The sequence below is a fragment of the Schistocerca cancellata genome, chromosome 6, assembly GCF_023864275.1.
Source record: "Schistocerca cancellata isolate TAMUIC-IGC-003103 chromosome 6, iqSchCanc2.1, whole genome shotgun sequence".
Classification (NCBI taxonomy): domain Eukaryota; kingdom Metazoa; phylum Arthropoda; class Insecta; order Orthoptera; family Acrididae; genus Schistocerca; species Schistocerca cancellata.
Window position 1 is genome coordinate 481,836,457 of NC_064631.1, and position 144,179 is coordinate 481,980,635.

Below are 144,179 nucleotides of genomic sequence, written 5' to 3' on the forward strand. Positions count from 1 at the left end.
TGGCGCCTCAGAAGAGCCTGATACTGAAGGTAGTCGTGATTTATAGAGGATCGGTACTCTGCACCAGGTACATAGGACTTGAAACGTCCCCTTTGGAAAACTATGAATTACTGTGCTGGTAAACTTCTACGTTATTTGATACAAATACAAATGAGTAAAACTGAACGTACTGAGAAACTTCTCTCTTTACTTATTCTGATCATCACTGAACTGACACACAATATTTTTAGCGCAACGCAATCTGACTTTCAATAATCCCTACAAAAGAATGGTACTAACAGTAACCTATACCTTTCATGAATCACTTACCTCAGAACAACCTTCGTTACTCGAACTACTGCAATAGAGAGAGCGTCAATACTGCCAGCTAAATAAAAGATTCTAACTACTGAAGGCACTAACTACTGACAGGCATAGTCAGCAAATGAAAGATTTTGGTAGAGAACAAACAATGTATTTACCTTAATAAAGTTCAAAAGTCATCATTATATTCATGACCATCTTTACAAATTTCCTTTTTCTGGCGGTCACACGTCGAGATCGTCCGGTTATAGTAACCTCTCAAAACTCTGGCATCTCTCTCCCCACATCCACCACTGCTGGCGACTCACTTCCAACTGCCCAACGCTACGCGCTGTTCACATCCAACTGCTCAACACTACACTAGAGAATATTCCAACAATGCCAACCAGCCACAGACTGCACACAGCACAGTCAGTGATTTTCATACAGAGCGCTACGTGGCGTTACCAACATAAAAACCTAAACAGACTACGTTTCCTGACCTGGCTGTGGGTTTCCTTCCTTTCCCAATCTGCGGTCCCTCCCTCCTACACCAGCAGACTTTCGAGAGAAACCAAAAAAAGTAACAAATATTTGAATAAAATCCTTTTGAATATTAGATCGTGCCATTTTATAACAGTAAAAACTAAAAAACCTTTATTTTGGCAGTCTTTTGTGGCGGTGCTCTTCTAGGCACCGTAAGGAGGACCGCTGCGAAATATAGCTGGTTTTACGAGGGTCGTCCACGAAGTAAGTTCTGTTTCTATGTCTATCCGCGGCAGGGCTACGATCTTTAGCTCGGAGCATGCGCGGCAGTTACTCTGACTCAAGAAGACATATGCGCCATTTTCAGATCGCTGCTGCCGACGTGTGCTTTGTACTGCTTCTTTATAACGTCAGCCGTAATTTAAATGCCGCCGCGTGTGAAATCAGATCTGTGATTCATTTTCTAAATGCAAAGAAAGTTAAACCAAAGGAAATTCATCGGCAAATCTGCGAGGTTTACGGACAAAATGCTATGAGTGATTCAATGGTTAGAAGATGGGTCAGACTGTTCAATGAAGAACGTGATGAAGTGCACGACGAAGAACGAAGTGGACGCCCGTCTGCCGATACTGATGTTCTGGTTCACACAACTGAAGATTAAGCACAATCGTAAGTTTACACTTAGTGCCCCTTGCTAAGGAAGTTCCGCAAATCTCACGATCACTAATTCATGAAATTGTTGCTGAAAAACTGAAATTTTGAAAACTTTGCTCACATTGGGTACCCAAAATTCTTACCGAACAACACAAAAACAACGGACGGGCAGTGCGCTTCAGTTTTTGGGACGCTACAATGAAGGCGATGGTTTTTTTCTCAGATAGTCACGGGAATGAAAATTGGGTATCGTACGACACCTGTGAAACAAAACGGCAATCAATGGAATGGAGGCACACTTCACCCCCAATGAAGGTTAATTCTAAGCAAATCTTGACACCTCTAAAAGTGTGCAGCGTTTTTTTTGGGACAGAAAAGGCGTCTGGTGATTGATTTCTTACCACGAGGCCAAACAATCAACGCAAATGGTTACTGCGAGACCATTAAGAAATTGCGCCGCGCAATAAAGAACATGCGCCGAGGATTACTGTCAAAAGGTGTTGTTTTTTTTCCTAGACAATGCCCGACCTCACACGGCGAATGTGACCAAACAACTCTTGCGGGAATTTCACTGGGACGCGTTTGATCATCCTCCGTACAGCTCGGACCTTGCTCCCAGCAACTTTCATCTCTCCTTACACCTAAAATCTGTCCTTGGTGGTCAACACTACAACGATGATGACGAACTGAAAGAACGTGTTACCACATGGTTGAATACGCAGGCGGCAACCTTCTATGAAGAAGGCGTACAAAAACCTGTGCCACGCTATGACAAGTGCCTACAAAATTTCGGAAGCTATGTAGAAAAGTAGTTTAACAGTTGTAGATTTTTGTACAATAAATACTTTTTCTGTATCTGTACACGTTTGTTTTACATAACCAAACGGAACTTACTTTGTGGACTTATCTTGTATTATTGGTTTGCTCTTATAAAATGACGCTGTCTTATATGCAAAAGAGATTTATTCCGATTCACATTTAGTGAGGAAACCTCAGACTGTTTCCTGAAGTGTGGGAATTTAATTAATGCGATCTGTCATAGGGGGCCCTGAGCATTTTCTCCTGAGTGAGTCTCATTGAATTGTCTACCACGCCTTCCTGTGCCATGGTATTCAGTGGCTATGAACGAAAGTCATAGCACACAATAGATTCAGGATTTCTTACACAAACAACATATTAAAACTGGCAAGGATTGAACAATCATTATTCATAATCTTACTTCCAGCAGTATGCGGCTGGTTACATAACTGACTGTACCAAATCGTGAGGGAGACTGAGAGATGTAAACGGATATCAGTTTGGTTATGACGGTTCACTATAGTGATTTTACAACCACGAACTCGTATGGTAGGAATTCAAGGCGTGATACTGACGGCAAATGAAGGGAAACATGCTTTAAGGGCAGAGCGAACGTTAGAGCGGTCATAAGTTAATGTGCCACCCAGTTCCTGCCGTGCCGCTGTTGCGGTGCAATCTTGCCATGAGCTCCGATGGTCGGCGTCGAACCGTAGTAAGTAGAGGGCGTCCTCCGTCACTGCTGGCCAGGCATGCGTTCCACTGAGTCCATCCGACAGCGAGTCTCCAGCTGCGAAGTCTGCTTCGAACTCGAGAAAGTGAATCTTACGAGAGGACATCACCACCGGAAACTACCCCTGCGGCGATCCCCTGCTGCTTCGTGCTCGTATGCGCTGGACGTCACACTGTCTGCCTGTACACCTCGTCATATGAAAGCCCAACAAAGAACGAAGCGTAACAGAAAGTATTTTCCCTACAGTCACTGTCATACCCATCCTTACGATTTTAAGTGCAGGTGTCCCGTTCTATATGTCGTTAGCATACTACTTCACACCACCTCTACTTATGGGTGAGATGTGGATAGCCGGAAAGGGTAGCCGCCTCTTCAGATTCTCATTCAGTTGTCGAAAGAAGTAACCTTATTTTCTTGAAAGAATTCAAGGAACTGTCATCTTTCTTAGAGGCTGTCTTTTGATCCCTTCCCATTCAGAAGGAAGAAACCAACTCCTTCGTGTAGTTGGTGATCCTTCCAATGGGTACATCTTCCAAATTGCCCAACTGTCATCCTACTTACTACATAAAGACTGACAGTTTTATTTTCAAGGTGTATTATCAGTGCGTGCCCGGTAAAAGTCCAATCCAATAGTCACAGTATTTTCATTGATGGTTGTAATACATCTTGTAAGTCAGTTGAAGTTATTTGATCAAAATAAATCGTTGAAATGATTCCTGACGGGACGTATTACAAGAGCTGTGGTGGGAGTGAAATGACTCATAAAAATTTTTTAAATGAGGAAGACTTCAAACAAGAATCCCTTCCAAGTTGATTCTGCGCTTATTATTGTCACCCTTGTGTTTGAAGAATTATATGGAGGTGCAGGGCGCGCTGTTGGATACCAATAAGTCATTGTAGTGGTCATAGACATTGCACTGAACCGCTCGACAGTTACGTACCTAAGATTTTGTTAAGTCGGCTCGATCTCGGAATTTCCGTTTACATGAACAAATTACAACTTAGTTTCTGAAGACGACTATATTTTTCACACTTATCGCGTCGATCTTCTACAAGGCACTGGTCTCTTATGTAATCTAGGCTGCTACAGTAGTGAATGTGACGTGTCCCATCCTTGTGAAATTAGACCTGTGAGTCTTTTAGTGACTGTATATGTGAACTGTATTATTATCGGTGTTCTTAAATTGTATGCCTCGTCGTCTGACGCCTTTCGTATAAATATGAATGAAGACCACTGATAGTACTGCAGGCCGTTATACTTCAGCATCAGGTGAGCAGGATAACAGGGTTCCACGTAAACCATAAGTGGACAGATGTGATTTTCCAAAAAGCCAGACAGGTAACGTTCAACTGAAGGACTTGCTTAGCTCTGAGAAGGTTGTGTTCAAAGACTAACTGGGAGTAGAGGGTCATCGCTAAGCCCAAAACACAGACAAACATTTGAAGTAATTCCTAGGAATGTTCGCGAAAAACTACAGCTAGTGGTTGGTACTTGGAAGTGTCATAACAAGAATTGTGGGAGTAATGTGGGGGTTCCCATGCTACATGCCAGCTGCCGCAGAGGTTTTCGCCTCACCGGATCGGAAAATTTATCACTCTCAACGAAGCCTAATAGGGATAGCTACGCAGTGTCGATTGTTCATTGAGAGATTTTGTAAAGTGAACCCACCAACGACAATGTGGTGAGAAATTCAGCTCTCTGGAAGACAGAGTGGGAGAGTCGAAAAATATAATAAAAATAAGCTGTAAAATGATAAATATGTGGTAATATGTACGTTTATTCTTTTTATCATTCTGAGATCAACAGTACTAAAATAATCTCAGTGCGGATTTGTCTGAGCATGGACACGACTAAGCCACCATCAGGCAAGTGCGGTGATAAGGGATAAACAACATCTCAACACTCCGTACAAACTCGGGGGAATTATTTACTGGTGTGTGACTGATACGATGTTGTCGAGACGTGTCAATATCCTCTCCTGCTGTGTGGCTTTCACTGGCAGCTGACAGCATCCATCTCCTATGTCTTGGAGCTCTGAGGTGGCAATACAGCCCATCTCAACTCCTTCCACTGGTTGACATCTGACTCTTTGTCCCGCCAGATAGAGTGAGAATCGGCGCTGGAATGGAGTTTTTGTTCTCACACACGGCATCTGTTGGTGGCAATCATTATTTCGCAGAAGCAATATCAGCGTAATACACTCAAGGATGAAAGATGACGTACCATGGAGGAATTATCTGGAAACTGGTAGATGTCATGAACATGAACAGACAAACAAATCATGGCAGTTTAAAAATTGGCGATCGTAGAACTCAATGGGTTACCAATGGCCACACCATGGTATCGATACGTGGATGATACTTGCATTTTTTTTTTTTTTTTTTTTTTTGTCATCAGTCTACTGACTGGTTTGATGCGGCCCGCCACGAATTCCTTTCCTGTGCTAACCTCTTCATCTCAGAGTAGCACTCGCAACCTACGTCCTCAATTATTTGCTTGACGTATTCCAATCTCTGTCTTCCTCTACAGTTTTTGCCCTCTACAGCTCCCTCTAGTACCATGGAAGTCATTCCCTCATGTCTTAACAGATGACCTATCATCCTGTCCCTTCTCCTTATCAGTGTTTTCCAAATATTCCTTTCCTCTACGATTCTGCGTAGAACCTCCTCATTCCTTACCTTATCAGTTCACCTAATTTTCAACATTCGTCTATAGCACCACATCTCAAATGCTTCGATTCTCTTCTGTTCCGGTTTTCCCACAGTCCATGTTTCACTACCATACAATGCTGTACTCCAGACGTACATCCTCAGAAATTTCTTCCTCAAATTAAGGCAGATATTTGATATTAGTAGACTTCTCTTGGCCATAAATGCCTTTTTTGCCATAGCGAGTCTGCTTTTGATGTCCTCCTTGCTCCGTCCGTCATTTGTTATTTTACTGCCTAGGTAGCAGAATTCCTTAACTTCATTGACTTCGTGACCATCAATCCTGATGTTAAGTTTCTCGCTGTTCTCATTTCTACTACTTCTCATTACATTCGTCTTTCTCTGATTTACTCTCAAACCATACTGTGTACTCATTAGACTGTTCATTCCGTTCAGCAGATTATTTAACTCTTCTGCACTTTCACTCAGGATAGCAATGTCATAAGCGAATCGTATCATTGAAATCCTTTCACCTTGTATTTTAATTCCACTCCTGAACCTTTCTTTTATTTCCGTCATTGCTTCCTCGATGTACAGATTGAAGAGTAGGGGCGAAAGGCTACAGTCTTGTCTTACACCCATCTTAATACGAGCACTTCGTTCTTGATCGTCCACTCTTAGTTGTTGTACATATTGTATACGACCCGTCTCTCCCTATAGCTTACCCCTACTTTTTTTCAGAATCTCGAACAGCTTGCACCATTTTATATTGTCCAACGCTTTTTCCAGGTCGACAAATCCTATGAAAGTGTCTTGATTTTTCTTTAGCCTTGCTTCCATTACTAGCCGTAACGTCAGAATTGCCTCTCTCGTCCCTTTACTTTTCCTAAAACCAAACTGATCGTCAACTAGCGCATTCTCAATTTTCTTTTCCATTCTTCTGTATATTATTCTTGTAAGCAGCTTCGATGCATGAGTTGTTAAGCTGATTGTGCGATAATTCTCGCACTTGTCAGTTCTTGCCGTCTTCGGAATTGTGTGGATGATGCTTTTCCGAAAGTCAGATGGTATATCGCCAGACTCATATATTCTACACACCAACGTGAATAGTCGTTTTGTTGCCACTTCCGCTAATGATTTTAGAAATTCTGATGGAATGTTATCTATTCCTTCTGCCTTATTTGACCGTAAGTCCTCCAAAGCTCTTTTAAATTCCGATTCTAATACTGGATCCACTATCTCTTCTAAATCGACTCCTGTTTCTTCTTCTATCACATCAGACAAATCTTCACCCTCATAGAGGCTTTCAATGTATTCTTTCCACCTATCTGCTCTCTCCTCTGCATTTAACAGTGGAATTCCCGTTGCACTCTTAATGTTACCACCGTTGCTTTTAATGTCACCAAAGGTTGTTTTGACTTTCCTGTATGCTGAGTCTGTCCTTCCGACAATCATCTCTTTTTCGATGTCTTCAGATTTTTCCTGCAGCCATTTCGTCTTAGCTTCCCAGCACTTCCTATTTATTTCATTCCTCAGCGACTTGTATTTCTGTATTCCTGATTTTCCCGGAACATGTTTATACTTCCTCCTTTCATCAATCAACTGAAGTATTTCTTCTGTTACCCATGGTTTCTTCGCAGCTACCTTCTCTGTATTTATGTTTTCCTTCCCAACTTCTGTGATGGCCCTTTTTTAGAGATGTCCATTCCTCTTCAACTGTACTGCCTACTGCGCTATTCCTTATTGCTATATCTATAGCGTTAGAGAACTTCAAACGTATCTCGTCATTCCTTAGTACTTCCGTATCCCACTTCTTTGCGTATTGATTCTTCCTGACTAATGTCTTGAACTTCAGCCTACTCTTCATCACTACTATATTGTGTTCTGAGTCTATAATATCTGCTCCTGGGTACGCCTTACAATCCAGTATCTGATTTCGGAATCTCTGTCTGACCATGATGTAATCTAATTGAAATCTTCGTATCTCCCGGCCTTTTCCAAGTATACCTCCTCCTCTTGTGATTCTTGAACAGGGTATTCGCTATTACTAGCTGAAACTTGTTACAGAACTCAATTAGTCTTTCTCCTCTTTCATTCCTTGTACCAAGCCCATATTCTCCTGTAACCTTTTCTTCTACTCCTTCCCCTACAACTGCATTCCAGTCGCCCATGACTATTAGATTTTCGTCCCCCTTTACATACTGCATTACCCTTTCAATATCCTCATACACTTTCTCTACCTGTTCATCTTCAGCTTGCGACGTCGGCATGTATACCTGAACTATCGTTGTCGGTGTTGGTCTGCTGTCGATTCTGATTAGAACAACCCGGTCACTGAACTGTTCACAGTAACACATCCTCTGCCCTACCTTCCTATTCATAACGAATCCTACACCTGTTATACCATTTTCTGCTGCTGTTGATATTACCCGATACTCATCTGACCAGAAATCCTTGTCTTCCTTCCACTTCACTTCACTGACCCCTACTACATCTAGATTGAGCCTTTGCATTTCCCTTTTCAGATTTTCTAGTTTCCCTACCACGTTCAAGCTCCTGACATCCCACGCCCCGACTCGTAGAACGTTATCCTTTCGTAGATTACTCAATCTTGCCCGTAAATCATTAAAAGAATTCGCAATTGCAAATCATCAGTTGTAGAAAGGAATGACGACAATGAAAATTTGTGCCCAACCGAGACTCGAACCCTGATTTCTCACTCATCGCGATAATCAGGAAATCTGGGTTCGAGTCCCGGTCCAGCAGAAATCTGGAAATCTGCTTTCGAGTCCCGGTCCAGCACAAATTTTCAATGTCGTCATTCCATTGTACAGCTGATGATTGTCCTTATTCGCGATTACGAATTCGTTTAGTGTATTTCATAACGGTTGTAGTAGTCGCAGTGCCGGTTTCTTCGGACATGCATGCACGTCCAAAAGTACTTTGCCTCGTAATCAGAATAACACAGGCACTGATATATCGTATTACCCACAGTGCTCCAGACATCCTCAAGTGGAGAGAGACCCAGCGACCTTGGTGGCCGAGGTAGTGTTTGAAAAGAACGAAGACAATCAGCAGAAACCCTCGTCATGTGCTGGTGCGAATTATCTTGCTGAAATATAGGTCCATCAGAGCTTCACATGAAGGTCAACAATACGGGGCGTTGAACATAGTCGACGTACCGCCAAGTTGCAAGGGCACCGCAGGTGACAACCGAAAGGGTCATTCTGTGAAAGGAAATGGCACCCCAGACCATCATTCCTGGCTGTCGGGAGGTATGGCAGTCGACAGTCAGGTTGGTATCCCACCACTCTCCGCGCCGTCTCCAGACAAGTCTTGGTTGGTCATCTGAATTCGTTTCGAAGCTGGACTCATCACTGAAGACAACTGTACTCCAGTCAATCAGATTCCGGGCAGAAGACATATCTGCAGACGCCCAAGACAGCAGTGGACGCCAACCTAACCGTCGCCCACCATCCGGCCCGACAACCAGAAGTTATGGTCTGGGATGCCCATTTCTTTTCATAGCAGGACCCCTCCGGCTGTCATTCGCGGCACCGTTATAGCACAGCGGTACGTCGACGAAGTGACGAAATTTTACTCCCCGTTTCCTTGCCCTTCAATGTAAGCTGTCCTGAGCTTACATTTTAGCTAGAAATGCCATTCCGCACATGGCGACTACTGATTGTCTTCGTGCTCGCCAAACTATTTTGTCCAGCAAGGTCACCTGATATCTCCCCAACTGAGAACATTCGGCGAATTATGGACAGACCCCTCGAACCAGATCCCGATTTTGACTATCTAAAGCACCAGATCAATAGAATGTGCCACGATATGCCTCAGGAGGATCCAACAACTTTATTAATCAATGCCAAAGCCGAATAACTGCTTACATAAGGGCAAGAGATGGACCAACGCATTATAGACTTTCTCAGTTTGTGATGCTCACGCTGAATTTATATGAGGGTTACACATTTGGATACTTAACGGCTGAAGCATAGGACTGTAAGAAACTCCATCGAACGTGGAATAGAAAATGAGCATGTCACAAAGTGACATGCACAGTGGAACTAACGCTGGGGTCAGACACCAAGCTTGAAAACTGTGTCTACTATAGGCTGACGTATCTCCAGAAGGTAAACTGGGAACGCTGAGTATGAAGCATTTCGAAAATCATTCTTCTGAGGCATCAGTGAGTCCTCCTCTCACTAATCAATTGATCATTACCTTTACTCAGTGAGTGTCCGGCCTCTCACTGACTGTTTGATCGTTTTTCTCTCCTTGACTGTCTGTTCTCCTTCCTTACCTCGTTGATCTTGCGGCTGCCCCTGCTCAGCAATTATATTTATTTTTCTCTCCAGTCTGTCCTCCAGGGCGTTGAATTTCGCATCGTGTCATCGGTGGAGGGTTGAGTTTAAAACATTGCCCGACGAACGAACGTCAGTGCGCAATTACGCCACTCTGACTTCTGACAGGGCGCCAAAATTTCCGACCTTTGGAGGTGAAAAGTCCCTCAGCAGCGGCTGGTGCGTGATACGGGAAATCCTGCATCGCTGCCATGCGCTTCTCGTTGTAGTACTTCTCACAGACGATCGCGAGCCGGATTTCCGCATAACACTGCTAGGAATAACTTCAAGTGGGTATCTGCCTTTATGAATTGTCAAAGAGAGTGCAACGCGTCCTGCTTGTTCGTAATAGGAACACTCGTACTTCGCCGCAGCGTCCGCAGGCGTCTGAGGCTCAGCAGTGGTCCTCTGCTGTCAGTTAGTGTTTAAGAGGGACAAATCTTTCAGAGCGAAGCAAACACTTCAGCTGAACGTTTCCTGACTGGCTTTTGCGAAAGCCTCACATGTCCAGGTGCGGCGTAAGTGGAATGGTCTTGTCTTGAGCACCTAACAACATGGTATTACGAGGGTAAATCTTCCTTAACGGAGCCTAGCAGGAATTTCATGTTTTGCTAACAACCATAAAGCACTTAATATTCGGTTTCCATTGATTTATACCAACTTTAGTTGAAATTTTCTAGATGTAACGTAAATGAACTGTTATTTTGAAGCTTACCCCTCTTTTCTCTGCAGTTTTGAAACTTCTTTATTTAAATGTGTGAATCTGTACTGAAATTGCTGAATAATTGAGAAGATGACACTTCTCGTTATTTCATTCTGAAACAGCTGAGTAAAACTGAACGTACTGAGTCTACTTTCTCTTTACTTTTTCTTATCATGCCATGCCACAACATTCTAGCGCAACGCAATCTGACAACTCAAAAAAAAGTATATATATATATATATACAACCTGTATACAACCTGACTTCAAATAATTAATGCCAGCCGCGGTGGTCTTGCGGTTCTAGGCGCTCAGTCCGGAACCGCGCAACTGCTACGGTCGCAGGTTCGAATCCTGCATCGGGCATGGATGTGTGTGATGTCCTTAGGTTAGTTAGGTTTAAGTAGTTCTAAGTTCTAGGGGACTGATGACCACAGATGTTAAGTCCCATAGTGCTCAGAGCCATTTGAACCATTTTGAACCAAATAATTAATACAATAGAATGGCCCTGAGTAAGAAGCAATCCTGACAATAACCTATACATTTCATTAAGCACTTACCTCACAGAAATCTCCATTACGCGAACTACTGCAATACAGCGAACGTCAATACTTCCAGCTAAGTAAAAGATTCTAACTATTAAAGCCACTAACTACTAATAGGTATGTGGTTAGCAAAGGAAAGATTTTGTCGCAAACCAAATAATGTATTTTTTTTTTACCTTAATAATGTGACATCCAGTTAAAACACGAATATAAATCGTCATTGACATCCAGTTCAAAGATATATAATCAAGAATAATTTTCAGTCATCAAGTCAGATACTTCCAGGTCGTTAACCTGCGCTAACACTTCAGACCTCTACCCTCCATCAATGCTAACTTCTCACATTTAACATCCATCACTGCTGGCTGTTCACCTCCATCTGCCCAACAGTACTTCCATCACTGCTGGCGACGTACTTCCAACTGCCCAACACTAATGGCGATTAACTTCCAACAATGAGTCCAACCAGCCACAGAGTCTCTTACAAAGAAAGGGCAGTCAGAGATCCAATGCAAAGCGCAACACAGCGCTGCCAACACAGAAGCAGCCCGCTTGCAGTTTCGAGCAGTAGGTAACGTGAACCAAGATGAATTACTTGTTTGTTGTATAAGTGCTGGTCTTGGCGCGAGGAGCTTCCGCCTAGCTGCTGACTTCTGTCGCCTGCATCGTCTGCCATACCGTAGTAGCGTGAAAAGTTCTGCACTTGATTAAAGGCCCACACAATTATGAGCCGTTATAAAAAATGAAATGAGCGTGTGGCATTGTTGGCAAGGAGGCCCTGTCCGGGGAAGTTCGGCCTTCCAGTGCAAGTCTTATTTCAGTCGACGCCACATTCGGCGACTCGCATGCCGGTAATGCGGATGAAATGATGATGAGGATAACACAACACCAAGTCCACGAGCGGAGAAAATCTCTAACCGAACCCGGGCACGCTCCATGGTAGGCAAGCACGTTACCATTCAGTTAAGCAGGCGGACACAACCCGCTATAAAATTTGTGTCACTGACAATGTCTGCATCAGTGAACTAGCGATGTAATACACATACTGTATTTGTAAACTTACTTGAAGATCCGGCAAGTCAACTAGCGGATGATCATTAAGGTTGTTATTATTTTTATTTAGTTATTTTTACGTATTCATTTAATTTATTACTCTCCGTGACTGTAAAGTATCAAAGAGATAATTAATTTATTTACAATTATGATTACCGTATCTTTCTGTGGAAAGAAAGTTAGCTGGCGTTAATTATTGTTGTTGGTAAGATTATTTCAAATTCCTTCATTCGACTGAAGGTCTGACTTGAACCGTTGTCCTGAATTTTTACAAAACTAATTCTTTTCTAGTTGTAATTTTAGCTCTGAAGAATGAATGTAGTTGCAGATGCAACAGCGGTCACGGTTGATCTCGTGGCTCTATTCACCGTTGCTCTCGAAATTCATGACTGACAATAAGAAATCTTACTCCCCCGGAGAGAAACAGCGGTTCCTGTCGGTAGAGCTGTGATAGACCCGTAAAATATTGTTAAAATGAACTAGCTGTTAACGTTGGTTCAATGCACATCATCGATGAAATCAGGCATTCAATTACCTAACTGTGTAAGCAGGTTTCACACAGAAGTCTCAAAATCACACAAAGTCTCCGACGATATCTCATATCCATATAAACCAATATCTGGAAAAGGAAATAAAGTCTGTTTGTACCTTTAAATCACTTGAAATGTTTACAGCAAGTCATACAGCTGTTTTCTTGAAAGACTTCTTCCAATACAATCTCTATATACTTAATGAAAATGCTTTACACGGAAAGCTATTTTTAATGGTGGCCAATAATAGCTCTCTCTTCTCAAATTCCCAAAAACGTCCGTACTAGTCGAGGCATAGATTAGCAGCGATGAACTGTCTTCGCTGTAGTCACTCACATCAACTTTTCCATTGAGCAATACAACAGTCAAATACGATCAAAATTGCTATACATACTCGCAGTCGTTAAAATAATTCTGTGTTTTTCATTTTTTATTTATTTAGATCCCTGTTTCATTCTTTCTGTAAACATTTGTTCGAACAGTCATTTTCTTTTCTTCGGACACCTCTATACGGTATACGAGGCCAGCACAACATTAGGGCCTACCGTATTTCAATTGATGATTCACATGTAACCGTGATAATTCCTACCTTCACAGCATAGAATTTTACAGTCTCTCTTGTGCTCTTATTCCTGCAAATGTTAATAGAACAGTATGATTAAACTGTTGAGATTGTGATGGCTTTCACTCTGTATTGTATACACTGTCACATTTGCAGTACGTGTCTCTAAGACACCAAATGTTAATATAATTGTGGTAGGCAATAAATCTCTTTAAATGAAAAGTTTGTAAAAAATGTGTTTCACTTTAGATTGAGAAGAAAGTTTATACTTAATGAGTTGTTCTATAGTTCATTCGTAATTTTTAACATCAGTAGTGGCATCTCCGAGAGACAATATTAACTTTCAGTAGAACCAAAAACCATTCCAAGTTGCAAAGTTTTTATTCATTCGATGACTAGTTTCGGGCCGACACCCATTTTCAGATTATCGTAACAATGCCGAAAATTCCATTTCCGAAGGTGTCAAACATGTGCAATGAACATTCACAGTTCATACAGTGCGAGCTACTCCAGCAGGCTGGAAGTTCGCAAATATTAACTTTGTTCTTGATTTTGAATTACCCGCATTTAAGATATGACCACTACAGTATCTATTTACAGAGTTCTGCTGCATCTCATGGCGTTGATTTGAACGGAAAAATACACGAGTAAAACATATGTGAAAATAAATCACAATATACTGTCTGGTCATTAGTAGCAAAGAAGTAATACCTTAAAGCGTTATACCTGGTGCAGAAGCTTTACTGCATCATCAGCGACATCGCAGTAAAAGGTAAACTTTTCTCCTTCCATCGTTTGCGAGGAAGTTTCCTAAATGTTTGAAATTATCTGTTACGTCGCTAAGTGCTCTGATTATAGAACACTTGATATATAGCCTAGGTGATTTGCTAAACATTGATTACATTGCCTTAAGAAATACATACAGCTAACTTAGACCCAGCTGCTTCGCTCGCGTACACTGTATCGCCTGCAGAGATTTTTTGCTTTTATTTAATCGAATTTTTATGTTGTTCACAAACTGCGACACCTTCTAAGCTTTTCACGGTAATTAACGCCATACAAACATGGTCTTTTGCGAATGTACTTCCGAGCAAAAACAAAAAGCGGTTCTGGTAGCTGGAGTCCAAAGTTTTTATTAGTCATGCCTTTTGCTTTTCAAATACGAATTTTCATTAATTTAGGTTTGGAACTTTTTTCATGTAACGAAATATTTTCTTAGACGTTTTCGCCCCCTATTTCAACCTCTTAGAGGTTGAATTTCCAGAAACATTGTAACACGTATTTTTTTATTTCTAACTGAGAATTCACATACCAGCTGTCACAAAAGTAGCCTTAAAATACTTTAGTAGTTCTTGACTGATTATTTATTTTCAGAAAACTTTAACCCACTATTTTACTCTCTTAGTGGTTGAATTTCCAAAAATGCCGAAACACGTATTTTTTATTTTCTGACAGGGAAACCAAAGAATAGTTGTCGTAGTTGTAACTTCAAAATTCCCTTATTACCCGTAATAGCGACATACTTTCAAAAATCCTTTCATCCGCTATTTCACCCCCTTAGGAGTGGAATTTCGGACTATCCCTTCTTCAGCGATGCCACAGTATAAGATCCACACCGTCTCCAAACTTCAATTTTCTGCCCTTTGCGGCTTGGGCTGGGCGATGATGAGCCAGTGAATCAGTCTGACCCTATTTCACCCACTTAAGGGTTGAATTTCAAAAGACAGTGAAATACGTACTTTTTTCATCTCTAACCGAGAACAAGACATCAGTTTTTAAACATTTAGCTTTAAAAATGCTTTCGTAATAAAATATTTTCATAGAAAATCTCGTCTCCTATTTCACCCTGTTAGCAGTTCAGTTTCAAAAAACACTGAAACACGCTTTTTTTTATTTCTAACCAAGAAGTCGAATGCCAATGGTCATAGATGTAGCTTTAAAGTACTTTAGTAGTTCTTTAATACTGACATATTTTTAAAGAAACTTTCACGCATTATTTCTCCCCCATAGTATTAAATTTCCAAAAATGCTGAAACATCTAATTCTTTATTGCTTACCGAGAAAGCAAATACCAATTTTCGTAGGTCTAGCTTCAAAATAACCTTAACAGCGACATTTAAAGAAAAAGACAAACTTAATTCCCTATTTCATCCCCTCAGGGTTGGAATTCCGAAAAATGACTTCTTTATAATCCACATTTCCTCCACATTTGAATTTCGAAAAATCACTTCTTTATGATCCACACTTTCTCCACATTTCATGCCCTATCCTTAGCGGTTTGGGCTGCGCGATGATGAACCAGTCAGTCAGTAAATCAGGACCTGCCTAATATCGTGTAGGCCCCGCGTGAGCGCTCAGAAGTGCCGCGACACGACGTGGCATGGACTCGACTAATGAAATAGTGCTGGAGGGAATTGACACCATGAATCCTGCACTGCTGTCCATAAATCCGAGGGGGTGAAGATCTCTTCTGAACAGTACATTACAATAATGTTCATGTCTGGAAGTTTGGTGGCCAGCAGAAATGTTTAACTCAGAATGCTCTGTAGCAATTCTGGACGTGTGCTGCATCGCATTGGCCTGGTGGAATTGTCCAAGTCCGTCAGAATGCACAGTGGACATGAATGGAAGCAGGTGATCAGACAGGATGCTTACTAATGTGTCACCTGCCAGAGTCGTATCTAGACGTATCAGATGTCCCAAATCACTCCAACTCCACACGCCCCACATCATTGCAGAGCCTCCACCAGCTTGAACAGTCCCCTGCTCAGATTTATGGCTCATGGATTCATAAGGTTGTCTCCATACTCGTACACGTCCATTCGCTACTGTATAATTTGAAACGCGACTCGTCCGACCAGGTGACATATTTCCAGTCATCAACAGACCAATGTCGGTGTCGACGGGCCCAGGTGATGCGTAAAGCTTTGCGTCGTGCAGTCATCAAGCGTACTCGAATGGGCCTTCTTCTTCGAAAGCCAGTATCGATGATGTTCCGTTGAATAGATCGCACACTGATACTTGTTCATGGACCAGCATTGAAATCTGCATTAATCTGCGGAAGAGTTGCATTTCTGTCGCGCTGAACGATTCTCTTCAGTCGTCGTTGCTCCCGTTCTTGCAGAATCTTTTTCCGGCCGCAGCGATGTCGGAGATTTGATGTTTTACCAGACTCCTGATATTCACGGTGCACTAGTGAAATGGTAGTACAGGACAATCCCCACTTCATCGCTACCTCGGAGATGCTGTGTACCATCGCTCTTGGGCCGACTATAACACCACGTTCAGACACTTGAAAACCAGCCATTGTAGCAGTAGCAACCATCTAACAACTGTGCCAGACACTTATTGTCTTATACAGGGTGTCCCAGCTATCTTGTCCACCCAAAAGATCTCTGGAACAATAACAGCTATTGGAAAACGACTTTCACCAGTATCAATGTAGGGCTGGGGCCCATGAATGTACATATTTGGAAATATTCTAAAAAGAAAGCATATGTGTTTTTTAACACAAACTTATGTTTTTTTTTAAATGGACCTCCTATATTTTTTCTTCAGCAATCCATAGCATGACAAAGCACATACACAATGGCGTTGATTGCATCGCAATATTCCCATTACATCCAGAGATATTGAGACGCGAAGTTGACGCTTGAAACACCCGACATGCGCTGCTAGCGCACGTCCTGATGCTCAGGCGTGAACCCCATGCTGCCCGTAATTACTCTGATGCACGACATCACTGGCAAGCGGTGTACTGCACGCCAAAACAACAACAAATGGGATGCTCGGAGGGTGGTGGAGTACAGGAGTTTGCATGGGTCGCAAATCATAAACAAGGTGAAGTGGTAACTGTGGCAGTAGTGGGGACTAGGTTGGACACTTGACTAGGTAGAGCCAGGCCCTGCGCGACAGGCACAATGGGTCATATAACGCATTATATAAACCTTATTTTGGGTGTGCAGGATAAATAAGACTACCTGACGGGTGTACGCCGATCGGTACCGGTTCATATTGTGTACGTAGATGCGTAAAACGTGCAAGAGGGAAACCATTATGTGCTTATGAGAGTTGATGGCAGCAGACCGTATTATTCGTTTCGGACCACTTGATAAGTATGGAGGTGTGATTACACATGTCAATCACATCGCGACTACGGGCAGCATGGGGTTCACGCGTGAGCCTCAGGACGTGCGCTAGCAGCGCATGTCGGGTGTTTCAAGCGTCAACTTCGCGTCTCAATATCTCGGGATGTAATGGGAATATTGCGATGCAATCAACGCCATTGTGTATGTGCTTTGTCATGCTATGGTTTGCTGAAGAAAAAATATAGGAGGTCCATTTAAAAAAAACATAAGTTTGTGTTAAAAAACACATATGCTTTCGTTTTAGAATGTTTCCAAATATGTACGTTCATGGGCCCCAGCCCTACATTAATACCGGTGAAAGTCGTTTTCCATTAGCTGTTATTGTTCCAGAGATATTTTGGGTGGACAAGATAGCTGGGACACCCTGTATAGGCATCGCCGGCCGCAGCGCAGTTTTCTGCCTCTTTACATATCTTTTTATTTGAATGCGCTTGTCTATACCATTTTCTTTGGCGCTTCAGTGTATGTATAGAGATTTCCGACTATAATACTAGTTTTACTGTCTTAATCATATAAAATAAGATCATACAACTTAATGAGTATATTGTGACAGCCTTTTAAAATTTTATTCGGTCAATAATTGTATGAAATACTGAAAGTCATATTCTTGTTGTCCATGGAAGCCTGAGTGGAAGCCCTGCACCTGGGATTGTGGACGGGGACACTCGTTTAGTAACGTAGACACTGAATTGTGCAGCTAAATGCTTTTCAGAGATCACATAAAATACTAGTTGGCAGTATTTTGCCTTTTTAATTTGGTATAAAATATTTTATTCGTGAAGTGAAACACCTTTTTGAATGCAAATTGCGACTGAATAAGTATCTTAATGTGGATCATTGTGTTATTAATTTTGTGTAAATGATCTTTTCCAGTCCCTCGAGATGGAGCTAAACAGCGAGACCCAGCGGTTATTGTTAATATCTGTCATACTACCTTTATTGTAAATGGATCTGAAAATAGAATATTCGAGGCCGCTTTTGGGCAACAGGCTCAAACATCTGCTGTTAGGCATCCAGTTTCGGAAATGTCACTGACCAGTTCCCGCGGAGCCAAAAATTAGAGGAATTGTCATTAAGTCAAAAGTTCGAAGCCCTTGTACGCCATCAAGTTACCCCAAAACATTAACGTCAAGTGTTTATATTTATATTCTGTCCAGAACAGGAATCATGTAATTCACTTATTTCACGCACAAAGTCAGGCAAATTTTCCGAATAACATTGAGCACACTTAGACAGGTCCTCCCTTGGAAAGTGTTTAGTCATACGTATAAATTACACATTTCCCAGAAGAAAGTAAATTAATATTGAATGAGTGCCTGAGGTAATAGTATGCTTCATTTGTTGATTCGTCTGGTAATACATACAGATTGCTTTCTTAATTACAGATTTTCTGGATTTCAAACGTTCGGAACGTTTAATCTTGTAAAACTTGTCTGCTTTCCTCTTGTTAGATGTTGTTTAGCATTATTCAAAGCTTGTATCTGAGATGCGTGTTTCTCGTTGTTTATTTGTGAATCAGGTTTATAACAGTCGGCTCTAAATTCTTCACACACTGAACATGTGTCAGTTCTGGGGTAGCCAAAACTTATGTTGTAGTTAGTCATAAAAATCAGTTGCTGTTGTTCGTATGACACGGAGTTTGGGCGATTTTTCTCTGTATGTAGCAGGTGTAATGTTCGAATATTAAGTTCTTCTGGCAAATGTAACCGTTTTCTATGATGAATGCTATGTGATTTGCGACCCCCCACAAGGGCACCATAAGACCTGTTGATCACGGGTTTTTATTATGGGTCTTAGGTGTGTTGTGGAAGGACCTGTTCAGTGTACTTGGCTAGTAGCTTTTCTTGCGACGGCCCCTCGTTTCCGAGAAAATCGATGTCGAAATTTTGCGAGTATTTGATCCGCTATACCCATAATGTTTGACCAAGGTTTCGACCAAGCGAGCGTAGCGCCGTGGATAAGGTTCACGGCTATAACTCTAGGGATACTGGATCAAATAATTTCAGTAAACTTTTTTTTCAAATCCATCGAAGAGAATATTCTTAAATAGTATATGTCGTGTACAAATACTAGAAAACGGTCATCTTTCCCGTAGCAATTTCGTTGGCAAATCAATCATTACATTAAATTTTCTTGAAATGTGTAATTTGGCTTAAATGCTAACATTTTAGGTTGTGCTCTGCGGCGACTGTTATTGGTATCAAATGAAACAACAAGTTTATTGTCACCAGTCACTGTTCATTTACATCCACATCGCGTTTCAAAGATTTAAATCTAGATCATTAGGAGGATTCATATGTCTTAATACAACGTCTGTGTGTTGCGTTACGACTTTGGGGTAACCTTTGACAGTGTCTCCAGTCGTTACAGTCTCCTTGCTTTGACGTAATATATCACTTATAAACTGTAACGCTTTGTAACAAAAGGTGTCAGGAAACTTCTAGGTGCGCTAATTTGATGCGTTGCTTTCACTTAAGAAATAACTTTATGTACAATACGGGTACCGAGAAAAACTCTTTTCCCAGTGTACTTTGGATGTAACATGTGGCGAAATTTTATATCGGTCTTTACTTTATTACTAAACCGTGTAACATTTTGACATTCGTGTACAATGTGTCAGTGACTGGCAAGTGTTGTTGGAAAGCCAGTAACATCAAGCTACAGCATTATAAGGTGAAACATACAAGGAGAAGCTCTTAAGTAGAAAAAGGATCGTTCTTCGTCAGCACCAAGTGTACCTTGACGGTTTTTCTCCAGTACATCAAAACTTCAGCACAAATTTTCGAGCACCTTGATCGTTTTCACAAAAAAAAAAAAAAAAAAACAAATATTGCACATTATAGTACTTCCACTCCTCTATAAGGTGAGATTATGAACTAAATTTTAAATTTTGTTAGAAGGTAATCGTTATTCCTATGCATTCTTCATGCAGTATATACGTACAAGTTCGTGTTATGTATGTGTTCATGAATATATTGGACAAATACGTTGTACCAAATACGATCTCTTGTACGATGGACGAATTAATAAATGAAAGTAGTAGTTGCCTGGCAGTCTAGTATAATTACTGGTTTATCACAAAGCTTTGTGTAGGCTTCAGTACTTTGAAAACACCAAAATGAAATTCAAACGCAAAATAAAGCAGGTTATTCCTGAAAAAGTGGCACAGAGAGGCCCTGGCAAGAAACATATTGGGAAATAAAGCAAATAGGCTAGAGTTAAAATAATACAGTAATTAAGTGTGAAAAACAATTGTGAATCAACACGCTATTAATTAAATCTTTATTGAAATAAATGTGAAAGAGTTGTTTAAGAAGCGTCTACATCTTATGGAAATCAGGCTACAATTACTAAAAAAACAATGAGTTACATACTCGTTAAAGATAAATACCCATTTTAAAGGGTCTAGACTACTGAGACTGTTGCTTTACTCACAATGCGGTCTTTTGCACAAACTAATATAGGAGGTATTAGTTCAAATGCTCTTTAGTACCAAATTGGTGGAACATGCTTTCAATAGTGAATTTATGGGGTTTATTTATTAATTTATTTATTAGCTAGTATTGGCCAAACACTGAATGGTACTTTATAAATAATATTTCAGTGAGAAATTGTGTAAACTGCAGTGGCACGTACACACTGACAGTCCAGTAAAACAAGAACTGCATCGAGATATACCTCCATTCAGTTCTGTTCCTTCGCCGTTTCAAGTATCTTTCACATTGTTGACATTCATCAGTCATGATAGCACGTCCGAAAGAAGAGACACGATGCATTCATGTAAAAGAGGATTTAAGATCACGAAAACATTCTTTCCAGATAACATACTTTCCTTATTGGTTATTTGAAATGTATAAACAAAAAGTAAGTTACCTTTATGAGAGCAAAAGCTTGGTATTTTTAGATCGAATACTCATTTAAGACCTGAAGAAAGTTTCACAATGCCTTCCTGGCTCTATGTTATTAGCGTAAGCACTGTAATATTTACTATACAAAACAACTGTCGCATGCACACGATAGAAATCATAAATAAAAAGCCGTCGTAAGTAATCTCCGCATAAACATTAGTCTGACAATTGAAACGTCCCCTTTGGAAAATTATGAATGACTGTACTGGTAAACTTCTACGTTATTTGATTTTCAAACAGCTGAGCAAAACTGAACGTACTCAGACAGTTCTCTCTTTACTTATTCTGATCATCACTTAATTGACACACAATATTTTTAGCGCAACGCAATCTGACTTTCAATAATCCCTACAAATGAATGGCCCTGACTGACAATAACCTATATCTTTCATGAACCACTTACCTCACAAAAATCTTCGTTACACGAACTACTGCAATACAGCGAGCGCCAATACTGCCAGCTAAATAAAAAATTCTAACTACTGAAGGCACTAACTACTGACAGGCATAGTTAGCAAATGAAAGATTTTGATAGAGAACAAACAATGTACTTACCTTAATAATGTTCAAAAGTCATCATATATATCAATTCATGACCTTCATCTTTACAAATTTTCTTTTTCTGGTGGACACACGTCCAGATCGTCCGCTTAAAACTCTGGCATCTCTTTCCCCACATCCACCACTCCTGGCGGCTCACCTCCAACTGCGCAATGCTACGCGCTGTTCACTTCCTACTGCCCAACACTACAATAGCGAATATTCCAACAATGCCAACCAGCCACAGACTGCACACACCACAGTCAGTGATTTTCATACACAGCGCTACGTGGCGTTACCAACATAAAAACCTAAACAGCCTACTGTTTTGAGGCATCTAACATGGCGGCGCTGGCTTCGAAACGAAGTAGAGCTTAAGTCTGTAAAGCGTCCTTCCCTTGTTTTTACTACTCGACCACGATGTTATTGCATATAGACGTAGACTTCATCTGAATGCGCGGTGACGTTACAGGAAACAAGTACAGTGGTGACTAAGGAAAACGCATCGCACTGTCGCTGCAGTCAGGTCAGCTGTGCGTGTACTGTCAACCCCGATTGCTCTGAGTCGCGATAAGCGGACAGAATGGCCCTCGGTCTCAGGTACAACAGTATTGTGGTCGACTAAACTGCGAGCATATGGAATAAGTACACAGATATTTAAATGGCTCTAAGACGTCTTTAATAACAGAACCCAGTATATTGTCCTCGATTATGAGTGTTCATCAGAGACAAGGGTGATAGCACCGCTGTTGTTTTCTATATCCATAAATGATTTGGCTGACAGGGTGGGCAGCAATCTGCGGTTGTTTGCTGATGATGCGGTGGTGTACGGTAACGTGTCGAAGTTGAGTTACTGTAGGAGGATACAAGACGACTTAGACAAAATTTCTAGTTGGTGTTATGAATGGCAGCTGGCTCTAAATGTGGAAAAATGTAAGTTAATGCGGATGAGTAGGAAGATCAAACCTGTGATGTTCGGATACAGTATTACTAGCGTCCTGCTTGACATAAGTCGTTTTATTTTCTGGTAGTAGCGTTGCAAAGCGATATGAGGAGGAACTAGCATGTGAGAACTATGGTAGGGAAAACGACTGGTCGACTTCGCTTTATTGAGAGAATTTTAGGAAAGAGAGGTGGACGTGCAAAGACGACGTTTCTTGAGTACAGCTCGGGTGTTTGGGGTCGATACTAGGTCAGATTGAAGGAAGACATCGTAGGAGTTCAGAGGCGGGCTGCTATATTTGTTACCAGTAGGTTCGAACAACATGTAAGTGTTGTGGAGTTACTTTGGAATTCATGTGGCAAGGCGACATTCTCTTCGAGTATCGCTACTGAGAAAATTAAGAGAACCTGCATTTGAAGCTGACTGCAGAACGATTCCATTGCCGCCAACATACATTTCGAGTAAGGACCACGAAGATAAGATACGAGAGCTTAGTGCTCATACGGAGACACAGACAGTCGTTTCTCCCTCGCTCTGTTTGCGATTGGAACGGGAAAGGAAATGACAAGTAGTGGTGCAGGGTATTCTCCGCCATGCACCGTAAGGTGACTTGCGGAGTATCTATGTGGATGTCGATGTAGATGTAGACTAATACCTCCACTCCAGTACTGGAGAGCAGGAATACAGGATGTATCAAAAAGAATCATTCGATTTGGCACGACTATATTTCTGAAACTAATAAACGTATGCAATGAATTTTGTTTTTTGATGAGCGGGGAATTCAAAAAGTTTGTTTTCATCTCCATCCTGTTGCTAAATGAAATTGTTCGAATCAGTCTCCAGCTGCGAGAAAACAAAGATATGTTCTTCTTGTAACAGTGATTTCGGCAAAGAAAAATGTACCATACATCTTTTCCCGTGAAACTGCAGAAAACGCATTAAATTTTGGGAAGTCCCTCTACTGTTGTACTTCATGTGGTTGTTCCGTGCCCCATATTCTCATATTACGATGGTTCACCTTTCAATTTAAATATTGCCTCATCACTAAAGACTAAGCGTGGAAGAAAACTGTCTTCTTCCGTATTACTAAGAAGGAAACTAGAGAACTCTACACGTTGTCACCTTCACGACGAGCTTACAGTAGCTGAATTTTGTACGGTTTTATGTGTAAACGTCGACGAAACACATGCCAGACGGACATCGGGCGCATGCTGAGCTATCGAGCAACATGGCGAACGGATTTCTGTGGACTCCTTGTGAAACTATGGCGGATGCGTTCGACGTCTGTGTCAGACAATCGGGAACGGCCCGGCGATTTGCCTTTACACAAACAACCTGTTTCTTGAAATTATTCATTCCATTGTCTGTGCTGTACGAGGATCCACACCATACCTAGTACGAAAGTCACGGTGCGCGGTGAACAGTTATTACTGACCCACACTGCGCAAAAGGGAACTGGAACTGAAATGGACGCACACTACTGATACCTAGCGGGAACCACGTAAAACTCGAGAGTTTGGTCTTTCCAACAGTATGTTGTTCACGCGCATATCTCAAATAACACAATAGTTATGATTTTTTTTTTTATCGGATGATTGTTTTTGATACACCCGGTATATTGGAGTGGGCATAGCTTACTGCGCATGTCCCCAACATCAAACGCAAGTAGGGATAGTATGACACTATTATTAACATTTTGCGCTAAAACATAAACTTTAATATTCCACGCATTTACTCCATTTTATCATCAGTATTAATTCATAACATGAATCTTTTTGAACTGTGGCCGCAGCGGAATTCGAATTTCGTCAAAGCAGGATAAGTTACTTTTGATAGGTAAGTGCCACAAAGATCTAATTCCAGTTATCATACTGATATGAGACGTAGTGTAATGGCTGGATAAAGTAGCAGAGCTAATTTGTGTGACCGTATAGCCATATATTTACGAGCCAGATGCTATGTGAATTCTGTTGTGTGGGGGTGTGTTACCAGTCAATCTGTTGGACATATACACATTTTTGACCTACCGACAAAATGTATATATCACAGTCTGAGTCATTATCTCCGGATTATACAGATCTCCAATCGATCGTACTTAGTTTGAAGTAGTCGCAATAGGAAACTATAATACTAGTGCACTGACACGGAGAATGATGATGTGCGATTAATATTTTAATTTACATAGTGGTGAAGGAAAATTAAAAATATAAAAACACATCGAAAGCAAAGACAAGTAATTCACTGCTCGTCATAACACCAAATTATATGTTTTTCGGGACACTTTTATTCGGGGCATACCAGGAAGGGACTTCGCAATGCAGCCGCAGCATAATTTATAAGAACACAGGGGCACCAATACGATGAAGTCAGAAAAATGTCACTGGATTCCTTTCTTTTCCTATAACGAAAAAGTAAAAAAACCAAGTTGTGGCGCTGTTAGGAAGCCTATGAAGAGCATGCTACCTCTGTACGTCCTAACGATGCAGTCACAATCAAAATCTGTAAGACCTACCACAATCAGGTGAAGTGAGCATTGAATGTTGACGACAAAAAATTCCAGTCTGTGCATCTCGACGTCCAGTCAACACTTATCCACACTCTTTGGCAAATTTAGAAGACAAGCTTCTATGCTCAGAGACAGATTAATTTTTGTACACCTGTGTACGGAATTCATCATCACGTTGTGCTGAATGCTAGTAGCGATAGGTTGCGAGAGAAAACTGAAATGAATTTTGATTCAGTATTTTATTTTTAAAATTATGGAAATGTTGTTAAATTTATTTAGTGTACAACACAAAGTAAATTAAGATAACAGCGAGCTATGCATTTTGAGAGACAGGTTCTCATCATCTGACTATCGTCAATCAGATTTACTTACAATTTTCAAATTAACTGTTATAAAGATAATAGATTTTGATAAAAAAATACATATCTTGCTTTCAAATTGTGTTCCTCTATTACCTTCCATCGCCCTACTGCTTGTTCACCAGCGAGCGTCCCTTCTCTTCAGCAAAGACTGTCATCGCGTTCACTAGTCACACCAACTAATTGTACGCCATTGGTTTGTCAGTTGAACATTAAGTAAACGCCTTGAAATGAGTACAATGACTCTCAGCTGTTCTTACCCAAGTTTTTGTCGAAGCAAATATGTACATTGCCCGCGTCTCGTGGTCGTGCGGTAGCGTTCTCGCTTCCGACGCGCGGGTTCCCGGGTTCGATTCCCGGCGGCGTCAGGGATTTTCTCTGCCTCGTGATGGCTGGGTGTTGTGTGCTGTCCTTAGGTTAGTTAGGTTTAAGTAGTTCTAAGTTCTAGGGGACTGATGACCATAGCTGTTAAGTCCCATAGTGCTCAGAGCCAAATATGTACATTCGTTGTCAGCAAAAAGCTCTTATACGTATGCTGTGTTTGTAATGTAGATTCAGTATGAAGCTACGTATTAACATTGCTTTATTCTATTTTGTTCGATAAATAAATGAAACAATTCTTTCATACCCTCTACCTCAGTAAAGTCCATGGACCTCAGTAAAGTCCATGAACTGAACTGCATAACATCAAAATTTTGCAAATGTGTGTACACAATGCTGTAACTATTACATATGACGAACTGAGCAAGAATATCCAATGTATTCATGTTATGCATGAAAAAACTGAATCGACTGTGCTTTTAGTTACTGATCAAATAGCAGAAATATCTATGGAACGAGCATAGCATTCTGCGCCTGCCGCCAACGCCAAATGGTAATTGTCATGTAAATGTTGGCATAATGTTGTTTGTTTGCTTTGTGCGCTAAGACTAACGCATTGATGTTACATGTATTTCAACTATTATTAGGCATTTATTTATTAGTAACAGCAATCCGTCATGCCATTCTCCTGCAGAGAGAGGTTGGCAGTTTGGCAATGGGACTCACTGTGGAAACTATGGGTTTTAAATCACTATTGACGAAAACACAAAATTTTCAGAATTTTATCCCATAACCTTGCAGTTTTGTCAACATTTAGTATTGACGCTCACATACCCTTGCATACAGTTTTGCGTCTTTCAAAGGTGTTAATTGTTTAGTTTAGCCCATGCTTGGTGAAAAGACTGAGGATAATGATGGTTGAAATTAAAAGTGACATGAAACGCTTTTCTGTCACTGGTTATTTTTTACAACAACACATCAGAAATGCTTCTTATCAAATTCTCTCTCTATGTATAGTTAGTTTGTCTTTCACCATAACTGCCATGGCTATACAGAATTCTAAATAATTTATGGTTTTAACCCTGGAAATAAAACAATCTCATCCCTGTTTAAATCTGTGCAAGGAAAACTCTCGACTCAGTGCAGACCTCGCGTATTTTAGATTGCCAAAGGTAAGTGGAGAACAGGACGGGGTTCATGGTGAGGTAATGTGGTACTGAACAAAGTGGATCTTGAACTAACAATTTATTGACATTAACTGAATATATAACATTAAAGCAATGAATAAAATCATAGTGGTTGGTTGAATGATACTGTCTGATACTGAATACAGCACACAATATGGTCAGTATAGTAATACCTCTGGGGCTGAAGAGACTGGAGTCTAGCATTAATTATTATCTTGTAAGAGGGACAACCGCAGCCATAAGTAGACATCTTGAATAATAACCGCTTACCTGCTCTTGTAAATAATTTATTTAACGACCGATTTCGTAGCCTAGAAGCCGCATCATCTGGTTAAATATGGCGAACCATGGATGGGGAGGAACATTCGTTTTCTATGAATAAATGACGCAGTCGTGAGGTACGTGGAAAGTATGCGTCCACAGTTGCTCAACAGTGCCACAAATCCAAAGGAACTACAGTAGGCCGAAGATAACTGCTAACCATTAGAAATAGAGGTCCAACTCATCCAGAGCCACATAAATACAACAGACCGCAATGCATGGAGATGTAGGCGGGAAAGCGGCCAGCTATGGACTGGCCACTGATAATGTGGTTTCTAGGCTACGAAACCGATCGTTTAATGAATTATTTACAAGAGCAGCAAAGCGGTTATTGTTCAAGGCGGTAGCACTAGAAAGATTATTAGCCATGTGGGTACTAAGCATGCACCGTTTCACAATGAAAGGAGACGTTGTTCCACATGTGGCTATATTAACGAAATGTTCTATCAGTAGAGCATGGATTTCAACCCGAGGAGAAAGGTTAGAGTTCCATTAAACAAAGCACTGATTCATGGTAACAGCATCTGTTACTAAAGACCCTTACTTTTCCACATATGTGGCCATGCAACATTCGTAGACTATAATCAGAACACCAGGATTGACTCGCTATGACTATTTTCTCCTCGCTGAAACTAACGAGGACGATTATTAACATTCTGTGTCCCTGAAAGCTCTGATACTATCAAGTTCCATCGCGTCCTAACCTTCTACCAAAACCAACTTACAATTGGATTTCGACTTACACACTCAGCTATCAGAGGCTACTTCCTCAGGCACCTTCTTCTCCTCTGTGCTGGCTGCTTACTGCCCGCCTGCCTAACGACTACTGCACTCTACTTCTGACAGTACCTCGCCTTACTTCTCTCCAAAGTGGAATTATGCGTACGCGCTTTCTGGGGGTTGTATCTGACTAGTCCAATGCCACTCTCTAAGGGGCGTATTACTGTCCATACCAGAACCTGAGAGAAAGCGCAGGAGGAAGACGTTCTTGGAGCCTTCGAAAATAAAAAAATGTTCTCGAACATACTACAAGATTTTGCAGTGAGTCTAGAAGAGTGAATGAAACGTCTTCCCTGGCAGAATCGGCGAGAAACCTCACTTCTTAACACTCGCACGCCATGCGCGTCACGCAGGTAACTCAGGAAGGTACAGGTATTCTATCCGACCACTATATTTAGTAGGGCGATCCTGGTAATGTGCCACGAGAGCTAACGGAAACTCTCCCAAGCCTCTTCCAGCCAGACCTGGAAAGAAAACTGTCTCAGCAAATTGTCCACCTTATAAAACATGTTCCGTACAAGGTACCTAACATCCATGGAGTTGAGGCTGCTAATCATAGAGGGCAATTAAAATGAAATAAAATACGTGTTGATTCGGCTGTAAAAGAATTGGATGAATCACCAATGTGATACACAGTCAAGTTAACGATCTATGTACATTATGGTGACGAAAGTCATGGAATACCAATAGTATACCGGTAGTATATCGCCTACACACGGTATAAAAGGCCGGTGCTTTAGCCGAGCTGTCATTTGTAATCAGGTGAATCATGTGAAAGTGTTTCCGACTTGGTTAGGGTCGCACGACTGGAATTAGGTCTTTGAACGCGGAATGGTAGTTGGAGCTAGGCGCATGGAACAGTCCTTTTAGGGAATACACTGCAATAAACGGAAATTTTGCAAGGTTGCTTTTATTTTGTAACAAAATAATATAAACAGGTGATAGCAAAGTAGAAACAGTGTAAAGAAAACAGAATATCAACAACTGCAACATGCAGAACAGTAGACGAAAATATTCTTTGTTATTTCTAACTTAATATACTCGAATATACGTTCCGACAATTGATTAATGTGCTCACTGTGAGGTGTGACTATCTCGGGCAGCAACAGAGGCCTGACAACGACGGACTGCGCTGTGAATAATATCATCAAAGTCATCTTAATGTCATCAATGTCTTGTTGAGGCAATAATGCCCATTCTGCTCGCAAGTCTTGGAGAGGGGTTGGTGAATGTTGATGTGATCCAACCCGTCTACCTAGCGCATCGCAGACATGCTCAAAGGGATTCAAATACGGAGAGCGAGCAGGCCACGCCATGCGCGCACTATCTTCCGTTTCCAAGGTAACATCTACGACGTCCAGCATTATCGTCCATCAGTGCGAAATCTCGGCGCACAGCACCTAGCAACAACCGCAGATGAGGTCCCAAGACCTCGTCAAGGTATCTGACAGCAGTTAAACCTTTCCGATTCACCCGCACGGTTTCATGAAGAGGTGTTAGAATGGTCAACATAATCCACGGCCACAGCACTAGCGATCCTCCTCGAAATCGGTCTCTTTCCACAACGTTCGGATCTCGAAATCGTGCTCCACATTCCCCTCAGATGCGAATCCGTCGAGCATCACTCTCCAGACTGAATCGGGACATCCGTAAAAGGGACGCAGGCTCACTCTTCGACTGTTCAAGTGGCATGTTGACGATTCCACTCCAGATGTTCCCTCTGAGAAGACGCGTCAGAGAAACACATACAGCAGATCTCCGGCAATAAAGGCGACTCTGTCCAAGTTAAGCCATCGGGGTACATGATTTTGCGGGTGTTCTGCTTCCATTCTTCCTATGGCCCTCCGCAGCAGAGAGTCTGGTAGGTGTCTTCCCTGTGCCATACTCCACCATCTGTGACTGTATACACAGTGATTGTGGATGTGGGACTACCCGACAAACACTACTCCGTTTGATAGATGACCTGATGTCATCGTTGGCGTGGTTTTCCGTTGACCGAAATGCCATCTTCCGTACAGAACACGAGTGTACGGACATCTGTTGAGAGTCTGTATAATTATATCGTGAATGAAACACAGGAGAGGAAACAACGGTTTGTTGCTCAAATTTTGGGCAGCAGTGTAGTTAGGGAATTCAGTTTTCCGAGAACCACAGTGTCAAGAGTGTGCGAGAATACCAGATTTCAGGCGTTGCCTGTCACAACAGACAATGCAGTAGCTGATTGCCTTCACGTAACGACCGAGAGCAGTCCGGCGTTTGCTTAGAGTGGTCAGTGCTGACAGACAGGCAAGACTGTGCGAAATAGCCGCAGAAATCAAGGCGGGACGTACGACGAAAGTATCCGTTATGGCAGTGCGACGAAATGTGGCGTTGATGGGGTACGACAGTAGACGACTGACGCGAGTGTCTTTGCTAACAAAACGACATTGCCTGCAGTGACTCTCCTGGGCTCGTGACCGTATCGGTTGAACCCTAAACGACTGGAAAACCGTGAATTGGTCCAAAGAAAATGTTCAAATGAGTGTGAAATCTTATGGGACTTATCTGCTAAAGTCAACAGTCCCTAAGCTTACACACTACGTAACCTAAATTATCCTAAGGACAAAGACAAACACCTATGCCCGAGGGAGGACTCGAACCTCCGCCGGGACCAGCCGCACAGTCCATGACTGCAGCGTCCCAGACCGCTCGGTTAATCCCGCGCGGCGTGGTCAGATGAGACCTGATTTCCTTTGCTAAGAGCTGACGGTAGGGTTCGAGTGTGGCGCAGACCCTATTAAGCCATGGATCCATTTTGTCACCAAAACTCTGCAAGTTGGTGGTAGTTCCTTTAAGGTGTTAGCTGTGTTTGCATAGAATGGATTGGGTCCTCTGGTCCTTCTTAACCGATCATAGATTGGAAATGGTAATGTTTGGCTTATGGGAGAGCGCTGGCAGCCGTTCATTGACTTCATCTTCCCATGACAGTCCGCCATGTCACTGGGCCACAGTTGTTTGCGATGGGTTTGCAGAACATTCTGGACAATTCGAGCGAATGATTTGGCCATCCGGATCGCCCGACACGAATATTTATGGGATATAATCTGGAGATCAGTTCGTGTACAAAATACTGCACAGGCAACAGTTTCGCATTTATGGACAACTGTAGAAGCAGCAGTGGATCAATATTTGTACAGGGGAGTTCAAACGACTTCTTGAGTCCATGCTACGTCGAGTTGCTGCACTATGCTGAGCAAAAGGAGGTTCGACACGACATTACGAGGTATCCCATGATTTTTGTCACCCCACTGTATTTAGGAATGGAGTACCGAATTCAACGAACATCCTTCATTGCATTTCCAATTCCAGTGTGCTCTATGGTGTAGGATTTTTCACTGCTACTGGAGATTTCTGACTGCTGTAACATAAGATTTTTCTCCAGTATTTTTCGAATGCCAAATATGGCAATCGCGATCTTAGAATACCACTATCCCATTGTGCAATACCTTTCGAACGTCTCGGTTCTTGTAACACAATATGCTTCACATTTTCTACCGGTGTTTCATGTGTGTCATTTATATATGTTTGCTGTAGCTTTTCTCAGGATAGAGAGGACACTTTCCTCGATATGGCAAACAATGGCAAACACTTGGGTGAATTGTAGGTGCAGAGTGTGTTGTTAAAGTGTCACATGCCTCGTCAACAGATAGTGGAATTGGCGTGAACTGCAGATACTCTTTAAATTCTACGGGTGCACTTATTAAAATCTAAGTAGTCTTATGACGACAAACTGCACCAACTGATAATATTAGCCAGGATTTTGTAACTTGTTAAAAGAGTAAAACCACGTTATATGCTCAAAAATAATTTATTATATGAATGAACTAAAACATGCTTAAAATACATACTAGCTACATAAAGCAGCGTTCTCAGTCTACAGCATACAGAGTAAAACACTTGCGCAGGGCTGTTTCCTCCTCAACGAACCAGGCAATAGCTGTGTCAAAAACAGTACGAAGTCAGAGTCTTTTGCCTAACGAGACAGCTGTCATATCGAGAGCTATTTTCAGCGTTAGCTGATGCTATTGCAAGGAACTTGAGTAGGAAACGAGCGGTGATCCCAGATCCCCACGCTTGTACTGTTAATCAGGCGGCCAGGCAGGGTGAGACCGCCGCGCTGAACGAAGAGTAATGCGGAGGAGGAGTTAAAACAAAAGATTAATAAAATAATGTAATGTAACATTCCGCGTCTGACTCTCAGTGGGGGAACAACGGGGTGGTCGGCGAGGGCGGCGCGTCGTCCTGTACAGCGTCGGTGGACGGGGGTGGTGGGCGGCTCACTTCCTGCCGAAGGGCGGCAGGTAGGTGCCCGAGCCGGCGCCGCCACCGAAGCCGCCGCCCCCGAAGCCGCCGCCCCCGAAGCCGCCGCCGCCGCCCCCGGAGTACTGCACGTCGGCCACGTAGCCCGTGGCGTCGCTGGCCGTGTAGCGCACCACCTGGTTGCGGCCGTCGGGCAGCAGCACCTGGTACGTGCCGCGCACGTTACCCGCCCCGTCGCCGCTCTCCTGTTGCCCGAAATCGTTGCCCGACGGCGGGTCGCGAACCTGGTACTGGAAGTTGTACGGCTGCGGCTGCAGGGGAATACAAAACAAACGTGCATTTCAGTACGTGAGCCATATCTCACGTGACTGAGACTATTTCTCCTTGTCCAAAAAGTACTATACGAGCGTTATTTAAAAATCCGACGAATCTTTGTGCAACTGTGTTATTCAGTGTTTCTACTACGCCAGTCAATCGTGTCACGTCACAGTTCTCAGCTCCGAGTGCTCAATGAGCACGTAAAGGTGCCTTGAACGACAGAGTGTGATGACTGCGTGCCAGAAGACGGCCTGAGGATGGTACTAAGTCCGAAACCGGTAGCCAGTATACAATAAATGTATCTTCTTCTTATTCTTCTTCCTTTCTTCCTAGGCCAAAGCCTGTTCCCCTCATTACTGCTCAGTCTACCCTGAGGATGTCGCTCCATCCTTTCCTTCGACAGCCAGTAGTTCTTTTACCAACTTCTAATTTATTTCTTACCATTTTCACAATCTTCCGTTCATCCATTCTGTCTAGGTGTTCGTTCCATTCCTGATTTCTCTTATGTACCCACTTATTAATGGAGTTCACTTTACATCCTTTTTTAATGCTTTCACTTCTCTCTCTATCTCAAAGTGTCTTCCCTGAAATCCTTCGGAGAATTATCATGCCGGCCGCGGTGGTCTCGCGGTTCTAGGCGCTCAGTCCGCAACCGCGCGACTGCTACGGTCGCAGGTTCGAATCCTGCCTCGGGCATGGATGTGTGTGATGTCCTTAGGTTAGTTAGGTTTAAGTAGTTCTAAGTTCTAGGGGACTGACGACCTTAGATGTTAAGTCCCATAGTGCTGAGAGCCATTTGAACCATTTTTCAACCAGAATTATCATGTCCGTGGTTTCCAGAAGTCTGTTTGTTTTCAATGTTTCCGGTCTTGTCTCACCTGCATATGTCATTTTTGGATGCGAGGTCCGTCAGTTATGCAAAACACCGTTTTTTCTCAGTGCCCAAACATGTTTCGGCACCACTGTGCCCTCATCAGTGGGTCTTCGTTCACATTGCAGAATAAATCAAAACGAAAACTCACTGATGATGGCACAGCGGAGCCGAAACATGTTTGGGCACTGAGAAAAAGGGTGTTTTGCATAACTGGCGGACCTCACGTCCAACAATTTTAACTGGAAACACGGCCAACATAAGGAGCTGCATATCAAAATGATGCATATGTCATAATTGGTCTCATTATTGTTTTGTATACTCTTGCCTTTGCTTCTATTCCCGTGTCCGTGTTTTTCCAAAAAGTATCATTTAAACATCCTGCCACTTTGTCTACTCTTGCTACTAGCTTCCTTTTCGACATTTCAAAAAAATGTTCAAATGTGTGTGAGTTCTTAAGGGACCAGACTGCAGAGGTCATCGCTCCCTAGGCTTACATACTACTTAAACTAACCTATGCTAAGGACAACACACACACCCATGCCCGAGGGAGGACTCGAACCTCCGGGGGAGGGGCCGCGCAGTCAGTGACGTGGCGCCTCTAACCGCGCGGCTTTCGACATTTCCACTGCTGAACAGTTCAATACCAAGATATTTCAATGTCATTACCTATTGAATAATTTTTCCATCCACTTCCAGTCTGCGTCCAACTGATTCCACAGATGTCGTAATACTTTTTTTTTTTTTGAGTGAATGTAACCATATTTATATTTTTAGCTGATACGTTAAAAACATGTAAAAGCTGCTGCAGGTTATCTTCGCTGTTTGCCAGCAAAACTGCATCGTCAGCATAACGAATGACTTTTATTCCTTCATCCCTCATTCTACAACAACTGCCAGCCGATAACTTTTTTATCATCTCGTCCATGACTATATTAAAAAACAGTGGGTTCAAAGAGTTATCTTGTGTAGTACCACTGTTAACTGCTATGCAGCTAGTTAACCTGGATCCAATTTTCGCCTGGATGTTATTGTTGGAATAAATGTCTACAACTGGTTTTATTAAGCTGGAAGGAATCTTTTGAATGTAGAGCAGGTTTACCACATCTGTTAACTGAATCCTATCGAAATCCTTCTGTAAATCAATAACACAAACGAAAGCTGGTCTGTTGTGTTCAGTGGATTTCTCTAGAATCTTCTAAGAATGAATACTGCATCTGTCCATGACTTACCGGGTCTAAAATCATACTGCCCCTCTGCAAATGAAGTAATGCTTTTTATTTTATTTCCTATTATTTTTGTTTAAATTTAAGGACTCTGCAGATTTAACCCTCTATAGTTGGATGGATCTTTGTTATTTCCTTTTTTGTACATGAGAATTGTGATACTTGTTCTTCAGCCGTTTGGAATTTCATTACCACTTATAACTTTGTTAACCAGATTGGTTAATTGTTTAGTTAGTGGATATCCTCCACACTTCAGTAATTCGTAGGGTTTCCTATCTTTCCCTGGAGACTTCCTATTTTTTGACATGCTTACAGCTTCTTCTATGTCTGCATGTGGAACAGTTACTCACCCATTTACTTGTATACTGATCTCTAATCTCTTCGTTTTCTGGTGATTTTTTAAAATCTTTACACAGCTCTGTTTAACATGTAACCTATGATTCCTCATTTATGTCGTTAACTTTCAGAGTTTCATTTAATTCTTTGCTGTCATATCATTCTCCAATTTTGTTGCTGCAACCCACAGAAATAAATAAATAAATTGCGACTATAGACTAAAAACATTCACTTTTTCAATGTTGTATAGGTTGCTGTTCCACCAACAGTATATCGGGAACGTGTAGTACCGTCTCCCGCCGTGTGTGAAGTTCTGCTACTATTCGATTTCTTCATGTTGAGAGGTTCCGCCTGATTTCCACGCAGCCCGCATAACGTAACTGTTATGAGTGACAGAAAAAGTGCGACAGTGGTACAGAAAGTTTGAAACAGGACGTACGGACGTTCATAATTATGGAGGTCAGAGAAGGATGCCGGTCTCAGTAGATGATCTTGTTCAGCGAGTGGATCAGGTGAATCGAGAAAATCGTCTTCGAAGGACAATTCAGAACAATCGAAGAGGAACGTTTTTGTCAGGCATTGTTCTTCTTCATGACACTACTCAGCCACACACTGTAGCTGTAACAAAGTCCCCCCTTCAGCGTTTTCGATGGCAAGTGTTTGATCAATCCCCATAGAGTGCGTTTGTGGCTCCATTTGATTTTCGTCTCTTTGCTTACATGTGGCTAAGAGGACAACATTTTGCACAGGATCCGAATTAACTGAAAGCACTGGCCACTGGTTTCCATGTCGAATGTATTGGAGAGTTCGTACAACGCTGCAGCAAGTGTGTAAGTGAGAGCGGCGGCTATACAGAAAAGTAGCTGCAAGATGTAGCTAGATGTTGCACATAAAACATTTTTTATTTTCATTGTAGTTTCCATTTCGCCACCGATCGGACTTTGAAAAATAATAGCCATCACACATGGTTTCAAGTATTCTTTGAAGTGAAGTGTGTGCTGATCTGAAACTTTCTGGCAGACTGAAAATTTTGAGCGCACGACTCACGACCTGCGGTCACATCTTTAATTCTGATAGTACCTCTGTCCTACTTTCCAAACTTCACAGAAGTTCCCATACGTTCATGTCGTTTCACGTCTTCTTTACCCTTTGCTATTAATGACAGGTCATTTAAAAAGTGTTGCACACTCTACCTTCAGCGCCAGTTTTTTTTTTTTTTTTTTTTTTTTTGCCCGGACAGATACCTCCCATTACTGTAATATCTCGTGTTCTAATTATTTTTTCTGGGTTGTGGTTGCTCAAGAATTGGGCCAAATCATTGGCCTGTCTTACTCTTGTCTGCTTCTCAAATGACTTCCCCATGAAACGTTTACCTTCGGAGATTCCGTTCATGTCTTACATACGAGGTCTTGTCATTATATCTACTGCGAAGTTTACCAAATTTTTGAGGAACAACTGTCTATCTTACGATCAAGTCGGACGCTTCTCATAAATCAAGGAACACAAATGTTCCATGTTTCTTTACCTGATAGTTTTTACTTTCAAAATCCTCAAGAGCTAAATGATTCGCATTACACAGTATCTCTGTTTTGTGAATTCTCCTTCATGCTCACCCATTGGAAGATCCACCTGTTTTTCTACGATGTTCAATAAGGTCTTTGAAATTATTTCCTTTGAAAAAGATGGCAACGGAACCGCTCAATGGTTTTGGAAGGTTCTACCCCCTTCTTATGATTACGAGTAAGATGGCACATTTCGAGTTTCCATATAATTGTGTACTACAGTATTTACTGCAAATCATGTCCTTATGCAAGAAGAAAAGCTTCAGTCTGAAAGCAATACTATGAATATGCGTAACCGTATAATTCAATAACTTACCCATGTCTTTACATGGAAAATTGAACGACAGAAGTACTGAACTCCTCGTGACTGAACTTTAGTGAAATAGTTCTCTTTCGGTACACATCTTCCGTTTAAGGTTAACGTGTAAGACGTCGTTGGCATTTCTGAGATTCCAGCGAGCTCCCGTTTGAGTTGGAGACCTTGCCTGGTCGGTAACTGACTTTCAAAGCTCGTGCCTCACAAAGCGCACTCAGGTAGTTTCCGAGCCATTAGAAGGGAATGATGGGCAGTAGTGGCAGCTGACGGAATGTCTGAAAAGCGCGCGTCGTGCCGCGCCATCGCAGCCGATGACAAGGAGGAAACGAGGCTTTAACGACAGCTAGAAAGTAAGACGGACGTCCATGAACTTTCACGCGGTCCCAGAGATGATGCCTTCGCCGCGGGAGTCGCCCAGTTTCCCCAAAAGATGCTATCTGTCATCCGGCTGCAGCCATCCTCCCATCTCGCGCTCACGACAAAGGTAAACATCCTGGCTGGCAAGCGGATAGACGCCCCTCTCGTGCTGACAAAAGGCCGCAATATGCACGTGAAGCAAATAGTTTCAGTGTTATCTCTGTCATTTCTCAAACTGAATGTTGGGGTTAGAATGGACTAAATATATAAGTAATTTATCGCTTGATGTCAGTATGGGGTGGCCTGAGAAATATTGCAGAGACAAGCCAATTATTTAAGGGTGTCTGGAATGGGAATGAAAATTCACTTGTATGTATTCAGCCACTACCTATTACCGTCTCTAATAAACATGCCATCGTTAGCGTGTTACACTATAACATCCCTTACGTGCATCTGTAGATAACATTATTGTCTTACCTATAAAGCTCTTGTGGCAACGCAGTTCACGGACGTATATTGGATAATTCCATTGCAGGTGGTTCCATCATCATCTTATGCCACTATATCTTTATGTCACATCACTGTGGGCGAAACTGCACATGACAAGACGTATGGTGGTGAATTTTCTATCAGTTATTCAGTTTCCCACCCGTAGTAACTAATGTGTCTCCAAGTGACATATAACTCTAGAATTCAGAATATATTCAATAATTTCTACGGTGGTACTATATTTTCGCTTTAGTAATGATTCCTTTGCTTTCTAACTCCCTGAAATAACTTTCTTTTCTGCACAAAAAGTACTCGTATTGCTTTGACATCATTACAATTTTTTTTCCGATGCATAAATGCCATAGGACGTGGTAGCCTTCCACGTATTCAGTAAAGTCAAGCGACTAAACGATGAACGCTGACTCGAAAATAGCCAGTGAAAGACTCAACACGGCGCCGGTTTCACGGGACGAGAAATCCATACACGAATTCCCTCTGTGTGATCTGCAGTTGTAATCTTGACATATCATTTGACTTTCCACCAGATGAATGTCCACGTTTATCTGATATTTTTCTTTTGCTTGCAGCGTCATTGAAAACGAACTTCTTAAACGCTACAGATATCAGCTTCATTTTGAAGGACCGAGAACTGAAGCGGAATGAAATCGATCGATTGACTTCCGTAATGCGATTAATTCAGCCTCATCGGGTCTAAACGTGCAAACAACACAGAAAAACCCCATCCGGACAGGCCTTGAAGGCCCAATGGCACCGACCGGCCACCGTGTCATCCTCAGCTCTTAGGCGTCACCTGAAGTGGATGGGCAAGTGGTCAGCATACCATTCTCACCGTCGATGTCAGTTTCCGTCACCGGTGCCGCTACTTGTCAATCAGGCAGCTCCTGATTTGGCCTCACAAAGGCTGAGCGCACCCTTCTCGCCAACAGCACTCGGCAGACCCGGACTGTGACCCATCCAACAGCTAGCCAAGCCCCACAGCGCTTAACTTAGGTGATCCGACGGAAACCGGTGTTACCGCTAAGGCGAGGTCGTTGACAAGTCTAAACGTAACACCGTAAAAATGCAATCATTTTCTACAGCTTTCTTCTTGAGGTTTATCTGTCCTATTGGGGGCCGAGACAGAGTGAGATAATGCAGTGGTACATCCTGAACTTGCATTCAGAAGGACGGCAGTTCAGTTCCGCAGCCAGATTAAAACTTTCCTTGGTTTGTCTACTTCGCTTTTAGCAAATGCTGTGATGACTCATTTGACATGGAAAGTTCCCGTTTCACTCTCCTTCCTTCCCCATCCGAACTTGTTTACCATCTCATGACTGGTCGTAATCCACTTATTCAAAGAAAAGGGGCGATTCAGGATTATAGTAATTGTACAGGAGTAAAACTAATGGCACATTTTATGAAACTCTGAGAGAAGATAGTACAAAGATGGCTCTGGTAAGAAGCAGCAATGTGGGTTGAACAGTTAGGATTCATGCCGGAGTAAGGAACAATGCATGCAGTCTATGCATTTCGGGAACTAATAGACAAACACAAGGAGAAGGAGAAGGAATTTCATACGGTTTTAATAGAACAAAAAATGTCCTACGACAGGGCGCCACCGCAATAAATCTGATGAGTTTGAGAGGGGGGTGGGGCGAGGGGAGGGGTGAATGCCAGATAAATATGTAGGTCTTATTCAGGACTGGTACTGTGTAATGGTGCCAGAATGCAGATAAGAAGCAATGTAGGGCTAAAAGACTGCATACTAGCTAAAGTTGAGTTGCATCATAGGTCTGCATTGAGCCACTATATATAAGTCTTGTCATCGATGTACTATCAGGATGAGTTGGAGAGCAAGTTGCTTGGCATATGATCTTCGCAAATGACATAGTGTTATGTAGTGTCAACTCGAATGACCTAGAAATCAGATTGCAAAGTTGGCTAAAAGCTTTGGAAGCAGGGGAGAGAAAATCAATAGGAATAAAACGGAGTATATGTGCTTAAAAGGACAAGGGTAAGAAACCAGTCGGATGGACAGAATTTAAAGAAACCCCATATCTTTAAATACTTAGGATCAACAGTGTCTACCGGTGCCAATTCATACATAGCAATAGCTTGTAGAATGCAGTTAGTTTAGGTAAACTAGAAAAGGGCTTCAGGTGTATTGTGCGATAGCGAAATAAATTTGAAGATTACATGAATAGTGTGTACGTAGTAGTGAGATCTGCAATGCTATGTAGAGCAGAGGTAGGAGCATCATTAAGGCGTATTGCAACGCAATGTATATATCCAAAATGAGAATGTTAAGAAGGATGATGTTTTAACTAGTGACGAAGTCTTTGGCAGAATTGTTTTATGAATCTCCATTGCAGGATGCGATTTTAGTGTATTTTACTTCTGATGAAGGTCTATTTAGATATACCGAAACCGTGGTCAAGAATTTTAATAAATCTTTATCCTGCAACTGTTTTGGCTGTCATCATTTACCGTGATGTTAAGGATTTGTAGCGTCAGCAGAGACGAAGGTTCAGAAACAAGAAGGCAAGAGGCAGCGTTAAAGTGACAGCGATATCAAAGAAGGTTCAAGAGAGAGGTCTGAAATGGTATGGTCATTTCATGTTGGTGAGAGAATTATAGGAATTGTAGTGGAAGGTGACAGAGGAAGATGATGGATGCACTGTGTAGGCGAGGAACTGAGGGAGAAACATTTAAGGGAAAGGCGAGACTGGGACCGAGGAAAATGGAGAAGACATGCCAGGGACGTCGACGAAGGGAAAGAAATAGAAGAACGATGAGTCGTAGAATTTTGAATTCCGTTCATTTTTTGGACGATCTGTCACAGAAGCCTCAATACTCACCGCGCCTCCGAATCCACCGTTGCCGCCTCCAAAGCCGCCCCCGAATCCGCCTCCGAAGCCGCCGCCTCCGGGACCCCTGCCGTAGCCGACGTCAGCGCGCACCACCAGCGGCGCCGCAGCCAGCATCAAAACACACAGCACCAGCATCTGCAACACACACTGCGTCACGCACGTTGCACTTCACTACAGACGCCCTGCTTTTACAAGTTCAGCTGGATTCAAATCAACGCGAGCTGATGTACTCCTAGACCGAGAATTGCCGCAGTGTATATCAAACTTCAGGTAGTTTTCCACTACCACTCTCTCACCAATTGTAATGATCTGAAACAGGTTACTGCAGTTATTTGTTCTTCCTTTTTTTACATTTGAACAGCAATCACAAAAAATGAGAAAGCCACTTCCTGGAAACCTGCCTTGGATTTGGAATACTGCCGAGTTCTGGCTTCATATCCCAAGAAGGAATCTTCAAAATCGCCATACATCGCCGTTCTATCAGAGTCTCGCGGGATACATTTGGCTGAAACTCCATCACGACTGTCCACTGTGTTTACACGTTATGAAAGGGCCAGTAGCGGTTCAAATGCTGACCTGGTCCATTTAATACGTCTTCAGTTCTAACTCACTTATACATCTACTTCTATACTCCGAAAGTCACCTTAAGATGTGCGGCGGAGGGCACTTTGTGTACCACAGTTACTTGCTCCCTTTCTCTGTTCAGGTCGCGAATGGTCCACGTGATGAACGATTGTTAGTAAACCTCTGTGTGGGCTAGAATGTCTACTTTCATGGTCTCTTCCGAAGACATACCAACGAGGAAGGAACACGTATATTGGATGACCCCTCTAGGAATGTACGCTCTCTGAATGCATACAGCAAACAGCACCGTGGAGCAGAAGACCTCTCTTCCAGGGTTTTCAAGCGCCTGCAGCGTCTGCCACTAAAGCTGAGCAACTCCTGTAACGACATGCAATGCTTTTCTCTGGATGTTCTCTATTTCCTCCATCAGTCCTATCTGGTACGGATTCCAGACTGACGTTCGAAGTCCAAGAGAGTAGTGCGACGGTTCCTTTGGCAGTGCTACGGACGATTTATTCCATTAACTTTCCCACCACGACCTAATTGCATATCACCTCGATTTAAATGCAGATCATCAGGAATCAATAAAATTAGCTACTGAGACTGCATTGTCGATTTAAATATCTTAAATATGTAAAAGTTTTACATATAAGAAGTAACTCATAAAAGGCAATATTCACAGAGAGTAAAACATAATTAAATTAGGTCTTTAAGTTGCCTAATAAAAGTAGAGCTAGAGATTCCACAGACATTATAAACTTACAAAACAACGAAAACGCAGCCATTAACCAATATGATAGTTTGAATGTCTGGCAGAATTAAGAGACATAGGTTGAAAAAAAGGAAGAACATGATTTAACATCCCGTCGGTGACGATATCATTGGCGTCAGTTGTTTTTGAGGTGGCGTGCCCATTCATTCTTCCCACCTAGAAAACTTTTCACCCAGTCGACTGAATAGACAAAACTATAGTGATTGTGAGCGGGTTATAATGATCGGATTTCAAATCACTGTAACGGAAAAAAACGTCCTACGTGGAAAGTAGTCTCTAAACGTAGACCTACTGATTAGAAGACCAACAGGAAATGTCTGGACCGAGCGAGGGAACAAGGTGGAACCTGGTAAGCATCGCAGTTGCTATGGAGGAATGTTGTTTCTCTTTATCGGAGACCACCTGACAACTGAATCACATTTCACAGTCGTAACTTTTATAGCAGAAAAAAAACACGAACATTATTCATATCTTAAGGCACATGTAGTACTAGACTACTGTTCACAATTCAAACGTTTCCCTGGCAACGAAGTACACAACGCAGACTGCATTGGTCACCATATGCCGTGGTTACTCCTGAAGTGAAGTTGCACCCACCGACAATTCTCAGAGACCACGTGGCCCACTGTTAAGAGAGTTGTTTTGTACCAGCTGTTGGTATATTCAGGCGCCGCGCTTAGGCCTAAGTGACGAGTGCAGCTCAGATGCCATCAAGCCATCCAGATTTAGGTTTTGCTTAATTTCCCCAAATCGGGTATAGATGACTGCTAGGATGTTTTATTTAAACTCGTATAACAATAAAAATTTATGATTCATTTGCACTGATCTCATCGCCGATTACATTTTACACCCAAATATTCATTCATTTCTTACAAAACGTTGAATTTACTTAGAAGTAAATCGTGTCTTAACTAACGTGGATAAAAAATTAAAGAAATCCAAATTATTGATTTTTGGTACGAATGTTGTTCGAAAGCGACTTCGATGTCTTTACGCATCACTACGCGTTATCTTTTTTTCCGAAGAGGACGGAACTGTATAGCATAATCGTTAAATAGTACTCCGAGAAAAGATATGCAAGAGGGGACAAAACGAGTGATTCTATAGCTGTGCTACATGTTAGTTCTTTCTCCCATGTCCTCAGTTCTCAAAAAACTACCTCTGTATCCCGACGTATACTACAGTTTATGAGACTATATGAACGAAAGTGGATGCTGTAAACTAAGGGCTCATACACAACTCTTCGCTCCCAGTTTTAAATCCAGGTAGGAGTTCTGTTGAGATTTTCGTAATAAGTAAATAAATAAATAAAATGTAAAAGAGGCAGGAACATCTTTTTTTAAAGTTGATGATGTTTGTCGCTAACTAACAACAAATTCACCTGGTCATTATTGTGGGACATCATGCGGTGATGTGCGGAGGGAGAATGAGACGTTAAAACCTAACAGGTCGGTCAGACATTTACGTGACAAGACATTTGTCTACAGAGTGACGAAATTCCGTGGGGTTGACAGGGTGTTTATTTAAACACGGAGGCAATACAGACCCGAATTCTCACCTTCGAGCTAATCATGTCGACGGCTGTCGGTGTCAATCAGAAGAGCGGATGAAGTGCTGCTCGATGTGGTGCTTGCGACTGACTGATGCCCGCCTGCTCATCTCGCGGAGCTTATATAGCGAACACATTTACGAGCTACCCGAATACCGTACCGCTAGTTCCCAGGGAGATCAGGGCGTGACATTAGTGAATAATTGTGTTACGGATCCGGGAAGAGGGGGAGGGCGGACCTCGTCGGCGGTTCTTAGCGCCGCTTTTTGGTGCATCCGAGGCGCTTCTTTCTTCTCGACGGCGAGGAGGGGGGCAGGGGAGAGGTCACGCGGGTCAAGAATGGAACCAGAGCGGCATCCCCGCCGCAGGCGTGATGCCTCTCACTTTATCAGCGGCTGCGGTTGAAGGTTGCGCACTCCGGTTACCCAACGGGGACGCCGCGCCGCGCCGCGCCGCGCCGGGATGCGGCCCACCCCCACCCACCCGAAAGACCACCTGCCGCTGTCGCAGCCGCTGCGGCTACCGGCCACTCGCTGAGAGGCCGTAATACGCCGCCAGAGCGCCAGTGTCGCAAGGCGGCGACCGCGCCCCGACACCCAGTTCTCACGGCTGTGCCCCGCGGAGCGCCCGCTTCGTCTGCCGCGCGGCGCAGCTACGAGACCGTCACGACTTCCGCCAGGCGTGAAGCGTAATTTCATTTCGCCCGAGATGTCTAGCTTCTGATAAGTATTTCATCCCGCAAAGCGACAGTCTGTCACCCAGCCAGAGACACGGCTCTGTGTTCGTCAGTGGTCCACGTCAAAAAATTTCCATCGGGATGCTAACGTCTACAGGGTGGTCCACTGATCGTGACCGGGACAAATATCTCACGAAATAAGCGTCAAACGAAAAAACTACAAAGAACCAAACTTGTCTAGCTTGAAGGGAGAAACCAGATGGCGCTATGGTTGGCCCGCTAAGTGGCGCTGCCATAGGTCAAACGGATATCAACTGCGTTTTTTTAAATAGGAACCCCCATTCTTTATTACATATTCGTGTAGTACGTAAAGAAATATGAATGTTTTACTAGGACCACTTTTTTCGCTTTGTGATAGATGGTGCTGTAATACGCACAAACATATGGCTCACAATTTTAGACGAACAATTGGTAACGGGTAGGTTTTTTAAATTAAAATACAGAACGTAAGTTTGAACATTTTATTTCGGTTGTTCCAATGTGACACCTGTACCTTTGTGAACTTTTCATTTCTGAGAACGCATGCTGTTACAGCGTGATTACCTCTAAGTACCACATTAATGCAATAAATGCTCAAAATGATGTCCGTCAACCTCAATTAATTTGGCAATACGTGTAACGATATTCCTTTCAACAGCGAGTAGTTCGCCTCCGTAATGTTCGCACATGCATTGACAATGCGCTGACGCATGTTGTCAGGCGTTGTCGGTGGATCACGATAGCAAATATCCTTCAACTTTCCCCACAGAAAGAAATCCGAGGACGACAGATCCGGTGAACGTGCAGGCCATGCTATGGTGCTTCGACGGCCAGTCCACGTGTCATGAAATATGCTATTCAATAACGCTTCAACCGCACGCGAGCTATGTGATGGAAATCCATCATGTAGGAAGTACATCGCCATTCTGTCAGGCAGTGAAACATCTTGTAGTAACATCGGTAGAACATTACGTAGGAAATCAGCATACATTGTACCATTTAGATTGCCATCGATAAAATGGGGGCCAATTATCCTTCCTCCCATAATGCCGTACCATATATCAACCCGCCAAGGTCGGTGATGTTCCACTTGTCGCAGCCATCGTGGATTTTCCGTTGCCCAATAGTGCATCTTATACCGGTTTACGCTACCGCTGTTGTAAATGACGCTTCGTCGCTAAAAAGAACGCGTGCAAAAAATCTGTCATCGTCTCGTAATTTCACTTGTGCCCAGTGTCAGAACTGTACACGACGTTCAAAGTCGTCGCCATGCAATTCCTGGTGCATAGAAATATGGTACGGGTGCAATTGATGTTGATGTAGCATTCTCAACACCGACGTTTTCGAGATTCCCGATTCTCGCGCACTTTGTCTGCTACTGATGTGCGGATTAGCCGCGACAGCAGCTGAAACACCGACTCGGTCATCATCATTTGTTGCAGGTCGTGGTTGACGTTTCACATGTGGCTGAACACTTCCTGTTTCCTTAAATAAAGTAACTATACGGCGAACGGTCCGGACACTTGGATGATGTCGTCCAGGATACCGAGCAGCATATATAGCACACGTTCGTTGGGCATTTTGATCACAATAGCCATACATCAACACGATATCGACCTTTTCCGCTATTGGTAAACGGTCCATTTTAACACGGGTAATGTATCACAAAGCAAATACCGTCCGCATTGGCAGAATGTTACGTGATACCACGTATTTACACGTTTGTGACTATTGCAGCGCCATCTATCACAAAGTGAAAAAAGTGGTCCAACTAAAACATTCATATTTCTTTACGTTCTACACTAATATGTAATAAAAATGCAGATTCCTATTTTTAAAAAAACACAGTTGATATCCGTTTGACATATGGCAGCGCCATCTAGCTGGCCAACCATAGAGCCATCTGGTTTCCCCCTTCAAGCTAGACGAGTTTCGTTTTTTGTAGTTTTTTCGTTTGACGCTTATTTCATGAGATATTTGGCGCGGTCACTATCAATGGACCACCCTGTATATACTCCATGGCTCCGTATTTAGAAGATTAATCTTCTTCTACGAACAAAATAAATAACAACAATTATTTTTGTTTTTCCATTTATCGTTTCGTGCCTCAGTCTATAGAAACAGACCCGTTATCGGATCGCTTTGTTGTCCTTCTGCGTGTGTGTGTGTGTGTGTGTTTGTGTGTGTTGTGTGTGTGTGTTAACAACACTTTTCTCAAGAACAGGTAAGCGTATCAAGCTGAAATTTTTATCGCACACAAAGGTCTATAACCCCTTGGCGCTGCAATAAATGTAAACTTCTAACTCAATGCAACCAAAAGATACGACCATTCATGTATTATGACACTCGAAAACTCCCTCACCAAAACCTATAGAGCACTTCCCATTAGTATAGGGTCATGAAATTTGGCAAGAAGCAAGGTTTAACGGTACAACCAAAGCAAAAAATCCAAGAACTGTAAATTTATAATTATATCACACGAAAAAAAATTTTTTTGTCGTTTGTTGTCAGACTGTTTGTCTGTCTGCCTGTTAAGACCCTTTTTCTGTGGAAAAGTTTGACGGATCACGTTAAAATTCATGTCACACACTAAGACCAATTGTTCCTTGGCGGTCTAAAATTTTTAGCTTTTAAGTCAGTGCAATCGACAGTTACAGCCATTTACGTCACATATTTTGATACTCGAAAACTCACTCATCAAAACGTTTTGGATACTTCCCGTTGACCTGCAATCATGAAATTTGACAAGAATCGAAGTTTGACAGTACAAGTGAGGGGAAAAATCCTGTAATTGTTAATTCCGAATTATATAACAGAAAAAAATATTTTTCTCATTTTTATCGTCTGTCTGTTTGTCAGTTAAGAACCTTAGTGTGGCGTATCAAGTTTGGCTTTGCGTCAAATACTAAGATCTACGGTCCCTTACAGGTGTAAAATTTTTTAGCTTCTAAGTCAATTCAGTCAAAAGATACAGCCATTTATGTCCTATATTTTGATACTCGAAAACTCACTCATCAGTACCTATAGCATACTTCCCCTTGACGACAATCATGATATTTGGCAAGAAGGAAGGTTTCAAAGTACAAGTATAGTGAAAAATCCGAAATTGTTAGTATTTACATCACACAAAAAATATTTCTTTCTTCGTTTGTTATCCGACTTCAGACTTGAAATTAAAATATTCTGGAAAGCCTTGGAATCTCTGGGACCGAAACCTTTCCAATATCAATGTCGATAATAGGCAAAAAAGTCGATATCGTCCAATGCCGGAATGGATAAACTGTCTATACACATTATTAAGTATGTATGTAACCCTTAGTTCAACCTGGGATTTTTTTTCAAGTTTCTACTAGGGGGCGTGCTGTCAGTTTATAAAACTTTGTAAATTACGTATTCAGTATTGTAATTTTATGGTCACTAGTGGCTGCATGTAACCATTACTCAAACTGCACATGAAGCTTCTACGTTGAAAGTGCCTATATGCGTTACTACGTACACTGTATGTAGTCCTCATGAACAAAACTCATCTGACCTATCACATGCCATTAATCTCAAAATTTGATCTGTAATGCAAAACACTTATACAGCAACTGAAATGAATAACATCAGAACATGAATATGATCCAGTGGATAATCACCATTCCCTAAGTGCCCAACACAATGTTCAATTCAGTTCTAATAACCACTCTGGCTGCCCTATGCGACAACAATACACGACTATGTCTTGCAGCTGCTCGCCTGAAATACGTCACGCTGCTTTGTCATCCCTTAAATAATCTTGCCGTTTGCAATGTAAGGCATTGCGCCAGCTCAGTATGCAGTCAACAGTCGGATCTTGCGATATTAAACGTGAGTCCGAAATACTTTTAAAATTTTTTGAATAGCGAGTGAGATGTAGAGGCTCAGTGTCGAATAATTTGGAAACTAACTTCACTTCAGTTTTGTATTGCTTAGCGGAAACCAAATATGAACGTACATCACTGGTCATTGTTATTAACAGATATTGAAATTTGGAAATAAACAGTAAATTTAGTAAGTTAGTTCAACGACAAAATACTCATGAAACTTATATTCAGCATTTAAAAATGAAAAGAGGAAAAGAGTGATGTGTTTCTTTCTTGAATTCATGTATTTACAAGAAAATGAAAGAACAATACCGTAACAGGCAAACAATGCAAGTTACGAAAATTTACAAAGTAAAAGGGAAAATGTTCCCTAGATGCTACATCCCTGGCGCACTCGGCTGGATATTACCTTCTTTGATAAATTACAAATTACAGCAACATCGTTCCGAAATTATACCTCCGCATCGCTACATACGTCGGCTTCCAACCACGCTCTACAACCAAATCACTCCTCTCCCGCAGACTGACTACTTGACAACAACGTAAACTATGGAATCCAGAGAACCTTCTCTACCATGTACTCAGGAAAGGTGCTTACTATGGCCAATATCGCACACAAAACCGCCACTTCTCATCCTATTACAATCTTTCGACCTCTCTTCAGCCAAAGTTTTTAATTAGAGAAAATAAATGAAATAAATTATGTACTTTAATTTCGTTCATCACATTAGCTGATTCAGAAAAGCCATCACTGTGTCATCCGTGATTTAAATAATGAAAACTGCATCTGTTACTTACTTTTCGATGCTTAGCACAATGCGCTTTGAGAATTTATTCTCATTTTCAAGTTCATTTGAGCATTTGTGCAATTGCGTACATGAATATGTTTGGTGATGTTTTCATGAGTGTTTTTCTGCTTCCCTTACGTCTTTTTGAAGTTAGACTGCAATCGGAAAATCGGACAAAACGAATCTTTTAGTGTTTTTAAACGCCAATGTTAGAAATGGTATTTTTCTTTGACTACTTACAGGTATTGTGCTTCCTTCATTACACAGAATATCACACACACAAATCATCATTTACACTGTTTGTTTGCAAATCATGCTATAAAGATATTGCATCACTACGGCTTCACAAAGAGTTGTGAATGCCTGCCTGCGCATCTGAAGTTTTTACAGTGTGGTTGATTCCCTAACACGTCGGACAGAACCATGCCCTGTCACGAAGGGACACTATATTGAGCACCTCCTTTAGCCCAGGTCGTATATAATAGCAAGCAAACTCTGATGTTTCACAGTAACAGAATAACGTTTTCTCATTTGTTGATTACATTTTGTAGATCAATCGTAACAAAAGAGATGTGTTTCACAGTAGCAATAATGGACAAGTGCTCATAGCTCTTAAGGTATGTATTCCAGAGCCCATTCTTAACGTACAATTTTAATTGTTTTTATCCATGCTCCTACCTCCCAAAATATGGAATACTTTTTTAACAACCTGTATCAAGTTACAGAAGAATACAAGTAGTGCTTCTTTTTCTTTTTTACCTGAGAACTGTACTGATTTCCGTCGCAAATCACATCACAATGAGGTAACATTTTCTTTATATGGTTTTCAAAAAAACACTACAACTTATAAAGAAAATCACAAATTACGACGATATTCCAGTAGAACAAAGATATAAAGTAACTTGCCTATTATACAAGATATCTTTAATTAGATTAGTTACTTACAAAGTATTCTACAGAAATATGATAATTCCATCTGTTCTTGCCAACTGCTGAAATTGTACATGAAAATTAGTTGTATATACATAAAACTGCAACAAGTCATTTTCTGAAATTATTATTTATTATTCAGACGGTTTTTCGGTAGTTACAAAGCTATTTCAAGCATAATGCTGGATGCTGGCTCCGTTATAAGAAGATGGAACAAGCTTTAATGCATCGCCATGATTATTGTTTATCTATTGATTTGGCTGCCGCCCATACTGTTGCAATAAGTACAAAACTAAATTTTGGATCTAAATCAGCTAAGTAACGTCTGGAAACCCATCTGAAGACGAGCCAGATTAGGATGGAAAACCGATTCATGGAATAAAAAATAAGTACTTCAAAAAGTGACTGGTTGCAATTTTATGTGTTTACATTGGATAAACAGTTACGGGTTCTAAAACATCCGTGGTGGATAAGCTTAATAACGGACGTTAGTATTACAGACCACATAACATAGAACGCTAATGAAAAGACGTTAGGCTAGTTTTATTACTAAGTTGTCCATTCAGTGGACTGTCCTATGGGGTGAGGTGGAGCTTTATGAACAGGACTGGAAGGATGGATTTCATCTTTGGATGCGTGGAGTTGGTTGAATTTACGGCGGGAGAGGATGGGTGAGCCTTGGAGGTGCATGGATGCTGGGACTGGCTTTTCACATCAATGCGTTTGGACCGTAGGTGCTCTAAGAAGAGAAGAAGATGCGGGAAGTGGATGAGTTACCAGTTACTAGTCTTAGATTTACTTGTTTCGCCACACTCGTTTCGAAATCTTTTGGCTCGTCTCCCGTAGCGATACAGGCAAGTAATAGATGTATACTGAAAGGAGTGATGCAGCCTTTCATTGACATACTTGTGTGTTCGTTCATTGGCGTCACCTATGTAAAGCGCTAGGTGTCAATATCGCTACATTAGTATGATGCAAGAAAATCTGTTTTTGTAAAATAAGCGTCAGTTACTCCGTCGTCGCTGTGAATAACCGGTCTCGCAGTGAGTCCAGATATCCGTGTCTCTCTTGAAGGGAGAAAATAGGTCAATATACATTAGGAACTCTTATAATAAAATTTATGCTTGCTTTTATATAAGATTTCAGTAATAGCAAGAAGCAGGTTAGATCAATACATTTGGACATTGAGGCGATTGGTATTTCCTAAGAAATATAGGAGTCCCCACACCATTTATAATAATGAATTTCTCTAGCGTACTTCAGTTAAAGTCGGGCACTGAGTGTATAATTCTTGATAATTTGAGCCTCCTTATGGAATCACTTGATTGTGGTTTGGATACCGCCTGTTTGGTTTTAATTGTATCCACTGAAATTACCGATATAATCGACCTTACTGTTGATGTTTATGCTACTGTTGGTGAGCTCAATGTGTTGATTTCTATGAGATCCAACCGTTTTCAGCTGTGTCTTCACTTACTCCTAATTTCTCAGCACCTGTGTTACTGTGCCATTAAGGTGATGGGAGTGCCAATCTTCTTCACCTTTTCTGTTAACCCACCCTGTTAAAAAAAAAAAAAAAAGAGACTGAGCAATAATCAAGAATCGTGTGGACGAGTCTTTAGTAAACCGCTTCATTCGTGGATGAATTGGCCTAGCACCTGCTTTTTCTACAACTAATGTCACGTTATCATACCACTTTAGATCCTTCCAGACTGTTAGCCCCAATTATTTTACGACTGTTATTGTTTCCGGTGATTTATCGCAAGTAGAGTCAACTGCCAGGCACTGCACCAACCGTCGATACTCTGTATGACTTCCTGCATTTGGCTGTACCCTTCTGGCGTTGCATATTTAGGCATCAGGGTCGTCAATGGGTTACGTCAATGAACATGCGACATTATTCACCACAATCTTCTTTGTGTATTGTGAATATGTACTCGCTGCAGTTACTTGCTGCAGTTACGATTTGGACTATCCAGATTTTCGGGAGGTTAGGTGATATTTAGGTAGTTCGCCTTTTTCTTGCTGAGGCGTGGTGCTATCTTCGCCGTAGTGGTATTTCATTGCGCTACGGCGAAACAAATATGAAGTCGCCGTGGTAAAAATAAATAGGAATATGAGTTTTTATTCTGACAGAACGTTATAAATTTCTGCTTTCGTTGATTTAAAGAGATATAACCCATTTTCTTTCTTGGTGTATCGTAATGAAATAACGTGACTCTCATTGCTGCGTACTGCAGAGAAGTTATGAGTGTACTTGCGTCGGAACAAGTACACGCAACACGAAACCCCACAGCGACGAATAAATAAGTAGACACGTAGATTAAAATCTGAGGTTCTCATTATTTCCAATTTATGAGGTAACTCGTTGTGCGCTTATCTCCAGCAGTTAGAACTTAAACGAATATATTAACTTGTTGATCATTGAATTTGAAGGAAATTTTTCTGTGAGAGAACAAACACTGGGGAAGGTTAATGCAAGAATCAACATTTCGTAAAATAAACGGTCCCAAAAAAGTCTTGCGCCACCTTCATGCCTTCAACAGTTAAGTGTTTGTGATCGCAAAACTCTTCCATAATGCTATATTGATGCCAGGAAATTGCTACAGCCAATCACCTAGGGAAAAGAGATAAAAGTAAAACTGTATTCTCAAAGCAGTTAGTAGAACGCGCTGTGACTGCAATCATGAAGCGGAGCTATGCGAATTCTGTACACTGTTCCGTCTATCGACATACATCGACGGTACATTTCAAGCATTGTCTAAGCGTGCACGTCCACTTGATGACAAGAAGGGTTGTTAGAGTAGTTGTCCGCCGAATTGATGTACACCACAGTAATATCATTCGAACGCTTAACCGCTACTGTGAGGCACAAAACACTGAAAATCTATCTCGCAATGGTCATCTGTGGTCAACAGCACCAAGTGGGCACAGATACCTATAAATTATGCCTCGTAGATAACCTAAAAACAAAGCAAAACATAACTATGTCTTACTTTTTTGAAAGCAACTGGAAGGGTTGTGTTGGCAACTGTCTCCCCACGACCAATTTTGCCTCTACATGTCCATTACGCTCAACATTATATACCGATCACCACCGCGGTGTACCGAAGAATATGGGCAAGGCAGTACCAAAACTGGATCACTAGTGTACGGTTCTCTAATTCGATGAGTCCAGCGTTTGTCTGACGCCTGACAATAGTCGTAAGGGAGTGTTGAGCCGATCATGTACCAGTTCACAGCCGAGCGGTTCTAGGCGCTTCAGTCCAGAACCGTGCTGCTGCTACGGTCGCAGGTTCGAATCCTGCCTCGGGCATGGATGTGTGTGATGTCCTTAGGTCAGTCAGGTTTAAGTAGTTCTAAGTTTAGAGGACTGATGACCTCAGATGTTACGTCCCATAGTGCTTAGAGCCATTTGAACCATTTGAACCAGTTCACACGCCTCAGGCATGCACTACCACGGTTGCAGCAAGGAAGTGAGTCATTCATGTTTGGGTCCAGTATCTACACCAAGGTGACAAAAGTCATGGGGCACCTCCTCAAATCGTGTCGGACACCTTTTGCCAGGAGTAGTGCAAAAAATCGATCTGGCACGGACCAGACAAGTCTCTAGAAGTCCCACGCAGAAATACTGAGCCATACTGTCTCTATAGCCGTGCAAAATTGCGAAAGTGTTGCCGGTGCAGGGTTTTGTGCATGATCTGACAATTCGATTATGTCCCATAAATGTTCGATGGGATACACGTCAGGCGATCTGAAGAGAACAATTACTCGTTCTCACGATCCAGATTTTTCCTCAAACCAGTTGCGAGCAATTGCGGCACAGTGACATGGCACATTGTCATCCATAAGAATTCCATCGTTGTCTGGGAATATGAAGTGCATGACGGCTACAAATGGTCTCCAAGTAACCGAAAATCATTTTCAGCCACTGATCGGTTCAGTTGGACCAGAGGACCCAGTTCATTCCACCCACATCGTGATGGAGCCACCACCGCTTGCACAGTGCCTATTTGGCATCTTGCGTCCATGGCTTCGTGGGGTCTGCAATATACTCGAACTCTACCATCAGCTCTTACCAACTAAGATCGGGACTCATTTGACCGATTTTTTTAAGTCGTCAAGCGTCCGGTCGATATGGTCACGAGCCCAGGACAGGCGCTGCAGCTGACGTCGTGCTGTTAGCTAAGGCACTCGCGTAGGTCGTCTTCTGCCATACACCATTAACGCCAAATTTCGCAGCACTGTCCTAACGGATACGTTCGTTGTATGTCCCACATTGATTTTTGGGCGTTAATCCACGCAGTTTCGCTTGTTGGTTAGCACTGACAACTCTACGCAAACGCCTTTCCTGTCTACATCTACATCTACACCTCCATGGTTACTCTGCAATTCACACTTAAGTGCCTGGCTGAGGGTTCATACTACTTCTCTACCATTCCACTCTCGAATGGCGAGTGGGAAAAAGGAACACCTAAATCTTTTCGTTCGAGCTCTGATTTCTCTTATTTTATTATGACGATCATTTCTTCCTACGTAGGTGCGTGTCCACAAAATATTTTCGCATTCGGAAGAGCCGGCCGGGGTGGCCAAGCGGTTCTAGGCGCTACAGTCTGGAACCGCGTGACCGCTACGGTCGCAGGTTCGAATCCTGCCTCGGGCATGGATGTGTGTGATGTCCTTAGGTTAGTTAGGTTTAAGTAGTTCTAAGTTCTAGAGGACAGATGACCTTAGAAGTTAAGTCCCATAGTGCTCAGAGCCATTCGGAAGAGAAAGTTGGTGACTGAAATTTCGGAGATAGATCTCACCGCAAAGAAAACCACCTTTGTTCCAGTGACTGCCACCTCAACTCGCGTATCATATCAGTGACACTCTCACCCCTACTGCGCGAGAACACGAAACGAGCAGCCTTCTTTGTACTTTTTCGATTTCCTCCGTCAATCGTACCTGGTAAGGATCCCACACCGCGCATCAATATTCCAGCAGAGGACGGACAATTTTAATGTAGGCTGTTCTCGTTGTGGGTTTGTCGCATCTTCTAAGAGTTCTGCCAACAAAGCGCAGTCTTTGTTTCGCCTTCCCCACAATATTATCTATGTGTTATTTCCAATTTAAGTCGTCGTAATTGTAATTCCTATGTATTTAGTCGAATTGACAGCCATTAGATTTGTGCGATTTATTGTATACCCAAATTTTATCGGATTTTTTTAGTGCCCATGTGGATGACCTTGCACTTTTATTTGTTTAGTGCCAACTGCCACTTTTCGCACCATACAGAAATTCTCTCTAGATCATTTTGTAATTGGAATTGATCGTCTGATGAGTTTACTACACGATGGATGGGGCTGCTCACATTATCACCTAGATCACTTATGTATATCTGGAACAGCAGAGGACCTATGACACTACCTTGCGGAACGCCAGATATCACTTCTGTTCTACTCGATGATTTACCGTCTATCACTACGAACTGTGACCTCTCAGAGTAAATCACGAATCCAGTAACACAACTGAGACGATACTCCATATGCGCGCAATTTGATTAATAGTCGCTTGTGAGGAACGGAATCAAAAGCCTTCTGGAAATCTAGGAATATGGAATCGATCTGAGATCCCTTGTCGACAGCACTCATTACTTCATGGGAACAAAGCTGTGTTGCAAAAGAACGATATTTTCTGAATCCGTGTTGGTTATGTATTAGTAAGTCATTTTCTTCAAGGTGATTCATAATGTTCGAGTACAGTATATGCTCCAAAATCCTACTGCAAATTGAGGTCAGTTATATGGGTCTGTAATTCAATGGATGCTCCTATTTCCTTTCTTGAATATTGGTGTGACCTGTGCTGCTTTCCAGTCTTTAGGAACAGACCTTTCGTCAAGTGAGCGGTTGTATATGATTGCTAAGAAAGGCGCTATTGTGCCCTCATACTCTGAAAGGAACCTGATTGGTATACCACATGGACCGGAAGACTTGCCTTTCCTAAGTAATTTGAGTTGTTTCGCGACACCTAAGATATCTACTTTTATGTCGGTCGTTAAGTGAAGGACGTCGGCCACTGCGTTGTCCTTGGTGAGAGGTAATGCCTGCATGTGGTATTCCCGGCACAGTCTTGACACTGTGGATCTCGGGACATTCAACTCCCTAACGAATCCTAAATGGTACGTACCAAGCGTGTAGCTCCAACTACTAGTCCGCGTTCAAAGTACGTTAATTCCCAGCGTACGGCCATATTCACGTCGGAAACCTTTTCAAATGAATCATCTGAGAACAAATGATAGCTCCAACAATGCAGTACCCTTTTGTACCTTATTTACGCGAGATTACCACCTTCTGAATATGTGCATATCGCTGTCCCGTGACTTTTGTCACGTAGGTGTAAGGGAGGTCGCACGCGTGTCATCGCTAATGAAGGTAGTTTGAGCGCCGTGCGGGATCCCCCGACCTACTGTCCACTCCGACTGGCAATGGGCCCACGCTTATAACACACGAGCGTACAGCAATCGTCTCATGAACACTTTCCTTTCCGCGGCAGACTTCAGCGCAAAGGAATGGCCTGCGGTGCCGGCTGGCATGAATCAACTGAGAACGTTTGAGGTCACTGGTAACTTGTAGCCTGTTGTTGCAGTGAACATACACTCTGCATGGCCTGAGGAGGGCACCAGTCGAAGAGTGGTGCAGGCTTGGACAGCAATGTATCGACCACGTTGTAAAAAGCATACTAAGGAGGATCGAAGCATGCTACGATGCCCATTGTGAATTAAAATGATATTGAAAGTTAATCAAGTCAGCAGAAATATCGATTTCACGCATATGAAATGATGTGCGCTTTCTAACTGACTGCCTTTCCTTGTTGGATACGGCTTATTCTTTTATTCCCTGCTCCCCTTCAGTCTAAGGCTAGTCAAGTTTCCAATCGTGCATGTTGCGCAAATCTCATTTGAGTAGTTTATCTGTAAAAGGTCGTACATAATGGTGGCTCATGGCACTGTTAGACCTAAGAAATCACGTTCTAGTAAATCTAAATTAATGTAGCTATAAATTCAGGAAGCCGCAAATTTTTTGCTCATGTGGTTGAAATTTTTAATGGTGCCAGCTGTGAATTTGTATAGGGTTCATCTACTATTGTATATCCATAAGGTTCTGTACCAAAAATTTCATACACCTTGCGGTTTCTACAGACCCGTGATCAGTTATTCTAATTTTATTCACAGCTAAATATTCTTCGTGTAAAACATGTATAGAAATGATGATTTCGTGTCTGGATTCTTCTGAATTCCTTGAGAAATTTTACGTCAGCATCGTTTATTATTCTAAATACTACGCCATGTGGAATCCTCGAAACAGATAACAATAACGTTAATCATCAAACACTCTTAAACACTTTTAGAACGATCGTAAGGCTATTAGACTACGAATTTACAGACAGTCAAAACTTTCCCCGAATGAAATACTCGATGAGAGGAGACGTTCCAAGAAGGTCTATGTTTCTATTTAAAGTTTGTTTCTATGAAATATTTACCTTTCTTTTAGGTTTCAGTGATGGTACCTTATCTGAAGTTATTTCAATCCGTAAGAGGGAAAATGGCATCATCAGGGTTTTCATAACACCGCTGAGTAAGCTCATTGAACACCAGCTCTTGTATTTATAGTTATACTTGTCACCGAGAAGGATTGGCAAAAGATGCATCTGATGAATTTGGAACAATAGAAGCACAAACTGTCGTTTGAATTAACCAAATTCACTATGTGCTAACAGAGAACTCTATGACAGAGGAATATAATTTTTGGTACTATTGAAATTACCCTAAGAAAATGCTAGCCTCGACGGAGAAATGCAGTTCAAATCCCTTTTCAACACAGTGACACGCAGGAAAGTCTTGATCACAATTATTGATTTTCCTCAAATGTCTAGGCACAAAAAAATATTTGCGACCAAGATTTTCTTGAGAATAATATCTTTGCTGAGAAAGATTTTATTCTTATTCATTTTTCCGTGCTTTCACTGAATCAGTTAGGCAGACGCAGGGATGGTTCCTCAGAAAAGGACACGATGGCTTTCCTTATTCGTTCTTTCCTGCTGCTCGGTCTCTGAATCAAGCATACGCGCGGTCCGCGGTTCTCAGCCGTATTTCATAATAATATGCACCTAGCAACTAACAGCCGACTTCAAAAACGCCAACTAATTTACGAGCTTCTTGGGATCGGAACTTTCCCACTCAGTAAAGAACAAAAAATACAGAGACAGTAATATTTTAAAGTGTGCTTAATTTTAATTGACTTTGGTGAATTTGGCCACGAGCTAAGTAAAGTTCACCGCTCACCTCAGTGTTAGAGGAGTAAACAGCCCGGCTAACCTGGGATTAGAGCATGTACACGGGCACTGTCTCTTGATTATCTTCCGTACTGATAACTCATTTACGTTTACGACCCGTGAATATTTGGGATCGAAGCAATTGAAAGGAAACGGGTTGGGAAAGGGTTAGGCTCAAATGGCTCTGAGCACTATGGGACTTAACTTCTGAGGTCATCAGTCCCTTAGAACTTAGAACTACTTAAACCTAACTAACCTAAGGACATCACACACATCCATGCCTGAGGCAGGATTCGAACCTGCGACCGTAGCGATCACGCGGTTCCAGACTGAAGCGCCTAGAACCGCTCGGCCACACCGGCCGGCGGAAAGGGTTAGGAGGGAAATAATGACGCTTCCAGTTGTACAGGGCAATACGGCAATGCAACGGCGAGAGTTGAAAATTTGTGCCTGTCCGGGACTCGAATCCGGGTGCTCCGCTCCTCTAGAACGGTTGCCCTAGTCGCCTGGGGCATTCGGACACGCTTTGCGGCAAACTAAAATTCCCATCTGACTCTCGCCTCACCGCAACGACTCCTGCACACTAACTATCTACTAGAAGATTACTGATTCCCGTAGTTCGGACGTTGGCTGTGCATACGCACTGAAAGTTTTTCATCAAACAGTCATCGCGCCCGTAGAATTACAGATACTAGTATCACCTGTGGTCGATATTCGACCAGCTGGGTCAGTGGACCTGATCTGTGATAGTAAATGTCATGCATCAAGAAGTGTCTGAAATTTTAGCCGCAGAACTCACCCATGGCAAATGCTGCATTGTAGCTAAGTGTATTCTTGAATAATTCAAATTGTTCAAATTGCTCTGAGCACGATGGGACTCATCTTGAATAATTCTTTGATTTCTCTTTAAGCGTTTCAACATTGGAAGGGAGTCATTGATACAGTGCGTTCAAAAATAAATTTTGTGTTAATGGCGGCAAATTAACTTTTCCCTTATGACAAGACAATATCAATGCCCGTTGTATCACTAAAGTCACCTCAGACGCGAAATGATTTGCATTACAAAATCTGCACTGTAAATTCATTAAACCACACTTACAGTTCTCAAAGTTATTTGGAATTATGTTCAGTGCACATCTAAAAGTATCTTTCAGAATGACAATAGAATTATCGTTATCAACATCTGCATTATTCCTGTTACTTTTTCTACACAAAAATTCTATTTCCTTAGCCCTTCGTCTTTCAGTCCAACCCGTTAATGTTCTTCTTTGAGGCATAGCCTAAAACAAATTTAGTTTCCTTATAATAAGAAGCTTTGTAGCCACTCAAAATGAAGATACTGAAAAGTAAGAGCACTCTAAGTTTTTTGGTAATGAGTAAACGAACTCAGAGTTAGTTCCGCTTGTCTTAGACCAAAGTACGTGAAAGAACGACGCTAATAAATAACATTTGTTGCCCCCGGCGGCTTCGTTATTACATTTCGTTTTCCACAGTTGACGACATCAACGACGTAGCAGTTGCGGCGTTGTAGCTGTCCCGTATGCATGTGTTACTGCAAAAGAAGTATCTGCCAGATCTAAAAATGAACGTCCCTATAACGCAACTTCACGAAACGTTATTTTTGTGCGTCTTTTCTACCATAGCACCCGATTGTTACGCTTGGTAGAAGTCGGTAGCAATGTCAGAGACGAAGGAAAACTTTTCTGATGTGTGTGTCTACTTCCTTTTATCTCTCCTAATGGCTATGTACACACATGATGTTTTCCTTTGTGCACATATACGATAGTTCCTTTCGAGTTGTGTAAGTCTCATTGGCCTCCCTATTTAATTATTTTAAAAATCAGTACTCAAATATTAATTATGCATTATCATAATGAGTACCCACATTACTGTTATTTTATCTGCGCAAAAATTGTGTCTGTCTAGCTCTGCGTCTTTCATTCTGACCCGTTCACATTCTTCTTCTTGGCATACCCTAAAACAAATATGTTTCCGCATAATAAGTGAAGTCAAACGTCGTGGTTATTCAAAATGGAGAAATTAAAAATTAGAAACTTACTTTCAATTTTCTAGTAATGGTAGGAAATGACTATACTCTCATTCTTACAAAAAGTAGGCGAAATAACGACGACTGTATACAATGTTGTTTACGGATATGTTGGTTTTTACTGCTGACAATGTAATCGACCTAACAGTTGTCGCAGTGCAATCGCCCTGTATCCATGTTTGACTGCAAGTGAACCATGCAAACATGAAAGACCCTAGAATGCGATTTCACGAAATGTTGTTACTTCCGTGTGTCATTTCTACTACAGCATCTGATCGGTGCGCAGGGAAGAGGTTGGTAGCCCTTCAGTTTTCGATGTTCAGGTATTGGAGGTTTTAATGCGTGACAGAGAATGAATGTAACTTCAGTATTATGAAAAAGCTTCTACTTCCTTTCACCACTCTTAACGGCTACTTCCATACATTTTTTTTTCTTTGTACACATCTATGGCAAATACCTTTCGAATTATGTAAGGGTCATTGGGCTCCTTGCCTAATTAATACTAAAAATTGGTACTTCAGATTCTGTGTTCATGTATTAATATTACTATGAGTGACGTCTGTTCCGTCGCTCATGAATGACAGAACAGACACTACTCATATCTATGTATCTATCGTACCTATCAGCCATTATCGCATAAATTTTGACACGGACGCAACATGGATTCGTCAATGCCCATTACAGAGAAAGTCACAATCAGATCCGGTACTTATTTGTAGCTAGGAACATTAAATTAATTCAAAAATGGCTCTGAGCACTATGGGACTCAACTTCTGAGGTCATTAGTCCCCTAGAACGTAGAAGTAGTTAAACCTAACTAACCTAGGGACATCACACACATCCATACCCGAGGCAGGATTCGAACCTGCGACCGTAGCGCTCTCGCGGTTCCAGACTGCAGTGCCTAGAACCGCACAGCCACTTCGGCCGGCATTAAATTAATTAAGGCTGTTGTAATTTATCAAATTTCTGTGATGGTATCTCATTTTCCATAGTACATTTAAATGTAAGTAGAAATACTATTATTAATCAAATTATTCGCACACTTAGTGAAACCGACAACTCTTCACCATGCAACTATAGTTTCAAAACTGTCAGATCGTTGAAGTCGGGAGCAATCTGAAACGAACCACTGTTGAAACGAAGAGTTCCGAATGGTGCCGACATGCGGCGATCAATACTTTGGCCAGATAGTGTATTGGGGGGCTCTTAACGTACCAATTTATGTAGGTTACTTAGTTGGATCCGGTACATATGCGACCCGAGGTGCTACCACACAATGTCAATATCGGCTCTTGCGAAATAAGTTAGACGAACGCAGCTCTATACTTAGAAAGCACGGATGACGACCCCGTCGATTTGAAAGACTATGCAGCCCAGCTTGCTTAGATGTTCTATTGCAAGTAGTTGTTGGCAGCTCGTATGTTCACTAGGTACATCGCCGAATCTTCGTCTGCGACCTGACTATAAAAAACAACATGAACTACTGAGATCTTATTTTTGGAGGGGACCATCATACAAGCGTCGACTACTGGCCATTAAAATTGCTACAACAGGAAGAAATGTAGATGATAAACGGGTATTCATTGGACAAATTTATTATACTAGAACTGAGATGTGATTACACTGTCACGCAATGTGGGTGCATAGATCCTGAGAAATCAGTACCCAGAACAACCACCTCTGGCCGTAATAACGGCCTTGATACACTTGGGCGTGTACAGGTACAGCTGCCCATGCAGCTTCAACACGATACCACAGTTCATAAAGACTAGTGACTGGCGTATTGTGACGAGACACTTGCTCGGCCACCATTGACCAGACGTTTTCAATTGGTGAGAGATCTGGAGAATGTGCTGGCCAGGGCAGCAGTCGAACATTTTCTGTATCCAGAAAGGGCCGTACAGTCCCTGCAACATGCGGCCGTGCATTATTCTGCTGAAATGTAGGGTTTCACAGGGGTCGAATGAAGGGTAGAGCCACGGGTCGTAACACATCTGAAATGTAACGTCCACTGTTCAACGTGCCGTCAATGCGAACAAGAGGTGAAAGAGACGTGTAACCAATGGCACCCCATACCATCAAAAAATGGTTCAAATGGTTCTGAGCACTATGCGACTTAACTTCTGAGGTCATCAGTCGCCTAGAACTTAGAACTAATTAAACCTAACTAACCTAAGGACATCACACACATCCATGCCCAAGGCAGGATTCGAACCTGCTACCGTAACGGTCGCTCGGCTCCAGACTGCAGCGCCCAGAACCGCACGACCACTCCGGCCGGCCCCCATACCATCACGCCGGGTGATACGCCAGTATGGCAATGACGAATACACGCTTCCAATGTGCGTTCACCGCGATGTCACCAAACACGGATGCGACCATCATGATGATGTAAACAGAACCTGGATTCATCCCAAAAAATGACGTTTTGCCATTCGTGCACCCAGGTTCGTCGTTGAGTACACCATCGCAGGCGCTCCTGTCTGTGATGCAGCGTCAAGGGTAGCCGCAGCCATGGTCTCCGAGCTGATAGTTCATGCTGATGCAAACGTCGTCGAACTGTTCGTGGAGATGGTTGTTGTCTTGCAAACGTCCCCATCTGTTGACTCAAGGATCGAGACGTGGCTGCACCATCCGTTACAGCCATGATGATAAGATGCCTGTCATCTCGACTGCTAGTGATACGAGGCCGTTGGGATCCAGCACGGCGTTCCGTATTACCCTCCTGAACACACCGATTCCATATTCTGCTAACAGTTATTGGATCTCGACCAAGCGAGCAGCAATGTCGCAATAAGATAAATAGCAATCGCGATAGGCTACAATCCGACCTTTATCAAAGTTCGAAACGTGATGGTAGGCATTTCTCCTCCTTACACGAGGCATCACAACAACGTTTCACCAGGAATGCCGGTCAACTGCTGTTTGTGTATGAGAAATCGGTTGAAAACTTTCCTCGTGTCAGCACGTTGTAGGTGTCGCCACCGGCGCCAATCTTGTGTGAGTGCTCTGAAAAGCTAATCATTTGCATATCATAGCATCTTCTTCCTGTCGGTTAAATTTAGCGTCTGTAGCACGTCATCTTCGTGGTGTAGCAATTTTAATGGCCAATATGTTTGTGTGTGTGTGCGTGAGAGAGAGAGAGAGAGAGTGTGTGTGTGTTAAAATACGTCATATTCGTGAAAATAGTTCTTGACTGCTATAATTTATCGTAAAGCATTATTATGATTCAACTTCATTTATCTTCATTTTAAATCATGTACAGTATATAAACCCATTCAAACAACTTCCACAGTCACACAAAGACTTCCAATGACTAGCGCCAATCATTGTGATAGAAGCCTCATGGAAATGTTGACTCCTAGAATCCTGTGACGCGGCTAATTGCTAAGACATATTTACAGTATCATTTTTAAAATTCTCTACATTGTAGTTAGGTATTCCTTTAGTTTCTTGATGCCGTGTCTTTACAAGTCTTCTTATATACTCTTCAATAATGAACAGTCATTCAAAACCGATTTAGCCTCTGAAGAATTTACTCGAGCGTTTGACTGAAATAAGCTTTATATTTAAAAGGTCGTTTTCATTGATAGTCTCTGCTAATGGCTCACCAAATACTAACAAAGTAAGTGGAAAATACTTTACTGCGGGACGGCCTTGTACTAAAATATCATTTTATGAGCACTTTCGGTATTTATGACTTGGTATAGGACAGGAGAATTCAATAAACTAGTAACAGTTATTGCTAATGGGCCTTCATTTGAATGCAGCAATACCGCATACCTTTTGAGTGATGAATCGCTCACGAAGCGCTTCTTCGCAACCGAGGTTCCAAGGATTTCTATCAGGACACACGCGGTTGGCCCGCGAGGTGAAATTCTTTCTGCGCCAATCGTGGCCTCGTCCTTTTTTCCACAGACGATGGTCTTGTAGATACAGTAGAGAGTGTCTGTGAAGGGAAGAAATAAGAGCAAAAATGTGGAATACTGAATCTGCCTTAGCTATATAAGTACTCCTGCAAGTCGAGCCGTTATACAGAGACGAACACACAACAAACCTGTGTTATACTGCTGATGAGCGGCATACGAACAGATTGCCGCAAGTTCTCAACCGGTGATGTGCATCCGGATATCCGACTTTTAACTTAAAGATAAAGCATGTCACTGCTCGTTGAAACAAGTGGTTTTGCCAATGTCGTATATCTCCTGAAGTGTTGAATAGCTCGCTATAGTATTTACACCGACGGAAAAAACACAGCACCAAGGAGGAGTTTGTTGTTGTTGTGGTCTTCAGTCCTGAGACTGGTTTGATGCAGCTCTCCATGCTACTCTATCCTGTGCAAGCTTCTTCATCTCCCAGTACCTACTGCAACCTACATCCTTCTGAATCCGCTTAGTGTATTCATCTCTTGGTCTCCCTCTACGATTTTTACCCTCCACGCTGCCCTCCAATACTAAATTGGTGATCCCTTGATGCCTCAACACATGTCCTACCAACCGATCCCTTCTTCTAGTCAAGTTGTGCCACAAACTTCTCTTCTCCCCAATCCTATTCAATACTTCCTCATTAGTTATGTGATCTACCCATCTAATCTTCAACGTTCTTCTGTAGCATCCCATTTCAAAAGCTTCTATTCTCTTCTTGTCCAAACTATTTATCGTCCATGTTTCACTTCCATACATGGCTACACTCCATACAAATACTTTCAGAAATGACTTTCTGACACTTAAATCTATACTCTATGTTAACAAAATTCTCCTCTTCAGAAACGCTTTCCTTGCCATTGCCAGTCTACATTTTATATCCTCTCTACTTCTACCATCATCAGTTATTTTGCTCCCCAAATACTAAAACTCCTTTACTACTTTAAGTGTCTCATTTCCTAATCTAATTCCCTCAGCATCACCCGACGTCATTCCATTATCCTCGTTTTGCTTTTGTTGATGTTCATCTTATACTCCCATTTCAAGACACTATCCATTCCATTAAACTGCTCTTCCAAGTCCTTTGCTGTCTCTGACAGAAATACAATGTCATCGGCGAACCTCAAAGTTTTTATTTCTTCTCCATGGATTTTAATACCTACTCCGAATTTTTCTTTTGTTTCCTTCACTGCTTGCTCAATATACAGATTGAATAACATCGGGGAGAGGCTACAACCCCGTCTCACTCCCTTCCCAACCACTGCTTCCCTTTCATGTCCCTCGACTCTTATAACTGCCATCTGGTTTCTGTACAAATTGTAAATAGTCTTTCGCTCCCTGTATTTTACCCCTCCGACCTTCAGAATTTGAAAGAGCGTATTCCAGTCAACATTGTCAAAAGTTTTCTCTAAGTCTACAAATGTTAGAAACGTAGGTTTGCCTTTCCTTAATCTGTCTTCTAAGATAAGTCGTAGGATCAGTATTGCCTCACGTGTCCCAACATTTCTACGAAATCCGAACTGATCTTCCCCGAGGTCGGCTTCTACTAGTTTTTCCATTCGTCTCTAAAGAATCCGCGTTAGTATTTTGCAGCCGTGACTTATTAAACTGATAGTTCTGTAATTTCCACATTTGTCAACACCTGCTATGTTTGGGATTGGAATTATTATATTCTTCTTGAAGTCTGAGGGTATTTCGCCTGTTTCATACATCTTGCTCACCAGATGGTAGAGTTTTGTCAGGACTTGGTCTCCCAAGGCTGTCAGTAGTTCTAATGGTATGTTGTCTACTCCCGGGGCCTTGTTTCGACTCAGGTATTTCAGTGCTCTGTCAAACTCTTCACGCAGTATTATATCTCCCATTTCATCTTCATCTACATCCTCTTCCATTTCCATAATATTGTCCTCAAGTAAATCGCCCATGTATAGACCTTCTATATACTCCTTCCACCTTTCTGCTTTCCCTTCTTTGCTTAGAACTGGGTTTCCATCTGAGCTTTTGATATTCATACAAGTGGTTCTCTTTTCTCTGAAGGTCTCTTTAATTTTCCTGTAGGCTGTATCTATCTTACCCCTAGTGAGATAAGCCTCTACATCCTTACATTTGTCCTCTAGCCATGCCTGCTTAGCCGTTTTGCACTTACTGTCGATCTCATTTTTGAGACGTTTGTATTCCGTTTTGCCTGCTTCATTTACTGCATTTTTATATAATTTCTCCTTTCATCAATTAAATTCAGTATTTCGTCTGTCACCCAATAATTTCTACTAGCCCTCGTCTTTTTACCTACTTGATCCTCTGCTGCCTTCACTACTTCATCCCTCAAAGCTACCCATTCTTCTTCTACAGTATTTCTTTCCCCCATTCCTGTCAATTGTTCCCTTACGCTCTCCCTGAAACTCTGTACAACCTCTGGTTTAGTCAGGAGGAGTTATGCGACATAAACGAAAGTTATTACAAGTGTTTTTACCTGTGAAAGATGACTCCTGTTCAAATTTCGCGCCAATCTCACAAGAGTGGTGCCAATAGTGCCACTACGAGGATGCATATCAGCTTTAACTTAAATAAGCACTGTGACGGTCCTGAGCGTTAGCTACCTTTGAGAACGGACGTGATTAGTTGATGCTAGTAAGAAGGCCTTTGAGGCGACAAAGACGCCATTATCAGCACCTCACTGAGCATGAGCGAGGTCATGTAAAAGGACAATGAGAAGCTGGACGTTCCTTCTGCGATACTGTAGAAAGACTTGGCAGGAACATAGCCATTGTACATGACTGCTGGCTGCGGCGATCACAAGAATGTATGGTCGCAAGATGACCGGGGCCCGGACGGCCACGTGGCTCTATCGAGAGAGAAAACCATCGTGTTCTGCGTATGGCTCTGAGGCATCATACTGTATCAGCAGCAGCAATTTGAGCAGTATTTGGTACCACAGTGACACAACAAACTGTTACAAATCGTTTACTTCAAAGACAGCACCGAGCAGACGCCACGTAGCGTGCATTCCACTGACCCCAAACCACCACCATTTGCAATTTCACTGGTGTCAAGCGAGAGCTCATTGTACGGCAGGGTGGAGGTCTATTGGGTTCTCTGATGAAAGCTGGTCCTGCCTCGTCACCAGTGATGGCCGTGTGTACGTTAGGGGGCCAACTGAGTGCCTGCAACGAACCTATCTGCATGCTAGACACACTGGGACCTACACCTGGAGTTACGGTCTGGAATGCAATTTCGTGCGGCAGCAAGATAATTCTCATGGTTATCCCAAGCACCCTATCTACAAATTTGTTCGTCAGTTTGGTGATTAGGCCTATCACGCTGCCATTCATGAACAGCATTCCATTGGATGTTTTCCAACACGTTAACTCTGGCACACATACTGTTGTTGTAACACAAATTGCTCTACAGAGTGTCGACGTGTTACCTTCTCCTGCTCGACCATCAGATATCTGTTTACAATAGAGGGACATCATCGCACGACAACTCCAGTATCATCCACGAACAACCTTAACCGTCCCTGTACTGACCGACCAAATGCAACAGGCACGGAACACCATTGCACAAACTGACACCCAGCACCTATAAAACACAATGTATGCACGCTTGCATTCTGTTTGTTTACTCCGGTATATAACTAGCCACCACCATTTCACATTAGCAAAGTCGTGCCTCACGCTTACATTAACCTGTGATCTTGTAATGTTAATCACTTAATTTTGTTACCTAGACAAATGTGTTCCCGAAATTCCATACCTCTACATCACTTAATTTTGTGATGTCTCGATTTTTTTTTCGGTCTGTATATTTAGGAATTTCCCTTTGGGACACAAGATGCTGCTCTCGTAGATTGAGACTAACGAATAAAAAGAAAGTTGTTGACTTTCGTTATTATCAGTAAAGCTGAGAAGAAGGACATAACATATTGAAATAAACGGATTGTTACTTACAGATGATTTTGCTGAGCTGTTTAAAAATCTAAGAGACGCAGGGTCATAAGCCAACATCTTAGGAAAGATAACCATTAAAACATGTTTAAGAATCTCCAAAGAAATTTCTAACATAAAATGTGCAGCAAAATTTTTGGTGACATACATTGATCACATAGTATAGAATAAAAGTTCAAGTATGTAGGAGAGATAATGCAAGCAATCGAATCAGAAAAATTTGTTATAGGATGAACGAAAAAGAAAGATCGTGTGGAACAGCTAAGGATATTAACAGAAAAAATTCATATCTAGAACAGAAAAATTTACGAATTACAATTCCGCAGCGTGCAAGCGTGTGCCAAGGCCTATATCATAAATTATACCAACTAGAAGTATTTTTGAGAAGAATAAAACGAAAATGTATGTGAAATAAGAGGCACGAAAGACTGAAAACTGAGAAGAAAAGCTGAAGTATATTAAAGCATATAAAAAACAAAGCTTTTTAATGAATGAATGACAATGGCTAACGAAACTAAAATCTGGATCCGAGAAGATAAACAGGAAGTCAGAAATACTAAACAAAAAAGAAGAATCGGCAAAGGAAAAATGTTTTTAGATACAGAGAGGAAAAGAACAAGTGTGAAGTTTTGTAACGAAAGAAAGGTAGAAAAACAAGGTATGTCGTTTTAATGCTACATGCATTAGGTCCATATTTTGTGAAGACGTGAAGAAACAAGTAGAAGTAGAACGTAGCGTCACGTCCATCTTACAAAGAATTTCTACAAACGTTTGTTGAAAGGCAAGGTTAATCTTGCTTCAGGAAATTTATTTATTTCAAGTTTCTGCCACCAATCACTTTTTATTTTATGCGTAATGTAACATAATGCAACGCGTTTCTAATATGTTCTGTTCATCTTCAGGCGTTTATACATACATACATATAGAGAAATGTTACTTAAAAATAAACAGTCTTAAACTAGATTATTCTAGATCTCTTTGTCCATTGTTTTTTACTGTAGCTGCGGGTGTGGCATTTGGGGGGAAGGAGGGGGGCAGTGTATGGCTAGAAATCGAAATCAGTGATGTCTTCTGCTAGTTTTCTTCCTTGTGGTTGACTAAGTATATCACAGCAATTTCATCATCTTGCTGCTTCACTTGCATCACTGGTGTAATGTGTTGTGTGTATAACATCGAAGCAATTTGTGCAGTGAGTTATGCTGGCAATCAATGACAAAATATAATGTTCAATAGCGTAATGTCTATCAACAGCTCCGCCATTACACCAGTGATGCAAGTGAAGCAGCAAGATGATGAAATTGTTGTGATATACACAGTCAACCATAAGGAAGAAAACCAGCAGAAGACATCACTGATTTCGATTTCTAGCCATACACTGTCCCCCTCCTTCCCCCCAAATGCCACACCAGCAGCTACAGTAAAAAACAATGGACAAAGAGTTCTAGATTAATCTAGTTTAAGACTGTTTATTTTTAAGTAACATTTCTCTATATGTATGTATGTATGTATGTATGTATAAACGCCTGAAGATGAGCAGAACATGTTCGAAACGCGATGCATTATGATAAATTAAGCATAAATTAAAAAGTGACTGGTAGCAGAAACTTGAAATAAATAATTATCCCACACAGTCACGGTGCACAAACATAGCCATTATGGCTGAAAATAATTGTTTCAGGAGGCGTAATCCCTTCCCTTGGCTTTATCACTTCCCTTAACAGGTGCTCCAGTTTTGAAAAACAAACTTGCATGGATGATCGCGATTTTGTATCATTCCCGGTCGTTTAATAGTTCCATTAATGGCGTTCGTTGATGAAGTTGTTTTCACTCGTAACGGAGTAAATAACTTTCGTAACACACTTTACTGGTTCTACGAAAAGGCTCTTATTATTGCTCGCAGTCACTTACAGCGCTTCTCAGCCAGTAACTTGAGACTGGTAGAACATGTTTCACAATATTTATTAGGCAAATCGTCCTACATATATTACATTCAGGCTTCTTGAAAATTAAATTTCTCTTGTCACTGAAAAGTTTCTCTTTGGCAATGAGACCGAATTTGGTTCTTCACCATGACGGATCATTGCACATTCTAGATGTAAAGTGACATAATGGTGCCGGAATAACCCCGTGCAGTGAACATTTACTGTCAACGCTATTCATTGATGTACAAAGACGAAAATGGATGATTTTGTTCAAATGGTTCAAATGGCTCTGAGCTCTATGGGACTTAACATCTTAGGTCATCAGTCCCCTAGAACTTAGAACTACTTAAACCTAACTAACCTAAGGACATCAAACACATCCATGCCCGAGGCAGGATTCGAACCTGCTACCGTAGCTGTCCCGCGGTTCCGGACTGCAGCGCCTAGAACCGCACGGCCACGGATGATTTTGTACAGTGCTATAACATAGAATAGTGTCACGTAGGAAGTTGGGTAGTAAGTCCATGACGTAAACCATTAAAAATAAGTGTTATAAATAAACGAATAATGGCCGACGCCAAAATATTACATGGTTTTCTTGTTGTAAGACGTGACAATTTTATGTTTTATTTTCTATCTATTATGTGTTACACATGTCCATCAGTATCAGAACAAAGAGACTGTTAAATTAATGTGCTGCAGATTTCCACTGTGCTAAATGAGTTTCCAGAAGACTACAGATTATTTGATTGTCTAATAAAATTTTCAGCTTCAAATAAATAAGTCCGTGCTGCAACTATTAATTTTTGCTGTTAATTCTGTTCATTGATATAAAGAAACGAAAACGATCGTTTTGTAAAGTTATAATCAACTAAACCAGTGAACCTCGTTCCAGTTTTACATTTATGGAAGCGTTCTAGTGCAGCGAGACAGCATCTTAATATGTTACTGCAGTGAAAAGATTATGTTTTGATATGAATTTATCGTTATAAATATCCTGTACAGGAATACCTATCAAACACTACTGACATAGACCGCGGTGACTCAAGTCATGGCACATACACAGATGGCGATAGTATAGCCTACGTAAGGTATAAAATGGCAGTCCTTTGGTGGAGCTGTCATTTGATCACAAGTGATTCATGTGAAAAGGTGTTCGATGTGATTAGGGCCACACGACGAGAATTAACGGACTTCAAATGCGGAAGGGTAGTTGGAGCTAATTGCGTCGAACATTCCATTGCGGAAATCGTTAGGGAATTAAATGTTCCGTGATGCACAGTGACAAGAGTGTGCCAAGAATATCACGTTTCAGGCGTTACCTCTAACCACGGACAACGCAGTGGCCGACGGCCTTCACTTAACGACCGACAGCAAAGGCGTTTGCGTAGAGATGTCAGTGCTAAAAGACAATTGTTACTGCGTGAAATAATTGGAGAAATCAATGTGTGATGTGCGAAGAACGTATCGTTCGGACAATGTGGCGAAATCTGGCATAATGGTGTATAGCAGCAGACGACCGAAGCGAGTACCTTTGCTAACAGCACGACATGGCGTGCAGCGCCTCTCCTAGGTTCGTGACAATATCGCTTGGACGTTAGACGACTGGAAAACCGTGACCTGCTCAGATGAGTCCACATTTCAGATGGTAAGAGCTGACTGCACAGTTCGAGTGTGGCGCAGATGCCATGAAGCTGTGGACCCAAATTGTCAACAAGGCACTTTGCACACTGGTAGTGGCTCAATAAGGTGTGGACTGTGTTACACGGAGTGGACTGGGACCCTCTGATCCAACTGAACCAATTTGGCCACCCAGATCGCCCAACATGAATCCCATCCAACACTTATGGGGCAGATCCAGAGGTCGGTTCATGCACAAAATCCTGCACCGACAACACTTTCGCAATTATGGAATGCCATAGAGGCAGCGTGGCTCAGTATTTCTGTAGGGGACTTCCAACGACTTAGTGATCCATGCCATGTCTACGGAAGTCCAGTACGATATTAGGAGGTATCCCACGACATTTGTTACCTTACTGTATCCGTGTGTAATTTACATTTTTTTATGTTGTTGGGCTTAAAATCAATATGTAGATACGCCAAAGCTTTAAACAGTGGAAAAGAAAGATGTCTTATCTTTCCTTCTTTTCTCGTCGTTCGTATCCTACCAAGAGGCGCGGATTGAGGAACAATGAGTTTCCTTTTGACAGGACTTGTAACAGTTTGTTACAACTTGATCGGTGGGAGAATGATGCACTAAGTTCTTTGAGGTGGTTGGGTTATCTATGTCAGATGCTTTTGCCGTAAGTTTTAAATGGAATGCATGGGGAGCTATTATTCGTGTGCTAGATCTGGTTAAGTCCACATCGATCACCACACAGGCCAGCACAGTACTATGGAGTCACAAGTTACAAGTACAAAACAGCTCCACTTTGTAAGCGTAGGCTTCCGCAGCCGTTGTCATCTTCAATAAAATTCTTCAGGGTATCAGACCGCATCGTCATAATTTAAAATGCGCCAACGTTTCGGCAGCGTTGCAGCTAGCCTTCATCAGGGCCTTACGTTAAACTTTAACGTAAGGCCCTGATGAAGGCTAGCTGCAACGCTGGCCGAAACGTTGGCGCATTTTAAATTATGACGATGCGGTCTGATACCCTGAAGAATTTTATTGAAGCTCCACTTTGTTCATTTCGTTGTTTCCGGTTGATCGTTTGGTTAGTTAATGTTTATTCAGTAGCATTATTGTGAAGTTTATTAAATCTGACAACGATTATACCAGTTTAGATGTGGTTCGGGCCACGTCGTGTAGGTTGGTATCTGAGCACTCCTAGGGTATTAGGAATCTTCTGTTCTTGTAACGTGTTTCATTCATGTGGAACCAACATATTTTTTATTTATTTTTTTTTTTTTTTAGTGCTGGGCTCCACGTTTCGGGGTTGGTCTCAGCTCGATCCCTGAGTTTCTTTATAAAATTAACGTCTGATAACTTGGTCGCGTCTTTTAATGCTGCCACGCGGGTAAGTTCCTTCACGTAATTTTCTTTGACTCTGTTGCTCTGACTTGGGTTTCATATATCACTGGGAATAGCAACAGTAAATGTGTACATTGTGTATTTTCCAGTATGTTATGCAACAATTTTGTATATATTGCAACGTATCCGATGCAGCCACTTTCCATGACGTAAAAGTGTAATGTAAATGTCGCAGATAGTATTTGCAAGGAGTAATGTGGGGTACCTAACTTTTCCTGAATCAATGAAAATGTGAAAACAGAACAAACAGAAAAATAGGGCTAGACTCTTTTAAAAGGAAAAAGAAGTATGTTAAAATCTCGTAAGAGGGAAGAACATAATCTGTAAAAGGTCATTAGGCATTATCAATTGAGGCACTGAGAACCGTAGTGGTCCAAAGCACAGAACCAATCTTTTGAGAAAAATAGATATTTGTGGAAATCAAATTTATGGACAGACCACTAGTCTCAGAGGTCTTAATGGTGGTTTAATCAAGTCTCAACATCTTAAACTTCCTACAAACAAATAACGTTTCCATTCTGTTACGAAATATTAATTAATATTAAAGATTTTATTTATTACTAATATTAATTCACAGAGCTCGATACGCAGGCTACAAAAATAGCGTCTTTTGACAGTAGTTAAGTTTATAATTAATGTGAAACTATAATGAGAACATAAAGAACAGAAACTAATGCACCATATACACAATTAGCACCTGTTCCATTACTTCATGGTCCTCATTATCACTATTTTCATTATGCACATTCTGTGGATTGAGGTTCAGATAAAACTGTCGATACACCTCCGATTACGAAGTATTGCTACCAAAGTACTTTACATATACACTAAATTATACAGTCATCCCTAGATAACAAATCAGCAGCACAGAGCAAAAGAATTATACTTTGTTCTTTGGGTCCATATGCAAACGAATATCCGAGAAATCGGTGAGGCAGGTTTTCGTGGTTGATCATGTACACAGTGTGGGGTTACAGATGTATATAAAGCTGGTTCACCATAAGATCAACAAATATCAGGAGCATGCACAAATTGATGATGGTGTACTTTAGGCCCTTATTGTTCTCAGCGCCTCAACACATTAAAACAGTAAAGTCTGAAAGTGTAGTTCTGTCACTGTATTCCTAGCGCTGCTTGAGGTTATAGACAAGGTAGTGCATATGTCATGTAGTTCTCTGCATCCGCAAAATTTTAATAAGCATTTTCTCCTAAAAAAGTTCGTATCACCATATTATTTGGCAAGATTCTGACACTATTTCTTGAAATTTGCTGGTATTTTTTGATTAGAATGCAGAAATAGGAGCTGGCAGGGGTGGCGACTCAGTCCGGAACCGCGCGACTGCTACGGTCGCAGGCTCGAATCCTGCCACAGTCATGGACGTGTGAGATGTCCTTAGGTTAGTTAGGTTTAAGTAGTTCTAAGTTCTAGGGGGCTGATGACCTTAGATGTTAAGTCCCATAGTGCTCAGAGCCATTTGAACAATCTGAGCAGAAATAGGATGTCCTCTCAGTCACACATATGGCACATGCTCAGTGGCAAACTAGTGCATAAGCTTGTAGACTATATCGACAGAGTGTTCAATGTAGTGCTGAACTAATCCACTGTGCTTGCATTGACAAGGAGTTGGCCCAGTCATTTTCTTATGCTAATTGTTTTGAGGTGACAAACTCATGGCCGATATGCTTCCCCAAACCTTGTACAACCCGTACTTGTGCCCTGTCTCTAACCATCTCATCAAAGACACAACATTCAACACTAATTCCCCTTCCTTCCTACATGTAAACAACTGTATAGTGTTTCTTAAGGTCGCTATTTGAGACCTGTAGTATCAGATTACTCGTAGTGTTAGATACTAAGCTGTCGTTTTTTAGCGTACAGAGGTATTTGCCTGCAGTCAACAGCAGCCGTTTTCAGATAAAACTGTAAAGCAGCCATAAGTGGCATGTAACTTTTTCTTTATTTTTACGTGTGTCACTCAATCACTGCCGTCCTACACACAAGTACGAGATGCGACAATAATGTAATGAGACTGATTTTCTTTGCAATATGTGGCAACCCTGCAGGCTTGCGTAGGTACAATATCTTTGACCTTGGTTTATAAGCTGCCCCTATTCCAAGTGGCACATCGATGCAACTGGTCAGTTGTGAGTTGTGCTGTAATAAGTTAACACGTGTTTGTGTCTCTCGTCATGGAAATGGAACCATATAATATTGCGCAACGGTATGTCATTTCTTTTTGCGTTAAATTGGGTGAAAACACGATAGCAACTTACGGTAAGCTTCAGAAGGCTTTTGGAGAAGAGGTTATGTTAAGAGCGTGACTGCTACGGTCACAGGATCAAATCATGCATTGGGCATGGATTGTGTTCGTGCGTGTAGGTTAGTTAGGTTTAAGTGGTTCTAAGTCCTAGGGGACTGATGACCTCAGATGTTAAGTCCCATAGTGCTCAGAGCCATTTGAACCATTTTATGTCAAGAGCCCAAGTTTTTCGTTGGCATACAATGTTTAGTGAAGGCAGAACGAATGTTGAAGTTGGCAGTGGACGACCATCAACCTCACGGATGGATGTCAACTTTGCCAGGGTGCGTGAACTCGTACGATCTGATCGAAGATTGTCTGTGAAGATGATTGCAGAAGAACTGAACATCAATCGAGAAACGGTTCGTCTAATAATAACTGAAGATCTTTGTACGAGAAAGATTTGTGCAAAAATGGTCCCCTAAAATCTCACATCACATCAGCGAGAAACACGGAAAAATGTGGCAGCTGATCTGTTAGAGAAAACGGAAACCAATCCAGAATTGTTGAGCCATGTTATCACTGGTGATGGAAGTTGGTTTTTTCAGTACGATCCAGAGGCAAAATTCCGAAGTTCGCAATGGTGCTCAAAGGGATCACCCAGAGCAAAAAAAGCTCTCATTTCAAAGTGAAAAGTGAAATGCATGCCTGTGTACTTCTTTAATTCCAAGGGAATTGTTCATAAAGAGTCGGTGCCTCCTGGTCAAACAGTTAACCAATATTACTACAAAGAGATTTTAGAAAGACTTCGTAAAAGAGTTCTTCGTGTCCGTGCCAGCATTGCTGATAATTGGATTTTGCATCACGATAATGCGCCATCCTAAACTGCTCCGTCAGAACAGCAATTTTTAACCTCAAAACAAATCTCAGTACTACCACTGCCACCTTATTCACCAGATATCGCTCCGTGCGACTTTTTATATTGCCAAGAGTCAAAACGGCGGTCAAGGGACACCATTTTCAAACAACACAAAATGTCCAAAAAGTTGTGACGAGGGTCTTGGAGGATATTACAGAAGATGAGTTCCAGAAATGTTACCATAAATGGCAGAAGCGCTGGAAAAAGTGTGTGCAATCAGAAGGGAACTACTTTGAAGGAGACAATACTAAACTTGACTTAAACAGTAAGCAACATTTTTTGTCACATAATCTCATTACTTTATTGTCGCACCTCGTATGACGACGCCACTACGCACAGCCCGATATTTGTGACTATCGACCTTCGGCTATATAACTTCTGAAGATGCTCACGTTGGTCGAGTGAAACATGTAAAAATAAGAAGTTAGACGCGACTCCTGGCTGCTCTACAGTTTTTAACTGTCACTTTATATTTATAGTAGATTGGACCTCCTTTGAGCTGAACGTGCGATTATTCTTGCTGAGTTTCATTGTACAAAGGAATTTAAATTAATGAATGTGGCGAATTACTTCCGATCTTCAGTGGCACACTTCTCATAGTGAACAACACTATTATTACTCTTACGGTCCGAACAAGGTGATTAACAGTTGCGGTGATCCCTCTACTGACTACTCGCTGGCGCAAAGTGTTAGCGTTGGTTTGTCAACCACCAGAAACTCAGAGGCGCGCCTTCGAAACGTGACTGCAGAACTGACCGGTCTTTGCCAATTACGACCTCAAACGCGGAAGCTGGGTAGGGAAACTATAGCCACAACGATCGGTGTTGAACTTTCGCTGCAGTTACTTCTCCACTGGTGTAAATTCGTTTTCCTTTAGGTAGCGGCAAATCAGCTGAACCGCAGTGGAGTCATGAAAGAAACAATAAATATCTTGCTTTTTTCAAAACGTAAACACTTTCGAAATAGGAGCGAGACACTGACAGAGAAAGTACACTGAGAAAATCAGCTTAAATCTCCAATGTTTTAGGACGAAGTTCCTGTTCCTGTTCATAATTGTTTAATTACTCGATTCGAATTTCCTCCTCGGAGCAGGACATAGCTTACTATTAGTGGTCGCAAAATGTCAGACTCAAATGATGTAGCGTACAGAAGCTTACATTGTAGTTCACAGAAATTATTTTGGACACAAACTGTAACGTAATGCAGTACCTTCAGTGTTTTTCAGTCCAATTAGCGCTATTGTAGCAATGTGTTCGGGAGCTGGTGTTGAGTGAAAGGATACTGGGCCATAAATTTATTAACATATTTATTAAAACCACAAACCAATTTATTGCAAAGCAAAAAATGATGGAAGACGAACTGAGCAGTTTCCCCGGGAAATAATTAAATTAAATTCCAACAACACAACACTCTGAGAAGTGACTGAATTAAATTTGAAAAATTATTTTTTGAAAAAAACATTAAGTTAAAAAATTGAGAGGTGCTTGTCTATAAAATTAACCTGCATATTCCACATTACAAGATTAAAAACATATCGTGAGTAGATAAAAAGTCATTAACATCAGCCTTCCACGATCAGTTGATTGTTTGCAGATAATTAGAAGGAAGATCACTGGTCCCAAGCAATCACACTAGCCTGACAACATTAAATTCAAAGTATGATACAAGTGGAAGTTGCAGAGTCAAGTAGTTTCTCTTCCTTGCGATTGTCATTAGAGAAATAGACACTCTCAGTAGAGGCATTTATCGTACCCACGCCTCTTTTGCTGGACCCAAAATATAAACAACAGATACATCAAGGTATCCTGTAAAATACGAACCACTAATTAGTAATTTGCATTTACAGCACAAAAAGACATTGTAAATACAATTGAAAAAGGCGAACGTTGCACATGAAGCACCTGATTCCAGAATAAATGACGTATTTTAATTACAGGTCTTGCCAAAGTTAGTCAGACAGCTTGAGCACCACTAGTTTAGTCACAGAAATGTAACTTGAGTGAGATCATTTAAAGTATTCGTGAATGAAAATGCTTACAGGTCACGATGGACAACCAGTACGGCGATTTTCACTGGTACACCTGCCTAATATCGTGTAGGGCCCCGCGAGCACGCGTAAGTGCCACAACAAGACGTAGCATGGAATCGACTAATGTCTGAAGTAGTGCTGGAAGGATTTGACACCATGAATCCTGCAGAGCTGTCCATAAATCCGTAAGAGTGCGAAGGGGTTGAGATCTCTTCTGAACACCACGTTGCAAGGCATCCCGTATATACTCAGCAATGTTCATGTCTGGGGAGTTTGGTGGCCAGCGGAAGTGTTTAAACTCAGAAGAGTGTTCCTGACACCACACTGTAGCAACTCTGGACGTGTAGAGTGTCGCATTGTCCTGTAGGAATTGCCCAGGTCCGTCGAAATGGATGGACGCAGGTGATCAGACAGGAGTCGTATATCACTCCAACTGCACACACCTCACACCATAACAGAGGCTCCACCTCCTTGAACAGTCCCCTGCTGACGTGCAGTGTCTATGGATTCATGAGGTTGTCTCCAGACATATACACGACCATCCGGTCGATACAATTTGAAACGAGACTCGTCCGACCAGGCAACATGATTCCATTCATCAACAGTCCAATGTCGGGGTTGACGGGTCCATGTGAAGCGTAGGGGTAAAGTTTTGTGTCGTGCAGTCATAAATGGTACACGAGTGCATCTTCGGCTCCGAAAGCCCATATCAATGATGTTTCGTTGAATAGTTCGCACGCCGACACTTGTTGATGATCCAGCATTGAAATCTGCAGCAATTTGCAGAAGGGTTGCACATCTGACACGTTGAACGATTCTCTTCAGTTGTCGTTGATCCAGTTCTTTCCGCATCTTTTTCTGGCTGCAGCTATGTCTGAGATTCGATGTTTTACCAGATTCCTGATATTCACTGTACCCTTGTGAAATCCTCGTATGGGAAAATCCCCACTTCATCGCTACCTCGGAGATGCTGTGGCCCATCGGTCTTGCGCCGACTATAACACCACGTTCAAACTCACATAAATCTTGATAGACTGTCATTGTAGCAGCAGTAACCGATCTAACAACTGCGCCAGATGCCTGTTGTCTTATATAGGCATTGCTGACCAGTGCTGACCAGTGCCAACTCCTGCCTGTTTATATATCTCTGTATTTGAATACACATGCCTATACCAGTTTCTTTGGCGCTTCAGTGTAGAATAGCCGCTGCACGTCACACCATAATCATGCACACGGTTATCGGACGCGCACCATAATTTCTTGCAGATCGAAGCGTAAGTTGAGAACTGCTCGACCAAGGACTGCCATGAAGCAGGCTTTACGGCGAGTTTGGTAAGAATTAGGAACAAAGGATGCTATTCACCAGATGCGAGTGCACCCGATACTTGAAACTGGCAGATAGGAACCCAACCCGTCTCCACACTGGACATAAGCATCTTGCAAATTCAAATGCCGGGAACAACTTAGGTTCCGTGCATAGCGCAGAGGGTTTTCACCGAGCCATATCCTCGGCCCCAGGCGACACCCAATCTCACCGAAACCGCTGTGACCAAAAACGCAACATTTAGCAGCGGGCCAAGGACTCTGTCGGCCAAGACGTCACGGCGTTTTACTCCAGCGGCTGTAAAACACACCGCTCAACCGCCCGTCACTGAGCGAGCGCCTCCTGGCCGCAAAAGCGCATAAGTGCTGCCCCAAGGACCTGCCCTCTGCAGACGACAAACCGCTCGAGAGGCTATTACGTTCGGAGAGGCTAATAACGAGCGGGAACTATCGATAACGAAACTGCCCGAACGGCACAGTTGTGATTTATATACAGTTCACCTATTGCAATTGGCGACGGTGAAAAACTGAAACCTCTAGTAATGGGACTAAAACGCTACATTCACCTTTCACAGCAAAGTATCAATAGTGTCTGTAAGTGATGGGATAGGCTTAAACCAGGTTCCACACCGTGCAGCGTCGACACTTTGCGTATTTGATAAGTTTTCTTGCGAACGCTGGAATATACAGCTCTTTAAGAAAGGTTCTGACATTCAGTACCGTATCGCATAGGGAAGATACTAGGAGATACTTCACAAGATACGAGTTTTTTTCGTCTTTCATACAGGGATTAGGCATGTGTCTGTTCCACCTTCACAGAATTTATTTCCACCGTTCCCATGGCCGAATTTTGCTTTTTCTTCGTTTGGTCACCATTATGTTTTGGGCAGTGTCTCATTCGTTCATTTTATGTAGTTTACCTTTCACTTTATTCTATTATTTCATCATTAATAGCAGAGACAGCCAATTCATTACGAATGATTTCATTTCTAGTTACATGTCTTCTTGTGCAGGTCTTAACTGTCCTCAATAATTTCATCTCTACTACTTGTGTTTTTCTAATGTCTTTTTTCTTTATTTATCTGAATCTCATTTCCATATTATACAAATTTTTTCGCTTTAGTTTTATAAATTTTCAGATTTGCATCAGTTCGCCGTCCAGGGTGGCCGAGCGGTTCTAGGCGCTACAGTCTGGAACCGCGTGACCGCTACGCTCGCAGGTTCAAATCCTGTCTCGCGCATGGATGTGTGTGAAGTTACTTAGTTAGATTTAAGTAGTTAGTTAGATTTAAGTAGTTAATTAGATTTAAGTAGTTAGTTAGATTTAAGTAGTTCTAAGTTCTAAGGGACTGATAACTTCAGAAGTTAAGTCCCATAGTGCTCAGAGCCATTTTTTTCATCATTTCTATATTTACAGTTACATATATTACTTGAAAACTGTACAGTTTTTACGTGCATCATTATTAAAACCATAGTTCACATTGCATCCTAGACGCTTCACATGTGACACAAATTCCGTAATTTTGTTGCTAATTGGTATCTTCGACTGTTCTGGGTATTTTCCTTGAAAGACCATAATTTTCGTATTATGTAGTGAGGCATTTTAGATAGAATTCTGTATATACGTAGTTTAGCCGGTGTGTTGCTAGCAGACTTTGTGTTCATTTTCTTGTATTATTATTTGATCGCCCATAAATAGTATTAATTAATTTAATTCTTGGATTAGTCTCTGACTTTCAGTTTTTTTATGTTATCGTCTACATAAATAACAAAAAGACTGGATGAAAGAAAACACCTTTGCGTTATTCGTTGAATGATTTTTATTTATTTCCTGTATTTATTAGTATTTTTGTTTCACGGTTGCCCTAACGAGGCGTGATGGGTATTCAGTCTCATTCATTATGGCTCACAATTCTTTTCGATCAAAACAATCGAAAGTTTTCTCAGTATCTATAAAAGCAGGGTGAGTTTCAGTGTTAAATCTAAGCCTGTAAGGCACTAGAGTGTCGAGCGTTTTGGCCAAATGCATTGTATAGTAATCAGTTTAGAAAAACTGCTACTGTAATGCTCCCATAATGTAAAAGCTGCAGTCAGACAGAGCTTTCTCGGACGTTTTCAGGATATCATCTTCTTGTTTATTTAAGCACACAACAAATTTGTCACCACCACGAGACATCACACTTATACCATTAAACACCATGTGTAGCCATCACGATGTTCGTAGTTCTGCGCGGAAGACAATACATGAGTCTCTTGAGGTACGCGATATCCAGCTGAAGCCTTTTGGTGTTTAGACCCCGTGGAACTACCAAATTTGGGTTTGGGGAGGGGGGGGGGATGTTATTTGGGATTACTGGGATTTGTGTCGTTTCATCTGCTGCCCTGAACAGACCTACACATTTTCTATATGATCAAGATAGTGAGATTCAGAAAGCCAGTCGAAGTGTGGCAGGGTGTCTGAGCGTACACCAAAGCGGGAAGGTATGCGTGGAGTGCTATGGACTGGGATATTCTCGCCTTGGAAGACGGAATTGTCCACAGTACACTCACCATGAAAATGTGGAAGAAAGGGCAACACCTGGTCACCGTGAATGTTGAAATAAATATTGTGATTTATGTTCACGGTACACCCCCCCCCCACCCCCCCCCCCCCCCCACACACACACACAAAACATCACGGAACCCCATCCAGTATAAGCTAAACCCTACACGCACTACAGGTTAAAATTCTCATTGAAATGTCGGTGCACACTGGCAAAGCCATGACTGAATCACACCACACGCCCCCATTCAGGCACTGTAGAGTTTCTGAGTTGTTTTTGGCCTGCTAAAGCCGGGCAACATCATATGCAACTGCGAGCAATGGCTTTTTCGATGTGCCCGACTCCTCATGTCCATTGCAGTATGCGCTCAGAGATTGGGGGAGATGCATCCGTGTTCACTAACAGCAATAATTAGTGTCAAATTTAAACTTAGCTGCAAAGGACAAGGTGTGACACTATATGAAGATACCATCGGTGACCGTGCGGCTCTCTAGAATGAAATGATCGTTTAATAAAGACTTTAAGCTATCGACAGGTGTTGATACACATCAACGGGGACAGTTGAAAATGTGTGCCCCGAACTGGACTCGAACCCGGGACCTCCTACTTACATAGCAGGGGGACTACGAATGTAGTGTGTGGGCATTAAATTGGGAATGTGGGTCTCACGGGGAGCGTGCGAGAGATAAGTCCCTGCAGTCGTTCTATCCTCTGTGCCCTCGGTGGCTCAGATGAATAGAGTGTCTGCTATGTAAGCAGGAGATCCCGGATTCGAATCCCCGTCGGGGCACATGTTTTCAACTGTCCCCGTTGATGTATATGAACGCCTGTCGATAGCTTAAGGTCTTGATTTAATCATTTCAGGTGTGACATTTGTCTCCGTTCCCTTGTTGTTACGATACCTTTACAAATGCTGTCCTTTCCCTGTGTTACATGACTGTGAGTGGTACACCATTTTTCGTAGACACACTGGACAGTCCACGTCGATACATCCACAACTTCATCCATCGAGTAGTTACGAGCGCCTGCAAACATGATGGCTCCTTTCTGATATCCTGTCACGTCGAACTATCTTACTGTGCTGAGTGACACCCAGACATGACTTTACTGCCATAATTTATGAGAGCGGTTGGTGATCACATGATCCCCAGGCACCATTTCCACGCCATGCACAGCGCGCCAAAGCTATTACTATGCAAAGTTTTAAACATGGCTGTTTGGTTCAGTGAGCCCCCAGTCATTATTAATTTTAGTGTTATTGACCAGGTTTCAACACTACTAAGAGTGCCTTCATCAGAATTAAAACAATTATAATGGCCTATAACATGGTTACAAATTTATAGAAAAAGACATTTGTTATATAAAAATTGTAAGTACTAACTAACAATAAAAGACAGAGGCAGCACTTACAAGGGCTTTAGTCACAAAATATATAGAAAGGAATGCGTGAAGGCGAGCCACTATGGGCTGCTTGTACCCGTTCAGTCACAGGTTTCAGCGGACTCCGTTGAAAGCACTCTGAGTAGTGTTGAAACCTGGTCACTAAGACTAAAAATAATAGTGACCGAGGGCTCATTTGTTTCAATTCTCTTTTAAAAGAATAATTCACTTTTTGTCCCGTGAGCCTATTTGGCATGTAAGTACCAAGTAACGTACCACACACACACACACACACACACACACACACACACATACTAGCAAAACAAAAATGCCCCTCACAAAATATCGTTCCGCGCATATTTCGAGCAGTAAATCGACGTTAAAGACGCCATCTGCCAACAGACCCACGTAAGGTAAGTAACTCCGTCAGGAAGTAGACCACTGCTGTGTAGTTCGTGGAGTGAATAGCGTTTTGGGGTAGCATGCAGGAGGTCAAGGGTTCGATTCTGGGTCCAGCCTTGTTCGTTTTTATTCGCTAAAAGTAGTCTGCGTGGTACGGTATCTGGCATCTTAATCGTCATACAGCGATTGCAGAGGTCCTAAAACATTTGCAGTTACGTACTACGAACACATAAATGGAAATACAATGGTTTTCATTCGTCAGCTTTTAAGGAAATCTTTCGCACGTCGTGGACGCGAATTGTTCTGCACCACTGCATCGCCAAGATTCCAAACCCTTTTTGTGTGTACCCCCTCCCAATGGTCCCATCGATTAATAGCAGCTATTATTCTTGCCGCGTACAGTTCCACTACATTTCGTTAGGGCTTTACGTCAGCAGTAGGGCTAGAAAAGCGTTTTGCAAATAATTTCGATGGGACCTTTTGGGGAGGGAACACAGAAAAGGGTTTGCAATCTAGCAAGATGCAGTAGCCCGAAACAAGTCGCGTCCACGACGTGCAAAACGCTTCTTTAAATGTTGACCAATGAAAACGATTTCACTTCCATTTTTTTAGCACGTAACTGCTAATGTTTTGTCCCACTGTAAACACTGTATGACGATTAAGACGCCAGACATCGTGACACGCAGATTACTTTTAGAAAATAAAAACAAATAAGCCTCGACTCCACAATCGAACCATCGACCTCCTGCATGGTAACTCAAAACGCTATCCACTGCACCAACTGGTAAGCAGTGCTCTGCCTCCTGACGGAGGTAGTTACCGTACATGTGATTATAGTGTTTCCAGATTGCAAAACTTTAAGTTACATTTAATGCCCGAAAATTACGCAGGATGAAATTTTATGACAGACATTTTTGTATTGCCAGCGTGTGAGGAATCACGCTGCGAAATCCTAGTGCGAGAGTTTTTCTTCACCGTGTACACAGGGTGGTCAAAAATAGTCTAAAAAGCTTGTAAGGCCGTTGCAGGGGAGGGTGCTCTGAGAAATAACGGTTGAGAAAAAAGTTCGATACGTTCTGACATTTCCGAATTATTTATCACTGAGGTTAGTCAATCAGGACATAGCGCGCGCAAATTCAAGCAGCCTGCCAGAGGCTCCTCTGGTTTCTTCAAACAGAACAAACGTAGCTTTTGTTCTCCTACCTTAAATTTATCGCTTCCGAAAAAAAATCACATTTTAACTGTTAACGAGCATTTCAACACGTGGTAGTTCACGTACCCACAGAAGTCTGTGCAATACAGGATTACAGCGAGTGCATGTGTTTGAGTCTGTGAGCGCAACGACCTGATTGGCTAATTTCAGTGCTAAAGAATTCGGAAACGGCGCAAAAAATTATTTCTCAGCGCTAACTCCCCTGCGACACCCTTACAAGCTGATCTGACTTTCTGACCACCCTGTGTAAGTAAGAACACAATACAACATCACAAATTTGAGAAATTTACAGACCAGAAATTGACAACCTAAAGTGCACTGAAGGTACCTTTTGCCTAAGTCCTCGATGGAGCATGACACCACGCATAGGCGACACTGCAGGACGCTGTCTGAGGTTTGTACAGCCGCAAATTCACAAAGACAGAAGCTTCTCTGGTGGGTGTTAGATTTACTACTTGTGGCACCACAGTCATTTCAAGGTAATCCATTTTTCTCTGTGGCGTAATCCATATATGAAGTCACTGGCTTTTCGCACGCCATCTTTGTACTCTCATTGCTGTGTTAGTGCTACGAGTACCTCAGCTGTCTTAAGGAATCTCTTTATCTCTTTCAATCGCGAACACGCGTATCATGTCATTTCTGGAAACCCAGAATCTACTCTGTAGGAATCAACATGGATTGCGGAAACAGCGATCGAGTGAGACCCAACTCGCTTTATTTGTTCATGAGATCCAGAAAATATTACATACAGGCTCCTAGGTAGATGCCATTTTCCTTGACTTCCGGAAGGCGTTTGATACAGTTCCGCACTGTCGCCTGTTAAACAAAGTAAGAGCCTACGGAATATCAGACCAGCTGTGTGGCTGGATTCAAGAGTTTTTAGCAAACAGAACACAGCATGTTGTTCTCAATGGAGAGAAGTCTACAGACGTTAAAGTAACCTCTGGAGTGCCTTAGGGGAGTGTTATGAGACCATTGCTTTTCACAATATATATAAATGACCCAGTAGATAGTGTCGGAAGTTCAAAATGGCTCTGAGCACTATGCGACTTAACTTCTGAGATTATCAGTCGCCTAGAACTTAGAAGTAATTAAACCTAACTAACCTAAGAACATCTCACATATCCATGTCCGAGGCAGGATTCGAACCTGCGATCGTAGCGGTCGCTCGGCTCCAGACTGTAGCGCCTAGAACCGCACGACCACCCCGGCCGGCGTCGGAAATTCCATGCGGCTTTTCGCGGATGATGCTGTAGTACACAGAGAATTTGCAGCATTAGAAAATTGTAGCAAAATGCAGGAAGATCTGCAGCGGATGGGCACTTGGTACAGGGAGTGGCAACTGACCCTTAACATAGACAAATGTAATGTATTGCGAATACATAGAAAGAAGGATCCTTTATTGTATGATTATATGATCGGGGAACAAACACAGGTAGCAGTTACTTCTGTAAAATATCTGGGAGTATGCATGCGCAACGATTTGAAGTGGAATGATCATATAAAATTAATTGTTGGTAAAGCGGGTCCCAGGTTGAGATTCATTGGGAGAGTCCTTAGAAAATGTAGTCCATCAACAAAGGAGGTGGCTTACAAAACACTCGTTCGACCTATACTTGAGTATTGCTCATCAGTGTGGGATCCGTGCCAGGTCGGGATGACAGAGGAGACAGAGAAGATCCAAAGAAGAGCGGCGCGTTTCGTCACAGGGTTATTTGGTGAGCGTGATAGCGTTACGGAGATGTTTAGCAAAGTCAAGTGGCAGACTCTGCAAGAGAGGCGCTCTGCATCACGGTGTAGCTTGCTGCCCAGGTATCGAGAGGATGCGTTTCTGGATGAGGTGTCGAATATATTGCTTCCCCCTACTTATACCTTCCGAGGAAATCACAAATGTAAAATTAGAGAGATTCGAGCGCGCACGGAGGCTTTCCGGCAGTCTTTCTTTCCGCGAACCATACGCGACTGGAACAGAAAAGGGAGGTAATGACAGTGGCACGTAAATTGCCCTCCGCCACACACCGTTGGGTGGCTTGCGGAGTATAAATGTAGATGTAGATGTAGAACTTGCCTCCTCGTAAGTAAACAGAAGACGAAATACTGATGCAGAGGCTTTAGTCTTCTTCCTGCCGAAACGCGCCAGATGGAATGTGGTGTGAGCAGTTACAGCCTCTCCTCTCTTCGATAGCCGCCTACCGATCAGCAGATGAGGAACGGTGGAGGCCGCGGAGGCGGTACGCCCACGCCCGGGCCCTCCCACGCCGCCGGCTGGCATTGTTTCGCTCACACGGTCTGACCCCCCGGATGTCACAGGGGCCGGGTCGGCATCCGGAGCTGGCTCGCGGGTCAGTCCTTGGCCGGGTTTCCACAAACCGCTCTGCCTCACGCCCTTACCCTCTGGCCCTCGTCTGATTGGTCTCTTTGTCCATAAATGGATACGACACATCACCTCAACACTTGCCGAAAATGTTTCATCAGAAGAGCTCCGAGATCCTTCGCCGCTAACAGAGCGCTGTTTCATTCGCACTCATTTTCACACCCAAGGACAATACGTGCTCTGTCGTTACCGGTCGGTAATTACAACTGCGTCCCAGTACACGCTCGGCCTCGGTGTCTCTGAGTTAGCGGACCTCACTCTGCGTTGCACGATCCGACACACAACTGGCACTTTGTACGTTTTCACGGCCAGCAAGAATGCCACACCTTCATTGTGTAAGATTCGACGTGGTCGCATAGCTTAACGTGCAGCAAGACAAGGATGCGAGCCAACTAGTCACGTACCGATTTCGCACCGCGGCTTAACGACGATTGGTGTGATACACCGGTTAGCATTGGTATGATATTAAGGTGATTTTGCACCCTCGTTTAGACGCCGGGTTACTCCAGAATCTCGCCTCAGAAAATGCGATACAAAAGCAGTTAAAAAATACGTCGACACGCAAAGTTTACACGATTCACAGAAAGTGGCGGAAATGACTTCCCTCCCCAAGAATAATTAAAGACTTTAGTGACAATGAGAAGATCAAGTCACAAAGCTAAAATTAAAAATAAATTTGACACATCATTAAAAGCAAAGGACCTTGTACAAAGGGTTAAAGATGCAAAATCCGGTTCGAAGTGCATAATTAGCATTTCAGGTGCACCATTTTCCTCTCATGACGCCAAAGGACTTACGTTTCATTTAAATGAGAGACAATTTGTTCGTCACATACCAAAAAACTGACATGAATTCAACAAAAAGATATGGTAACTAAAGTTATGAGGTGCGACTTATGTGCAGCTCTATTACACTACTGGCCATTAAAATTGCTACACCAAGAAGAAATGCAGATGATAAACAGGTATTCATTAGACAAATGTATTATACTAGAACTGACATGTGATTACATTTCCACGCAATTTGGGTGCATAGATCCTGAGAAATCAGTACCCAGAACAACCACCTCTGGCCTTGGTACACCTAGGCATAGAGTCAAACACAGCTTGGATGGCGTGTACAGGTACAGGTGGCCATGCAACTTCAACACGATACCACAGTTGATCAAGAGTAGTGACTCGCGTATTGTGACGAGCCAGTTGCTCGGCCACCACTGACCAGACGTTTTCAGTTGGTGAGAGATCTGGAGAATGTGCTGGCCAGGGCGGGCAATCGAACATTTTCTGTATCCAGAAAGGCCCGTACAGGACCTGCAACATGCGGTCGTACATTATCCTGCTGAAATGTAGGGTTTCGCACGGATCAAATGAAGGGTAGAGCGACGGGTCGTAACACATCTGAAATGTAACGTCCACTGTTCAAAGTGCCGTCAGTTCGAACAAGAGGTGACCGAGACGTGTAACCAATGGCACCCCATACCATCTCGGCCAACGTGAGCAGCAATGTCGCAGTACGATAAACCGAAATCGCGATAGGCTACAATCCGACCTTTATCAAAGTCGGAAACGTGATGGTACGCATTTCTCCTCCTTACACGAGGCATCACAACAACGTTTCACCAGGCAACGCCGGTCAACTGCTGTTTGTGTATGAGAAATCAGTTGGAAACTTTCCTCATGTCAGCACGTTGTAGGTGTCGCCACCGGCGCCAACCTTGTGTGAATGCTCTGAAAAGCTAATCATTTGCATATCACAGCATCTTCTTCCCGTCGGTTAAATTTCGCGTCTGTAGCACGTCATCTCACGTCTGTAACAATTTAAATGGCCAGTAGTGTACTTGACCATTCTCCCTGTAAAGAACAAAAAAATACCGATTTTGTAAGGAAGAATTGTCGCTTTATTTTCATTTACGTCCGCTGATAGACTATGACTATGAAAAAATAGTATCTTCGGACTTCAAGAAGGATGGAACAGCATTCAAAAGTGCCAAATCAAATGAAAGTTTCCAATTTTCTCTTCCTCCTTAAAGAAAAAGATGGAACATTAGGAACTGCCCCAATGGTATAGAAGAGTTTTAACCAAACCATGGTATACTTCATACAGCTGTAACAAGTGTAATTTATTGAATTCGTAGCGTTATTGTAAGCAATTACTACGCAATGTTTTTTTAAAGAGTAATGACAGGGCACTTATGGGTGTAAACGCTGTAGCCAGGTGACTGTAACTCTATCTGTTGATACACATCGACACTCTGTGATGTCACACTATAAGGAAATTCCTTGAGCGTTACCCTTTCCCTCGTTTTCATAGCAACTGTTCTTACGTATCTAGAAGTGAAAGGACACGTTGTCTTGATAAATACCTTCGGTAAGGACTTGGAAACCATTTATCAATTTCGTTATATAACGTGCTCCACAGTGCGTTCCCATACGAAATTATGTGACATTCAAGACCATACATGCAAATTTATGACGTCTGTCTGGGAAAAAGTCTCTGTTCTCAGGCAACAATAAATACAATGGCACACATACACCGACCCAGCTATAAGTAACGTAACAAAGTTGCAATTTGCAAAGTGTGGCGGGAGTTACAAAAGTTTTTTTTTATGTTTCTATCTTGTGTTAACTCACTGATATATGATGCTGCAGGGATTTGAAAATGGTCACAAGCCAAAAATGTCCAGTAATGTAATGTTACATGATGTAACAAAGTTCGTCTGTACAAAGATTCTGACAATGTACTGCGGACGTAAAACTGTTTTAACACTCAGAAAATTATTATAACTTGTTTCGTACGGATGACACAATCAATAATACATAATTCGATGTCAGTCACCGGACAGACATTATTTAGTTGCAGCGAAAGGGTATTGTTGGAAATTACGGTGTACATACCATCTCTGGACACAAGAAACGCTCTACCCACTTCCCCTCTGTGCGTCGTATGGTTGTATGTAGCTGAGCGCTACGAGAAGCTGTGATGCGGATTACGTCTGCGTTCATTGGGCTGCAGTGGGAATCATGCCGATGTAAAAAAAAAAAAAATGTATGCAATTACTTGGGCAGCAATCATTTAATTAATCCTACTTCTGCAGCTCTATCAGACTGGCAAAGATGCAGACATTATCTAACCGTTCCTAGGGCCTGCTATTAGAGCATATTAGTCAAAGCCTAACACATAATTCGCAGGCAAGTAGAAAACGGTACGATATGTACGTAATTGTTTGCACAGAAATTTTTATTTGCTCAGAAGCATAATTCCGTTTCCCCATGCTCGGACCTTAAATCTGTTGTAACAATTAAATTGGCTTAAATTTTGTGACCATTATAAACAATGGCATTTTTAAATACAAACAGCTAATCTTAACCGTTTGCTCAGTGGCAATGCGCTGAGGTACTAGGTAATTTCCAAGAAGCGTTGCATATCGAAGTCACGGACTGCCTTCAGCCGATATTTATCGAACGTGCGACACTCGAGGCGGCAAATAAGGATATTATTTTTTGCGTTGACATCAGAACGTTGAGTAAAGTTGTTTATAATGATGACTGAATCCGGCGTAGTATCGAGTTCGAATAGTCTCATGTGGCGGAAGTTAATTCCGCAACTGTGTAGTGTAGCCTGTTGTTTACAGTTTTGTTGGGAGTAAGGGCTGTAGCCAAACCACAATCTGAGCAATTGCGTCGATTGTCATGGGGAGACATGCGTGACGCAGATGCGAACTTTCCTTTTTAGATGCACTACAGGTAATGCAAGAAAAGGATTTCCGTTAGGAAAAACGCGTGGTCTGATATCTAAAAATTAACCATCGAGGAGAGTGTCATTATAGTGTCACGCTGCGTAAAATACTACACATTACAAGTGTCTGCATCGAGAACGGAAGTGTCAGTGAATCCTGTTTGAGACTACTACGCTTTTTGCCGTAATGTGTGCTACGTTATTACCACGAATGAAGTGTCCATGCCGGTGGGAGCGGTTCTTGGCGCTTCAGTCTGGAACAACGCGACCGCTATGGTCGCAGGTTCGAATCCTGCCTCGGGCATAGATGTGTGTGATGTCTTTAGGTTAGTTAGGGGACTGATGACCTCAGGTGTTAAGTCCCACAGTGCTCAGAGCGATTTGAACCATATGAACCATGCCGGTGGTGAGAACAAGGTTGTAGAAGTCACATATCGCCTCTCAGAAGTACAGGAGAGGACGTCTTCCGCAAAAGCGAAATAGAACATGTTGGGTTTTAGGAGGAATTGAATGGAAGTGTAGGAACTGCTTTATAATTCGAGTATACTCCAGGGGTAAGAAAACATCAGGCCCCCTTAAAAGGCACTTCAATTTGCCAGGAACCAAAGCTGTAACTGCCGGCTGGGAGTCTTACAAAACTTTGAAAAAAGAAGGCATAGATCACGAATTTGTGAGCCATTTCGTTGAATTTGTGTCTTCCGACGATTCTTCGGTCCACACGCAGAATATTGAGCGTTTGTGTTTGAAATCCTCAGTTATGAGAGAAGGCCGACCGGGAGACTGGGACTAACTATACATTTTCCAGTATCTATACTTCACAATTTACAGTTATTTGCTAAAACTCTTCCGTGTCAGACTCTGCTGATATTTCTTAGACAGATACCAATAGTGTATCTTGGGTGTGGAAAATAAAGAATTGCTCCCTGCTGCTTCCACCACTCGCAGCATTGTCCACGCTGAAGATGTGGCTGACAAGTAAGTGAAATTACTTTAGTTACGAAAAATTCGTCTTTTGTCTTCGCTCTTGTCAAAGCTGTAAACACCACCCATATCTGCCGCCTCGAAGGATGCGCGTTCGATATACGCATATCGCTCAGTGACATGCCTTGGCATCAATTGCATTGTTTCTTAGAAATTACCATGCAACATAACTGTTTACCTGTATTTACCTAGAAACCATTAGCGTAATAATAAACGACATAGCTTGCACAACTTATGAGTATGGGGTTTAACATGATTTATGAGCACTAATAGACTATGTCTTTCTTTTAATAACAGTTTTTAGTTTGACAGAATTCAGCTACAACACGTCATACAACATGTCGTCAAGTACGTTGTTACTACAGTGACATGTAATCTGAAATTTTTCGTTTGAGTGTCTTGATATAATATATTACTGTTTAAAAGGTATTATAATGTGAATTGTGAAAACTTTGTCGATACTTTCTGTCATTTCCTCTCTTTACTTGGATGTTGTTCTTCTTGGCATTCCATAACTTGACGTCGGCCAAGGTAAATGTGATTAGCACAATTTGATTTTAAATCTACATACTGGGATTAGCAAAATCACATAGTCTGGAACTATGGATCGAATAATCGATTCCTGGTCTTTTTTCCAGATATTGAATTAATGTGAATTAATATTGACTGTTTTAGATTTCTTTTTTTTTTCATTAATGCTGGTGCTGACAACTTTTCACATACACAAAGAGTTTTCGTAGAACAGTTAGAAGGCACACTGTGTGAAACCACTGTTCAGGATGAAGTTATGAAGTAGCGGAAAATAATAATCATGCATCATACGAGAATATTTAGAAACAGAATTAAAAGAGAGAACTCAGAAAAGAGAGACTCTGTGGTTCTCCAGAACGACTTACCTCTACAGAAGCACGAAGCGAACGCATGAGTCGACTGCCTGTTGAGAACTGCTGGTCCGTGGGATTTCGCTAGTTGAGTACACTGCCGTCCTTCGATGGGACACATTCCCACGTTCTTATAAGTAATTATGCAAACACACGCAAATTAGCTGTTACTCAAACGCGGTTGCAAGGTTACGGTGAGACCAGAAGAAACCCAGATAACAGAGCTCACACAGAAGCTGGGACTAATGCAGAACACCCGAAGCCGAGGACACTCCGGGTGATTCGAAATTTTTGTTACTCAGCTCTGGGATATGTAATGAGTTCGTAACAGATAGTATTTTATGGGAGAACCATTACAACGTTAGTTACGACAGAGTTTTTGATCTGTGGAGTGTATCGAGATGTTTATAAATGTCAGTCACATTGCAATATACACTATTGGCTATTAAAATTGCTACACCAGGAAGAAATACACATGATAAACGGGTATTCATTGGCCAAATATATTATACTAGAACTGACATGTGATTACATTTTCACGCAATTTGGGTACATGGATCCTGAAAAACCAGTACCCAGAACAATCACCTCTGGCCGTAGTAACGACCTTAATACGGCTGGACATTGAGTCAAACAGAGCTTGGAGGGCGTGCCCATGCAGTTTCAACACGATACTACAGTTCATCAAGAGTAGTGACTAGCGTATTGTGACGAGCCAGTTGCTCGGCCACCACTGGCCAGACGTTTTCAATTGGTGAGAGATCTGGAGAATGTGCTGGCCAGGGCAGCAGTCGAACATTTTCTGTATCCAGAAAGGTCCGGACAGAACCTGCAACATGAGGTCGTACATTATCCTGCTGAAATGTAGGGTTTCGCATGGATCGAGTGAAGGGTAGAGCCACGGGTCGTAACACATCTGAAATGAAACGTCCACTGCTCAAAGTGCCCTCAATGCGAACAGGAGGTGACCGAGACGTGTAACCAATGGCACCTAATACCATCACACTGGGTGATACGTCAGTATGTCGATGACAAATACACGCTCCCAATGTGCGTTCGCCGCGATGTCGCCAAACACGGATGCGCCCATCATGATGCTGTAAACAGAACCTGGATTCATCCGAAAAAATGATCTTTTGCTATTCGTGCAACCAGGTTCGTCGTTGAGTACACCATCACAGGCGCTCCTGCCTGTGATGCAGCGTCAAGGGTAACCGCAGCCATGGTCTGCAAGCTGATAGTCCATGCTGCTGCAAACGTCGTCGAACTGTTCGTGCAGATGGTTGTTGTCCTGCAAGCTTCCCCATCTGTTGACTCAGGGATCGAGGCGTCATCTCGACTGCTATTGAGGCCGTTGGGATCGAACACGGCGTTCCGTATTACCCTCCTGAATCCACCGATTCCATATTCTGCTAACAGTCATTGGATCTCGACCAACGCGAGCAGCAATGTCGTGAAACGATCAACCGCAATTGCGATAGGCTACAATCCGACCTTTATCAAAGTCGGAAACGTGATGGTACGCATTTCTCCTCCTTACACGAGGCATCACAACTACGTTTCACCAGGCAACGCCGGTCAGCTACTGTTTGTGTATGAGAAATCGGCTGGAAACTTTCCTCGTGTCAGCACGTTGTAGGTGTCGCCACCGGCGCCAACCTTGTGTGAATGCTCTGAAAAGCTAATCATTTGCATATCACAGCATCTTCTTCCCGTCGGTTAAATTTCACGTCTGTAGAACGTCATTTTCGTGATGTAGCAATTTTAATGGTCAGTAGTGTACGATTGACGCCTTAGTTTTTTATCGTTTAGATCTTCTTCTTCTTCTTAGGTCTTCAACAATCTGGTTGATTAGCAGCAGCTCGCAGTGCATTTCTGTCTTCGGTTTTCCTCTTGAAAGATTTCTGTATGCTGTCGCTGGTATCCTCCACGATCTGGTTGATGTACGCTTTTCATCCACTATATCTTCAATGATACTTTTAATAGTAACGTAGTGTCACAGCAGATGGCCAACACAAGTGTGATTAGCTTCAGCAGACAAGTCTTCTTACCCTCCACTCTGTGGAGCACCTCTTCGCCTAATATCTTGCCTGCTCAGAAAATCGTGAGCATTCTGCCCTAGCATCACGTCTCAAAGGCTGTTTTTTGTGTTTTTCTGCTTGTTCGGGTGTAGCAGTTTCGCTTCCGTACCACAGCACACTCCAAACAAACGTCTTCATGAGGTCTTTCCTGAGATGGTTGTCTATGCGGCTGGAAGTGAAGAGTTTTCTCCTCTTGTTAAAAGTAGCTTCTGCGTGGTGGATTCGGCTTGCAATATCCTTTTCTTTTATCTCCATTTCATGGGATTTTACTCCCTAGGCAGGCAAAAGAATTGACAGTCTCCGGTCGCTCATTGTTAAGTGAGCATTGGACAATATTTTTGTTTCACTTTGAAACGTCCCCTTAGAACAATTTCAGAATTACTGTGCTGATAAACCTCTTACATTATTTGCTTTTCAAACAGCTGAGCAAAACTGAACGTACTCAAACATTCACTAAAGTGACACACAATATTTTTTAGCGCAACGCAATCTGACTTTCAAAAATCCCTACAAAACAATGGCCCTGACTGACATTAACCTATACCTTTCACAAATCACAATACAGCGAGCGCCACTACTGCCAGCTAAATAAAAGATTCAAACTACTGAAGGCACTAACTACTGATAGGCATAGTTAGCAAATGAAAGATTTTAATAGAGAACAAACAATGTATTTACCTTAATAGTGTTGAAAAATCAAAATATACATAGCAGTTCATGACATCCAGTCTTACAAATTTCAAAACTCCGCCATTTCTCTTCCCACATCCACCACTGCTGGCGGCTCACCTCCAACTGCGCAACGCTACATGCTGTTCACATCCAGCTGCCCAACACTACAATGGCAGACAACAATGCAAACTAGCCACACACTGCACACAGCACAGCCAGGGGATTTTCATACAGAGTGCTACGTAACGTTGCCAATAAGAAAACATAAACAGCCTACTTACAACTTTTGTTAACTTTCGTACAATAGGAAGAGCTGAGCGTGGTTTCCATCTGGACTAGCATCACTTCTCATTGTTTCGTATCCTTCACTTAACACCGCGATATCATCGGCATACCGCAGCGTGTCTATTTGCTGACCGTGAATTTTAATTCATCCTACAGCTCTCAGTTTCTTCCTACCTATATGCATTGTCCTCTGAATGCCTGTTCATTAACTACACGTTAATTACCGGCTAGTTACAGAAGCTGCTCGAAGTGAGCTACTGTTTCCTCCCACGCGTTGTACCCAGGGTGTAGTGGTACACCATTTTAAAATAGATTGTTCCGTAGTAAATACCCCGGTGGACATAAAAAAGAAACACCAGGAATTACAAAAAATTACGAAATTTTGCTTACATTACATTTATAGTTTTCCATGGATCCCTTGGAGTCTCTAGGATGTGGAAAGAGTCAAGGTTTTTTTAACTCAGATACATGGATATTGTACAATTCTAATGCAGACAGAGTTATGAGCTATAATCCTTGTGATGTTATTCATTGATGGAGTAGAAGGAGATGGCCAACAGGAAGTTCTTTAATTCGCTCTGAAACCGATCTTTCTCACTTACAAGACCTTTGATATGCTCTGGTAAGTTATTGAATATATGAGTACCCATCTATTTGACTCCTTTTTGTACTAATTTTCAGCTTTTATAGTCCTTATGTTTGTGGTTCTGATATTATAATCATGTTTATCATCATTGTTCGTATTCTCTTTAGCAGGAATAATACATGATTTAAAAGTATTACTCCACCCGAACAGGCATCGGAAGGCCCAACGGTACCGATTGACCACCGTGCCATCTCCAGCCGACAGGCGCCACTGGATGTCGATATGGAGGGGCGTGTAGTCAGCACACCGCCCTGGCCGTTGTCAGTTTTTATGACCGTAGCCGCTACTTCTCAATCAAATAACTCATCAGTTGGTCTCGGACAGGCCAAGTGCACCCTGCTTGCCAACGGTACTCAGCAGACCCGGACGGTGCTAACCGAGCCCGACTGCTTGACTTCGGTGATATGGCCGATGTTACCATTGCGGCAAGGGCGTTGCCAATTTGAGGGTATAAAGATGCGAAATTTAGTACACAAAGCTGACAGGTATGACAACAACAATGGCACTAACGCGGCAGGGTACCAAATCGAGCTGGGTGTGGGTGGCAACTACAGGTACTTCTTCAGTTCTATGAAGAGTTCATCAAGGGTAGTAGCTGGCGAGTGGCAGAGTGGCAGTCTCTCAGCAACACAGGAACCGTTGTTTCCAGCGGGTGGCATGACCGGAGAACCTGCTGTGAAGGGCAACAGTCGAACGCCCTCTGTGCGTGTATCAAAGTAGGCTAGGAAAGCACTGGGTTCGTGTGGTCTTCTACATCTATACTACAGCATCATCCGCAAAAAGCGTCAGTGAACTTCCAGTGTTATCCACAAGGTCATTGATATATATTGTGAATAGCAACGGTCCTACGACACTCCCCTGTGGCACACCTGAAATCACTCATACTTCGGAATACTTCTCTCCATTGAGAATGACATGTTGCGTTCTGTTATCTAGGAACTCTTCAATTCAGTCACACAGTTGGTCTGATAGAACACATTCTCTTACTTTCTTCATTAAACGACTGTGGGGAACTGCATCAAACGCTTTGCGTAATTCAGGAAACACAGCATCTATCTGGGAACCCGTGTCTATGGCCCTCTGAGTCTCGTGGGCGAATAGCACGGACTGCGTTTCACACGATCGTCTTTTTCTAAACCCATGCTGATTCCTACAGAGTAGATTTCTAGTCTCCAGAAAAGTGATTATACTCGAACATAATACGTATTCCCTTGTTGAAAGATAATGTCACAGAGACCATGAAGGTGTGCACAATAACCAGCCTTACCACGTCAGAAATGTAACATCTGATATCCAAATTACCAGCTATGTGAACAAGAGGTGATCGTGTTGTGTACCAAATGGCACCCCGCAACACTAGGCCAAGTACTGGACTCCTATGACTATGTAGAATGCAATCTGGCAACGTCAGTTTTCTTCGGATCCTCCACACACTGTTAAGCCCGTCGTGATGTTGTTTGTAGAACCAAGACTTTGGTGCCACTGCTGTGTCCGGCGTTACTGTGTGAGCCACTGCCGCTTCATGGGAAATCTCAACAGTGGTCGGCTAGCTGATAGCTTGCGGTACTCCGATGTAGTTCGCACTATCCGTGTGGATATTTGTCTAGCTACAAACGAGCTCATTTCCGAACTCGAGGGGTATCAAGTGTCTGTACGATCATATTCAGTCTGTCCTGCCACGCTAGCAATAAAAGAAACTCAGCATGACAGAGTACAGATCAGTATATGCCTGGTTCAAATGGCTCTGAGCACTATGGGACTTAACATCTGTGGTCATCAGTCCCCCTAGAACTTAGAACTACTTAAACCTAACTAACCTAAGGACATCACACACATCCATGCCCGAGGCAGGATTCGAACCTGCGACGGCAGCGGTCACGCGGTTCCAGACTGAAGCGCCTAGAACCGCACGGCCACACCGGCCGGCCCACTCCGGCCGGCAGATGAGTATATAAACATGTATTTAAGTTTTGTGCTACAAGAGCTAGGTAATAATTGTAAATAATGATAGATTTACAAGGATCCTTATCCATAAATATTGTACAATATAAATCGTTATTGTAAAAGGAACGAAAGTGGCAATGTTATAATTTCAACCCGACTGTTTAAGTATTGCAAAACATTATTTACAATGATGTCTGACCTGTAAAATACATGAATATGTGAGGAAAGATGGTTACGGTGTTGTGCGTTGTATGTCAGCTTCAGTTTTTGTTACTGACATTGTAGTACACCAATTTAGGAATTTCGTGTTTGTTCTGGCCGCTGTTGATATCATTTTGTGGGTAACTGACGAATGAGTGTTTGGTTGATTTTGGAAGTTATGTGAAAATCTTAGAGTACGGAGCGGATCTCGTCTGAAACAGTTCTCATTTGTAGATCATTTCGAGTTGCTCTGTTTCTTACCAGTCATGGTGCACTTAATATTATTCGCAATGTATTACTTTGCACAACTTGAAGTACGTTGCAATGAGTAAATGATGCACGACCCCAAATCGAGTAAGCATAAAACATGATTGGTTGTGTTATCGAATTATAAAGTAGAAGCCTGTTTTTCCTATTTAGAGACGACTTTCTGTTTATGAAAGGATATAAGGCCGCTAATGCACTGTTTGGTTTGTTCTCTGCGTCGGTTGTATGCTCCTTAAAGGTAAGACGTTTATCAAAGGTATGCCAAGATTTTTGACGTTGTCGACACAAGGAATGCTTTCACTGAATAGCAACAGTGAGGTATGTTACTCTGTCTTTTTATTGTGTAAAGCGTAGCTTGACTTTTGTTATTATTGTTGTGCTCTTGAGTCCAAAGACTGGTTTGAGATGATGATGATGATGTTTGGTTTGTGGGGCGCTCAACTGCGTGGTTATCAGCGCCCGTACAATTTCCCAACCTTTGCTCAGTCCAATTTCGCCACTTTCCTGGATGATGATGAAATGATGAGGACAACACAAACACCCAGTCATCTCGAGGCAGGTGAAAATCCCTGACCCCGCCGGGAATCGAACCCGGGACCCCGTGCTCGGGAAGCGAGAACGCTACCGCGAGACCACCAGCGGCGGACGCAAAGACTGGTTTGATGGAGCTCTCCATGCTACTTTAACCTGTGCAAGCCGCTTCATCTCTGAGTAACTATTGCAACCTGCATCCTTCTGAATCTCTTTAGTGTTTTCATCTACGATTTTTACCCTCCACGTTTCCCTCCAATACTAAATTGATGATCCCTTGATGCCTCAGAAAGTGTCCTATCAACCGGTCCCTTCTTCTAGTCAAGTTGTGCCACAAATTCCTCTTCTCCCCAATTCTTTTTAGTACTCATTAGTTACGCGATCTTTTCATCTAATCTTCAGCATTCCTCTGTAGCACCACATTTCAAAAGCTTTTAGTCTCTTCTATTGTCTTAGCGGTGTACTGCTCCAGAACCCGTTTCACGAATTCACAAACTCGGCATATCGTAAGAACTGTGGCAACTCGGCCTCCACAGCAGTAGCGACGAGGCGCTTCCAAAACTGTCGACGAAGCTTTACAAAAGCTGTTAAACTTCTAGAGAGCCAATTTAGTAGATCATTTACTCTGGGATGCGTTAACATTTACAGATTTAAAAAAAATTAAGTATGACATCTTGATAATCGTTTAAAAAAGGCGCTAGAGGATGTAACAGTAGCACAGAAAGCAAGCTTCTGCGTGGAATTTTCGGGATAGCTGCTCGTCGCGGAAGAGTTCCCTTTATTATGTCTACATTATGGTGCACTGGAGAAAGTGCAGTAACGTTGTTGGTCAGCAGGAGTGGGTGTGTCTTTTTTTTGTTACTAGCGGCTGTCTGAGCCAGCGGAGCTGGTCCCGGCTGCGCAAGGGTGTGTACTTAGCGATTCTGGCGTGTGCCTATTTGCTGGTAAACGCCGCATTTGTATGACGCGGCGTGGCTTGCGCCACAGTTAATGCAGGAGGCTGGAGCTTCTCTGGGATTTTTACTATATGAAGTTAGTTGGTTGTGAGCCACAATAGACAGCGCACTTCCGCTTTGTAACGTACTGATGAATATTTATATCTTTAACGCCTTTGCCCGGCCGGGATGGCCGAGCGGTTCTAGGTGCTACAGTCTGGAACCGTGCGACCGCTACGGTCACAAGTTCGGACCTGCCTCGGGCATGAATGTGTGTGATGTCCCTAGGTTAGTTAGGTTTAAGTAGTTCTAAGTTCTAGGGGACTGATGACCTCAGACGTTTAGTCCCATAGTGCTCAGAGCCATTTGAACCATTTTAACGCCTTTGACAATGGTTTGGTCATGTCGTACGTAATCCTCTACAATTACATCCCAAATTCGACATAACGTTTTCAGGGAGTGTTTTTCTGCAGCTTTAGCATTACAAGTTAATATTACAAGGGATACGCCTGTTTGTCGTATAGCGAATGCATTTGTTCAAAAATGGTTCAAATGGCTCTGAGCACTACGGGACTTAACATCTGTGGTCATCAGTCCCCTAGAACTTAGAACTACTTAAACCTAACTAACCTAAGGACATTACACATATCCACGCCCGAGGCAGGATTCGAACCTGCGACCGTAGCGGTCGCGCGGTTCCAGACTGAAGCGCCTGGAACCGCTCGGCCACACAGGCCGGCAATGCATTTGTATTCCAGAACATTCCTGTTATTCTCGGTTAGCTGATTCAAGGGCAATCTCTTCCTTCGGATGTTGTGTTTGGGACCCCTCTAATGGCTATTTTTACTGGTTATGAATCCAGTGTCTTGAGTGGAATCCTCTTCCAAGTAACTAACACATTGAAGTGATATTTGGGGGTCGCAGGCGCAATGTCTATAGCATCTCGTTGTGATCTAGCCGACTACGGATAAGGTACAATGCTCTCTAGGTGTTTTGCTATGTCTTTCCACCTTTTTTGAGTAAACAAAGGGCATTTTAGATTAAAAACGTAGCAATTAGTGATGCGCAAAGGACACTTAAACATTTAGGAGGTCACGAAGAGGAACTACAACAAGCATACAACCAAAAGAGGAGATGGAGTGCTCTATGAGAGCAACGACAATCTCTCGGATGAGATCTGGCGAAGCGAGGAAGGTGGAGTTGGTATCAGTGTGGCTAGACGACCCTGTAGTAACTCTCCTGCAGCATCATCTAATTCCCACCATCAGTTGAAAGAGCGGCAAACCAATAATTGTCAGTCTAATGCTCTAGTTAGGCCTTTCATTATGTTTGTCGAAAACACAGAGACTCTGATTATTACAACCGGTGGATTATTTATAATGGCTTTTACAAATTATCTGTTTTATTGCGCGAGTGTAGGTTTCCATGGCCATTTTTAATAAGGCGTCACCGGATGTGTGGCTGCGTCATTACAAACAACATTACGACGCACTCATGCACTTGGTAACGTTTTATTGGAGACATCACGTTTATTGTTTTTTTTCCCTTCCTGACTCTAGCTCGTTTCATTTTCTATATATTTTCTATATCTTTTTTATTTGGGCGAGTGTACTTGAACATATTTCGACGTTCATCGTTTTCATCTACCGACGGGAGCGTTTTGCTAATAGAATCGATGAACAAAACTAGAATTTTAATCAGCATTCCAGCGGCTGCAGTGCTGGGGACTTTTAGACATCCACTACTAATCCCTAGATTTTTCACAGATTAAGAGATTCATCAACACACTTCTACGAAGTGCGTTTAATAAGCAACGCAACACATTTTTTTAAAAGCAGCTTAGCTGCAGTAAGATTCCTATACACCATATTATGCCCCATGCTACAATGCTCCGTTCAATGCAGTGACTTTACGCCACCTTACTGCCAGGGCGTGTATGCCCGCACGCTACCACTCTACTGGTGGACGTGAGGACCAACGTCTTTCTGCATCAATAACTTCACCGTCATCGACATTCTTCTTCCTACGTACATACATACATACACATCCTTGTTTCAATATGACGTTTCGTAATGACGTGGAAAGTGTCACTTTAACGTAAGTTTTCTTTACACGAGATAATTAATTAATTTTTTGTACAGCTACAACTTCGTATCTAAAATATCATCTATTGAGTAGAAGGGGTTGTCATTCTAAAATTCTTTTAATTTGCTTTTAAATGTTGGTTGGCTATCTGTCAGACTTTTAATGCTATTTGGCAAATGACCAACGATTTCTGAGGCAACATAGTTCACCCCTTTCTGTGCCAGTATAATTCACCTCTTTCTGTGCCACCATGATTCAACCCTTTCTGTGCCAGCATAATTCACCCCTTTCCCAAACAGATGGAACTCGGAAGGTACGTGATGTGGGCTGTAGGGTGTATGAGGAAGAACAGTCCAACGAAGTTTTGTGCGCTTTTCCCGGGTTCACCGACTCGTATGTGGTCTTGCGATGTCATGGAGAAGGAGTAGTTCGTTTGCAGTTTTTTTTTCAGTTTTATCAACCTGCCAGAATCACAGCTTTGTGCTGCCGGGCGGCACGCGGGAAAACTGACAGGTTTCACGATCTTGTTGAAATGATGACAGACCCCTCGCCCAACGATCAACCTTGCTTTCGTTGACTGCCAGGTCTCTACAGACATTCTTCCAGCGCCTATGAATAACTGCGATGCTCTGGTTTTCCGCCAAAAGAAACTCAGTGACAGCTCTCTGCTTGGAATGCACCTCCGTTACAGACGCCATTAAGAAGGCTATGTTTAGCGCCGTCACATATCGGAACTTCATGAAATTATAGGGGCTGAAGCGGAAGTACACAAGACTCTCGCTAATCCGGCCTTTCCTGGCACGTATGGGTGCCGGGTTAGCGGAAGTGCCGGATTATTAAGTGTCTGAAACTTATTTTATTCATTTATTATTTTTTTTATTTATTTAGAATACATAGGGGATATAGTGTACTGTACTTTATTAAACCGAAGGATACAATTTTAAAATATAGAGGATATACTTTATTAAATCCAAAAATACATGATTTTCAAAGAAAACTTAGTGCTTGAGTGTATACTGTACAAAATTATGCAATGGTGTCACTCAGTATGAAACATGTACATAATTTTTAACTGTCGCAATGATGATACGCGACGGTGGCATGCTGTATCACGCAAACGCTTTACAAGCATTACATCGGTACTGCATGTACTGTGGCGTTCGCTGTGTTATTCAGTGGTTTGATATTTAACTAATTTGCAAATGAAAATGATAATCTTATTTTATTACATTGAGTAATTACTAAGTAATTTTTCTCCCGGCTAAAGAATTGGTCAAGTTGCTAAAGAACTCCAAGTTAACGTCGTGTTAAAGTGTTGTCTGTAAGCTGTGTAAGTGTCACTAAATCACAGTTCATACAAAAGACTCTATACAACTATTGATTATGATGGAAGCCGTTATCTTCAGCAAAATGACCATTAAAACCACCGAATATCAGCCGCGCAAAACACTGACGTATGTTACCTGAAACAATATTCTTCGCAACTCGTGCGTAATTAATTTCGGCTCCATACATCAGCTAGAAAAGTTTGTTATAACGATCGTGCTATGAGCGTAATTTGAATTTGCCGCTGAGACAATTGTTAAGATGGCGGCAGACAATTGATAGAGACTTTCTATTGTTAGAGCAAATAAGTATTTTAAATGCTTATTAAGCTTTACAGAAACTCTACTTTCGTATTGTGCACTATTTAGACTTCATCAAGCAAACATTTGATTTGTTTCTAAGGAAAACACAGACAAAAACGCGATACAAATCGCTATCATCAATGGCTGCGCTCCTTCGGAAAGAAATAATTAACACAGACAATGCTTACTGAGAGAGGAATTAAAGTTACAAATCATTATTCACTCATATTTATAATAATAATGAACGCTATTTTCAAGTAATAATTAACAAATAATTACAATTTCTTAACAGACCTCAGTTTGATATGCGTCCGCAACTTACAAAAGCCAACCAACAAAAGGTAAAAACAAAGGAAGACAATCGTAGATCACAAAAGCAATTTACAATTATCATTGTCTTTGTATGATACACATCGATATGTCCAATTATATCATAGAATATTATATAAATAATTAATATTTATAAGTTTTCACTGTTTTTTATGCGTCGAATAGACAATGTTTACAACTGTTAGAGGCATAATTTCCTCTCGTCACACTGTAGCCAAAAATTTATCACGTGGATGTTACAGTACCTGGTTGTTGCATAATGTATTCCAGGAAGACCTCGGCAGCTTCAGCACCAGCAGCGTGAGAAATCTTTACACTCTCTCCTCCAGTGTACTCTTATTCATCATTTTCATCATTACTTTCTTCCACGCTTTTAATTATTTCTTCATCTGTTAAAGTTTGGTTCGTATCACAGTTTTCCTCATTCACCCCCTTAGTAACATCTCCATCATCAATTTCTTCTCCTCCTGGAAGGTTGTGGAACATGTCAGTGTACAAACTAATTGATAATTTCGACTTGACTGGCTCATCGACGTTACTCACTACTGGATCCAACTCGACATCAATGGATGGCCACAATCTTCTCCAGCTCTTCGTTATGGTAGCGCTCTCCACTTTATCCCACGCTTCGGCTCCTTGGAAAACAACATCACATATGTCAATTGTTTTCCACGCCTTCAGCATAGTCTCGATGGAATCGTTTTCACTTTCGTTCAGCAAGGAGACGAGAAGTGAATGTCGTTAATGGCGTTTAATTAACTCCAAAATTCCTTGGTCCATGGGGAGAATTAGGGCTGTCACATTGGGTGGGAGAAAGATTGCTTGTATCTGTATACCATCGGACTTCAGAGAAACATCTGAAAGATGACTGGGAGCGTTGTCAGTTATAAGGATAGCTTTAAGTGGAAGCTTTTTCTTCTTTAGCTCTTTTCTCACTGCAGGTACAAACGTTTCATGGAATCACCGAGAGAATATTTGCCTGTCCATCCACGCTTTCTTCTGAGCGCCATACTGCACTGCCAGAGTATTTATGTCAGTTTGTTGAAAAAAACGTGGATGTTGGATTTTCCAATCATCATAAGCGGTAGTTTATGAGTCCCATTTGCATTACAAGACCCCATTAATGTTACGCGCTGTTTCTGTTCCTTGTAACCACGAGCTTCCTTCTCGTTCTTGGCAGCTAAAGTTTTTGAAGGAAGCATCTTGTAAAAGAGTCCCTTTTCATCAGCATTATACAAGGCATCAACAGTTAAACCTTCTTCTTTATTATCTTCCGTTGCTTGCTTCAAACGCAGCATCCTTATCGTTAGCTGAGCGACTTTCCTCGGTGACTGTCAGCTCCCGAATGCCATGTCGTTTTTTCCAATTTGGTAGCCAACCTTCGCTCGCTGCAAACAAGTTACTACCACCAAGTTTTTGTTAAATACAGCTACTTTTCCTTTATAATCGGGCCACATATTGGAATTCCTTTACTGCATTGTTGTATGAACCATCTATAAACAGCTACGTCCAGTTCTTTATTCTCACTCTTTCTCATAACCTTCCGCTTTCCCAACTCACTATCCATTTGTGTTGAGTACTGTCGAATATCATCTTCTTTCTTTTTGATGTCATAAATAGTTTCTCGTACAACATTAAACTCAGCAGCAATGGCTTTCTGCGAAGAACCTCGATTTAACTTACCTAAAATTTCGAGTTTCTGCTTGAAGTCTAGCGTAACGTGTTTCTTTTTAGAAGACATGATTCAGAACTGTAAAGAAAGTTAAAATTACAAATACATTATATAAATCATTATTTAACTGAGCATTGTTGCGCAGGATAATTCATTGTGCATTTTTTTTTTGAATGTGCACCTGATTACTGAGAGGCGGGACTACTCAGGGCCGGATTAGCGAGAGTCTAGTGTCTCACAACAAATTCTGAGTTTTTTAACAGAAATTTGTCGAGAAAAAATGTTTCGCATTGCTTTTTGATCGCACATTTTGCACATTTTCTCATATCATGCAGTTTCCATTCGGTCGCTGTCTTCTCCTTTTATATGTCTTTGAATATAACAAAGTACTTATTGGTCCCCCTAAACTTCATACCCTTGGCTACACATCCTGATCACCTCCATCGCATTTCCATAAATACTTCTACTACAAAGGTCTCTTCCCTCGCCCCTTTATTTATTTTTTCTTTTTTTCTTTTCCTGCCTGTCAGCAAATCGTAACATGCACTTCTCCAGTTCTCAAAAACTGGTTCAAATGATTCTGAGCACTATGGGGCTTAACATCTGAGGTCATCAGTCCCCTAGAACTTAGAACTACTTAAACCTAACTAACCTAAGGACATCAAACACATCCATGCCCGTGGCAGGATTCGAACCTGCGACCGTAGCAGTCGCGCGGTTCCGGAATGAAGCGCCTAGAACCCCTCGGCCACCGCGGCCGGCTCCAGTTCTCACTGAGAAACCATCAGTTTTTGAAGGCTTTTCACATTAATGGTCCATGTCTCACTGCATTATCTACTTTAAACTTCCTTCTTCAGGCTTAATCCAATCTGAGGTTGTCTGGTTCATTAAAAGTACTGTAGGCCATTTGTGTTATTCCGCTTATTTCATTTCCTGTCCATCCAGTCATTGTGTTAAATTGCCTAGATTCAGAAATCTCCTCTGCTGGTTCTGTGGCTTCATTGTTAATTTGTGCTTCTTTCTTTTGATGTTTTGGCCGCATATTATTTTACTCTAATTGTGATCGATTTCGACACCTACTTTCAATTCCATTTATTAGTAGGGTTCATTTGTGCCAGAGATAAACATTGCAGTAACATATGCAGAACAAAGATGAGTCAGATTTGTTCCATTAATAAGCATTCCCTCTTCGTTTTCCCAGTTAAAGGACCTGGAAACGACTTATAGTCGCGCCGGAAACAGTTTTTTTGACACGGGATCTCCTTGTCCGACTTTGCTCTTCAAATCGGAACCTCTCACTATCTTCATGCAGTATAAGGGAAGCTCAAAGGTTCTAAGCACAGCTTTCGTTGAAAGAGATACAACGCTTTCTCAGTGCCTGTGAAACACAGGCGAGGTAGTATTTTACACTCATTTCGTTCAAGACTTGTAAATGGCTCTATGTGTTATTACTCATTTCTAAAGTAACCCTGTTCCTGTATAAAAGCCAATACTTTTTCTATGTGGTTTATGATAATTTTGGTAAATACCTAGGAAGCGCACATACAGTCGTTCATTGAATAGAAATATAGATAAATGCAGCCAGTAATTTGCGAATCTTTTTTTTCTCCATAAACTAGTTTTCGAGCCTTTTCAGCCTCGTCATGAGATGGGGCATGCAGAATCTACGTCCTTATTTTTGTAACATGATGCTGGGTACTGGTCGCAGCAGTTCACGCAGTATTATTGTTATATTCACCTGGCTTCTGACGTTTTCATTGGCCGTTGGCCACACAATTAATCTCTATTCACTATAAATACTCAATAAAATATGATGCCCGAATTTCTGAAGAAGAGACTGTATCTGTTACCGATATAAGTTTGGAGGAAGTAGAGTCACAGGCTTCGCCAAAATGATAAAGAGATAAGCATGCCAATTCAGGCACGTGCAACGGCGTTCGGAGACTGAAAGTGACTCGATTACGTTGCTATTGATGGATTCCAATGTTGAGGGCATCACTACATAAAGCCCGGTTTTATAGTGTTTTCATCATCGAAGTATCAGATGTATGAAGAAGCAAGGAACGCAGAGCTTAACTTCCCTTCGACGACGATTTTATCTGGGAAGGAACCATCCCAACATAATCAAAGGATTTGTTACTCCCTGACTTCTACTCATTTCCATGTCTAATGCTGTGGATCGGTATTTTCTAAATAATATATGATTTCAGTCTGTTAGTGACGTCAATCAATGGAGAAACGGTGGAGGAACCGCATTTTTGACAGTAAAAATAGTCTTTCACTATCAGACTTGGTGTCATATATAAGATCACCGTTCTCTAGATAATACTTGTTACGAACCCTCCAAATTTTCTTTTACAGTAGTTTCAGTTATGACAATTGACAACCTTCTTAGAAACATTTTGGATTCGGAGAATTCTGTTACATAACTTGAAACTCTCCATTAAGTCACTTAAGTTGAATTTCGTTCACGTCTTCTTCTAATCATCTGGCTGTTTTCAAACTATTACTCCCTCAAAAATATTTGGTACTTATGAGCCAAAAGCTTTCTTGGTACTGCTGTTGTTATGGTCCTCAGTCACAAGAGTGGTCTGAAGTGTTGTACCTCTTCACGCTAGTGAGTCCTATGCAAATCTCTTCATCTCTGTATAACATCAGTAGCCTACATCCGTTTGAACTTGCTCATTGTAGCCAAGCATTTCTCTCTCTCTCTCTCTCTCTCTCTCTCTCTCTCTCTCTTACTCTCTTTCTTCCTGTCTCTTTCTCTCTCTCTATTAACATAAATCCCCGTCTTCCCACACGAGTATCCACTTCCTTCCGCTACCAAATTGACAATTCTTTGACATCTCATGATGTTTCACATCAACCGATCCCTTCCTTTAGTCAAGTTGCCCCACAAATCTCTTTTTGCCCTAGTTAGATTCAGTACCTCCTCGTTAGTTAGCCTACCTACCAGTTTAAACTTCAGCATTCTCTGCAGCACCATATTTCAAAAGCTTCTGTTCTCGTCTTATCTGAATTGTCCATTGTCCAGTTTTTACCACATAAGCCTGCACCCCAGATAAATACCTTCAGAAAAAAACTTTCTAACGCTTAAATTTTTTTTCACGTCAATAGTTTTCAATTTGCCAAATCCCCATTTCTTCCTATTGCCAAATTGCACTTTATTTCCTCTCTGCTTCTGCTAGCACCAGTTATTTTTGCGCCAAAGTACAAAAACTAAGCAGTTACTTTTAGTGTTTCATTTTCTAATCTAATTGCAAATGCTATGAAAGTAATGTATGTTTGCATTTATTCAGTCTATCTTCTAAGGTAAGTGGTATTTGTGTTATCCTACATTACTTCGGAACCTAAACTGATCTTCGTTTGATCGGCTTGTGCCAGTTTTTCTATACTCCTGTAGATAATTTGTGTCAACCATGACTAATTAAACGGATGATTCTATTATATTAGTTACTGTCGCCACCAGCTTCCATTGGAATTGGAACTACTATATTCTTGTGAAGAGAGACTCTACGTGTGCATAGAAAATGATAAAAAGCTCACGGTTTTCCTGACGGGTGGCAGCGTTAAGTTATCGCGACGTTTCGATGAGCATCATACTCATCATGATCTGGCTAAGTCTTCCATACTTGTCGAGACGTTGCCGTAACGCTGCAGTTCGGCTGGAAACCCGAGAGATTTTCATCAATAGTATATTCTTCTTGAAATCTCAGGATATTTTTTCTGTCTTCTATATCTTTTATACTAGATGCAGTAGTTTTATCGTGGTATGTTCTCGGAAGGATCACAATGGTTCTGAAGGATTGTCGTCTACTCCAGGTGCCTTGTTTCGACACAGGACGAGATTAGTGTAAATAAATCAAAAGGCAACATATGCAGGCGATACCATTTATTGCCGTTTCTGCGTTACCAGTACAAATATACATAAAACCATTTTCAACAGTGTTAATAGTTACAAAATTATCGACTAATGTGGGTTACGCAGCACACTCGACGGAGTATCCACCGTGGAAACTGTTTTGCTCCGTGCGAGCAACATGGTATTTCACAGTCTGATCGCCTCTCTAGCGCATCTGTGTGGGTGGTGGAAGCTTCTAACGTGGAACTGGTGCTGTGCTGCGTGAACCCTGCGGCTGTGGTCTTCCAAGTCTCGCCGTACCCGTGTGGCTTCTGCATTTGGCGGCCGTCTACTTGCCGACAGGTGGGAGGTACGTGTTGGAGCCAGGGCCTCCGAAACCTCCGCCTCCAGGTCCACCGAAGCCGCCTCCGGGTCTGCCAAAACCTCCGCCGCCACCTGTCGCCATCAACGATCAATATTTAGAATGGGCATTCATACCTACAAGAACACTGTACTTGTATAAAAAATTATTTTGTTGTATTTTTCCAGCCTCGGAAAGAAATGAAGTCGAAACCGGTTCTAATACCACTTTTGTGTCGCAAGGCTGGAAAATGTAATAAAATAATTTTGTTAAGCGGAACTTAGTACATATCACTATCAAGCAGGATGCAGTCTAGGAGGACGAACGAATGCGGCAATTTGCTGGAAGAAGATAGGAGTTAACGTAGAAATTTCACACTCTGTCGACAGCGACGAAACAGAGATCGGTATCTAAGGTTCGGAAAGCAAGAAGGACGTGATATTGAAAGAATCGACTCAACAGTCGTCCCAGATAACATACGGGAAAATTCAGAAAATCTAAATAAGTGCGGCCTAGTGAGGAATTTAAATGCTGAATAAAATGTTTAGCGGTTCTGGCGCTGCAGTCCGGAACCGCGGGACTGCTACGGTCGCAGGTTCGAATCCTGCCTCGGGCATGGGTGTGTGTAATGTCCTTAGGTTAGTTAGGTTTAAGTAGTTCTAAGTTCTAGGGGACTTATGACCTAAGATGTTGAGTCCCATAGTGCTCAGAGCCATTTGAACCATTTTTTTTTGAATAAAATGTTCTCGGGTTTCCAACCGCGTCAATTGCTTAAAACTACACGAGCTTTCGGCCAAGCACTCCTTGGCCATTGTCAAGTGATATGACCGCCAATGGGCTGTTGGTGCGCCCTTATATACGCTAGCTTCCGGCTGGTGCCCGTGACACTGCCATATATAGGCATGTTTGGAGTCAGTGTTCGATGTGCCCTCGTCAACCGCGCGATCGCTGGATCCCACGCAGCGCTGAGCTGCAAGCCACCATCTCTATTCAGGGTGTTTGCGATGATTTTTATTTCAATGTTATTTTTATTCAATGTTATCGCCGCGAGACTCTGCATTCATACAATTTAGATGCTGTTCTCCTGAACACATCGGGCTAAACAGATGAGTAAATGAACTTCGATAGATCGATAATGTAAAGAGAATAAAGTGGAGGAATGTAAAATATAGTATTAGAGAAATATTGGATTAATTAATTGGACAAGTGCAAGTTGTATTCAATAGGAATGGCCAGACTACCTGTAGGTTTCCGTGACCCACCATTTTTGTTCTTGCATATATTCATGTAGAAGTTTGGATTTCTTACATAAATTGGATGATGCACGAATTTCATTTTTCGAACTTGATGAAAACTGGAACAGGAACAACTAGTCGATCTTAGAAAAATTGTAATGTTATTCGTGGAACATGTTCTGACGGGGCAACGGCGAATGGAATATTTATCACAGAGTCCTGAAAACAATGAATAACATATGCATGCAATCATAAAGGCAAGAGGGAAGTGGTAAATGAAATGAAAGTAGCCGAAACATGCACGATTAGAAATCGAGCGTAAAGAATAAATCTAGAAGTTCCTTGGCGAGGTCCATTCTCCAAGTGATCTAACCTAGTATTAAACTTATTAAACTGAGGCTATCACGGCAGCATGTCTTAGATGATGCTCAAACGTAAGTGTGAACATTTTATCTTCACTGAAAAATAACTAAGATGTTGCAGTACATCTATGTGAACAGATTTCGGCAGTAAGTTCTGTAATAGGAAGGTAAAATACTGAAAATTAAAATAATTTACTTTAAGCATTTCACCTGTCGACCTGATGCAATTTTAATTTTTCTGGGTCTTTTAACTTGGCTTCGCGCTTCTTGCACTATGCAAGAGTCTCCACTGCCAAAGTTCTCTTTCTACTTTCACATATGATATCACCAGCGCAAAAACAACAAAATCTTGAAAAGATAGTTTTTTCTTATACACATGTTAATGATGGCCGAAAAGTGTGATTTTATACGGCGGCCAGCGGAAGATAATTTGATAATTTCATCAGGAAAGCCTGTAGAGGACAACGCGTCAGCTTGCTGAAATGTGGCACCATTTGTTTGATGTCACCTGGCTGAATACCCGCGAAACCCACCTCAATTTTTTTCCACTCGTAATGAAAACGCATCTCCACCGTTTTTTAGGACGCGTATGTTTGTGGATTCTGCTACTACCCATGAACTATGAGAGCTGGCTCTATCGAAGAGCCGGCCTGTGTGGCCGAGCGGTTCTAGGAGCTACAGTCTGGAACCGCGCGACCGCTACGGTCGCAAGTTCGAATCCTGCCTCAGGAATGGATGTGTGTTATGTCCTTAGGTTAGTTAGGTTTAAGTAGTTCTAAGTTCTAGGGGACTGATGACCTCAGAAGTTAAGTCCCATAGTGCTCAGAGCCATTTGAACCATCTATCGAAGATATGAGCATGATCAAAACACAGTATGTTTTAAGACCTCACGACATCGTCAGACGTAAGAGACACAGAGATTTATACTATTTGTTAAACATTTTAATGGTCTTGACCACAACAAAATATAATTACAATTTGATGATTAAAGGTTTCGATTGACTAACATCCCTCCTCAGATATAAGAAAATAAACGGAACATTATACATACCTACCGATTCTTTAGTATGCGTGATAATTTTTTATACTTTTTATGTTTTAAAACTTTTATAAAAATATATTTTTCCTAAAGGCAATATTTCCGTTTATTTCATGGATGTGAGGATGGTTGCCAGTCAGCTTCACCGGTAATCATACTGTATTCTCTTGCGATTAAGATCATTAAAATTTTTAACAAACACAATGTGCCTGCAGTCGTTTCAGTATCTCCATTTATCAATGATCTGTTTGCTTAAGAAATTACTGACAGCGCAAAATTTACATTTACGGACCCACTGTGTTATTTAAATGTTAGTTAAACATTATGAAGACTTACTGAAGCTGTGACAAGTCTTTGGGATCTGAATTATACAGACGATGGAGGATGCAAAACTAACTATTTTGAGATCAGGAAACTATGGTCAGAAATGAATAATTGAATGGTATGAATTCTTGAGTGAGCAATGTGTGTGAAGTAAATGTCTGTCGACGGCTCTTGTTTCATGCCAAACCACTGACTTCTGCATTGACGCCGCGCGGGGTAACTGCGCGGTCTAGAGGGCCTAGTCATGGTTCGCGCGGCTGCCTCGTCGGAGGTTTGAGTCCTCCCTCGGGCTTGGGTGTGTGTGTGGTCCTTAGCGTAAGTTAGTTTAAGTTAGATTAGTTAGTGTATAAGCCTAGGGACCCATGACCTCAGCAGTCTGGTCCCATAGAAGCTTACCACAAATTTCCAAATTTTTGCATTCACGCTGGACAGTGATACGTTGAAAACAGTACACAATCGGCTGTAATGTGTCCACGTTGCACTGCGCCCCACCGTTTCCTTTCAAGACTGAAGATCGAGCATTACTAGTTACAAGAACACACAGGATCCATTTAAATGCACATTGCACCAGTATGCAGCATCCGTAAAAGCAAACGAAAGTACAGAGGAAAGTGTCTCCACAGACTTTATTCTTATTGGGTATCATCGTAGATACGTGGCCTCATTCGAGCCACAGACAGTTGAGCAAGATTCTTGAAAAAGAATTGTTCGCACAATAGAATTTGAGGAGATGTTATTCGATAGTGTGGGAGAAGATTCATCAACAAACAACGGTCATATTGGCTCTGAAGTGTACACATCGACAAAGACAGTGTGGAGAGTACAGCTTGAGCCATATTTCCATACTTACCAGTAAAAACGTGTCGAAGTAATAGGTTCGAATGATTTTGAACCAAATCAGTGATTTATGCATGTATGCATTTAGACTTAAGGCCATAATATTGAACATTTGCTATGACCTAAGTTACTGCTGCAAAGTGTTAGTCGTTTGATTCGCAGTAAAACAAAAAAAAAATCGGTGGTAGCCGTTGATTGCTTATCTCAGAGTATTGCGTTTTCGATCTTTAATGTTTTACCTCCAAAGGTTTGTGACACACGTAGTGCTGGAGGTTGGGCACGTACCTGCTCCTCCTCCGAATCCTCCCGCCCCTGGGCCGGACGGGTAGGTGGGCGTGCCCTGGTACTGCACGTCGGCCACGTAGCCGGTGGCGTCGCTGGCGCGGTAGCGCACGTACTGCACGCGTCCGTCGGGTAGCCGCACGCGGTACGTGCCCTGCACGTTGCCTCCCTGGCCGCTCTCCTGCTGGCCGAAGTCGGTGCCGTAGTACGGATCCTGCACCTCGTACTGGAAGCTGTACGGCTGCGCCTGCGGACAACACGCCGTCTGGAGCACTGCGGAACTGAAGGCGAGGCCCTAACATTAAGGGGGCACCCGTGATCTCATTGATGTCTGAGCCGCTGTCACTAGCCTGGTCGGATAAGGATGGGGAGGCAAACCTGTCGTGTGCTGATTATGAAACCATCCCGACTTTTGCGTGACATGGTTCTGCGAAGGAAATTACAAGGCTTGTCCACTTTCGACAAGATAACTCCAAGAAAATACCTCTAGGTGCGTAACTAGGCAATGATTTCATGTGTGCTCCTCCCAAATAGCACATCGACGGAAACGTCAGCACACATAGACCTCAATACTCAAGTGATTGACTACGCTCCTCAGGAAAATTACTCTGGATTACAAGTTATTCGTTCATCCATTCATTATACGTTATACTTTCATTTGCTTTGCAAATTTCGAAGTTTTTGCTTGAAGCAGTAGTCAGTGATCAAGAGAAATGGAATGATAAGCAGATCTGTGGAACAAAGACTGAGAGGGAAAGGGGGAAAGGCTACATCGTAGTATTTTACGTAAGTGAGACAGCTTTTTTCTAATATTTCACTCTTGAGGGGGTAAAACCTGCCAAGACAGTGGGACTGACAGTAGCGTAATGCTCCACACCTACAAGGAGCTTGCTTGATTATCTAAGTAAAAGAAGTTATGCATTAAAAACAGAAATTTATAAGAACAAATGTTCTTATGTCTCTACGAGGAAATTAAAGCATCAGTCATTCCTCATAGCTCACTCTGTCAATTAATGCTACTGAAATAGTACTTTCTAAAGTATTTTGTTTTATAGACAAGTGAACGTGTTTCTTAGATGGTCTCGTAAAAATATATCGTCAAGATGACTTAATCCTGTTTCAGAGCGATGGACTCAGGTGGTCTCCAGTGTAGAATGGAAGCTGAATGGAGAAGTCACTTAATTTTTCGTAGCAGTGTTTCGTTTTTGGGAGATATCGAGGTCGCCTTTGACTGTAAAACCATTTATTCATAAAATCTACTTTTGCAGTTTCAGACCTTTGGCCAATTTCAAATTCAGTTCTGCGAAAATGTTGTACTTGAGCAAATTTTTTAAATTGATAATGATGTACGGGGTGTCTCTCCGAAGAGTCGTTAGATGTATTTTCTCTTGTGCTTCGCAAGACATTTGCAATTCCGTCCCGGCCTGTGTGGCCGTGCGGTTCTAGGCGCTTCAGTCTGGGACCGCGTGACCTGCCTCGGGCATGGATGTGTGTGATGTCTTTTGGTTAGTTAGGTTTAAGTAGTTCTAAGTTCTAGGGGACTGATCACCACAGATGTTAAGTCTCATAGTACTCAGAGCCATTTGAACCATTTGCAATTCCGTTGTTGGAATATAGAGTCGACTCAAACAAATACTGCTTAACAGATGTTTCATGCGACTGCCGAATTCAAAGAACTAAACTAAACTCCGCCCGAACGGATCACGAAGGCCCAATGGTACCGACCGGCCGTCGTGTCATCGACAGCCCACAGGCGTCACTGGACGCGGATACGGCGGGTCGGCACACCGCTCACCCGGCCGTATGTCAGTTTACGAGGCCGGAGCCGCTACTTGTCAATCAAGTAGCTCCTCAGTTTGCCTCACAAGGGCTGAGTGCACAACACTTGTCGACAGCGCTCGGCAGACCGGATGGTCAGCCATCCAAGTGCTAGCCCAGCCCGACAGAGGTTAACTTCGGTGATGTGGCGGGAACCGGTGTTACCATTGCGTCAACGCCGTTGACCCTAATTACAAAGAAAGTAATATCTAAAGCTGAATTTTATGTGCCTAATCGATAGAGTGGTCTCAAATAAGTCTAGCGCGATTTTCGTTTTATCGGTATGTGTTAACGGCGACAGTAAAACGGGACGAATAATCAGCACTCAACCAGCGACTGAGTAGCGCTACTGCATGGTGGTAGAGTGGCATGAGAGTCGCTTCTGAAGTATTTGTTGTTCTTCGTGTTTTACTGTCGACGTTAATACATAAAACGAAATTCGCACTGGACTTACTTAGGACCGCTCTGTCGAATGGGTCCGTGAAGTTCCGCTTCAGAATTTGAATTGTTTGTAACGGGAAGCAAACCAGCTGTTTCTTTTGACACTGGGCTTTGCGCAAAACGTGTGATGAGTTGTAGTTGGACTCTTAGGACAGATACTCGGTTTATGCATGTCAGATATTTTTAAATATTTTGAGATGTGTTCAAGTAAAACATTATCCCAGAACTGAGCTTCAGAATGGGCAGTCGTTCGGAATAACAACAGTGGAGTTTTTGACTAAATATTTTCTGCAACTAAAGGTAGTCATGATGTCTTTCAAAAATGCAGTCATTTACTTCTCAGTGTCAACTCTGCCAAGGCCAATAGCTGCGCTGCACGACTTACCGGACCGCCGTCTCCAAAACCACCGCCGCCGCCACCACCGAAGCCGCCGCCGCCTCCGAAGCCGCCGCCTCCGAAGCCTCCGCCGCCGCCAGCGCCGCCTCCGAAGCCTCCGGCTGGTCCCCTGCCGTAGCCCACCTCGGCAGCTGCCAGGCCGCACAGCAGCAGCGCAGCCAGAGCTCCCACCTGCTGGTGCAGTCCGCAGTGGCCGTTATTTTCCCTCAAAGAAGTCCCGTACTCAGGGAATGACCAGATGCAGGAATCCTGAATCGCCGTTCAAGGCGAGGTCCTTGTGGAGGTGGTTTCCCTCTGCTTTCCTCCGATCTGTTACGAAGTGTTAAGGGTGTATCTGTTTCTAGTGGATGGTTATGATGAGAGCTTGTACAGTGCAGTGTTGGGTTTGTGTTGTTATGGATAACAAGAAGGGAGGGGCTGAAACCCGGCGCCAGCTCGTAGCCTATCCCTCTCGAGTAGCACCACGGGGTCGGCCGAACTTGAATTCCCAATCCGACGGACAGATCATCATCCAAAATATCACATTCCACTTGATGAGACGCTGTGAATTGGCGTGACATGTAAGCCAGGAAATTGGCACAAAATCTTGTGATCAGGTACTTTACCCCATCGCCCCTGCTCCCCCGCCGGCCAAATACTGGTAATGAAAATATTTTACCACAGGAATTCTAACCAGCTTACTTCCTAGTCGGGCGCCGCATCACAAGCGTGCTTTAGCACCTCGGTTGCGGAGGAATTTTAATGTGCCCTACGAGCTGCTAATCCAGCCGCGGACGCAATGTTGCTGTTGCAGTCTGCAGTGCGAAGACTGGTTTCGTCCTGTTTTGCAAGCTAGTCTGTCCTGTGCAAGTCTCTTCATCACTGCGTAGGTACTGCAGACTATTATTGTCACACTCGTTGAAGACATTCTGGGCTTTGGCTGAATCGACACAAATCGAAGTTACTCGACCGGCTCTGACATATTTATCTATCTGGAAAACTAGTATGGCTCCTTCAGCTGGTGGCTCTTAGTTTGTACATCGCGTACTTTTGTATTCAAGAAGAAAACGTGACTCGCAAAGTAAGGCGTATCGAAACGCAGCACAGTTAGGGCAACAAAGAATGGCGATACCACATCAGGTGTGCACTGCATTATGCGGCTGATACCGTTCCTAGTGAGCCTAGAATTTTCTCGACAATTAGAAAGATGAGCGCCGTATGAAGTGACAGGTACGCGACTGTACTTCACAGTTAACTAGTTCTTATGTGCGCTAGCTAACTTGAAAAATTGAACGTAAAATTGAAGTGATAAATTGAACAAATGTCACTTGAAAGTCAATGTCAAATGGATCACTCAAACAGCAATACCGTGCAAATTATCTATTTATTAAAGTTTTAGTTAACAGCACACAATCATTCGCCACAGAGAAATGTTTGATTTTTGTAAAGTTAACTTCTAGGGACCAACCATTCACTCGTATTTGCCCAAATGATTCAATAGAAAATTACGATCACCAATCAAATATTCAGCGATTGATTTTCGCAATAAATTTTACAACTTTCATGGGTTTGTGTTCCACGAAACTGTTAGATTTATTTTCCTTATGACCACTTGCGATTCCATTCACACTGTGAAGAGTGATGTGTCCTATCAGTCCATGCTTTCATTTTAGTCTGATTATGCCATAAATCTCTTTTCTCCCCAACATAACTGAGTACCTCTACATTAGTTATTCGATCTGCCTAATCCTCCGCAGTCATCTGCAACATAAAATTTCAGATGGTTGTATTCTTCTCTTCTCTGCACCGTATATCGTCAACGTTTCATTTTCATATAAGGCTGCATTTTGAACAAATGCTAACAGGTGAAAGCTGGTAGCATATTTCACTTTTTTTAGAAACTATTGTCAGTCGGTATTTTGTATCCTCGTCGGTCTTCGCTACTTATTTTGGTTTCGAAATACCAAAAATTGTCTGCTACTTTTAGTATCTCATTTCCTAATGTAAAGTGCTCAAGCACAAAGGAAAGCGCCCAAAAAGGACAGCTTTTTCGTCTGTATATGTTTTAAGTTACAGAACCCAGTATGTTGTGTTAAGTCCCATAGTGCTCAGAGCCATTTGAACCATTTGAACCAGTATGTTGTCCTCGACCGCGAGTGTTCATCAGAGACAAGGGTATCATCAGGAATACCCCTGGGAAGTGAAATAGGACCGGTGTTTTTTCTCCATACATAAATGATGTGGCGGAAAGGCTGGGCAGCAGCCTGCAGCTGTTTGCGGATGATGCTGTGGTACGTGGAAGGGTATCGTCTATGAATGACCGCAGGAGGATACAAGACGACTCAGACAAACTTCTTAGTTGCTGTGATGAATGACAGCTAGCTCTAAATGTGGAAAATTGTAAGCTAATGCGGGTGAGTAGGAAGAACAAACCTGTAATGATCGGGTACGGTATTGCTAGTGAGTTGCTTGACACAGTCAAGTCGTTTAAATGTCTGGGAGAAACGTTGTAGAGCGATATGAAATAGAATGATCATGTAAGGACTGTAGTAATGACGGCGGATGGCCGACTCCGGTTTACTGGGAGAATTTTAGGAAGGTGTGGTCCATCTGTAAAGGAGTCCACATGTAGGACTCTAGTGCGACCCGTTGTTGCGTACTATTCTAGTGTGTGGGATTTGCACCAGGTCGGATTTAAGGGAGACATCGAAGTAATTCAGAGGCGTGCTGCTAGATTTGTTACCGGTAGGTTCGAAAAACACGCAACTATTACAGAGATGCATCGGGAACTCAGATGGGGAAATCATTGGAGGGAAAATCACTAGAGGGAAGGCGACGTTCTTTTCTAGAAGGGCTATTGGGAGAATTTAGGTAACCAGCATCTGAGGCTAACCGCAGAACGATTCTAGTGTCATCAGAGTACATCTCGCGTAAGGATAATGAAGATGAGATTAGAGAGATTAAGGGTTGATACGGAGTTATATAGACAGTCTGTTTTCCCTCGCTCTGTTTGCGAATCGAACATAAAAGCAAATGACTAGTAGAGATACAGTGTATTTTCCACCACGAAGCATATGGTGGCTTCCGTAGTATGTGTGAAGTTATGTAAATATAGATGTTCGTGGTATTCACCAGTGAAAACATTTTTAAACAATTCTGACAGAAGCACTACTTGTAACTGAAGGAGATGCGTCCAGAGTTGCTTGTAATCTTTAGGTTGGGTAAGAATTTTGACAAAATCTGAAATCAGCCTCTAAAATGGAAGCTCAAAATGAAAGTTCCATTGGCCTTCGGTCGTCATTTGAAGCATTCAGATTTAGACGTCAAATCCAGCTAAGTGTTTGATGATCTAGTTCATGAGGGTCAACTTGATGATTTTTACGTGGTAAGGGAAAAGAAGTTCTGTTCCTAGTGATACTTCTGGACAGCCAGAAAGACGAGCGCCGTGTGACGTGAGAGGTACGGTGCGGCGGCAGCGGCTCACCTTGTCGGTTCTCATTGTGGAGCAGGTGAGGAGTGGTGAGCTCTTGTGGTGGAGCGAAGCGCACTGGTGCCCCTGACCAGCAGAGGCGGCGCTTTTATAGGCGCGCGCCGTGGCCACCACGGAGGCGGCGGTTCCGGATCATCAGATCACGCCCGCCGCCACGGTGTCGAAACCCGGCCGGGGGTGGAAGCCGCGCCTCCGGGGTGGCGCGCTGACGCGTGCGCTCGCTACCTCGCTACCGCTGTGCCCGCCTCTTAAAGCAGAACTCACTTCGATCAGTACTCGAAGTCAGCTGCGTCTAACATTAAATGTGGCTCCTGTCTGAGATTTTGCATAGGCCAAACGGGAAGCTCTTTTGATGTCCGCTTTAGGAAAGATTGTTAAGCAGGTAGTGATATAACTGCTTATGGTTTTCTTTTTTAAAAAATCAAAAACAGCCGGACAAATGTTTCGTGAAATCATTTGTCGACAATTGATAAACATAATAGATTAGAGAAATTATTGATCGGTTTTCTGAATGATGTTCGAAATCATGTACAGCAGCTGAGACGCTCATGACTTACTGTCGTAAAGAGACACTAAGTGAAATACCGCCATCACTCTAAAATTCTTAGACCTTGAGTTCAAGATTCAACTTTAAATTCTCAATGTGCACCTTATTTGCTTACATGATTTCCACCATCTTTCAAAGGCGCGTCAAATCTTTCTCTAATCTATTTTATTTCTTACATTAGAAAAAAATATTTCGCCAAAACTTAAGCAGCTTTTTTTAATGTTTTTTATTTTCATGTCTTGTATAGAAAGCATGAAACGCCATATACTTAAATATCGATTGGTATAATATTATTATTTAAAGTATATACAGGTTGTTTGTTCTAACATGAGACAACTAAACATCTCGAAAACGACGCATAATTTGAAAAAATGTTATAGGTGAAAAGTTAGTAGTATTAAAGGAAACATCTGTCTGTGCAACAAATGGTCACCTCCTAACAACCCCACCAGCGTGACCGCGGCCAACTTCATATTTTCAGATGGTAACCCCTGTCGCCCATTTTTATTGCACATTCGGATTCTTCCACAAAAACTAAGTACGGTTTACTCAAACTATTGTTTCCCATTCGTGGTAGATAGCGTTGTTATCTGTAAGTATCAAGTATGACTGTTTTGGTGACTAAGAACCGATGGATCTGATTCTACATTTTGTTTACGATGTGACTTTAAACTTTTATGTTCTAACAATTGATTTTTATGGTTCAAATTAACATTAGTATTGCAAATTTGATTGTACATTACAATATGGTTAGCCACTTCAATATCTTGTTAGAAGCTACGTTTAGCGTGATCCACGAACAGCTTTCTGTTTCCGTCGGGGTGCTTGATATTGATGTCATGTCACTCACCGTTGGGGTGCTTGATTTTGTTGAGTCCCTTTGCCTCTCATCATTGGGGTGCTTGATTTGGGTGAGTCCCCTTGGCTCTCATCACTTCGGTGCTTGATTTTGGTCTTTTGGGAACAAAGAAATTATTACATCCACATCGTTGTTCCTGGATCACTCTAAACTTAGCTTCTAACATGACATTGAAACGACTAACAATATTGTACTGTACAATCAAATATACAGCACGAAAGTACATTTCGAACACAAATTTCAACCGATAGAAGACAAATGTTTACATTTACATCCTAAATGAAATGTAGATTCAGATGCGTCGATTCTTAACTGCAAAAAGGCCCACACTTGATATTTGTCGATTACAATGCCATCTACAACGAATGGAAAACAATGGAGTAAAGCGTGCCTATTTTTTTGCGTAGAAACCGAATATGGATTAAAAATGAGGGTTTCCATTTGAAAATACAACGTTGACCCTAGATCCCGGCCACGGTGAGGGGGGGGGGGGGGGGTTAGGAGATGGTCAGCAGCAACACTGACCCATATCCCCTGTGATATCATCACTATCATTAACTTTCACTTGTTTTTTTCTTTTTTCTTTTTACGATCCGTTTATTTCAAAATATTTAGTTGTCACCCTGTGGATCAATCAAGAGAGAGCAGAGTAGTTTCAATTTATGCTGTGTTTTGGTATTTATTTCCATTTCATTTATGTAGCTAGTAGAAGCTGTTCGCTTATTTTAATTTTCCCTAAAATTACAAAGTTTTTCTTAATTACCCTGCTTATTTTGAAACAATTAATTTTTTTTCGAAACTAGACCTCTTGCTGGTCAATTTCACACGCCATTGGTCCATTGGTCCATTTCAAAACTCTTCCTTTGGCTATGAAAATACGAACAGCTTCCCTAGGAAAAAAAAGTGCGAAAATAATTTAAGATGTTTACATAATCATTCCCGTATCCATCATTAAGTTCCCAAAGCACCCAATTTGACTACATTTGAAGACGTCGATTTTTTTTTTAATTTTTAAAAAGAAACTCAATAATTGTTGAATTATCGAAATTATGTCCGTAGACAAGCCTTTCATAAAAAAATTCTCTAACCTGTTGAATTGTCTCTTCTCCCTGTTTTCTTCCTTTTTACCGTTGTTTAACCGGCCGTAGTGGCCGAGCGGTTCTAGGCGCTTCAGTCTGGAACCTCGCGACCGGCTCAGTCGCAGGTTCGAATCCTGCCTCGGTCATGGATGTGTGTGATGTCCTTAGGTTAGTTAGGTGATGACCTCAGATGTTAAGTCCCATAGTGCTCAGAGCCATTTGAACCCGTTGTTTAAGTTACTCTCTTTCCCGGTTAGCACTTGTGTAATAGTAACTTGTTTTAACAGTTCATTCATCCTGGCTGGTAAGCATACACTTCCCAGCACCAGCTACCATCTCGGTACTCGCCGATCGCTTCTGAAGGCGTGCGGCATCTCTGCAGCTTAAAGTGTACGTGTATCTCGTATTTACTGGTAGTTAATTAATTTTTTACCAGTTTTCATTTTGAGAAGGCTTCCAACCAATTTTATATTGCGAAAATTTTTATGTATTTTGTATTTAGTAGGAAACTCTTATCGTATGGCACTGTTGGCTGGTATATCCCACGAGGTGGATTCAGCCACCTGTTGGAAAGGGCGTTCTTCCTCCGCGCTCGTTCGTCTCTTTCCTAGTAGCTTTCTGGGAGTTGTGTCGTATGTGCATTTGTAGAATGTAAGTGAGTGTAATGGATGCATGTGTAGTACAGTGTTGCATGGTGTTGAGAGAAAGGGAGAGAGGATGAAACCTGGTGCTGGCAGATAGGCTACCCCTCTCGAGGCCCTCAGAGGGTCGCTGAACTTAACGTCCCCATCGAAGGACGTATCACCGTCAACAGTGCCACAAGCCCTCACTTCGTGAGACGCTGCGGAGAGATATGGGATTAAATCCGGGACATTGTCCCAAAGTCTGACTGTGAGGAACTTAAGGCCATCACTTCTCGTGCCCTTGCCGGCCAAATACTGACAACGGGACTTTCATCCACCATCAGGATCCGAAAACCTCCGAGTTAAGCGCCACCGCACTGGTGTGCCTTAGCGACCTCGGCTACGCTGGCTTGTAAGTTATAAGTCACCAGCTGTTACTTAATTTATAGTAGCCTTGATTTCCAACAATCAGAGGGCAGATACGTTTACGTAGTGAACGTCTCTCCAGGCAAGCGCAGTTTATGGGCTATTATTCAACGTATACAAATACATACTGCTGTGTACAAAAGTTAGTTTGTTTTGTAATTTACTTTACTGTCTAGTGTAATACCATCCACTTTCTTTATTTCCGAACAAATCACCTTATGACGACTTGGTAATAATTCGAAATCGGTAACGACACCATCTGTGTACCCCAAGGCTAAAATATGCGGCGTGTCAGAAGAAGAAGTGCACTTTTTTTTATGACTGATGACAGCGTACTGAGCAATGATACATCAGTATTTAACTTCGTATGCAGACTAATAATTATAGCTATTACAAGCTGTATGTTTTTGCTTGGTTGGTATCTCCAATTACGCAAGTTACAAGTACGCCATCAACGTTTATTTCCCATATGCAGCAGGTCAGGTATTAAAATATGGACGTGTGGATCCAAAATGGATAGTCTGTACCGAGAGGCACTGTCCACTTCGTCGGGCAGCTACGGCTGTGTAGAAAACATCGTGTAGTTAATTATGTGACGTGTTTGCGGAAAGATTGCTTTACACACAGAAAAACAACTAACTCACTGAAGTGGGTACATATTAAGGTGCCAATAGTCACAATATTTGTACCTGTGCCACCAACATACTGCATTCCAAAATAATATGAAATGAGATTCGTTGTTGTTGTTTTTGTTGTTGTGGTCTTCGGTCCAGAGACTGGTTTGATGCAGCTCTCCATGCTACTCTATCCTCTGCAAGCTTCTTCATATCCAAGTAACTGCTACATCCCTCTATGATTTTTACCCTTCACACTTCCCTCCATTACTAAATTGGTGATATCTTGATGCATCAGAACATGACCTACCAAGCAATCCCTTCTTCTGGTCAAGTTATGCTACAAATTCCTCTTTCACCCAATTCTATTCAGTACCTCCTCATTAGTTACGTGATCTATTCATCTAATCTTTAGCATTCTTGTGTAACACCACATTTCCGGAAGCTTCTATTCTCTTCTTGTCTAAACTATCTATCGTCCATGTATCACTTCCATACATGGCTACTCTCCATACAAAAATCTTCAGAAAGGACTTCCTGACTCTTAAATCTGTACTCGATCCTAATAAATTTCTCTTCTTCAGAAACGCTTTCCTTGCCATTGCCAGTGTACATTTTATATCCTCTCTACTTCGACCATCATCAGTTATTTTGCTCCCCAAATATCAAAACTCGTTTACTACTTTAAGTGTCTCATTTCCTAATCTAATTCCCTCAGCATGATCTGATTTAATTAGACAACATTCCATTATCCTCGTATTGCTTTTGTTGATTTTCTTCTTATATCCTCCTTTCAAGACACTGCCCATTCCGTTCAATTGCTCTTCCAGGTCTTTTGCTGTCTCTGACAGAATTACAATGTCATCGGCAAACCTCAAGTTTTTTTATTTCTTCTCCCTAGATTTTTACTCCTACTCCAAATTTATCTTTTGTTTCCTCTACTGCTTGCTCGATATAGAGATTGAACAACATCGGGGATAGGCTACAACCCTGTCTCACTCCTTTCTCGGCCACTGCTTCCCTTTCATGCCCCTCGACTATTATACCTGCCATCTGGTTTCTGTACAAATTGTAAATAGCCTTTCGCTCCCTGTATCTTGCCTATCTTCTAAGATAAGTCGTAGGGTCAGTATTGCCTCGCGTGTTCCAATATTTCTACGGAATCAAAACTGATCTCCCCCGGGATCGGCTTCTACTATTTTTTCCATTCGTCGGTAAAAAATTGGCGTTAGTATTTTGCAACTGTGACTTATTAAACTGATAGTTTGGTAATTTTCAAATCTTTCAACGCCTGCTTTCTTTGGGATTTGAATTATTATTTTATTCTTGAAGTCTGAGGGTATTTCGCCTGTCTCATACATCTTGCCGTCCAGATGGAAGAGTTTTATCATGGCTGGCTGTCCCACGGCTATCAGTAGTTGTAAGGAATGTTGTCTACTCCCGGGGCCTTATTTCGACTTAGGTTTTTCAGTGTTCTGTCAAATTCTTCACGCAGTACCGTATCTCCCGTTTCATCTTCGTCTACGTCCTCTTCCATTTCCATAATGTTGCCCTCAATATGACATTCGTGACAAAAGTAAAGGGCGCCAGTTGTTTAAAGAAATAATGTCCGAGGATGAGTAGTGACTGATTATTAAAAGCGACCATGAAACAGTATAAGTATTGTATTTGGTAAGCGGTTTCGTTATACATCGCCTCCACAGAAGAGTCGTCTAACGTAAGCCTGCGTGCTAGCTCTCGACCCGCAGGTAACCTGCTTCCAGTGCTGGTGGCGGAAGAAATTTTTCCCAGTAAGAGAAGGGGAGGTGGTGGCGTAAAGTTCCTGACTATGTGCAAACAGTGCAGCTGTAATTCCAGATCTCCCTGTAGTGTCTCATGAAGCGGCGGCAAATAACACTATGATCCGTCCGTCGGAAATGGATGTTAATTACGGTGCTACACGTGAAGAATATGCATTGTTGTCGGCACTGGGTTCCCAACTGCCACTTCTCTCATCTTCATAAAACACCAACATGACACAATACAATGCACACACCCATTACAGTCACCTACAGTCGACAGGTATCCTTGACTCAAACTCTCTTACACTACGATAAATGTGAGTGGGGGTGGGAGGGGGTGTAGCATTCTGCGGGCGGGAAGAAAACCATTTGTCGGTTTGGCGGTGTAACAGCATTCTCGGGCTCTCTCATGTAACAAAATCATGCGAGATTTTCGTTCTTTTATACAACTAACTTCAGGGCAATTTAGTATTCACAGTGAAGAGTGTCGTCGGTAGCACAAACTACGTAATACCTTCTTGTATGTGTTATTTGTTTTGTGGTAAAATCAGCTTGAGAGTCTTTGAATTTGGATGCCTTTTCCGTTCAATCAACTCGTATCCCAGACTAACGAAAAATGCTAAAGAACAGTTATTCTCTCTGCGTAATTTACTTATACCTACCACAATTGGTTACTTCGTTGACGCTGTCCACATTGTTGCCTTCCCTTCGACAGTACACTGGTATGAATGTGTTCGTGTAATCTAAACTGGTTTTCAGACGCAGATAATTACCGATATGAGCTGTTTCCAGGTCAGAGTTCAAGTTATAACAAGACGTGACCGACGGTTATGACGAAATGGTTCAAATGGCTCTGAGCACTATAGGACTTAACATCTGAGGTCATCAGTCCCCTAGAACTTAGAACTACTTAAACCTAACTAACCTAAGGACATCACACACATCCATGCCCGAGGCAGGATTCGAACCTGCGACCGTAGCGCTCGCGCGGTTCCAGACTGAAGCCCCTAGAACCGCTCGGCCACACCGGCCGGCGAGTTAATGACAAAAGTTACAGGGAAAAGTGGTTGGCGCACGTGAGGCGGTTGAAAAATGACAGATTTACCATTACAGTTAATGAACTAAAGACCTCCGAGAAAATCATAATACCGGAATACCGAGAGTACGTTCTATGGAACAAGACCTTATCCACAGCTGACGATAGTAATTCCTTTCTCGGAAACAGCGATGCAGCTATAAAAAAATAGTAATTCTTACACAGGAAACATAATTAGGATTCTTCATTATCGTTGTGACGAATTGCGTCTCTTTAATTTTACTAACAAATCGGCAGTTTCTTGAAGTGAAGCCGCACTGTTTTAGTTTCCTTTGCGCAAGAAACTGCTCCGCCGCCCACGTCTGCATTTAAGTGTGTTGTCCATAAGCCATCGTACAACGTATGGCAGAGTGTGCGTACTCCGTCAGTATCATCCTCCATCTCTGGCCAGTTTCGTCCAAATGAGGTTCTTTTAAAATTTTATGGTTAGTTGACTTTCATACCGTACAGCCAGAACTATTTTGCATTAGTAGTAGTACATGTGATGGTTACAATAAATTTGTGTCAGTACATACTGATGACGTAGTACCTGATAGTTATACATGTAGCTTATGTCTCTGTCAAAATTCCACGAGAGTTTTCTACACGGTGAGGGGAGGACAAGACAGTCAACCCAGCTAACTTCATCCACTCTCGGTGTGTATGTTATAAGTTGTGTTTGCTAGCTAAATTGCATTAAATATTTTCCGGCCAGGTCATTTTTTTTTCTTTTTGCCGCCATATAAGTTTTTTCATTATCAAATGTGAAGATAGCAGTGATATTGATAGCAAATTGGTGTTGCAGTTTGTTTAGCTTTCAGCTTGGGATATGGTTCGATACATCGAAATCGGGGGTAATTAGGTTCCCATTGCACATCGTGTCCATTTCAAGCAGGTCCAGTACTCGTTCTCTGAGTACGAAAAAGTGTACAACCTAATTTCCATACTCATGCTTATTCCGTGAGACATAAGTTTTCTTAATTGATATGTCTCGTCGAAAGTCTCGAAAGTACGTTCTCTGACGCATGGTGCATGGTACATATATCGTTTAACGTCCCCAGCTCGGATCTGACGAACGCTCTTGAAAAACCACAGCGCTAAACAAGGTAAACAGTACTACAGTTATTTGAATGAGCTGTTGCTTTACTGTTAAGTCAACTACGTGAGCATCTTAGGCTGGCGAAAAATGTTTAAAGGGTTAGGACCAGAGTTATGGAAGTGACAGACATTGCGCATAAATTAAACTTCGTAACGACTCCTCCAGTAGATTTATTTTGCATCTGAGTTCCCCAAAACGTCTTATGCTGAATTTTAACCATAAAACCATCCATATCGACTGACCTCAAAAATCCCTTGGGTGTTTGATGATACCGAATAATCCCTGTGAGTGATAGGTGGTACTACAACAACACTGCCCTTTCAAACTGTTTACTCAAACTAATTTATCTTATCTAACTGGTCAACTGCTATACTTCTCTCCGAACAGTGGTCGCATATGTTATTCCGTTTCCCAACAAATGTGTAATTTAAACAACTGAAATGATAAGAAGAACGTCTTTGATTGCTATATGTGTACCATGAAAGTTCTTTACCTCCATATGGCATACATGTTCTTTTCAGGCACGATCGATATTGAGTGAAAGATAAACTTGCTAGCCATATTCACATCTTTTGTTAAGCAGAAAATAAAAAGGGGGGAAGGTGGAGTTACTTTGTCTTAACGCCTCGTTGACAGCGAGGTCACTACAGACGAAGCACCAAGTTGGCTGCAGAAGGACGGGGAAAAGAATTAACGAGATCAATGGAACCTCCTACCGTTGGCCTGAAATGCTTTCAGGAAATGTGGAGAATGGGAAACCAGGATAACCTGCTACGGATCTGAACCCCGCTCCTCCACGATACGAGTCCGGTGCTTCAACCAGTATCCATGTGACCAGAAAGCATAATTTTTCAGTCACCACTTTGTTAGTAGGACGTAATGAAATTGTGTCTGTTTGTTTTTGCTTTACACAGCCGGTTTTTATTGGCCTTCAAACATCTGGAAAACACTAAAGACCAATGACACCCTCATCCTCTTAATTTTTATCTGATTCTGTATACGCCTGCTTCTCAAAGTCCGAATACTTATAAAAGCCATAGGCGGCAAGAGACGTACGCTCCATTGCATCATTAATCCCTAGTTCTACTCCACAAAACAGTACCTCTTTTTGTGTGTGTATACAGCCTGCGTACCTTTGAATAACAAATTGTGAGAAAAGCGCTTAGCTTTCACCTACAGTGACTTACAGTACCATGTAAATGTTATACTAAGACGATCAAGGAACTCATTCGTTAAATTGTCTTCATTCTCAGATGGCTAACGAAGTGGAATACTTTAATAGTTGAAACCTGAAACCATCTAGGACACATTCCCACATTATGTGCAAAAAGTGAATTAAAATCGTTGAGAAACATATTTAATACAGGCTTCAGAATGTTGTTTACCTGTATGTTGTAACACCCTGTTCGATGGTTAAGTTACAAAAGAACTTCGATATAAAGATTTACACGATGGCATATTTCCGCGCTTCATTTGGAACGAGGAATTTTATTGTGATCAAAGTAGATTACGATGCGACCATATATGTATGTAACTCAAGAGATATAGCATAACTTTCATCTAGCGGCAAGCTGCACTTGCAAGAGATACGAAATCATAGCAGTACACACTCGCGATGGGTGTATACGGACCACTTTTGTTGCGAAGGGGAAACCGTGAAATAGATAATCAAAAAGTTTATAAAATCAGCAGCCATTAGAATCCTGAAAAGTATCAGTATTGTGGTGGTCATGTTACTGCGTGGAGCCACTAGTTTAACGAGCGTAATTCATTTTAAAACAGTTGTGAAAGAATGAAAACGCGAAATAACTTTAAAAATTTCGATAATAGATTTAGTCAAAACATCCTGAGGGCGTATTTATGTTAGCCACTGCTTAAATTTTGAATAAAAATCATCAGCAATGCCAGCCGAATACTTCCAATGTAATGTGTCTCACTCTGCCAATTGCCTTGTCAAAGAGGACGGAGGTGCAGACATAGATTCAGGACTACCCTTTGCCCTCTGGATGGGAAGCTGGCCCTAAAAGGCGGAAGGATCAGCAATGGTCAATGACATGAGGATATAGAATGCAATGGAAGTCGCTACATTAAAGACACATAAGATGTATCCACAGATCATGTGGTTGATAATAGAAAAAGCGTCATGATGATCTCTTTATTTGCCAAAGATGCTGAATTAGTCCTCCATTCGGATCTCCGGAATGTGACAGCCCAGAGCGAGGTGATCGTGAAAAAAGGACTGAATAACCAACGAAAGTCGGATATGGAATGACAGTGCAGGTAGAAAATCTGAAAAGGAAATGCAAAGGTCCAATGTAGATACAGTGTTGGGATAAGAATATAAAATACAAAGGAAATAGGAATTTCTGGTAAGACAAATATAAGATATAATCGGCATCAGCAGAAAATTGTATATGGTGAGTAGGATTCATTACGAGTAAAATGGTAGGGTTGAGAGTGAGTTATGGCGCACAGTTCTGTGATAGGTTCTTCTCATTAGAATAGTCAGAAAAGAAAAACGTCAATAGCAATAGTTTACGTTTACATGCCGACGCTGATAGAGAAATAATATGAAGCTATTGATTAATAAAAGCAAAACAAGGATGAAGGAATGTACTCAGATTAAATCAAATTATACTGAGTGAATTAGATTATGAAATGAGACACTTACAGTAGTAGATGAATTTTGCTATTTTTGTAGCAAAATAACGGATGACGACCGAAGATGATAGAATGTAATATGGACCAGGTGTAGAAGTATGAAACCGGAATTTCCCTATAGATGGTGCTAGCCGTGAGAGTAGGGCCCGTGAGACCGTGTTTGCAGCACCGCCTTCTTCCTGTAACGGTTGACGACGAATATCTGCACACACTAACCCAAGTTCCATACATCCGTATCTGCTTCAAAACCATAAACTTGTCGACATTTGTGCCTACGAACTACGATTTGCAGACAGAATTAGTTTTATCATCTGAAGAAAACTGACGCAGAATCGCATCGAATGCATGTCGAAAGTTTCGGCGAACACCCTCGTGGGAAAACTCAGTGTTTCGAGTGCTTCAAAAACTTCAAAAGTGGTATTTTTGACGTGATAAACGACGAGCGTGGGAAACCACCGAAAAAGTTCGAAGACAACGAATTGCAGGCCTTATTGGATGAAGATGATACTCAGACATGACAGGAACTTGCGGAACAATTGAATGTGACACAGAAAGCCGTTTCTTTGTGCTGGAAACCTCTGGGAAAGGTACAGAAAGTGGGAAAAAGAGTCCCATTTGAATGGAATGAAAGACTAAAAGCAAATCGAAAGAACACTTGTGAAATGCTGCTAGCCAGATACAAAAGAAAGTCGTTTCTCCATTGAATAGTGACAAGTGATGAAAATTCCATATATTTTGAGAATCCTAAGCGTCATAAATCATGGGTGAATCCAGGCAAACCAACAACATCCACTGCAAGACCAAATCGCTTTCGCAAGAAGACAATGCTCTGTGTTTGGCAGGATCAGAAGTGTGTCATCTATTATGCGCGGCTAAAACCTGGTGCAACCGTAAGCACCGATCGCTACCAACAGAAAAAGATCGATTTCAATCGAGCATTACGTAAAAAACGACCCGAATATAGAAAAAGACAATACAAAGCCATCTTGGTCCATGATAACGCCCCATCACACACAGCAAAACGGATCAAGGAAACGATCGAGGCGTTCAGTTGGGAAATACTAGGGCATGCGGCTTATTCTCCAGACTTGGCTCCGTTCGATTATCATCTGTTTGCACCACTGGGACACGCTCTCGCTGAACAACGATTCAATTCGTGTGAAAATGGTACGAAAATGGCTCGCTGACTGGTTCGCTTTAAAAGAAGAACTGTTTTTGTTGCGTGACAGTCATAGCTGCACGAGAGCTGGGAGAAATGTATAAATAGCAATGGGGATTATTTCGAATAAAATATTTTTTGTCAGTCTCAAATAACAGACGTGTAATTATTGCAACCAAATTCCGGTTTCATACTTCTGCACCTGGTAGTCTGGCAATAGCAAAAAAAGCGTTTCTGAAGAAGAGAAATTTGTTAACATCGAATATAGACATACGTGTTAGGAAGTCTTTTCTGGAGGTATTTGTTTGTAGTGTAGTCATATATGGAAGTGAAACATGGACGGTAAACAGCTTAAACAAGAAGAGATTAGAAGCTTTTAAAATGTGATGCTACAGAAGAATGCTGTAGGTTAGATGGGTAGATCACGTAACTAATGAGGAGGTACTGAATAGAACTGGGGAGAAAATAAATTTGATAGAACACATTCTCAGACATCCAGCAATACCAGATTTGTATTGAAGGGAAATGTAAAAATTACGCTGCCCGTTAGTTCTGAATCTCAGCAAGAAACTGGTCGATTGTTGTTGCCATGATACACACCAGTCGAGGGATGAGGTTACTCTTCGTATACAGAGGCCATAAGCCTATTACAGCGTCGCTGGCAGTTTCACTATTTCTACATCTGCACGGGAGGAAAGCAAAACGGCAACAACGAGGGTCAGTGATTTGTAACTTTCTTCATCCGTTTCGTGACTGGTGTGATACTACCCGTCACGACTTCCTCTTCTGCGCCAACCTCTTCATTATCTAAGAGTAGCACTTAATCAACGTCCTCAATTGAAACTTTCTGGCAGATTAAAACTGTGTGCCGGACCGTGACTCGAACCTGGGATCTTTGGCTTTCGCGGGCAAGTGCTGTACCCACTGGCGTTCTGGAAACAAACCCCTACGCTGTGGCTGAGCCATGTCTCTGCAATATCGTTACTTCCAGGAGTGCTACTCCCGAAAGGTATGCAGGAGAACTACGAAATCTGGAAAGTAGGAGATAAGGTACTGGTGGAAGCGAGGCTGTGAGGGCAGGTCGTCAGTCGTACTCCGATAGCTCATTCGGTAGAGTGCTCGCTCATGATAGCTGAAAAAGTCAGAGGTTCGAGTCCCTGTCTAGCACAGTTTTCATCTATCACAGCGTACACTCCGCTGGATAGTGGAAATTCATTCCGGAAATGTCCTCAGTTGTTTGTTGCACCTTTTCCGACATCTATCTTCCTATGAGGCTTTTGCCCTTTAGGCACCCTGTCTTTACACATGTCCTGTCATTCATCCCCTCAGTCTAGTCAATGTTTCCCGTGCACAGGGCTACAATAAAAGATTCATCGATTTTCAAAGCTACATATTTTCGAAACTATTACTTGTACGAACATGACTGACGCATGAATGGAGCCATAAACTCTCCAAGTTTGCGTTTTTCACTCTACACATGTCCTATGAACGCTCTTCTGATTACACGACACACGCACCCAAGCGTAGTGAAGTAGCAACATCCTGACAAAGATCATCACAGCATCACTGATTCTCTGAGCTGTTCCAGTGTTCTTGGCAGTAGGGGTACGTAAACAAGGTCTCTAATATGGCCCCAAAGGAAAAAGTGAGCACGCGTCAGGTTAGGCAACCTGGAGGTCGGTCACATCACAAAACGTCCTGGCAGAATAAAACCGTGTGCCGGACCGAGACTCGAACTCGTGACCTTTGCCTATCGTGGGCAAGTGCTCTACCGTCTCAGCTACCCAAGCACAAGTCCCCTTCTCACTTCTTTAATTCTGCCAGTATCTCGACTCCTACCTTCATTCTGGAGAACCACATCATCTTCATCACTACGCCCAATCCAGCTAAGTGAAATTCGTCGTTAGGGCAGCGGCGAACATCGATGCTTCAGTGAGCGAGTGCCTAGTCTTATTGGAAGATGAAATTCTCAGCATCGGCAGGCAGTTGTGGAAACAACCACAACTGCAGTATATGAAGAGGTAATGTCACAGTCTTCTCACAGAAGAAAACAGACCATATAGCTTCATCGGTGACAGTGTTCAGAAAACATCAACCTTCGGCAGTCTCGTCCATGCGCCAAAGTTCCATTATGATTTTCAGTTTCGTACATTGTCACAGTGTAACGGTTAACCATTCCAGATATATGGAGGGTCTCGCATATTCCAACACACAAAAACTCTTTTCTTGCTTTGTTGCCGTTTTGTCAAGGCACGGCACTCGTAAAGCTAACTGGTGGCCACAATGCTAACTAAGTGAGTTTACGGTTCTATTCATTCATCTGTGACAATTTGTACCTGTAATTCTACTAAAGTATAGAACTTCGAAAATGACTGCATCGTGTATAGTAGCTTATAAGATTCTGCTAATCACTGCCCACTTTCTATCTTAGCTACCTTCGTTCAGCGTCCTTCTATATTACTACACTTCAAACCCTCCGATTATTTTCTTTTCCAATTTTTCCACAGCTCACGTCTCTCTTCTACGTCATTCTGTGTTCCAAACATACATCGTTAGAAACTTCTTCTTCAAATTATGGCTTATGTTTGATACTAGTAAACTTGTTTAGCGAGAGATATTTTCATTTCACGTGTTAGTCCGCTTGTAACATCCGTCTTACTCCGTCCGCCATTCTCTATTGTGCTTCCATACTAACAACAGGAATATTTAGGAATACAGAAATACAAGTCAGTTAGGAATTAAGTAAATGGGAAGTACAGGGAAGCTAAGGAAAAACGCTACATGAAAAATGTGTTGAAATTGAAAAGAAATGATTGTTGAAAGGACTGACTCAGCTTACAGAAAAGTCAAGACCGTACTCGGTGAAATTAAAAGCAATGGAGGTAACACTAATAGTGCAGTGGTAATTCCACTATTAAATGCAGAGGAGAGACTGGATAGCTGGAAAGAGTACATTGAGGACCTGTGTAAGGGAGAAGACTTATCTGAAGACCTGATAGAAGAGGAAACAGGAGTCGATATAGAAGAGATACGGGACCCAGTATTAGACTCAGAATTTAGAAGAGCTTTGGAAATAAAATTAAGCAGAGCAAAAGGGGTAGATAACATTCCATCGGAATTACTAAAATAACTGGAGGAAGTAGCAATAAAACGCTTATGCACATTGGTGTGTAGAATATATGAGACTGGTGATATACCATCAGAATTTCGGAAAAACATCATCCACACAATTCCGAAGATTTTAAGAGCCGACAAGTGTGAAAATTGACGCACAATCAGCTTAGCTGCTCATGCATCCAAGTTACTGACAAAAATAATATACAGAAGAATGGAAAAGAAGTTGATCTGTCAGATGATAATAAGTTTGACTTCAGGAAAGGTAAAGGCACCAGAGACGCAGCTCTGACGTTGCGATTGATAATCGCAACATACCGAAGAAAAATCAATACACGTTCATCGTATTTGTCGACCTGGAAAAATAGTTCGACGATGAGAAATGGTGCAATATGTTCGAAACCCTGAGAAAAATAGAGGTAACCTATATGGAAAGACGGGTAGTATAAAATATGTACAAGAACCAAGAGGGAACAGTACGACTGGGAGACCAAGAACGAAGTGCTCGGATTAAACGGGTGTAAGACAGGAATGCAGTCTTTTGCCTTTGTTGTTGCATGTCGAAGAAACAGTGACGGAAATAAGAGAAAGGTACAAGGGTGAAATTAAAATTTAAGGTATAAAGATATCAGAGTTCAGATTCGCTGATAACACTGCTATCCTCAATTATAGCAAAGAAGAATTATAGGACCTGTTGAATGGAATGAACAGAGTAATGAATACAGAATATGGACTGAGAGTAACTCGAAGAAAGAGGAAAGAAGTAAAAGGTAGCAGAAATGAGAACAGCGAGAAACTTAACATCAGGATTGATGATCACGAGGTAGATGAAGTTAAGGAATTCTACTACCTAGGCAGCAAAAAAAACTATTGACCGACGGAGCAAGAAGGACATTTAAAGCAGACTAGCACTGGAAAAAAGGGCATTCCTGGCCTAGTATCAAACATAGGCCTTAATTTGAGGAAGAAATTTCTGAGGATATACGAAGGTCACTCAAAAAAAAAAAAAAAAATATATATATATATATATATATATATATATATATATATATATATATTACAGTTTTCGTTCTGCATGTGTGAAAGTTTTACAGTGTGTAGATATATCCTTCCCGCTTGCTTTCAAATATAGTTCAACCTGTTCCCGTGAGTGGCGCCGTCACATGTCTTCAAGATGGCTGCTGCACTGGACGTTCGTCAGAAGCAACGTGCTGTCATAGAATTCCTGTGCTGTGAAAACGAGACAGTGGGAAACATCCACAAGAGGTTGAAAAGGGTGTATGGAGATGCTGCTGACGATCGCAGTACAGTTAGTCGATGGGCAAGCAGGTTACATGATGAAAGCAGACACGGAAATATTGAGGATTGTCCTCGCAGCGGCAGGCCTCGTACTGCAAACACTCCAGACAATGTGCAGAGAGTTAACGAATTGGTGACTGCTGGCAGACGCATCACAGTGAACGAATTGTCACGCTACGTTGGGATAGGGGAAGGAAGTATTTGCAGAATACTGAAAGTGTTGGCGTTAAAAAAGGTTTGTGCCGAGAGGGTTCCCAGGATGTTGACAGTGGCTCACAAAGAAACAAGAAAAACGGTATTCAGCGAACGTTTGGAACAGTACGAGAATGGTGGAGATGAATTTCTTGGAAGAATTGTGACAGGTGATGAAATATGGCTCCATAATTTTTCACCAGAGACGAAGACGCAATCAATGAAGTGGCATCATGCAAATTTACCCAAGAAAAAAAATTCAAAACCACACCTTCTGTTGGAAAAGTTATGGCTACGGTGCTTTTCGATTCCGAAGGACTCTTGCTTGTGGACATCATGTCAAGTGGTACCACTATAAATTCTGACGCATATGTGACGACACTGAAGAAACTTCAAGCTCGACTGAGTCGCGTTCGACCACATCGGCAAAAGCAGGATGTTTTGCTGTTGCACGACAACGCACGGCCACATGTCGGTCAAAAAACCATGGAAGCGATTACAAAACTCGGATGGACAACACTGAAACATCCGCCTTACAGTCCTGACCCGGTTCCATGTGACTATCCTTTCTCTGGGAAACTGAAAGGCTCTCTTCGTGGAACAAGATTTGAAGATGATGACTCCCTTGTGCATGCTGCCAAACAGTGGCTCCAACAGGCTGATCCAGTATTTTAACGTGCGGGTATACAGGAGCTGGTTCCAAGATGGCGTAAGGCAGTTGAGAGGGATGGAAATTTTGTGGAGAAATGAAAATATTGTTCCTAAAGGATGTATCTACACACCGTAAAACTTCCAAACATGTAGAATAAAATATGGATTTTAAAAAAAATAGTGTGCATTTCTTTTGGAATGACACTCGTACGTCTGGAGCACAGCATTGTATGGTAGTGAAACATGGACTGTAGGAAAACCGTAAAAGGAGAGAAGTATTCGAAATGTGTTTCTATAGAAGAATGTAGAAAATTAGGTGGACTGATAAGGTAAGTAATGAGGAGTTTCTCAGCAGAATAGCAAGGAAAGGAATATACGGAAAACACTGACAAGAAGAAGGGGCGGTATGATAGGACATCTGTTAAGACGTTAGCGAATAACTTTCGTGGTACTAATGGGAGCTATGGAGGGTAAAAATTATAGAGGAAGACAGAGACTGAGATATGTACATCAAATAATTTAGGATATAGGTTGCAAGAGATATTCTGAGATGAAAAGTTGGACACAGAAGAGAAGTTTCTTTACAGGGTGCATCAAACCAGTCTGATGACTCGAATGAAAAAATTTAAAAAATTTCCTTCACCTCATCTGCTCCCTGGGCTGCTTTATGTTAACCGAAAAGGTCAGGTTTGCCCCTTTCTCGGTAACTATGTTATTACGCAGGCATCTCTCATTTATTGTTTTGGAATGTGCTCCTATCTGACAGTCACCTTTCGCTTTTGTTTTTCGTATTGAGCGCAGACATTACAACAGCGCGGAATAATTTTTCGCCTCTAAAGTAGAACTGAGCCCGACGTGCATCAGAGGGAGATGAGCAATGCACAAATCGTGTCGAAACCAGTCTCCAGGCGGCGACCCCTTTCGGTACGAGAGAGTGATCCCTCAATAGCAGAGAAATGCTGCTCATCAATCAAGCGTAAACCAATAACGGCCCGGGGCAGCAGTCGTGTGGCAAGAGGGCGGGGGGCAGGCGGACACCTCCGAATATCCGCGGGCCATCTCAGCGTGCCGCGGCAGGGCCCTCGCTGGCGCAACCCAGCCGCGCCACGTGCATCTCCGGCGGGGAAACCGGGCTAATGAATACCGCCGTCTCGGCCGGGCCACGAACTCCAGACGCTCTGCATGCTTCCGATGATGATGGTCGCAGATAACCGGCCGCTCGGCCCGTGGGAAAAGGCGCCTCGTAACACGTCTGCCTGTTATGGAAGCTGTCCTGATTGACCGCACATTCCTGCAACAATTTGCGATTGCCGCATTCATCTAGTGGTATTCGCACAGTTCATAGAGTGCAAATTGAAGTGTTAGAAGTGAAGTCATAAGATGAATATCAACAAAGGTAAAGCAGAGTCAATGGAATGTAGTCGAATTGAATCACACACATTCGTTCGGCGAACGCATTACAACAGTAAGGAATAATTTTCACCTCGACAGTAAAACCGAGCCCGACATGCAATAGAAGGAGAAGAGTAGTGCACAGCTCATGTCAAAACCAGTGTTTGCCTGAGAAGACCGTGGCTGTTTTTGGATTTATCAGTGAAGAAGGAAACTGCAATCATCCACACGCCACAATATTTTCAAATGAATGATTTACTCCACTGTGACTAGTTTTTTGGCTTATGCCCATCATCAGACGCCAGGGAAGATTTATCGTAGAGTAATCACACAGATTTTGACATGAAAAAGACTATTCACTCGTCGGTCGAACTTTCTTGTGTGACAAAATAGCGTAAGATTTGAATAGCTAAATAAGTACAAGACTAATAATGAGAAACCAATGGTTGAGCCCACAACAGACGGAACTTGTATGTAAATGTTTGCGAGTAATATCAGGTGATACTGACGCAATTCGATTAGAAAATGGGGCGCTAAATGTACTAATGTGTCTTGCCATTTGGGTAGAAATATAAATGACGATGACTGTAATACAGTGTACATAAATTGAAGATTGGAAATAGCCCGAAAATTGTTTGTGAAAAACAGAAGATCAGACGCCAGCGAAGATTCGTCATACAAGTTTCACACGTATATCCCACAATACAAAGTCTCGGTAAGAGATGTCACCTTCCACAATGAATCTCGTATTCAACACAAGCTTTACCACTATACGTTAGATCTATGCAGTCTTCTTGTATTCATGTGTTAGGAAGTCTTTTTTGAAGGCTTTTTGGACTGTAACCTTGTACGGAATTGGAACGTTTACAAATAGTTATGACAAAGAGGGAATAGAAGCTTTTGAAACGTGTTGCTACAGAAGAATGTTGAAGATTAGATGGGTAGATCGCGCAAATAGTTAAGAGACACTGGATGGAACAGAGGTAAAAAGAAATTCATGGCACGGCATGATTAAAGAATGGGATCGGTTAACAGGACACATTCTGAGGCATCAAGCAATCATCAGTTTGCTAATGGAGGCAAGTCGCGGGAAGGAAGAGGGCATCGGTAGAAACCATGGAGTACTTTGTGTAAAGTTATAAATTGGTGCAGCGTGGAAACATGTTTAGCTAGGACAACGATTAGAGTGTCATTGTGAAGAGCGTGTGGAGTACTACTAAGTTCCAGAGTGAGACAACAGAAATATTCACCGGAATTTGTGCGCAATTCGGTATTAGACTGAAAGTTACAATATAATGAAAGATATTGTCTTTTATGATTCGTAAATGCTCGTAAATAGTCGTCACTGCATGAGACACAGCGGAGGGATTTAACGCAGTAAGCAGGTTAAAGTGGTTGCAGTAGTTATAGAGAGGTGAAGAGGGTCGCACAGGATGGAGTACAGTGGAGAGCTTCATCGAACCAGTCTTCGAGCTGGAGATCACAATAAAAACAACAACAACAACACGAGGTTTGTCTTGAAGGAATTTGGTTGCAGAGTAGCCTGATATGCAAGTGATATGTGGACGATAAACAGTACAAGCAACAAACAAATAAAGCCTTTTCAATTTTGTGTTACAGAGGTCTGCTGAAGAGAAAAAACATGGTGGCTTGAGAATACCGTGGCTGTTTTTGGATACATCATTGAAGAAGGAAACTGCAACCAGCCTGCCACACTACTTTTGAATGAATGATTTACTCCACTGTAACTAGTTTCGGGCTGAAGCCCATCATCAGACGCCAGTGAAGATTTGTCAGAAATTTCACACATATATCCCACAATACCAAAGTTTACAGCTCATTTTGTGTTTAACACAAGCTTTACCACTATACGTTAGATCTATGCAGTCTAATTGTTTCAGTAAAAATACCATTTATTGAAGTGCGACATTTTGAACCTAGAGGGAGATTGTGTCATTGCGACGGAGAGAATGACATCGACAGTATCATAAGGCGTCACTGCGGAGACATTTGTGTTATAAACTAGGTGACTGCCACCAAGTTTGGTGAGCACGACCTATAGTCATCTCCTTTCATCATCAATAAAGTGGTTACTATTAACGAACTCTCTTGAGCGGTGTGCGTGGCTGTACTGCTGTCACATATCCTCCTGACCTCACTGGAAGCAGCTACTTGCAAATCGAGGAACATCGTTTAAGTGTGCGCTAGATATCTCACCTACCGATTGCCTGGACATTAGCATCAAGCACCTCTTGTGAAGCGAGTGATGCATAGAAGCGTTCTGTAGTAAGAGAAATTTTAGAAAAGAAACACTTCCTCTGCAAGACAAACATATCAGTCGAACAAGAAACGTTCACTATCGTCTGAAGACTGCTTTAGGCCCAAAAAATATTTCCAGATAGCCAAAGCCTTCGTTCGGCAAAGCCCTGATTGATTGATCACAGAGAAACTGACGCGGAAACATCTAGTCGCTTGTCAGTCGATTTCCTTCTACAACAAAACACCACCAGATTTGAATAGCTAAGAACTACGAGACTAATAATACATAAACAGCGGTTGAGCTCACACGGATAGATCATGTATGTACGTGTTTGCCTCGCAGTACTTGTTTTGCCTGTGACGTCGTCATACCGTCTGGAGGCGCTGACACCTCATTGCTACGAATTAGCAAAGTTTTAAATTGGTGTAACTTGGAAACTTGTGTAGCTAGAACACTGATCCTGGTGAAAAGAATTTGGAGCACAATTAGGAACCAAAGGGAGGTAACAAAAGTATCCACCGGTATATGCACTACTGGCCATTAAAATTGCTACACAAAGAAGAAATGCAGATGATAAACGGGTATTCATTGGACAAATATATTATACTAGAACTGACATGTGATTACATTTTCAAGCAATTTGGGTGCATAGATACTGATAAATCAGTACCCAGAACAACCACCTCTGGCCGTAATAACGGCCCAGATACGCCTGGGCATTGAATCAAACAGAGCTTGGATGGCGTGTACAGGTACAGCTGCCCATGCTGCTTCAACACGATACCACAGCTCATCAAGAGTAGTGACTGGCCAGTTGTTGGCCACCATTGACCAGACGTTTTCAATTGGTGAGAGATCTGGAGAATGAGCTGCCCAGGGCAGCATCGAAAATTTTCTGTATCCAGAAAGGCTCGTACAGGACCTGCAACATGCGGTCGTGCATTATCCTGCTGAAATGTATTGTTTCGCAGAAATCGAATGAAGGGTAGAGCCACGGGTCGTAACACATCTGAAATGTAACGTCCATTGTTCAAAGCGCCGTCAATGCGAACAAGAGGTGACCGAGACGTGTAACCAATGGCACCCCATACCATCACGCCCGGTGATACGCCAGTATGGCGATGACGAATACACGCTTCCAATATGCGTTCACCGCGATGTCGCCAACACGTATGCGACCATCATGATGCTGTAAACAGAACCTGGATTCATCCGAAAAAATGACGTTTTGCCATTCGTGCATTCAGGTTCGTCGTTGAGTACACCATCGCAGGCGCTCCTGTCTGTGATGCAGCGTCAAGGGTAACCGCAGCCATGGTCTCCGGGCTGATAGTCCGTGCTGCTGCAAACGTCGTCGAACTGTTCGTGCAGATGGTTGTTGTCTTGCAAACGTCCCCATCTGTTGACTCAGGGATCGAGACGTGGCTGCACGATGCGGATAAGATGCCTGTCATTTCGACTTCTAGTGATACGAGGCCGTTGGGATTCAGCACGGCGTTCCGTATTACCCTCCTGAACCCACCGATTCCATATTCTGCTAACAGTCATTGGATCTCGACCAACGCGAGCAGCAATGTCGCGATATGGTAAAACGCAATCGCGATAGGCTACAATCCGACCTTTATCAAAGTCGGAAACGTGATGGTACGCATTTCTCCTCCTTACATGAGGCATCACAACAGCGTTTCACCAGGCAACGCCGGTCAACTGCTGTTTGTGTATGAGAAATCGGTTGTAAACTTTCCTCATGTCAGCACGTTGTAGGTGTCGCCACTGGCGTCAACCTTGTGTTAATGCTCTGAAAAGATAATCATTTGCATATCACAGCATATTCTTCCTGTCGGTTAAATTTCGCGTCTGTAGCACGTCATCTTCGTGGTGTAGCAATTTTGATGGCCAGTAGTGTAAATAAAAATCGGCATTAGGTTCAAAACAACAAAACTGTGAAAGATGTCTCAATTTGACTCGCAAATGTTCTCGGAATCATAGCAAACCAAATCAGAGGAGAGTTCGCGTCAAAAGTAACCAGAAGCCTTAAAATATCTTGTGCCAAGCGAACGCAAGAGCTACGAAAACGAAATTAAGAAACGGCGGAAAGCGATTACTTAGCTGGCTCATAGGGCATGGAGCGGCCAGTGACAGACCTAACTTGTGATTTATTTATTCTACACCCATTAAATTACTCTGTATGAACATAGTGTTAAAAAGATTGGTAATTATATTACATATTAACCTTCGCAATACCAACTTCTGAAAATATTGTATAGTTAGATACTTTAAATTTTAAAAGTTTGAAAAAAATATTTATT

The 144,179-nt window shown here is 42.2% G+C and overlaps 2 protein-coding genes across 4 annotated transcripts; both read right to left on the reverse strand.

The window, feature by feature from the left end:
• Positions 1 to 32,180: 32,180 nt before the first annotated feature.
• Positions 32,181 to 93,452, reverse strand: LOC126191040 (ctenidin-1-like). 2 transcript variants are annotated; one of them, XM_049931749.1, is made up of 3 exons: positions 93,372 to 93,452; positions 40,982 to 41,128; positions 32,181 to 32,959 (listed from the first exon to the last, which is right to left on the reverse strand). In XM_049931749.1, the coding sequence occupies exons 1-3, from the start codon at positions 93,396 to 93,398 to the stop codon at positions 32,666 to 32,668; spliced, it is 468 nt and encodes a 155-aa protein (XP_049787706.1). In that variant the 5' UTR covers positions 93,399 to 93,452; the 3' UTR covers positions 32,181 to 32,665. The 2 variants fall into 2 exon arrangements, with proteins under 2 accessions (XP_049787706.1, XP_049787707.1); XM_049931750.1 differs by lacking the exon at positions 93,372 to 93,452 and adding an exon at positions 43,888 to 43,979.
• Positions 93,453 to 110,531: 17,079 nt separating this feature from the next.
• On the reverse strand, positions 110,532 to 121,087 carry LOC126191495 (uncharacterized). 2 transcript variants are annotated; one of them, XM_049932387.1, is made up of 4 exons: positions 121,034 to 121,087; positions 117,559 to 117,741; positions 114,918 to 115,161; positions 110,532 to 110,930 (listed from the first exon to the last, which is right to left on the reverse strand). In XM_049932387.1, the coding sequence occupies exons 1-4, from the start codon at positions 121,046 to 121,048 to the stop codon at positions 110,824 to 110,826; spliced, it is 549 nt and encodes a 182-aa protein (XP_049788344.1). In that variant the 5' UTR covers positions 121,049 to 121,087; the 3' UTR covers positions 110,532 to 110,823. The 2 variants fall into 2 exon arrangements, with proteins under 2 accessions (XP_049788344.1, XP_049788343.1); XM_049932386.1 differs by having other exon boundaries at positions 117,559 to 117,744; positions 121,034 to 121,086.
• Between the last annotated feature and the right edge of the window lie 23,092 nt (positions 121,088 to 144,179).

Excerpts from the sequence above, each read along its gene's own strand:
- LOC126191040 (XM_049931749.1), bottom strand. The coding sequence starts at position 93,398 with ATGCGTTCGCTTCGTGCTTCTGTAGAG. Across the intron at positions 41,129-93,371 it reads CGCTTCGTGCTTCTGTAGAG|ATGCTGGTGCTGTGTGTTTT; the intron begins GTAAGTCGTTCT and ends TGTGTGTTGCAG. Across the intron at positions 32,960-40,981 it reads ACGGTGGATTCGGAGGCGCG|CCGCAGCCGTACAACTTCCA; the intron begins GTGAGTATTGAG and ends ATTCCCCTGCAG.
- LOC126191495 (XM_049932386.1), bottom strand. Across the intron at positions 115,162-117,558 it reads GTTTTGGAGACGGCGGTCCG|GCGCAGCCGTACAGCTTCCA; the intron begins GTAAGTCGTGCA and ends TGTTGTCCGCAG. Across the intron at positions 110,931-114,917 it reads AGGATTCGGAGGAGGAGCAG|GTGGCGGCGGAGGTTTTGGC; the intron begins GTACGTGCCCAA and ends TGATGGCGACAG.